The 138575-nt window shown below is 50.1% G+C and overlaps 7 protein-coding genes across 14 annotated transcripts; 4 read left to right on the forward strand and 3 right to left on the reverse strand.

Moving 5' to 3' along the window:
• Positions 1–939: 939 nt before the first annotated feature.
• NGDN (neuroguidin) lies at positions 940–9226 on the reverse strand. 2 transcript variants are annotated; one of them, XM_003260655.3, is made up of 11 exons: positions 9191–9226; positions 8816–8875; positions 7938–8009; positions 3813–3950; positions 3484–3568; positions 3348–3400; positions 2974–3097; positions 2716–2884; positions 1771–1927; positions 1567–1624; positions 940–1125 (listed from the first exon to the last, which is right to left on the reverse strand). In XM_003260655.3, exons 1-11 carry the CDS (start codon positions 9200–9202, stop codon positions 1106–1108), a joined length of 948 nt encoding a protein of 315 aa, XP_003260703.1. In that variant the 5' UTR covers positions 9203–9226; the 3' UTR covers positions 940–1105. The 2 variants fall into 2 exon arrangements, with proteins under 2 accessions (XP_003260703.1, XP_030659269.1); XM_030803409.1 differs by having other exon boundaries at positions 9182–9207.
• A 34351-nt stretch (positions 9227–43577) lies between these two features.
• On the forward strand, positions 43578–66479 carry LOC100601359 (myosin-7). Of its 2 annotated transcripts, XM_030802450.1 has the most exons (40): positions 43578–43599; positions 44971–45026; positions 45478–45686; positions 45991–46134; positions 46423–46579; positions 46712–46739; positions 47356–47464; positions 47548–47640; positions 47744–47807; positions 48226–48324; positions 48562–48665; positions 49281–49419; positions 49839–49957; positions 50082–50231; positions 50516–50686; positions 51298–51607; positions 51885–51952; positions 52327–52414; positions 53107–53224; positions 53370–53493; positions 53770–53906; positions 54164–54419; positions 55037–55279; positions 55463–55639; positions 56873–57018; positions 58149–58239; positions 58975–59364; positions 59600–59726; positions 59914–60032; positions 60805–61001; positions 61525–61708; positions 61892–62057; positions 62218–62342; positions 62902–63210; positions 63401–63604; positions 63727–63852; positions 63963–64238; positions 65120–65215; positions 65329–65463; positions 66346–66479. In XM_030802450.1, the coding sequence occupies exons 3-40, from the start codon at positions 45486–45488 to the stop codon at positions 66361–66363; spliced, it is 5808 nt and encodes a 1935-aa protein (XP_030658310.1). In that variant the 5' UTR covers positions 43578–43599; positions 44971–45026; positions 45478–45485; the 3' UTR covers positions 66364–66479. The 2 variants fall into 2 exon arrangements, with proteins under 2 accessions (XP_030658310.1, XP_004091949.2); XM_004091901.3 differs by lacking the exon at positions 43578–43599 and having other exon boundaries at positions 44933–45026.
• A 4436-nt stretch (positions 66480–70915) lies between these two features.
• On the forward strand, positions 70916–97181 carry LOC100599213 (myosin-6). The gene is made up of 39 exons (XM_030802449.1): positions 70916–70928; positions 71570–71602; positions 71941–72154; positions 73408–73551; positions 73802–73958; positions 74054–74081; positions 74359–74470; positions 74793–74885; positions 75388–75451; positions 75721–75819; positions 76367–76470; positions 76565–76703; positions 78213–78481; positions 78767–78937; positions 80152–80461; positions 81545–81615; positions 81901–81988; positions 82078–82195; positions 82341–82464; positions 82738–82874; positions 84837–85092; positions 85252–85494; positions 85642–85818; positions 86103–86248; positions 86508–86598; positions 88712–89101; positions 89433–89559; positions 89645–89763; positions 90099–90295; positions 90815–90998; positions 91231–91396; positions 91500–91624; positions 92528–92836; positions 93027–93230; positions 94108–94233; positions 94432–94707; positions 95827–95922; positions 96585–96719; positions 97100–97181. Exons 3-39 carry the CDS (start codon positions 71954–71956, stop codon positions 97121–97123), a joined length of 5820 nt encoding a protein of 1939 aa, XP_030658309.1. The 5' UTR covers positions 70916–70928; positions 71570–71602; positions 71941–71953; the 3' UTR covers positions 97124–97181.
• A 2193-nt stretch (positions 97182–99374) lies between these two features.
• On the reverse strand, positions 99375–102426 carry CMTM5 (CKLF like MARVEL transmembrane domain containing 5). 2 transcript variants are annotated; one of them, XM_030802451.1, is made up of 6 exons: positions 102340–102426; positions 101770–101956; positions 100647–100799; positions 100023–100115; positions 99763–99847; positions 99375–99673 (listed from the first exon to the last, which is right to left on the reverse strand). In XM_030802451.1, exons 2-6 carry the CDS (start codon positions 101893–101895, stop codon positions 99660–99662), a joined length of 471 nt encoding a protein of 156 aa, XP_030658311.1. In that variant the 5' UTR covers positions 101896–101956; positions 102340–102426; the 3' UTR covers positions 99375–99659. The 2 variants fall into 2 exon arrangements, with proteins under 2 accessions (XP_030658311.1, XP_003260700.1); XM_003260652.2 differs by lacking the exon at positions 102340–102426 and having other exon boundaries at positions 101770–102339.
• A 317-nt stretch (positions 102427–102743) lies between these two features.
• Positions 102744–106361, reverse strand: IL25 (interleukin 25). The gene is made up of 3 exons (XM_030802452.1): positions 106197–106361; positions 105776–105996; positions 102744–103526 (listed from the first exon to the last, which is right to left on the reverse strand). Exons 1-3 carry the CDS (start codon positions 106203–106205, stop codon positions 103271–103273), a joined length of 486 nt encoding a protein of 161 aa, XP_030658312.1. The 5' UTR covers positions 106206–106361; the 3' UTR covers positions 102744–103270.
• A 7043-nt stretch (positions 106362–113404) lies between these two features.
• Positions 113405–122426, forward strand: EFS (embryonal Fyn-associated substrate). Of its 3 annotated transcripts, XM_003260651.4 has the most exons (6): positions 113524–114149; positions 117993–118271; positions 118544–118684; positions 118786–119508; positions 119872–119961; positions 121174–122426. In XM_003260651.4, exons 1-6 carry the CDS (start codon positions 114132–114134, stop codon positions 121606–121608), a joined length of 1686 nt encoding a protein of 561 aa, XP_003260699.1. In that variant the 5' UTR covers positions 113524–114131; the 3' UTR covers positions 121609–122426. The 3 variants fall into 3 exon arrangements, with proteins under 3 accessions (XP_003260698.1, XP_003260699.1, XP_030658439.1); XM_003260650.4 differs by lacking the exon at positions 117993–118271 and having other exon boundaries at positions 113405–114149; XM_030802579.1 differs by lacking the exon at positions 119872–119961 and having other exon boundaries at positions 113814–114149.
• A 2494-nt stretch (positions 122427–124920) lies between these two features.
• On the forward strand, positions 124921–132507 carry SLC22A17 (solute carrier family 22 member 17). Of its 3 annotated transcripts, none has more exons than XM_030802580.1 (10): positions 124921–126175; positions 126370–126873; positions 126966–127069; positions 129395–129549; positions 130148–130313; positions 130513–130658; positions 130822–130927; positions 131083–131354; positions 131602–131713; positions 131882–132507. In XM_030802580.1, the coding sequence occupies exons 2-10, from the start codon at positions 126607–126609 to the stop codon at positions 132168–132170; spliced, it is 1617 nt and encodes a 538-aa protein (XP_030658440.1). In that variant the 5' UTR covers positions 124921–126175; positions 126370–126606; the 3' UTR covers positions 132171–132507. The 3 variants fall into 3 exon arrangements, with proteins under 3 accessions (XP_030658440.1, XP_030658441.1, XP_003260697.1); XM_030802581.1 differs by having other exon boundaries at positions 124935–126175; positions 131083–131300; XM_003260649.4 differs by lacking the exon at positions 124921–126175 and having other exon boundaries at positions 126189–126873.
• Positions 132508–138575: the final 6068 nt, after the last annotated feature.

Below are 138575 nucleotides of genomic sequence, written 5' to 3' on the forward strand. Positions count from 1 at the left end.
AGTCATATAACCCAAATTAATTTGTCTATCGATATAACCCAGCAATACTAGACACTAAAATCAGATGTTCATGAGACCCAAAGCCTTTTTTAAAAACTCCAATGAATTAATTCTACAGACCCAACTTCTTTTTTTAATCCCTTTTTTCACTTTCTGTATTATCCAAGGCCTGTGGGATATCTCACCAACAGAGGTTATTCTCTTGTTAGAATACAAGATCTCAGGTGTATAATGCCCACCAGTCTTCTGGCTTGAGTTTGGCTAATTATTTCTGTGGGATTTTCATTTGTTTGGCTGTTAAGCTAGGAATGTTCTGCTTGTCTGCTGGCATTTTTTTTTTGCCAGCTCTTTATAGAAGGGTTGGCCTTTACTGACTCTGGTAAAGCCACCCCCAGTTGAAGGGGGGGTCAGAGACTGAAAAACACAAGACTATACTGACTCTTCACTCTAGCCTTCTTACTCACTCTATTTTCTACAAATTCAGTAACTGACCAAAGATCAGCCTTATGTTCATGCTATTTCAGAAAGAAATAAAAAACATTCAGAGAAGTGGAGACAAGAATAATCTTGCTGATGTGGAAAGGTTCTACCTTGCTTTTGATTACAGCCAAGCTCCACAAGTTTCTTGAACCACTTATGCCACCTGGTGGCCAGTCCAGATAACACTAATAAAAGCTAAAATTCATGTATTAATATCTCAATCTGTATTGTATTATAACAAATCATACAGGAAGTTGAGGCAACATGGGTTGAAAGAGTTGATTATACCACCCTCGATTCTCAATATTTTTTGTGACATAACCAATTTTTAGCTTTTGGGAAAAATATATTATCAAAGAAAACAATACAAATGTTTTGCACTTCCAAAAAAATATTTCCCTTTTCACCAACCACTCACCAAAAATATCCCAAACCCAACGACTCTAGTCATACAATACATGTGCAAAAAGGGGCTTTAATTCATAAGTAAAATCAATTTTATTAGTAAGGCTCTTTCCACATGTCCAAAGCAAACAATTAATGAATTCCAGGGAAAACAACCTATATACAGTGAAATTAGAAGTATCTCAGAATGACAAAAATATACAAATATGTACACAAATAATCACCGCCGCCTCCGAAAACCTGAAAGGAAGGGAAACCAAGAATGAGGCAAAGGACAGTTGGAAAAGCTAAAGGGACAGGAAAATAGGACATCTAGAGAGAAGGGCTCACAGGGGTGGGGTCTCCTAGGCAGTACTCTGAATATCTTCCCAGGACAAAAGACGAGAAGTAGGAATAAAATTGAAATGGGATAATGGTTCCTTCAAGTGACACTTCATCAGTTCCATTTAGGGAAGCCTGAACAGGAACTGTGGGACCTTAGAGGTAGAATCCAGAGATTCATTTTGTGAATGATGCTGATTTCCAGCTTAAGAAAGAATAAAAGCCCACCTAAGGAGATTATTGCCCAGTATGGAAGACATACTACAGGGCTTGGTGAGACCCAGAATGGCAAATCCAAAGAGTCTCAATTTGTACTCCCCACCTTGCACCTGATCACCTAAGTCCTAGCAGTTCACTGACCTTTTTTCTTCCGACCTTTCTTAGGTATCTTCTTCCGCTTCTTAATAGGATTCTGATCCTGGAGACAGATGGAGAAGTGATGGAATGGCACTGTGGTTCTGAGAGCCAGCATCCCTTCCCAAGTTCCTCATGGTAATAAGCCCCACATACATTTTGCTGAAAGCATCAAAGTCACATCCTACTACAACCATATCTCAACCTCACCTCATCAAGATGAGCAGCTCCCCCTGTCAAAGCACTGATGTCACTGAAGTGTGTAAGGGAATGAAGTTGTGAGCTCATGACATTTGCTCGTTTTCGCCGTCCTTTCTCTCGCTTACTGACGCTCAAACGCACCATCATGCTCTCCTCATAGTTAATCCTGCCAGAGAAAGAGTTTCCAGCAGACTCAGACCATGGAGATGGAAAGCTCCAGCCCAGAACCTGGGTCCAAGTATTTAATCATTTCTTGTTCAGGGAGTTCTCAAGAAGTTTCACAGCAGATCAACATAGTATTTAGTAAGGACATATTGAATGCTCAATTCTGAGCTTCCTCAATGACATGTGCTCTGTGCTAGAACTTCCCTCATGCTAGATATGAATCCATAGCCTATCCATAATATTATTTAAAATATTATACCAAAACTTTTTTTTACTTCAGCTCTATAAGCAGGTTTCCCTCAATGTGTCCTTTCATGCAAATCCATCAACTGCAAAGACTGCACCTGAGCAAAGTTGATGAGTCTGTATTCAATTACACTGCTTTTCTTTCCTTCCCTGAACTTATCTAGCACTCACAATGTCACTATAAAAACCTACCTTTATTGCCTTCTGCACAAAAGTGAGAGCTGTGACAGTGAAACACAGAATTTTAAAGTTGTACTATGTGGAACTGCATATATTCCTCTTTGTACTGCTTTTTTTCCCTCAAATCTCATGTCGAATTGCAATGTACTGCTTTTGCTTTGAACTAAACAGTTGGGGTAAAAATTTTCCTAGTTCCTATCCCGTACTCCAAACTCCTGATTCTTAGAAACTATCATCCCAAAGTTTTCACTCCATTTTCTATATAACGTTAATTCTCTTGGTACCAAACTTAGTCACATTAGTCTAAAGCATGAGGACAGGACTCTAGAGTGTAGGAATAATTTCTAATGCAAGGGCTCAGACCTGTGTTGGTCCTCCTGACTCTGGCGGGTAACATGGGGATGCCGAGCATCACGGATTTCCTCTGGAGCATCTGAGTACTGCTCCTTAAGTTCACGAATGACAGAGCTGCTCAATGCCCGTCTCTTGGCTCGTTCTAGACGCTTCTTTTCCCGCTCAGCTTCTGTTTCATCTATATGATGAAAATAAGCAAGGTTATCCAAGAACAGAGAAAAGAAGAGAAACAGTTCATGCTGAGGAGGCAGCAGCCAAAGTTCATACCATAATGTACTGGAACCAAGCGCGGAGGAACATATTTCTTAGACACTCCTTTCACAGATTTCTTCCCTGAAGCCTCAGACTGGCCATCTTCTGCTTCATCTTCCTCCTCATCCTCAGAGCTCAACTACAAAAGAAATAATGTCTGCAAATTTAGGAAGCATTCATGAGATAAGTGAGAAGAAAACCCAAAGCTGGAGTACCCTGGGGAGGTGGGAATATAAAAAGGGAGAAAAAGGAATCTCATACTCAGCATTCTAACACACAAGTTGGAAAATCAAGTCCTAAGAGAATCCCAGGGGATCCAGGATCACCATGAGGCTCATCTAGGTATACATGCCTCAGAAAAAAATCAGGAGAATAATACAACCCCTTACCTTGCTCATCATATTGCTGGGATGAGGCTTAAAACGAAGTGGGTCGTTCTCACCTGAAATAAACAACCCAAGGGATTTTACAAAATTTGGAACTTTCTGATGGTCCCCACAACTTCATGATGGTCTCCTCACTTACTAAGGCTGCCTGTCACTGCAGTCTTGACCAGCTTGTCAATTTGATACTTCAGTTTTTGGTCCAAGGGACGAAGCTTTTCTAAAACCTACAACATGGTAGTTAATCAGGATTACATTTCCTTCCCAAAATGAAGCACACACCAGAGTCCCTACGTTAAGGTGCCACATAAGGCACCCAAAATATGTACAAAGTAGAGCAAATGAACAGAAAAATACCTTTTCTCGTTTCCTTAAACATAAGAAGACTCACTTAAATGAGAGCTACTATGTGATAGCCTTGGAGCTCAAGACTTAGAAACCTAAAACTCCAGGACGCCAAATGCTTCATACCGTGCGAATCTCCACCAGTCTCAAAACTGCATCATGTCCCTGAAGAGATCCTCCTGAGGCTTTGTCCAGAATGAGGTGGGTCAAATCTATAAGGTACATGAGCAGCAGCTGGTCCTTCACTTCCAAGAAGCTGAGACCCTGAGTTGAACAAAACAGAAAGAGAAGCAGATTTGGTTTTAGCCAAAGAACCAGGATGAAAGCCTAGGGTAAACAGGATGTTTTTCCAAGTTCAAGATTTTCCCAATCAATTCATATTAGGTATCTGGAGTAGTCTCAAGAAGTAGCTATGCCTAAGATGGCCAATGAGAAAGTTATGCTAACACAAGAGAAACAACGCTCAGAGAATTAATAGAAGACAATGAGAAGAGGAAAATCAATAAACTACCCCCCCCCAAAAAGACTGTAACAGGGTTTCTCAATCTCAGAGCTATTGACATTTGAAGCCAGAACATTTTTTGTTGAGGGCTATCCTGGGCATTGTAGGTTTCCAGCAGCATCCTTGGCCTCTTCCCATGGATGGCCCCTCCAAACTGTAACCATCAAAAATGTCTCCACACACTGCCAAATTTTGAATTAATTTAATCAAGGTAATTACCAATTTCCCCCATACAATGGAATTATATGATATAGGTAAAAACAATGATTTATATATAATGACATCAAATTAAATCCATGTCACCACAAGTTGTAGAAAGTGTAATATGACTTCAATTGTGAAAGTGTGTGTGTGTAGGGGGGGGATATGATGAATACATTTTATACACATAGAAAAATGTCTACAAGACAACACACAAGTAACTGCTACCCCTAGGGTGAGATGAGGAAAAGGAAGAAATGGTGTGCTTTAGACTGTGAAAAAGTGTTGCATATATTATTCATATAATTTTAAAAATCTCAAAAAAATGTACCACAGTGGTTATCTCACAGTGGTGATTATACTGATTTTTCATTTTTTTCTTTGGGCTTTTACGTATCTTCTAAACTTCAAGACCTGAGAAAACCTATTTCAGAGAGGTTAAATACTTTGGCCAAGATAACACAGTAATACAAGTAGAGCTAAGATTCAAACTCAATCTGACTCCAACACCTAATCCCTCGATGTCTTTAAGCCAACATGCTAAGCTCTTGAGATCAACACTACTGTGGTATAGAAAGAGAGCAAAGGATTTAGAGTCCACAAACTGAGTTTAAGTTCTGAATTAGGTATTTGGTAGTCAAATATTGAGTAAGTCACTTAACCTTGTGACCTCAGTCTTTTTTTTTTTTTTTTCCGAGATGGAGTCTCACTCTGTGGTGGCCCAGGCTGGAGTGCAGTGGCACCGTTTCGGCTCATTCCAACCTCCGCCTCCCAGGTTCAAGTGATTCTCCTGCCTCAGCATCCCAAGTAGCTGGGACTACAGGTGCCTGCCACCACACCCAGCTAATTTTTTGTATTTTTAGTAGAGACAGGGTTTCACCATGTTGGCCAGGCTGGTCTCGAACTCCTGACCTCGTGATCTGCCTGCCTCAGCCTCCCAAAGCGCTGGGATTACAGCCGTGACCCACCGCACCAGGCCAACCTCAGTCTTATCAGTAAAATACGTACCATATTTCCTTCCTGCCACAAAGAATAATTATGAGGCTCAAATAAGAGAATGTGAAAGTACTTTGTAACCTATAAAGCACCTAGTAAAAGTCTTTGGTCAAAAAGATAAGTTAATATGTATTTGTTCAATAAACAAACAAATATATAGTGATCTAAGAAGGATGGTGGCAACTCATCCATCTCCAAAAGGCACTGAAGTGGCTCAAAGCACCTAAGGCCTGGTGTGGTGGCTCACACCTGTAATCCCAGCACTTTGGGATGCCGAGGTGGGTGGATCACCTGAGGTCAGGAGTTTGAGACCAGCCTGGCTAACACGGTAAAACCTCGTTTTTATTAAAAATACAAAATTAGCCAGGAGTGGTGGCGGGCGCCTGTAATCCCAGCTACTCAGGAGGCTGAGGCAGGAGAGTCACTTGAACCCAGGAGGCAGAGGCTGCAGTGCGCCAGGATCGTGCCACTGCACTCCAGCCTGGGCGACAGAAGGAGACTCCATCTCAACAAAACAAAACAAAACAAAAAAGCATGGTACCCAGGACAAAAACAGGTAAGAATTTGAGAAGCAGGCTCTTCCGATGTGCTTGGGCATTGTCAAATTCAAACTGAGCTATAAGCATATGAGAGAAAAACAAAGATTTAAATTTTTTTAAATAAAAATGGACAATAAGAACATAAGTGAATGATAAAGACAAGAAGGGAGTATATTTTGAATGCTGTTAGTTATCTTTCTGTAAGCACAAATCTGCTGTAACTCCTGTGCTTAAAACTCCTTCAGTGACTCTTATTACAATGATTTTCATACTTGTATTTACCCACAGAATATTTGGCTTAAATACCTTAGGACAAAACCTCAATATATAAAAATAGATAATACCAGAGTTTTCCAGTTAAGCAGGGATGAGAGGTCCAGAGTTGTTCTTCCACATTGCCCCCAACCAGTAATCCCTGAGAAGGTTCTACCAGACCTTAATTTGAAAACTACAATATTTCAATTGTTGCTGTTTTGTCTTTTTCAGACGGAGTCTTGCTCTGCTGCCCAGGCTGGAGCACAATGGCGTGATCTCGGCTCACTGCAACCTCTGCCTCCTGAGTTCAAACAATTCTCCTGCCTCAGCCTCCCGAGTAACTGGGATTACAGACAGGCACGCGCCACCATGCCCGGCTAATTTTTATATTTTTAGTAAAGATGGGGTTTTGTCATGTTGGCCAGGCTGGTCTCGAACTCCTGACCTCAGGTGATCCATCTGCCACAATCTCCCAAAGTGCTGGAATTATAGGCGTGAGTCACCTTTTTTTCTTAGCCTGGCCTTTTTTTTTTTTTTTTAAGACAGTCTCACTCTGTTGCCCAGGCTGGAGTGCGATGGTGCAACCGCGGCTCATGGCAGCCTCAACCTCCTGGGCTCAGCCGATCCATTCACCTCAGCCTCCCGAGTAGCTGGGACTATGGGCACACGCCACTGCGCCCAGCTAATTTTTTTTTTTATGACAGGTCTCACCACATTGCCCAGGCTGGTCTCAAACCCATGGGCTCAAGCAATCCTCCCATTTTGGCCTCCCAAAGTGCTGGGATTACAGGCGTATATTTCAATTTTAAGATGCACATCGTTTTCATATTTTAACATCTCTGAAATCAGGATGCATGTTTCAGTCACAGGCATCTTGGTATTATGTCATAAGCAATTTTTTTTTTTTTTTTTTTTTTGAGACAGGGTCTTGCTCTGTCACCCAGGCTGAATGCAGTGGCACAGTCACAGCTTACTGCAGCCTCAACCTCCCAGGCTTAAGCAATCCTCTGGCCTCAGCCTCCCGAGTGGCTGGGACTACAGGCACATGCCATCATGACCGACTAATTTTTAACTTTTGTAGAGACAGGGTCTCACTATGTTACCCAGGTTGGTCCCAAACTCCTGAGCTCAAGCAATCCTCCAGCCTCAGCCTCCTGAAGTGCTGGAATTACAGGCATGAGCCACCATGCCCAGCCTGTCACATTTTTTCTTAATATATACAATAAGTGATACGTCCCAATTAATAAGTGTCTTAGATTAGATGAAATCTGAAAGTAACTCCTCAGTTGGCCTACAGTAATCTTCAGAGTGATTACTTTTCCAGTCTTATTTCCTACCCCCACCACACATAACACAGAAAGTACATCCTATCACAAAAATGACTTCCTCCTTTCCCTTATCACCATACTTTCAGGCCTTTGTGCCTTTGCACATGTTCCTTCTTTCTGTCCCTCCTGTTTATTCCTCAAAATCCTATCACCTCTTCTGGGAAGCCGGTCCTGAATCCTTCTGCTCTTCTAGCAGTTAATTAATCCCTCTCTTTGGCTGGAGACTCAAAACTCTGTAATGTGACTGCTACTATTAATACTTATATCTATTGCTTTGCTTTGTCTTCCCTCTAGACTTCAGCACAGAAACTGGATCATATTTATGTTTGAAGCTCGAGCACTTAGGATATATAAGACACAATAAACATACAATGAAAGAACTACTGAGAACATTAAGTCAGGGGATGCTTACTGTTTGAGTACATTTTACCTTTTCTGTAGGATAGGCACCAGCTTGAACTTTTTGTGTCAGTGATTGCACTTGTGCAGTTACAGCCATCACCTGAAATTAGCCCAAATAAAACAAGTGACTAGACTATATCAAATCACGTCTGCAAACTGTGAAGAGCAAAAGCTAAGCAATGCCCCCTAAAAATTATCTGAAACACTGTCTAAAGTATAGTACTAACTTCTCACTTCTAGGAAAGTGTAGGAGAGATGGTTCTTCAAAAAGTAAAAAAAAAAAATACAAAACTTTGCACTTCTTAGAGACCATCTTTTACTGAACCACAAGGAGGAGAAAAGGACTGGGAGAGTAGTGACTGAAGGACTGTAATTTTGTTTGTACTGGTTGAACTTACAATGCATAGAACTACATAACTCTCCGACTTATGACTTAATTTCCACTTTACGAGGGTGTAAAAGCAATATGCATTCGGTAGAAACCGTCCTTTTCTCGTGATGCTGGGCAGCGGCATCAAGCCTAAATTTCGACTTATGAGGTTTTCGTATTACAATGGGTTTATCAGACCATAACCTCCATCGTTAAGTCGAGAAGCATCTGTATATAAGTGTGTATTACCTGGGCACCCAACGGGCAAATCATGTTACCATTCCATGCATTGGTTTCCTTAGCTATACGAATAAAGGAAAACTATTCAGATAATTTCTTTTTGGAGTTTTTTGTATTCCCTTGGGTGCAGAATCAATTACTTAGAATTTCTGGCGTGAAAAGGTTTTCATTACATCACTTTACTCTTAAAAGTTTTTGGAAGCATTCATGTATCTCAATCACCAAAGTTTTGAGGTGAAGTACATAAAGTCAAAGCCAATCCGTGACTAATTTATTCCAGAGGCGACACTACTCACTTGCTCCTGGAGATTTTTCAGAAGTGTCACGGCACTTGGCAGGTCTGACTCCAGCACCCCCTACAGAAGGGAGAGGAGGCGTAAAGAAAACTCATTCTTTCCTCAGGATTATAAGAAAGCGGAACGTCTAGGGTGGGAAACTGCCCTCTCTCCGTCAGACACCCCAGACTCGGGGCCTTCCCACTCCGGTTCACAGACTCGCCTTAAAGCCAGCCCCTTGGGTTACTGGACAGGAACGGTAACTCTAGGGAGGCCGCCTCCCTGAAGCAACTTTCATCACCACCCTTCCCTGGTACCAACGGTTTGCCTCCAGCCACTGAAGGCAAAGGAAAACACCACAATAGCTACGCGAGGAAGAAACCACACCTGACTCACCAGCGCCGCCATCTTCGCAAGGCCCACCCCTTCCGGTTCCGTACTTCCTGAGCGCTAAGGGCGTCTTGATAGATTTGATAGACAACTGCCGCTTGCAAATCTAAGCCAATACGAATAAGGGCTCTCTCACTTCCGCCCCCAACAGGATAAACGAGAGGAGGAGTCTGATCTGGCCAATGGAATAAAGGAACTGGCCAAATTCGTCAGTCAGAAAGAAATGTCAGGACGAAAAAAAAGAGCACTTGGCAAAGAGCGTGTGATTGGTAGACTGAGTAAAATGATTGACGGCAAGCCAATAAGAGACAGGCAAATAATTGATTGACAGTTGGAAGAACCAATAGAAAAAAAGGAATGAGCAGAGCGAACTTAGCGCGTATTGGCTCCCGTCTGCCGCAGAACCGAGAGTCTTTTTTCACTGCACTTTTCTTGTAGTGCCTGAACCGGCCGCTAGGTGACGGGCCTCGGCTTCGCTTTGCGGTGTCGACATTACGGAGCCGCCATTGCTGGCTGCTCATCCAACGGCCACCGCGCTAAATGCCTCACCCCTGGGATCGATTCTGTAACAGTACTCCTTGTGTGACCGTGGACAAGTCACTCGGTCTCTGAGCCTTCTTCATCTGTAAATAAGAGAGCGGGGCTAGAGAAGTCCAGAGCCAGAATTCAGAAACCGACTGCGAGGACACCTGCCGTCTTGGTGTGCACCGTGGAGCGCTGAGAAACGGCTCCAATAACGCCCCGACACTCTTCGCTCCTATCAGTTTGGGGACATGAAAAGAATACGTTTTACAAGTTGGGGAACCGTTCATATTTACATGACTTACCCCGGTCACACAGGTCTTCAGCAGAACTTGGTTCAAACTCTGGCAGTGCATGTTTCAGTATGACCTGCCTCATCATTACCCAGTGCTTTCAGATGTGTTCGCTCATTCTGGTTTCTCACAGTCTGGTGAAGTAGGTTGGACGGATACTCATTGTTCCCATCACATGCCTTAGGAAATAAAGCACCGAAAGAGTGAATGATAGTGTATAATTTTTGTTCACAACCGTCCAGCAGAGCTGGGTCTAGAAATCAGATCTTCCTGACTTGAAGCTGTCTTTTGGAATTAAGAATGACACCTGTATCTGGGCAGCTGGGGTAAGAAAATCCTGGTATCTAGATCTTGCTGGATTCAAGAAGGCAGGAGGGTGTTCAGTCCCCACTCCTCTAACATTTATTTGCTGCTTCAGGCCCACTGTGGAAGCTCAGGATGCTGTTGCAGCATACTTAGTCAATTATCCAGTAGCTTTTGTAATGTTTTATCAAGATTTGTATTATGAAAAGTTTCTATTTCTACATAAATTTTCGGACCTGTCTAATTAGATCAGCAATAAACTTTTCCTTTTCGGGGAATTTGAAATTTAGTTTGTTCATATGCTTTATGATATCAATGAGAAAACAAATTGCACTGCCATATTTTGGGGTTTTTTTGAGACCGAGTCTCGCTCTGTCGCCCAAGCTGGAGTGCAGTGGCGCGATCTCGGCTCACTGCAACCTCCACCTCCCTGTTCAAGCGATTCTGCTGTCTCGCCCTCCCGAGTAGCTGGGGCTACAGGCATGTGCCACCACACCCGGCTGATTTTTTTTTTTTTTTTTAAGTAGAGACGGAGTTTCACCATGTTAACCAGGATGGTCTCGATCTCCTGACCTCGTGATCCGCCCGCCTCAGCCTCCCAAAGTGCTGGGATTACAGGCGTAAGCCACCGCGCCCGGCCTTTTTTTTTTTTTTTTTGAGACGGAGTCTCTTTCTGTCGCCCAAGCTGGAGTGCGGTGTCGCGATCTCAGCTCACTGCAACCTCCGCCTCCCTGTTCAAGCGATTCTCCTGCCTCAGCCTCCCGAGTAGCTGGGATTACAGGCACCCGCCACCATGCCCAGCTCATTTTCTGTATTTTTAGTAGAGACGGGGTTTCTACTAAACCATGGTTGGCCAGGCTGGTCTCAAACTCCTGACCTCACTATCCGCCTGCCTCAGCCTCCCAAAGTGCTGGGATTACAGGCATGAGCCACTGTTCCCGGCCTTGATTATTAAAATAATTGTCCACCAGGAATGGTGACTCGAGCCTGTAGTCCCAGCTACTCTGGAGGCTGAGGCAGGAGAATCCCTTGAGGCCATGTCAAGGCAGCAGTGAGCCATGATCATGCCACTGCACTCCAGCCTGGGTGACGGAGCAAGACCCTATCTCTAAAAAAAGGTGACAGAGGGAGACCCCATCTCTAAAAAAATAAAATACTGGTCAACTATAGGGGCAGAAAAGTGTGATACCTTTTCTCACCCATCATAAGGGTTATAGAAGACACTCCTATAACAAAAGACAAGTTAACAAGAAAAAAGTCTGATGAATTTATTTAAAGTTTTACATGACACAGGAGCCTTCAGAAATGAAGATGCAAAGACCCAGGGAAAACTGTCCATTTTTACGGTTAGGTTTGATGAAGAATGGACAGCGTGTAGAAATATGATAGGACAAAAAGAGTATGATCTGACAGAACTAGACTGGGGGGAATCCCAGCAAGGCCTGTCTGTTCAGATTTTTCTTAGCCTCTCTAGATAGCAATCCTTTTGGGTATAGGGAATGTGAAAGGAAAATAACTTGGGACCCCAGTTCACTATGCCAAAAGAAAAAAATTAAGCTCAACGCAGTCATGCAAGCAACTGCCTTTGCTTTTGTTCCTAAGCGGATAGCTACAGATAAAATATTAAATATCTCTACAAGTATTTACTGTGTGTTCACCTTATCTTGTGTGCCGATTTACAGAGCCTGAGACAAATACCAATTGACTATTCCCCTACCTGCTCCTTTTCTCTTGCAACACGTGGATTAGTGTACCCTCCTTCTCCTCCAGCCTACTTTTCCCCTTTTAATAGTGAAGCCCTGAAAGTCATCTTTGGAGAAAGGCACAAGCCTCACTCCCAGACGTGTCCTTAATCTCGGCAAAATAAACTGCTAAATTGATTGAGACCTGTCTCAGATACTTTCTGGTTTACAGAGAGGACCCCTCCAAAATGAGGATTTATGACTGACAATCAAATGAGGAAGTCAGAGAATATTTTTTATGGCTAGCTCCTAGCAGAAAGGTGAGATAAATTTAGAGTAAAATTTTCAGGTTTTATGGCTGGTTTGGGGGACAGAGGTTCCAGTTTTTTTGTTGTTTTGTTTTTGTTTTTGTTTTTGTTTTTGTTTTTGAGACGGAGTCTCGCTCTGTCACCCAGGGTGGACTGCAGTGGCGTGATCTCAGCTCACTGCAACCTCTGCCTCCTGAGTTCAAGCGATTCTTCTGCCTCAGCCTCCCGAGTAGCTGGGACTACAGGCATGTGCCACCACGCCCAGCTAGTTTTTGTATTTTAGTAGAGACGGGGTTTCACTGTATTGGCCAGGTTGGTCTCAAGCTCCTGACCTCATGATCCACCCACCTCGGCCTCCCAAAGTGCTGGGATTACAGGCATGAGCCACCACACCCAGCCCTGGGGTTCCAGTTTTTACAACCCGCATTAGGGAAGAGGAATTCTAATTTTTTTTTTATTTTTTTTTTTGAGACGGAGTCTTGCTCTGTTGCCAGGCTGGAGTGCAGTGGCTCGATTTCAGCTAACTGCAACCTCCACCTCCCGGGTTCAAGCAATTCTCCTGCCTCGGCCTCCTGAGTAGCTGGGATTACAGGCATGCGCCATCATGCCTGGCTAATTTTTTTTGTATTTTTAGTAGAGTCAGGGTTTCGCCACATTGGCTAGGCTGGTCTCGAACTCCTGACCTTGTGATCCACCGGCCTTGGCCTCCCGAAGTGCTGGGGTTACAGGCATGAGCCACCGCGCCTGGCCTTTGTCTTTTGTTTTTTAGATGGATTCTCACTCTGTTGCTGAGGCTGGAGTGACTGGAGTGCAATGGCATGATCTCTGCCCACTGCAGCCTCCGCCACAATGCCCGGCTAATTCTTGTATTTTTAGTAGAGATGGGGTTTCATCACATTGGCCAGGCTGGTCTCAAACTCCTGGCCTCAAGTGATCTGCCCACCTCGGCCTCCCAAAGTGCTGGGGTTACAGGTGTGAGCCACCACGCCCAGCCAGAATTCTAGTTTCTACGGCTTGCCTTGGAGCAGAAGGAAGGGCAACAGACAAGAGGGCAGCAGAAGGTCAGAGAAAGACTTTGCTTCTGAGGCTGCTTCTAAGACCTTCCAATCTCCTTTAGTTCAAAGTGCTTAGCATGCCAAAGTGCCATACTCTGGAGTATTGTTTTCTGAGCCCTGACACAACCATTCCTTTTGTTACAAGAGAATCTTGGAGCTAACAGTACAATAAATCTTTGTAAAGCTCTTCTACCACTCAACCAACAAGCATTGGCAAAGCATACAAGATCATTAAATTTATTATCTTCTATTTCTTTCAACAGTTTCATAAGTTGGCAGTTGTCCATAATATTTCAAGTATATACTGAGAAAAATTTTTAACAGCTATATTGAGATTTAATATACATATCATACAATTCACTATTTAAAGGATACAGTTCAGTGGGTTGGGCATGGTGGCTTGCACCTGTAATCCCAGCAGTTTGGGAGGCTGAGGCAGGAGGATCACTTGAGGCCTGGAGTTTGAGACCAGCCTGGGGAGCATAGCGAAACCCATCTCTACCAAAAAAAAAAAAAAAAATTGTTTTGATTTAAAAAATCATAGAATTCAGTGGTTTTTAGTATATTCACAGAGTTGTGCAAATATAACCATAATAATTTTAGAACATTTTTACAATGTTCCAAAAAAAACCCAGTATCCATTAGTAGTCACTTCCCCATTTTTTCCCAACCCTCTAACCCTCAGCTCTAGACAACCACTAATCAACTTTGTATCCCTGTAGCTTTGTGTATTCTGAACATATCTTTAATGTGGAAGTATGCAATGTGTAGTCTTTTGTGACTGGCTGCTTTCACTTAGCATAATGTTGTCAAGATTTATCCATATTGTAATGTATATCACTACTTTATTCCTTTTTACTGCTGAATAATATTTCATGGTATAGACATACTTCATTTTATTTATCCATTCATCAGTTGATGGACATTTGGGTTGTTTCCATGTTCTGGCTAAGTAGTGCTGCTATAAACATTTGTAGCCAAATTCCTATAGGAACATATGTTTTCATTTCTTTTGGGTTTACATCTAGCAGTAGAGTTGCTGGGTCATACAGTAACTCTATGTTTAACCATTTGAGGAGCTGCCAGACTGTTTTCCAAAGGGCTACACTATTTTACATTTCCACCAGCAATAAAACAGTTCCAATTTTTCCACATCCTTGCCAACATCTGCTATAACCTATAGTCTTAATTATAGTTACTCTAGTGAGTTACTCCAGTCAGTGTCTTATTGAGGTTTTGATTTGCATTTCCCTAATGTCTTACGATGTTGGACCTCTTTTCATGTGCTCATGGGCCATGTGAATATCTTTGAAGAACTGTTGGCCAGGCATGTTGGCTCACGCCTGTAATCCCAGCACTTTGGGAGGCCGAGGCGGGTGGATCACGAGGTCAGGAGTTCAAGACCAGCCCGGCCAATATGGTGAAACCCCATCTCTACTAAAAATACAAAAATTAGCTGCGTGTGGTGGCACATGCTTGTAGTCCCAGCTGTCGGGAGGCTGAGGCAGAAGATTTGCTTGAACCCAACCCAGGAGGCAGAGATGGCAGTGAGCCGAGATTGCGCCATTGCACTCCAGCCTGGGTGACAGAGCAAGACTCTGTCTCGAAAAAAAAAAAAAAAAAAAGAACTGTCTGTTCAGATCGTTTTTAAATTGAGTTGTCTTTTTATTATTGGTCATAAGAGTTCTTTCCATATTCTAGACACAAGCCTCTTATTAGATACATGATTTGCAAATATTTTCTCCCACTTTGTTTTGTCTTTTCACTTGCTTAATGGTATTATTTGGAGGGCAAAATTGTTTAAATTTGTTTTGTTTTGTTTTGTTTTGTTTTGTTTTGCTTTTTGAGATGGAGTCTCGCTCTGTCGCTCAGGCTGGAGCACAGTGGTGCGATCTTGGCTTACTGCAACCTCCGCCTCCCAGATTCAAGCGATTCTCCTGCCTCAGCCTCCCGAGTAACTGGGATTGCAGGCACGCACCACCATGCCTGGCTAATTTTTTGTACTTTTAGTAGAGACGGGGTTTCACCATGTTGGCCAGGCTGGTCTTGAACTCCTGACCTCAAGGAATCCACCTGCCTCAGCCTCCCAAAGCGCTGTGATTACAGGTGTGAGCCACCATGCGTGGCCTTTTTTTTTTTTTTTTTTTTTTGAGAGTGTCTCATGCTGTCACCTGGGCTGGAGTGCACCAGCATGATTTCAGCTCACCACATCCTTGACCTCCCTGCCTCAAGTGATCCTGCAGCCTCAGCCCCCCATAGCTGGGACTACAGGTATGTACCGCCATGCCCTACTAATTTTTGTGGGTTTTTTTTTCATAGAGACAGATTTTTGCCATGTTGCCCAGGCTAGTCTCAAACTCTTGGTTCAAGCAATCCTCCCGCCTCGGCCTCCCAAAGTGCTGGGTTTACAGGTGTTAGCCACCATGCCTGGCCAAGATTTTACTTTTTATTAAGTCCAATTTACCTTTTTTGGGGGGGTGGGGGCGGAGTGTTGCTTGTGTTTTAGGTGTCATATCTAAGAAATTGTTGCTTAGGCATGCTTCATGTAAATCATGAAGATTTACACTTACGTTTTCTCCTAAGAGTTCAAAAATTGACTCAAAATGGATCAAAGACCTAATGTAAGATCCACTTTAAGTCAATTTTTGTGTGTGGTGTGAAGTAGGGGTCTGCCCTCATTCCTTTGCATGTGAATATTCAGTTGTTCCAGCAACATTTTTTGAGAAGACTATTCTTTCCTTGTTGATCATTTCCTTAAGGGTCTTGGGACCCTTGTTAAAAATCAATTGGGCATAAATGGCCGGGTGCAGTGGCTCACACCTGTAATCCCAGCACTCTGGGAGGCCGAAGTGGACAGATACTTGAGGTCAGGATTTCGAGACCAGCCTGAGCAATATGATGAAACTCTGTCTCTACCAAAAAAATAAAATACAAAAATTAGCCATGTGTGGTGGCACACACCTGTAGTCTAAGCTATTCAGGAGGCTGAGGCAGGAGAATAGCTTGAATCCAGGAAGTGGAGATTGCAGTGAGCCAAGATTGTGCCACTGCACTTCAGACTAGGCAACAGAGTGAGACCCCGTCTCAAAAAAAAAATCAATTGGCTATAAACGTACATGTGTATTTCTGGACTCTCAATTCTATTCCATTAATCTATATGTCTGTCTTGATGCCAGTACCACACTATCTTGATTACTGTATATTTGTAATAAGTTTTGAAATTAGGAAATGTAAGTCCTCCAATTTCGTTATTAGTTTTTTTAATAGAGACAGAGCTTTGCCATTTTGACCAGGCTGGTCTTGAGCTCCTGGCCTCAAGCGATCCACCCGCCTCAGCCTCCCAAAGTGCTGGGATTACAGGCATGAGCCACAATACCCAGCCTAACAATTTTGTTATTTTTCAATATTATTTGGCTATTCTGGGTCCCTTGCATTTCCATATGAATTTTACAATCAGCTTGTCAATTTTTGTCCAAAAAGGACAACTGGAATTTTGATAGGGATTATAGTGAATCTGTAGATCCACTTGGAGAGTACTTTCATGTTAATTACATTAAGCCTTCAGATCTATGAACATGAGACATCTTTCCATTTGTTTAGGTCTTCTTTAATTTCTTTCAACAATATTTTGTAGGTTGTAGGGTATAAGTTTTGCATTTCTTCTGCTAAATTTATTGCTATGTTTTCAAAATTATTTTTCATGTCATATTATGTTCCTATGACTGCTTTTACAAATTACCATAAACTTGGTGGCTTAAAACAACAGGAATTTATTATGTCATCATCCAGGAGGCCAAAGTTTCAAAATCAGTTGAATTTGTCTGAAATCAAGGTGTCAACAGGGGCACACTCCCTCTGGAGGCTCTAGAGGAGAACTTGTTCTTTGCCCCTTTCAAGCTGATGGCTGTCAGCATTCCTTGACTTGTGGCCATGTCACTCCAGTCTCTGCCTCCTTGGTCACATTGCCTACTCTTCTGTGTTGTCAAATCTCCTCTGCCTCTGTTTTATAAGGACACTTGTGATTGGATTTAGGGCCCACTTGGATAATCCAGAATAATCTCCCTAAGGTAACCTCCTTGATTTTATCACATTTGTCAAGACCCTTTTTTCTTATAAGGTAACATTTCCAGGTTCTAGAGATTAGGACTTGGTATTTTGGGATGGCCATTATTCAGCTATTGCAGATCCTATTGTAAATGGAATTGTGTTTTAATTTTATTTTTTGATTGTTCATTGCCAGTATGTAGAAATCCAATTGATTTTTGTATATTAATCTTGTGCCCTGCAACTTCGCTGAACTCATTTATGTTTTTTTGTTTTTTGCTTTTTGTTTTTGAGACAGAGTCTCATTCTGTCACCGAGGCTGGAGTGCAGTGGCACTGTGTCGGCTCACTGCAACCTCCGTCTCCTGGGTTCAAGCAATTCTCCTGCCTCAGCCTCCTGAGTAGCTGGGATTACAGGCATCCACCACCATGCCCGGCTAGTTTTTATATTTTTAGTAGAGACGGGGTTTCACCATGTTGGCCAGGCTGATCTTGCACTCCTGACCTCAGGTGATCTGCCCACCTTGGCCTCCCAAAGTGCTGGGATTACAGGCATGAGCCACCGCGCCCGGCCTAGCTGAGCTCATTTATTATTCTAATTGTGTTTTAGTGGATTCCTTAGAATTTTCTATATATAAAATCATGTCATCTGCAAATAGAATTTTACTTCTTCCTTTCCATTCTGGATGCCTTTGATCTCATTGTCTTGCCTAATTGCCCTGACTCCAATACAAAGTTGAATAGAAGTGGCAAGAGTGGACATCCTAGGTTTCCTACTCCTGATCTTATGGGGAAAACATTAAGTCTTTCACTATTAAGTATGACGTTAACTGTGGAGTTTCTTTTTTTTTTTTTTTTTTTTTTTTTTTTTTTTTTTTTTTGAGACGGAGTCTCGCTCTGTCGCCCAGGCTGGAGTGCAGTGGCGCAATCTCGGCTCACTGCAAGCTCCGCCTCCCGGGTTCACGCCATTCTCCTGCCTCAGCCTCTCCGAGTAGCTGGGACTACAGGCGCCCGCCACCACGCCCAGCTAATTTTTTTTTTGTATTTTTAGTAGAGAAGGGGTTTCACCGTGGTCTCGATCTCCTGACCTCGTGATCCACCCGCCTCAGCCTCCCAAAGTGCTGGGATTACAAGCGTGAGCCACCGCGCCCGGCCGTCAAATGCTTTTTCTATGTCTATTGAGATGATCATGTGATTTTTGTTCTTGATTCTGTTGTTACTGTGTGTTACACTAATTGACTTTCAAATGTTAAGCTAGCCTCACATTCCTGGTGTAAATCCTAGTTGGTCATGGTGTATAATCCGTTTTATGTGCTGATGGATGCAATTTGCTTATATTTTGTTAAGAATCTTTACATCTATATTCATAAGAAATATTGCTCTGTATTTTTCTTGTGATATCTTTGTCTAGTTTTGATGTCAGGATAATATTGGCCTCATAAACATGAGTTGGGAAGTGCTGAGAAATTTTTAACAACCATATCCATGAATTTTTCATACAGTCTGTTTCAGAAAGTTGAACATGAATATTTTAAATATGTATCATGTGGTATGATAAAACAATAATGGAAACATCAGTCTCTTCTTTTAAAATTCCAATACATTTGAACTTTTAACCTAACATGGCTGGAGCACCATCCATTTTGATATAAACCAAACTTTTTATATCTAGCAAAATTCTTCTTTGCCGTGAGTTTAATTTTGGGGGAAGCCACATATTTCTTTGTAAATTTAGAAGTCTTTTGAGACCAATAAAACAAAACAAAACAAAAAGCCAAAAGAGTATTAATTGGGCAGTGTCTCATACTGCATAATTCATCTAAAGCTAAAGAAAAGTACTTGCAATTTTTGAAATTTTGAATCATTTGAATTTTTTTTTTTTTTTTTTTTTTTGAGACAGAGTCTTGCTCTGTCACCCAGGCTGGAGTGCAGCGGTGTGATCTTGGCTCACTGCAACCTCTGCCTCCGGGTTTAATCAATTCTCATACCTCAGCCTCCCAAGTAGCTGGGATTATAGGCATGCACCACAACTCCTGGCTAATTTTTGTGTTTTTAATGGAGACAGGGTTTCGTCATGTTGGCCAGGCTGGTCTTGAACTCCTGACCTCATCTGATCCACCCGCCTCGGCCTCCCAAAGTGCTGGGATTACAGGCATGAGCCACCACTTCTGGCCTGAATCATTTGAATTTTGACTTTGTTAGAGGTGTCTTGAATTCTATATCAACTATTTTGTGTCTTAAATTGGAGAGCCTTCATTTAAAAAAATTTTTCTAGACTTTTCCATATAATTTTCTGACAAAATTTTTGTAACTGAAACAACAGATTCTTTTACATCTCCATCTAAAAATGGTTTTCTTTTTTGTGTAAGAGTCTAAGCCATTTTATTGCTCAATAAAGTTACAAGCTCAGATTCTGTTAATTTTTTTTAATTTTTGGACATTTAATTTTGATTTCAAGAGACTAATCTTATCAATTCATTTTGATTATTGAACAGAAATAAAACAATCAAGTTCACTATGTATTTATTGAAAGTTTCTCTTTATATTTTGTCCATTATATTATCTTAAAATTTTTTTACACAAGGAACAACTTTTTTTTCCCCATTTGCTTTGCTACTGCAAATTGCTATTGCCATCCATGGTGCCATTTATAATCACTCACATTTAAAGCGATTATTGATATATTTGAATTATATATTTACCATGTGTGTAATTGTTTTGTATTCACTACACTTTTTTGTTTTTTAAAAATTCTTCCCTCTTTTTCTGCCTTCTCTAGTTTTAATTGAGCATTTTATGGGATTCTATTTTCTCTCCACTCAGCATATCTAAAGGAGAACAGTTTCTCTACTCACAAGACTTCTGATACCAAATATGTAGGGTTTTCACACAGAGCAATTTAGCTAAGTATGCTAAAAGTTAATCTATTCTGATACTAACTACCTGGAGTTAGCACAAATCCCACAGGTTAAAGATTTAGTCCCACAAGACTGCCCCACCTCCACATCAGATGCCAGTTACAAGTAATGGATCCCCAGGTTACCCACACTTCTCTCTCACTGGACTACAAATTGAGGATTCCCATGACCCCCTCCTCAGACTCAGTAATTTGTTTTAATGGCTTACAGAACGCAGGGAAACTCTTTACTTACCTTTACCAGTTTATTATGAAGGCTATCATAAAGGATACAGATGAATCACTGAAGAGGCACATAGGGCAAAGTCCAGATAGGTCCTGTGCATAGGAGCTTCTGTCCCCGTGGAGTTGAGGTGCACCATCCTCCCAGCATATGGATGTGTTCACCAACCTGGAAACCTTCTCAACCTCATCATTTGAGGTTTTTATGGAGGTTCCATTACATAGGCATGATTAAGTCATTAGCCATTGTGATTAATTCAATCTCTAGTCTCTCTTCCTTCTCTGGAAGTTGGGCGGAGGGGGCGGGTGCTGAAAGTTCCAACCTGTTTTAGTCCATTCTGCTGCTGTAACAAAAGCATCACAGACTGGGTAATTGATAAATAATAGAAATTTATTGGCCTGGCGCAGTGGCTCATGCCTGTAATCCCAGCACTATGGGAGGCTGAGGTGGGCGGATCACCTGAGGCCAGGAGTTTGAGACCAGCCTGACCAACATGGAGAAACCCCGTCTCTACTAAAAATACAAAATTAGCTGGGCGTGGTGGTGCATGCTGGTAATCCCAGCTACTCGGGAGGCTGAGGCAGGAGAATCGCTTGAACTCGGGAGGCAGAGGTTGCAGGGAGCCGAGACTGCACCATTGCACTCCAGCCTGGGCAACAAGAGTGAAACTCCATCCCAGAAAAAAAAGAAAAAAGAAATTTATTTCTCACTGTTTTAGTAGCTAGGAAGTCCAGGATGAAGGCACTGGCTGACTTGGTGTTTGGCAAGGGCTTGCTTTCTGCTTCCAAGAAGGTGCTTTGTGGCTCCATCCTCTGGAAGGGACGTATGTTGTGTCCTCACTTGGCAAAAGAGCAGAAGGGCGAAAGGGATGAATGTTCTCCCTCAGGCTGTTTTATAAGGGTACTAATCCCATCCACAAGGAGAAGTTCTCATGGCCTGGTCACTCCCAAGGTCCCCAACTCTTAATAATGTCATCTTGTGGGAGCTATAGTCCAACATATGAATTTTGCAGGGACACATACATTCAAACCATAGCCCTCTAATCACATAGTTTGTCCCTCTGCCAGTCAGCCCCCATCCTCCAAGGGTCACTTCATTAACATAAGACCAGGTATGGTTGTAAGGGGCTTACTATGAATAACAATAACTACCACCTCTATCACCCTGGATATTCCAAGGATCCGAGCTACTCTGTGTGAGGAACTGGGGACAAAAATAAAATATTAATTTATTGTATTACACTAGGAGCTCTGTGTCAGAAACCAGGGATAAAGACCAAATATATATTTCTTATCATATCACTATATCATGTACACTTGTGGGTTTGTTTGTTTGTTGAGATGGAGTTTCACTCTTGTCTCCCAGGCTGGAGTGCAATGGCACGATCTCGACTCACTGCAACCTCTGCCTCCCAGATTCAAGCGATTCTCCTGCCTCAGCCTCCCAAGTAGCTGGGATTACCGGCATGCGCCACTATGCCCAGCTAATTTTTGTATTTGTAGTAGAGACGGGGTTTTCCCACATTGCCCAGGCTGGTCTCGAACTCCTGACCTCAGGTGATCCACCTGCCTTGGCCTCCCAAGTGCTGGGATTTCAGGGGTGAGCCACCATGCACGGCCTCAGTTACACTTCTTACAAAAATTTTTTAGTGGTTGCCCTAGGGTTTGCAATATACATTTACAACTAATCGAAGTCCACTTTCAAATAATATTCTGTCTCACGGTTAATGCAGGTACCTTATAACATAACAGAGTATTCCTAATTCCTCCCTCCCTTCTCTAGTAAACATCACTATAATTCATCGAACCACTTGTTCATGTGCTCTAATCACCCAATCCATTGCTGCTATTATTACTTTGAACAAACAGTTATCTATTAGATCTGACAGGATTAAGAAAAAGATTTATTTTATCTTCATCTTTTGCCTTCTCTGATGTTCTTCTTTCTTTATGTAGATGCAAGTTTCTGATTTATGTAATCTTCTTTTAGCATTTCTTGAGAGGCAGGTCTGCTGATGACAGATTCCCTCACTTTTGTTTGTTTGAGAAAGTCTTTTTTTTTTAAATTGGAGTAGCCTCCATTCTACAAAATAGAAAGGCTCCCCTGAGGAAGTCTTTATTTTCTCTTCACTTTTGAGAGAGAATTTCACTGTATACGAAATTTTAGTTTGGTGGGGTTTTTTTTTCAACACTTTAAATATTTCACTTTACTCTCTTTTTGCATGCAGATTTCTGACAAGAAATTACATGTTCATTCTTATCCATTCCTCTATAGGTAATTTTTTTCTCTTCTTTAAGATTTTCTCTTTGTCTTTGGTTTTTGCAATTTGAATATGATATGCCCAGGTATAGGTTTGTTTTTTTTTTTTTTGTATTTATCCTGCTTCGATTTTTTTTCTAATCTTCCTGCGTTTATGGTTTAGTTTCTGTCATTAATTTAATAAAATTCTCAGCTTTTTTTTTTTTTTTTTTTTTTTTGAGACGAAGTCTCGCTGTGTCACCAGGCTGGAGTGCAGTGGCGTGATCTCGCTCACTGCAACCTCTGCCTCCCGAGTTCAAGCGATTCTCCTGCCTCAGCCTCCCGAGTAGCTGGGACTATAGGCACCTGCCACCACGCCCGGCTAATTTTTGTATTTTTAGTAGAGACAAAGTTTCACCATGTTGGTCAGGCTTGTCTCGAACTCCCGACATTGTGATCCGCTCGCCTCGGACTCCCAAAGTGTTGGGATTACAGGCGTGAGCCACTGCGCCCAACCTGCCATTATTACTTCAAATACTTATTCTACTCATTTCCTTCTCCTTCTGGTATTTCCAGTACACATAATTACATATTTTGTAATTGTCCCACAGTTCTTGAATATTCTGTTTCTTTTCTTTTTCTGTTACTTTTCTTTTTGCATTTCAGTTTGGGAAGTTTCTATTGACATATCTTCAAGCTCATTGAATATTTCCTCAGCCATGTCCAGTCTACTAATCCATCAAAGGCATTCTTTCTTTTGGTCAGTGTTTTTGACTCTAACATTTCCTTTTGATTCTTTCCTAGAGTTCTCATCTCTCTGCTTTACATTACCCATCTGTTCTTGAATGTTATCCACTTTTTTCCATTAGAGTCCTTAGCATATTAATCATAGTTAATTTAAATTTCCACTCCAATAATGTATTAGTCATGTTTTTTAATTTTCTGTATTTCATGAGGTTTTGACATCTTAGGGGCCTGCTAATCCTGGAAAGACCGCCTCTCCCAGAGCTAACTAATTTCTAGAGGCAGTAAACAACTTGCCCATGGGCATCCAGCAAGCCAACCAATCCAGAGCTTGTATCCATAACCACCTCCTTTACCTAACTCTTGCACACCGAGCCAGTATTTCCCCTGCCCTAATTAATCCCAGGGCCAGAGACCAGACAACTAGAGATCACTGCTGTAACACAGAGCCTGCTAAAATTGTCCAGACTGGTCAAAGCTAAGCTATTTACCTTGCCCTGCCTTCCTTTCTCTGAAAAACACAATAAAGGCTGTGTCCATGCTTTTCTCTGTCTGTCTACCTCCCGACTGAACCTGATGCTTCTCCATCTGGCCCTGTGTGGCATGAGTTGTCCCCTCCCCTTAAGAACTGTAATAAACTCTTCTTTCAAGGCAGTTGTCTCTATGTTTGTCATTTTACCATGCTTGATTAAAAACAAAATCCTCAGTACATTTTAAAACAGATAATACCAAAATCTCTGCCACATCTGAGTCTAGTTCTGATGCCGGCTATGTCTCTTTGGATTGTGTTTTTTCTTGTCTTTTCGCATGCCTTGCAATTTTTTGCTGAAAGCAGACATGATGTATTGGGTAATAGGAATTGAGGTAGACTTTGTGTGAAGTTTTATTTTTATTTTCATCTGGCTAGGAGTTAGACTGTGTTCAGTTTGCTGCAGCAGTAGGTGTTAAAGATTTTAATTTCTTCCGAAGTCCTTATGTTTGCCTCCTCTGTTGTCTTTGAATTTCCCTAGAAACTCCTTCATAAATAGAATCTAAGCCTTGCAGCCCTTTCAGCTTTAATGCACTTTTACTATTCAGGAGTCCGGCTGTTGTGGTAGCAAGATACAGGGTAGGAGAGCATTCTATAGTCCTATGATTGGAACTCAGTATTTTAGTGGGCCTGTGACTCTAGACTGTAACCTTCATAATTGCTTCTTAGGGTATGTTTTTGCTTTGTTGTGTTTTTTACCTCATATGTGAGACAAGAAGTGCAGAATGAATTATTTCTTAGGGTATTTTTTTGTTTTGTTTTGTTTTTTACCTCATATGTGAGACAGGAAGTCCAGAATGAGATGGAGCTAGATAATTTCCCTTTCCATCGGCGAAGGCTTTCCCCCTGCTGGATAGGCCCCTGTTGCGGAGAAAGCTCTGGCTTTATTCCTAAATGGTCACTTTACCCTCCCCCTGCCAAACATAAGGATATTTCTCTCCATTCTTCATCATGAGAACCTGGTGAGAGGTTAAACTCATGAAAGTGTGGGTTCTCCCCTTAGACTGGGCTCCCAGGAGTTTTTAACTCTCAAGCTAATTCACACTCAGCCTCTGGCAGTTCATGGAAGTTACCATTTAGGTGTTCCTGTCAGTTACTGGTTCCAGCACCTCCTGCTTCAGGTAAGCTGGCTTGTATTCTCTGTATTCACATGTCTCTCCAGTTTTCAGGGTGATAGTTTCTCCTGTAGCCAAAATTCTCTGATAGAACTAAGAAAAGTTGTAGGTTTTCAGTTCAGCTTTCTTCTTGCTTTGAGAATGAGAGTGACCGACTTATAATCTCTTTACATGTTGGAGTGTTCACAATCACAACTGTTCACACTAGATTCTATGTTAGTAACATGCCTTCATTTTAAACTAAAACATTTTGTACATACTTATTTTTCAACCACAAAAATGTTATATTTATTAAATTAAAATAATAAGTATTTCAATTTAATTACCAATTATGACTCTACATACGTATCACTATAACCGTGCTATCTATATCAAATATTCAAATAAACACATTACAATGTTAAATTAGTGTGAGAGAAACGCACTGGAACAAATCAATCTATTGACAACTAGTTTGGTGATGTTTGTATATACACTAGAAACAACACATATTCTTGATATGTTACTATAATACGACAATATCTTATGTTGACGTTAAAGTAAAACAATCCTACCAAAACAACAAAGCTGTGTTTTACAGAAAAGTATTTTACACTGCTTTAGTTTTCTAGGAGCTTTATTGAAGTATAATTTACACAGCATAAAATTCACCCCTTTATACGATTCAATTATTTTTAAGGAAAATTTGCATTTGTGCAAGCATCACCACAATCCAATTTAGAGCATTCCCAATGCTCCAAAGGCATCCCTTACAACCATTTGCAGTCCATTGCCATTTCCACCACCAGCTTCAGGCAGCCACTGCCTTCTGTCTTCATAGATTTTCCTTTTCTGGACATTTCATATAAACGGAATCATAAAATATGTGGCCTTTTCATCTGGATTCTTTCATTTAGCATGTTTTTGAGGTTAATCTATGTTACATTAATAACATGTATCAGTACTCACTCCTTTTTATTGCTGAATAATATTCCATGGTATGGATATACCACATTTTGTTTATCTATTCACCTAATGATAAACATTGGGATTATTTCCACTTTTTGGATATTCTGAATAATATCCAAGCGTTTATGAATAAACGCTTCTTTGAACACGTTTATATAAGTCTTTGTGTGGATATATACTTTCTTTTCTATTGAGTAAATACCTAAAAGTGGATGGCTGAGTTATTCGGTACATGTATGTCAGTTAAGCTTTTAAGAAAAGTTCAAATTGTTTTCCAAAGTAGCTGTTGCATTTTACATTCTCATCAGCAATGTTGGAGGGTTTTGGTTTCTCCACATCCTAGCCACAATTTATTATTGCCTTTCTTTTTTATTATAGTCACACTAATGGGTATGAAGTGGTATCTCATTGAGGTTTTAATTAGAATTTCTATAATGATTGATGATGTTGAGCATATTTCGTGTGCTTATTATACATTTGCATATCTTTGTTGAGATATCTATAAATCTTTTCTTTCTTTAACCTTGCTAATTAGGTGACTTTAAGTCTATAAATCCGTTGACTATTTTAAAATTTTTGGCCGGGCGCGGTGGCTCACGCTTGTAATCCCAGCACTTTGGGAGGCTGAGGCGGGTGGATCACGAGGTCAGGAGATCGAGACCACGGTGAAACCCTGTCTCTACTAAAAATACAAAAAAATTAGCCGGGCGTGGTGGTGGGCGCCTGTAGTCCCAGCTACTCGGAGAGGCTGAGGCAGGAGAATGGCGTGAACCCGGGAGGCGGAGCTTGCAGTGAGCCGAGATTGCGCCACTGCACTCCAGCCTGGGCGACAGAGCGAGACTCCGTCTCAAAAAAAATAAAATAAAATAAAATAAAATTTTGTTGTCTTATTATTGAGTTGTAATTGTTCTTTATCTATTCTTAACACAAGTCCTTTATTAGAAATATGATTTGCAAGTATTTTCTTCCAGTCTGTGGCTTGGATTTTAATTTTCTTTTTAAAATTTTAATCTTCTTAATGACATCTTTTGAAGCACAAAATCTTTCAACTTTGATGAAGTCCAACTTACAATTTTGTCTTTTGTGGATTATGCTTTTGGTATTGTATGTAAGAACTTGTTTCCTAACCAAAGACTTTTCCTATGTTTTCTTCCAAAAATTGTAAGTTTTAGATCTTACATGTAAGTCTCTGAACTGTTTGAAGTTATTTTTGTGTATAGTGTGGGGTGTGGTCTAAATGTATCTTTTTGCATGTGTGTATCCAGCACCATTTCCTCAATGAGTTGCTTTGGAACCTTTGTTGAAAATAAATTGATCTCCCTTCATTTTAAATTTCAACTAAATGAAAAATTCAGTGTCTCAGTTGCACTAGACACATTTCAAGTACCCAACAGCCACGTTTGGCTAGTGACTACCACACTCAGTAGTGCAGCCCTAGGGGACACAAAGATGAAAATATTATAGTTCTCAACCCCAAGGACCTCATATTCTGGTGACATCAACTTAAGGAAACTGAAGCAGTGTAAGAATAAGCAATATGCTAACAATGAAAAGCAACAGCAAGAAAAAAAGCTACAATGATTGTAAATTAATGCTTTCAAAGAGTTAAACATATTCATAATTTTTGACTAAGGAATTCATCTCCTAGAATTTGTTCTATTGAAATCATTCAAAATAAAAAGAAGCCATTTGTACTTATGTTTAGAGATGCATTATTTATAAGTTCAAAAAAACTACAAACAGGGGGTCAGTGGGAATTAGGAGTAACTGCTAATAGGTATGGTATTTCTTTTGGGGGTGATGAAAATGTTCTAAGATTTGATAGTGGTGATGCTTGCACAACTCTGAATATACTAAAAACTACTGAGTTGCATATTGTAAAAGAGTAAATTTTATGGCACATGAATTATATCTCAATAACAATGTTATTTAAAACTATAAACAATCTAAATATCAAACAAGTAAATGTTAATATTTTTACTCAGAAATAGCAAAGGAATAGCTCCGTAGCTCCATTTATTGGGCATTTACTACATACCAGGCACTATTCTGAGCACTTTACATGCATTAATTCAGTGGTTCTCAAAGTGTGGTCCTCAATCCAGTAGCATCTGGTATGCAAATTCAGGCATCCCAGGCTGGAGTGCAGTGGTGCAATCTCAGCTTACTGCAGTCTCCACCTCCCAGGCCCAAGTGATTCTCCTGCTTCAGGCTCCCAAGTAGCTGGGATTATAGGCATGCACCACCACACCAGCTAATTTTTTTTGTATTTTTCGTACAGGTGGGGTTTCACCATGTTGGTCAGGCTAGTCTCAAACTCCTGACCTCAAATGATCTGCCTGCCTCAGCCTCCCAAAGTCCTGGGATTACAAGCATGAGCCACTGCACCCAGCCAAGAAAATGTGTCCTAACAAAGCTTCTGTGTGATTCTGCAGCGTGAACAAGTTTGAGAATCTCTGTATGCATTATGCCATTCTTGCATTGCTATGAAGAAGTACCTGAGACTGGGTAATTTACGAAGAAAAGAGGTTTAGTTGCCTCACAGTTCTGCAGGCTTTACAGTATCTGCTCAGCTTCAGGGAAGGCCTCAAGGAACTTTTACTCATGGCAGAAGGCAAAGCAGGAGAAGGCACGTCATATGGCAAGAGCGGGAGCAAGACAGGGAGAGGATGTCACACACTTTTAAACAACCAGATCTTGAGAGAACACACACACTATGGTGAGGACAGCACCAAGGGGATGGAGCTAAACCTTTCATGAGAAATCTGCTCCCAGGACCTAAACACCTCCCACCAGTCCCCACCTCCAACGTTGAGGATTACATTTCAACATGAGATTTGGGGGGACACATATTTAAACTATATCACTGTATTAAGTTATCTAATTCTGACAGCAAACCCATAGGTTAGCAATATTATTATCCCCACTTATGAAATAGAAGATTGTAAAAATATGAAATGCTAACTGGTGTTTTATGAGATTATGTACATACATATCTACACACAGCAGCCATACAAAAAATATATATTATACACATATACACAGCCCTCGGAAAGAACTGAACAAAGGAGAATAACATGATTGGGTAGGAGATCTTGGGTGTCATTTTTGTAGTTGTAAAGTTTCAACAAAGTTTGTTTTGTGTGTTTCAGGGGTAGCTGTGTTGGACTGGCAAGTGCTTTCACAGCAGAGCCACTGAGCTGTGCCTAGAAAAGCAGCCAGAAAAAGTCCCTACAAGGTCAGGGACTGAGAAATCCCAACCTGGGGTGAGGGTGCTGTCCATAGACCAGTCAGACCTGGTGGGAGACTGTGAAGGGATAAGGTGGGGCAGTTGGGCCAGCTTATGGAGCGCCTTTAAATGCCAGCCAGAGGAGTCCAAGCTTCATCTTAAAGACAACAGGGAGCCCTGGAAGTTTCTATGAATGACAGATATGTAAGAAGTAGTGCTTTAGAAAATCAAGTCTGCTAGCCATCTGGTGAAATGAGCCTCTGGAAGACTAGTTAAGGTGCTGTTGCAATTATCCAGACATGAGAAGGGGCCTTGCCTAGTGTCGTTCGAGAGAATGGAAAAGAAAGGAGGAGGCGGGACATTTCGAAGGTGGAATCTACAGAATAGTATAAATGTAACTGAGTACCTCTCTCCTGGATCCTTTCCGCTTTCTCTTCTCTAGTTCCCAGTTTCTCTAGGTAGGTTTCTTCATTCTCTACCTGTGACCACAAGTCTAGAATCTCTCATGCAAATGAATCAGAAACTAAACATTGCTTTCCCAAAGAATGATGGGTTATGCCACCTATTCTATAAAATCAGATAGTATCATGATCTCTCTTAAAACACATTAATAGCTGCTCAGTGCCTATAGATTAAAGTCCAAACTTCCTTAACTTGGTTCAGAAGGTCCTTCATGACCAGCTGAACCTGCCTTCTAGGCTCTTCTCTTGTCACATTCCCCTGATTACTCCCATACTTTAGCCATTCTGCATCAATTTCAGTTCCTCTCAGGGCTTTGGACATGCTGGCTTCTCTGCTCAGCTCCTTCTTGACATATTCTGACATAATTTGGATCTGTATTCCCACCCAAATCTCATATTGAAATGTAATCCCCAGTGTTGGAGGTGGGGCCTGGTGAGAGGTGACTGGATCATGGGAGCAGATTTCTTATGAATGGTTTAGCTGCATCCCCCTTGGTACTGTCCTCACGGTAGTGAGTGAGTTCTGGTGCGATCTGGTCATTTGAAAGTGTGCAGCACCTCCCCTTCTCTCTCTTGCTCCTGCTTTCACCATGTGATGTGCCTGCTTCCTCTTCACCTTCCACCATGATTGGAAGCTTCCTGAGGCCTCCCCAGAAGCAGATGCCACTATGCTTCCTGTACAGCCTCCAGAACTGTGAGCCAATTGAACCTCTTTTCTTTATAAATTACCCAGTCTCAGGGATTTCTTTATAGCAATGTGAGAACGGACTAATACATATTCCAATTTATCCTTTAAGTCTCACCTAAAATGGTGTTTCTTCCAGACAGCCTTCCCTGATCACCAGTCCAAATCACGTGGCCTTGCTTCATGCTCCCATGGCATCCGGACTTTGCCCTTCATAGCACCTGGTACTTCCTCCATTATAGTACCTGTTCTGTTATATTGTAACCACCTCTGTGCTTGTCTGCCCTGCTACAGTGTTAAAGTAATTGAAATGGACACTGGGCCTGAGGAATCCCTGAGCAGGAAAAGCCAGTTAGGCCTCTTAAGTGATCTTAACCTTGCTTGATTTGCGAACATAAGTGAAACTTAACTTGGGCTATTTCCTGTAAATGCCTATGTTAAAGAAAAACAGAACTTAAGCTCAATGAATCAGAAGCAACCAACGAACTTGTAAGTATGTGACTAGGGACTTTCTCACAGGACAGACCAAATAAGACAGCTGTATAACTGTAGCCAATCAAATGTTTTATTTGCCTTACTTCCATGTTCCTCCTGTAAAAGCCTCCCACTGCTGTACCCTTAGTGGAGCCCCTCAGCCACTTCTGGTTTGGAGCTGCCTGATTCATGAATTGCTGTTTGCTCAAGTAAACTCTTTTAAATCTTATGTGCCTCAGTTAATCTTTTTAACAACATTATTCTGTGAGCTCCCAAAGTCAAGACTATGCCTGCCACAAAGCTGGTGCTAATCAATGTTGGTGGAATGAATTCCTGGGGTGTGATGAGCTGTGTTCCTGTTAACTGCAGCAGAACAGTACGCCCGGAAGGACCCGGGATCTGGAGTTACACAGGACCCAGTGAGATGGGGCAGATCCCAGAGAACATTCTCACTGCAGAGGCTGGGAGGATGTCCAGACCAGCCTGGCAGCAGATAAAAGGAGGTAGTCTATTAAAGCAATCAGAATCAGGAAGATGTTCTAATAAGAGGGCACTGGAACAGGTTTGGAAAGCCAAGCAGGCCATAGATAGTAATAGATACATTCACTGTTAGTGAATTCACTGTTTCTTAGAACCTGTGCCTGTAACTTCATATACATAATCCTCAAGACAAGTATATGGAGTAGGTATTGCCATCCACATTTTACAGATAAGACTGAGGTTTAGAGCTGGGATTCAGAGCAAGATCTTCTTGGTTCCAGAGCCTGTGCTCTTTCCTCTACATTAGTGCTTCTTAAACTTTAATGTGCACAAAATCACCTTGGGTTCTTGTTAACATGCTAGTGTCTCAATAGATCTAGGCTGGGGCCTGAGGTTCTGCAATTTTAACAAACTCCCACTGATGCTGATGCTGCCAGTCTATGGATTATATTTTGGGTCATAAGACTGCACATGATACTGCATGTTTTTCTCAGAGAGGTTAAATAACTCACCCAGGTCACATAGCTGGTTCGTGGTAGAGCCAGGATTTTTTAACCTAAGTCTGACTCCAAAATCTATGTTCTTGGTTATCAAACTATGCTGTCTCCTTCTATGAGCAGGAAACAGTGCCCCCGGCTCCTTGGCTGGGGCTTAAGGGAAAAATCTAATCCCTGAGAAGTAGACAGGGCCAGGAAAATTAAGAGGGTTACCAAGACAAGGCCTCTGGCAGAGGGAACCAGGGCTCAGTTACCAGCCTGCAGCACAGGGTGGGGCCCAAGTCTTAGGAACAAGATAGAAGCTGAATTTCTAGAACTAGGGCACAGCAGCAAGAGTGACGATGCTGAGACTCCAAGTGTGGGCCAGAGCCCATGCAGGTCGTCCTCCTGGGTTCTCACATGCATCCACGGACAGGGGCGGACTGACCCTTCAGATGTAATGAGGCATGGGAGAGGGGAAGAAGGACACAAGGGCTGGGAGCCAGGCCACTCCTCATATTCTCTTCCCCAGGATTCTTGGCACTGCCCAGAGAGGTGAGGCCTTCTTGAGGCTCACCTTTGGGGCTGTAGACCCCACTCCCTGCACTTCCCTTTCTCACCCTCCATTCTTTTGATTTCAAGCCTTCCTCCCACCTTTGGTCCTCCACATGCATGCTCCCTGTTTGCAAGAGAGGATGGTTCCATATCTCAGGCCCTTATCCTACTGACAGAGCTGTCAGGAGCCATAATAATTACCTTATATTTTTCTTTCCTTTTTTCCATCCCACCTTTTCCCTTTGATTGGCCAGGGCACACGGTGTGTCTCTGAAAAGGCAGAAACTGGGGAATTAGTATTGGCTTAGTGTGGGGCCTGCAGTGGGGAGGAGGGGGAGCAGCACAGAACAGAACGAGAGTAGAGAGTTGGGCATTTCCGATGCTTCTGGTCTCATACTTTCACATCAGGAATCCAGCCATCCATGCTACACCAGCTGTCAGCTCAAGGGCTGCATCAGAGTCATCAACTATATTAAGATCTTGCTCAAAATTTTTGATTGACTTTTGGCTAAAGGCCACTTTAGAGCTTCCACACAAAGGACAGGTACAAATGTGACATTCAGGATAAGTTCCAGAGTTCAAAACAGAAAAATGACCAGATAAAATGACCACCTTTTTCTAAGCATGAAAAATGTGACATTTCAGAACCAGCCTTGCGAAAGTAATTACTAGGCATCATTATGCCAATGCTACCTTTGTGGAAAAAAAAAAAAAAGTCTTTTTCACAAGCAGAGACAGGTGACTCTGCCATGAGGATAATCTCCCATGACCCGAGAGTCTACCATGTACCTACTGTCACTTCTGACCCCAGACAGATGTTGTCCAAGTGACCTCTCCTGAGAGGAGGGTGTCCAGGGACAAAGAAGGGGTGAAGTTAAAACGGGTCGGCATCCTCTTTCTTATCCTTCCTTGGCCTCTTTCATTCATTTCTCAAAATTCACTTTGATTCATTTTTGAGTGCTGATTACTGTATAGCCTCTGAAGACTCTGGTAACTGTCCACATGTGTCACTTGAAGAGGGATCCTGGAATCATTCATGACTTGAGAAGCTTCCAAAAACTACATACATTTTTTTTAAGTCCGCGTTCCCTGGTTGAATATACATGTTTCATTTTTTTATATCCCAGTTGAAAAAAATTCCCATGTGGCTGGGCATAATGGCTCATCCCAATAACTCCAGCACTTTGGGAGGCCGAGGCAGGAGGATTGTTTGAGTCCAGGAGTTCAAAACCAGCCTGGGCAACATAGGAAGACCCTGTCTCTATTTTTTTTTTTAAATCCACCGGGTGTGGTGGCTCATGCCTGTAATGCCAGCACTTTGGGAGGCCGAGGCAGGTGGACCACCTGAGCTCAGGAATTCGAGACCAGCCCGGGCAACATGGTGAAACTCCATCTCTACTAAAAAATTAGTTGGGTGTGGTGGTGCACACCTGTAATCCCAGCTACTGGGGAGGCTGAGACACAAGAATTGCTTGAACCTGGGAGGCAGAGGTTGCAGTGAGCAGAGATCACACCACTGCATTCCAGGCTGAGTGACAGAGTGAGACTCTGTCAAAAAAAAAAAAAAATCCCAACGTGTATTTTATGCATATACATAAAAGGTTCCAAATGGACAAGCACAGGATACACTCTGACTATTAACCTTTGGGGATGGGATTGTGAACAGTGGAAGGGACTTCACTTCTTTTGCCTTATAGAAAATTTATTGTTTGAATTTTTAAAGTAATGAGCATTAATTTTATAATTTGGGAGAAAGGAAAGAAAGGAAGGAAAGAAGGAGAGAGGAAGAAAAAAGCAAGTTGAGAGAGAGAAGGAACAGAAAGAAAGAGAGAGAGAGAAAGCAAGCTACCTCCACCCTCCTCCACCCTCTCCCTGAATATGATCCAGAGAATCTCATCTATGTCCCTCATCCTGCAAGAGCAATTGGAGCCCTCATAGGAACAGAGAACAGCAGCTGCTCACTTTCTTTGGTACATTATTCATCATGTATTTATTTTATTTCAATTTGTCAGAGTCAAAAGAGCTCAAAATAAAAATATGTATGATAACTTTTGGCCATTTTCAGTATCAAAATGATAAACAGTATTTAGGGATACTAGAGGCAAGAGGGAGGCTAAGGGGAAAACGTAAAAGGAACACGTTGGATAAGAAAGAAACAGCAGTTTTAAGTAAATAGCAACAAATACCAGTGTGCTTAAAAACCCAGGAGTCTGCTATTAAGCTTTTAACAACCTTGCCCCTAAAGGCTGGGCCAGAAAAGTAGACATAAAGCCACTGTCTCCTTGATTCCCTTCTTTCCTCCAGAATGCCCACAGCATTGGCCAGCAGCTGTGGACGTGTTTCCTCAAGATCCATCCTCTCAAGACCCACCTCCAAGCTCACCTTCCCCAGAAACCCTCCCCTCTCTGCCCTGCCCTTTCATGACAGCTCTTTTGCATCCCCATGGCTATGTGTTTGACTTTCCAGTTATTTTGCACGTGTTAACCATGTTATTTTGTACTTGTGATCATGTTGCTTGTGTATTCATTCTATTGATCTGAAAACTCTTTGAGCACAAAGACCTCTGGTGCACCACTTCACCCCTCTCTGTGTCTAGCTGCTGCCTCATCCACGGAGGGTGTCCAGTAACCTTCCATCCCCTTCCCACTGCCTCTCTATCCTCTTGTCCAGTGACATTGCCTAGGAGCCCGGACACCGTGGTTAGCAGATGACCACGCAGGCACGTCTGTCTAATTCTAGCCAAGGGCATGGGGGAAAGGACAGAGCCCAGGGACCTGTGGCCTATTCTCTGAGAGGACGCTGAGCTAATAATAGGAGGGGAGATTAGGGAGGGATTTGACTGCATTGTTATCTCACAGGAATGGCGTTTGAGAGCCTTGCTTCCAAGCTCTTCCAAGAGTCATGCCACCCCCATCCACCCCTGAATCTCTGTGGAAGTGCCCACTGCCTTTCCCCCTTCGTTCTCTTCTCTCCTTCCATCTTCTCTTCTCTGTCAGCCCGTCCATCCTGCTCCCCTTCCCCTAGACCATTCCTCATCCCTTTGCTTTCCACATTCTGGCCTCCGTGTGCACCAATTTTCTCTGCTTCTCCTCCTCGTCCCACAAGTCCTTCCCATGTGTCCATCCCTGCTCTGGCCTCTTCTGGCTGCTGTCCCTCAAACCCTACCCTTCCCAGAACTCTCCGTCTTCACTTTCAGGCATCAAATTTGTTTTTCAGGCTTGTGGCCTTTGTCTTCTCTCCCTTAACACCTTGGGGCCACTCCGTGTCTGCCCCTCCACTGTCCCTGGGCCTGATCCTTCTCCCAGAGCTGAGCTGGACAAGCACAGGTAACAGAGGCTGAGGTGGGCTGACAGCCTCCACTTCCCCCAGCAACTAGCAATGAGCCCTGCCAACACCAGGCATTTGAACACCTCTGAGAACAAGACCCAGGACAGGCAGGCTACAGACACCTCCCCACACACAGCCAAGCTATTCTTAGGAACCCAGAATCACAAAAGGGCCGTTCGCTTTGTTTCACACCGCCCCCATGGAGCTGCTCTTGGCAGCCAAGGCTGTAATCTCAGAGACAAGGGGCCCAGGCACGGGGAGACCAGGCTAGAGCCTGTGCCCCCTGCCCTGGCTTCTCAGAGCCACAAGGCTCTGCCCTTGGGCAAGGTCATCTCCTCCACCATGCACAGACACACAACTCTGCACCTTTTCTGCAGTCTTGGCCTAGTCACTCCACTGTCTTTGTTCCCACAGCCGGACCTCAGCTCCCACAGCCGGACCTCAGCTCCCCCAGCCCCGCTACTATGCAATATCTCCGCATATCTCCCCCTCTGCCTCTCTCCCAGCCTCTCCATGGACCCCTTTCCTGACTTTTCCTCATTCCCAGCAAACCAACTACTGTCCCATCTTGCTTCCTTCCCACTCTTCCTGCTTAGAATGGTTCAGCTGTTTTAATCTAGTAAACTCCCAGACCTTTGATAAAGGCCTTTCTTTCCTTGCTACAGGTAGGGAAGCTAAACCTCTGCACTGGTCCCTTCAGACATCCAGGAGCCTGACCAGCTCTCATCCTCCAATCTGATCCATGGACCCAAGAGGCAGTCTGGCACTGGGACTGCTAGCTGCCCTGGAAAAGTTTCCTTGGAGAAAAGCACCAGCCAGCTCCCCAGGCCCCTCTGTTCCAAATCTGACTTTGTGACTCTCAGATCCAGGGAGGTCACTTACCACCTTCTCCCATGGCCAGAAGAACCTGCATAATGTGTGTATCTGTTGCCTACTTACTCAGTTTCTAATTCTTGTGGAGAACTTTGGGGCATGTATAGCAAAGGACTGGAATTAAGGTTCTGCACTAAAGTGGAATTAAGGTTCTGCTGGGCTTGCACACCCAGCAAGTGCTGCTGCAGTCTCAAATACCTGCTACAGCACAGAACATCCCAGAAGGGTCAGCATTCCACCATTCTCCTGGAGCACCAGCAAAAGCCCTGCCCTAAGAGACCAGGAAGCTCTCTTGGGGCTGAGTTGCAGGTTGGGCCCAGTAAAGGCACCTGTACCTTCACACCAGGGACATTGTCTTTCTAGGTAAAGTAAAAATACTGAAGCAAAAACAAGCAGAAGACATTGAATTACTGAGCATTATGTATGTTTCTAGATCATTCGCTAGGGCTACTCCCTGCCCTCCAGCCCTACTTTAATCTTTATACGATGGAACTCAGGAGGCCGAGACCCTTCTCCAGCCAGTGAGTGGGCCCAATGGTGACAGCCGGGGCTGCATCAAGCTCTGCCTTGAGCTCCCTACGTGCATATCTGAAGATGAGCAGGGAGCCAGCTGAGCCTCATGTTTGCAAGCCCACTTTCTGGTGGTGGGCACCCAAACTCTCCAGGCATTCCCAAAGCACCCCCCAGGCTTCCAAAAAGAGAGATGGCAATAAGAAAACAACCAGAAAGTGCAAAAGAAAATGGTGAACAAAACAAGGGCATCTTTTATTACCCCTTCTTCACATATTCTGGACTGCCCTACCTTAAAAACAAAACAAACCATGCTACTTGGCCCTCTTCCCTTGAGTTGTTGTCTAATCTCATTCATTTCACTGCCAAACTCCTCAAATGCATAGTGTACACCCACTGCCTCCACTTCCTGTCCACTCATCTTTTTCCTCATTAACTCCCTGTGGCCTGGCTTTGCCTGTGACACTACACAAGCTGCTTGCTCTAAGATAATCCAAGTTCTTTTCTCTGTCTTCCTGATACACAGGCTTTCTTTGGCATCTGACACTGCTGGCCACCTGCTCTTCTTGAAATGCTTCTTTTGGCTTCTAGGAAACTGCCCATTTCTCACTCTCCTTGGCTCTCTTTGAATCTCCTTCTCTTCTCTGCGGGCTTCTCTTCCTTCTCCCATCACTGTACTGTGGGTATCTCCCAGGCCTTTCCTCTTCTCTTCAACCTCATGGCTTCTTTCACATCCCCTGAGGTAGTCAGCCCTCTTTTTCCAGTTCTGCCCACTGGTCTCATAGCTCCAGCTTCCATCAGGAAAGCAAAACATCTTCCATTGGTTGCCCCACTCTTACCTCCATTTCCCCCAAATGGAACACTGTCCTTCCTCCTACGTGTCCCTTTTGCCATTATTCCCATCCTTGCCAACATCATGCAGTCATGCCTCTCCCTTCCTCATTTCTTGCATCCAGGCTGTCAGCAAGGCATTTTATTCCTTCTTTAGAAAGGCCTTCCAGCCTTGCCTTTCCGCTTCATGCTGCTGGTTTCGCTTTCCTGCCAACGTCGATGGCTACTGTATCCTCCTCTCGGGTCTCCCTGCCTCCAGCCTCTCTTCTGCAAAGCACCCAATAATACCCCTGCTAGGCCTATCAAACTCTGGTTTCAAGATATCACAATGACTGCCATGGTTTAGAACTTTAGTCATTCCTCATTGCTTCCAGGGTATTGTCCATTTTGCTGTCCTGGGAAACAGGGAAGAGTCTGTAGAAGGCCCTTTGAGCAAGACAGACCTGGGTCTGAATCCCAGTGCCACGTTTGCTACTTACCTTGAGCAAACATCTTAGCCTCTCTGAACCCCATTGCTCCTCCATAAAACACAATTTAAGTGACACACAATTGTGAACATGTGTGAGATCATGCTGTATAAAACACTGTGCGCCTGGCACAGGTGGTCACTCAACATGTATATAGCCCTTTCCCCTCTCCTACAATGTGGCCCTACCTTGCTTTCCTTCCACCTATATCTCCAGATCCCCCATACGCATAGCCTCATCAGGCATGTGTCCTCCGAGTCCTTATGAACTCACCACACCATTCCCCTTCCATGCCTTTGGTCACTCTGTGATTCTCATTGCCCAGAACATATCCTGATACTCAGTGCTTCTCAAAGCCCTCCCCTCACCTCAAGCTCCAGTGTCATGTCCGCATCTTGAAAGCTTATTTTATTTTATTTTATGGTATTTTGGGACAGAGTCTCACTCTGTCCAGACTGGAGTGCAGTGGTGCAATCTCAGCTCACTTCAACCTCCGATTCCCAGATTCAAGTGATTCTCATGCTTCAGCGATTCTCATGCCTCCTGAGTAGCTGGGACTACAGGAGTGCACCACCATGCCTGGCTAATTTTTGTATTTTTTGTAGAGACCGGGTTTCACTATGTCGGTCAGGCTAGTCTCGAACACCTGACCTCAAGTGATCTGCCTGCCTCAGCCTCTCAAAGTGCTGTGATTACAGGTATGAGCCACCAACGCCCAGCCTGCTCCTATCCGGTGGCCTGACCAATGTCACCACTTGGCCTGGGTCAACTCCTGGTGGACCTCAGGACACACACTGGCTTGTCATGAGGGAAGCTCAGTGGGCAGCAGTCAAGCAGCGATGCCTATCCCAGCTCAGGGCTGGACTGTGGGCCTAGACTGAGTCTAGGACAGTCTGAGAACCTTGGCCTCCTGGCATGACGTTCCCAAGGGCAGTCACAGTCTGGGTAGAACAGATCACAAGACTGCAGGATTTCTGATCTACTCTGGTCCAAGACCATCCTTTGAACCAAGTGGACTTAGTGGAGCTGAAGGAGGTGTGGGGACAAAGAACCTATGGCAGGGCAACCGGCCCTCCTGTCTGCAGCCTGGCTTCCTCAATTCTGTGTTCCTTTTTTTTTTTTTTTTTTTTTTTTGAGACGGAGTCTCGCTCTGTCGCCCAGGCTGGAGTGCAGTGGTGCAATCTTGGCTCACTGCAAGCTCCGCCTCCCGGGTTCACGCCATTCTCCTGCCTCAGCCTCTCCGAGTAGCTGGGACTACAGGCGCCTGCCACCACGCCCGGCTAATTTTTTGTATTTTTAGTAGAGACGGGGTTTCACCGTGGTCTCGATCTCCTGACCTCATGATCCGCCCGCCTCGGCCTCCCAAAGTGCTGGGATTACAAGCGTGAGCCACCGCACCCGGCAATTCTGTGTTCCTAACCTAACAGCTGCCATTCAGTGAGGGCCCACAGTGTGTCTGCTGTGTGTAGACTCTACTTGTGCAATCTCTAATGGCCTGAGTAGCCCTGGAAACAAAATATGGTTATCCCCATGTTATAGATGACAAAACTGGCTCAAAGCAATTATATGACTGACGTAGACCACACAGCTAGAAAATGGAATCACTGGGTTTCAAAGTGGATTTTTGTGCCTGACTCCAAAGCTCACCAGGCTGCTCATCCTGTATGCTTCTGAGGCCTCTGGCCCTCCAGACCGGCCACTCCCCACAAAGTCTCCCTTTTGGTGAGTTGTGTCCCTCCAAACACTCCCTGAAGGCAAGATCAACCTGCCCTAACTACCCCAAACTGAACTAGGCCAGCCCCAAGCCTGTCCCCAGCCCTCCATCTCTCTCGCTGTTCACATCCATCAGAAAGCAGAGACCTAGAGTAGGGAATGGGAGGGGGTGCACAAGTACAAAAGATTTTGAAGCCAGCAGGAAGACAAAAGAATGACAAGAAGGAGCAGCTGTTTGTAAAGGGAAACCTGAGACAGGCAGAAAGCTCAGCTCCCTAATCCTAGGCTCGTGTGGAGCCAGGGCAGGGTCCCCCCAAGGTCAGGGATTCTGGGGGCAGGCAGATGGGAGAGTCAGCCTCCACTCCTGGGTGGCTCCCCTCTGCCCTGTGCACAAACAACGAGTGCCTCATTCCTCCCCTGCGCCAAGTGCCCTGCCTCTTCCTGCCCCGTTTCTTCCTTCCCTTTGGGTACCGGAGCTTTTTTCTGATTCCCCTCTCTCCATGCTGACATCGCTTCTAATTTGCCCTGGTGTCTCCCTCCCTCACAATTACTGGGAGTAATTTTAGCAACTTTTCCTCTGAACTACCGCTGGCATGTTCACAGCAAATGGCCCCTGTTTTGGCTTGACACTTGATCAGGGTGGTGACAGAGTGCAGACAAAGCCGGCACAATGCGGGGAGGGGAGGACGGGGGACAGATCACCTTCCTTTCACTTCAGGCCTTATTTGGTCTACCTTGCCGAAGCGGCCCTCCCTCCAGCCTTTCTTTATTTATAGCATTTTGCTTTGCTCTCCTTTATCTTGCTATCATTTTGTAGCACACTCTGCACAATCCCCACCCACCCCAGCATGGTGGGGCCCCTGGCCCCTCACTCTCCCCACAAGGAATGTGCATGTGTGCAAAGCGTAGGCCTGGATTCCATTTCTACAAACAGTTGACTAGAGCAGTCCAGAGGAGGAATCTTTCTTTTGGTCATTGTTATGTCCTTATTGACCAGAATAATGCCTGGCACACAGTAGGCACTCAATAAATACTTGTTGAATGGAGGAATCTGCAAAGCTGCTCAGTCTTCAGACAGCAGCAAGCAGCAGGAAGAGAATCATGATGTAGCCAAGAGCAGGTGCTGGAGGAGCTAGGGAGTGAGTGGGGATCTTTAAGGGCAGCAGGCCCTCTGATTTGTCTGAGCTGTGAGGCAAAGCCTAGTTAGGAAGGTGAGTTCTATCTGCAATGAGGGGGGGCGTGGGTGGAGAACGATAACACCCAAACACCAATAGACCAGAGCCTCCCAAACCCGAAAGGAGAGAAACAAAGTGTGATTGATTTCCCAAATGCAGAAAAGACTTCCCAAGTCCCCAGCCAAGGAAGGAGGCTGGCCTGTGGTGAAGACACTGGCTTTGAAATGGCTCAACTACATCCCAAGCACCCTTTGTGCATCTTAATTGCCCTGGGAAATCAGGGAGGGGTGGCAGTTTGGAGCTTGGAAAGCTGGAAGGTGGGGACGAAAGGAGTTTTTGCCCCTCATTGCCAATCCTTGAGGTTCCTACAGGGAACCTCAGACAACAGCTGTCTTAGGGGTTTCCTTCCAGCTCCAAGCAGCTGTATTATCTACAGCTCTGAGAGGGTCTGTCTCTGTCAATGGGGCTGAGTCCTCCGCACCTGGCAGGGCCTGGGGGGGACTGCCAGAGTCTGTTCTGCCAGGCATGTTAGTAGCAGAGCCTACTGGGATCACCTCAGCAACTATACACCTTAGCACTGCAGAGCTGCGGCAGTGTCAGACACAGCCCTTGCAGTTCATGGTCTACCCCCACTTGCCTGCACCCCCCTTACAGCTGCTCAGTGTCCTCAGACTGTACCTTAGTGCCTTGGTTACCAAGCAACCCCCACAGAGGCCTCCTCCTGGATTTTCCCTTCCCTGCTATGCCCACCCCACCTCCAAAATGTACCTGCTGCACCCATCCCCCAGGCCTGCCTCTCTTCTTCCAAGCTGACAGCTAATCAGATGGACTAATCCGCACGCGCGGAAGAGCTGTGCTTGGGAAGAAGGGGGAGATTTCACACCAAATCGTGCAGTGGTTGCCTAGACACGGAGCCAGTCAAGCTTGTACGCCCCGTTGCTAGAAGAGCATGGCATCGGTTGTGTTCTGTGCTCATAGGCTGGGCCCCAGCTCTCTTTCCTCCCCTCCTTTGTGGCTGTTCCTCAGGCCTGCAGCGGGGAAGATTTTTCCTGTCCTGTCGCTCTGCCTCACTTGCTAGAACACTAGTCGCCTCCAGCTCTGGACAAAGGTCACCCCTCCTGAGGCTGGGTGGGCCAGACAATAGCTGTCTTAGGGGTCTCCTTCCAGCTCCAAGTAGCTGTATTATCTATAGCTCTGAGAGGGTCTATCTCTGGGCTCAGGCCTTTAGTACCTGTGGGGCAGAGCCAGGAACGTGAGTCAGGCAAACGGCTCCAAATTAGGACCAATGCAGCTGGGTCCTGCCCTCTGCTCATAGGGGGTCCCCACATCTTTGGAATCCCAGCCCACCTTTCCAGGCTACCCTCCACAGGCCAGGCTCCACTCCCATCTGCTGAGGTTTCCCACCTTGAATCCTGCTGCCCCAGTTAGCTGTATAACCTTAAAGAATACACTGTCCCTCTCCATAAAATGAAGTGCTTGGATGGACCGCTAAAGGCCTGTCTGGCTCGGAGGCTTGGTGACCTCAACACATTGCCTGCTGGTCCAACGAAATCAGTGCCTGAGCCAGAGTCCCCATCTCGAAGCTCCATGGTTATTGTTCTTGCCACCTGGCTAGGAAACGTCCTTCCAGCTGCCCCAGTCTAGCCGTCTTACCCTGGGGCCATGCCCCCAACTCTGTCCTACCCTTCTCTGCTGCTGACACTCAGCCCCTTCCCAGCTTCCAGTTGGATACAGGACCTGGGCCAGGAGAGCAGGGAGGACACTGTGGAAATGGGGCCAGGCCAGCAGGGGCCTCGCAGCAGGAGACTGGAGAGGGAGCAGTGTCCAGGGCCAGAAGTGCCCTGCGGGAGAGCCAGGACATTGGCTGCCTGTGGTCTTGGTGGTCGTGGTCAGTTCCCTCTCCTGCCAGCTGTGGAATGTGAGGCCTGGCCTGGAAGATATTTTTGCTGCACTTTGAGCCACCCCGCCCCCTGGAACTCAGACCCTGCACACTCCATGCCATAACAATGACGACCACTTCCAATTGTTTCCTAGCTGGAGGAGGGGGAGGGGAGCACTGTTTGGGAAGGGGGGGAGCCTGGGGGAAATGCTTCTAGTGACAACAGCCCTTTCTAAATCCGGCTAGGGACTGGGTGCAGTTGGGGGTGGGGGTGCCCTGCTGCCCCATATATACAGCCCCTGAGACCAGGTCTGACTCCACAGCTCTGTCCTGCTCTGTGTCTTTCCCTGCTGCTCTCAGGTAGGAGCGGGAGCTGGAGGCTTTACTCTGGGATAAGGGGGCTCCAGGCTTAGGAAGGGATTCCTCTAGGAATAGCAAGCTTCATGCAGGACTTCATGCAGAGTACCAGGTCCAGTCACTGGGCACACATGTGCAGGTCTGAACATGGGCGCATGTGCCACAGGAGTTCCTAGGGGAAGATATCTGCATCTGAGCATATGGGACCAATATGCATTACAGAGTGTGTGTGTGTGTGTGTGTGTGTGTGTGTGTGTGGACAAGCCTGCATAGTCTGAATGTGAGAGAGGGTATGTACCTCACTGACTGATACAGAAATATCAAGTGGCAGATGCGGGTGTGTGATCATGTCTGTGAACGAGGAGGTTCCTTTGCAGGGAGGGAGAAAGGATGGTGGAGAAGGGTTCTAGGAAGTGTGTATGCCTTCATGTGATTCTGTGAGGCCTGGAGTGTGTAGCTACCCTTGTCCATGCATGCAGAGGTTCTTGTCTATGCCTCCACGAGTCATGACTGTTATAGTATGTGTACCCTCTGCAGAAGGAACTCACAGGCACGGGGATGTAGGATGTTCCAGGTCTTTGTGTACTGAAGAACACGCAGTGATGTGAGTCTACTTACTCGGCACACATCCTGAAATGTGCACATTTGCTGTTGAGGCATATATGGCACCCTGGGGTTGAGGTGCGGACTGATGTGTGGGAAGGAAGCCTGTCTTCATGTGAGAGACATGCCCAAGAAGCAGGCATGAGTGTTCATCAGAGGGCTTGTGGAGGGTGTTTGCCTATGTGATGGGTGTGTCTATGAGAGGAAGCCCACAGTGTCTTCTCTCTGAGAATGTCCACAAAGTCTGACAACAAAATGGGGACAGGATGGAAAAGAACTCTCTTTAGAGTCATCAGACTTGCATTCAAGTCTTGGCTCTCCCACGTGTTGTCATGGGCTCTTGGACAAGCAAGCCACTTAACCTCGATTTCCTCATCTGTCAAATGGGGTGAAGACTGAGTAGGAGAATGTGCATTGAAGTGCTTTTAGATTGGAAAGTGCCGAACAAATGTGACCATTAATCGTCTCTCAGATGGCTCAAAGAAAGGTACCACTAGATGGGTACAGGCAGGGGTGGGACCATCTCGGAGGAGTGAAGAGGATTAGGGTTCAGGGTGAGTTGACACCAGAAAGCTGTTAGAACTAGGTCTCGAGGAAAAAAGGAATAAAGTTTGAAAAACAAGAAGGATGGGACCAGAGAAGCTGACCGCCCTTTCCACCTTGTTTTGGAAGAGGGTGAATGCTGAAGGACAGAGCCAGGGAGAAGCAGGAAGGTGGGACTGGCCAGGTTGGGCACAGCCTGCCCTGACACAGCCTCTTCCCTCTCTCCAGGTCCCCTGCAGGCCTTGGCCCCTTTCCTCATCTGTAGACACACTTGAGTAGCCCAGGTAAGAAAAGCTGAAGCTAGAGCACTGAAAATCTAGTGAGACTGGGCATTAGAGCCCCAAAGCCAGCCTATGGAACTCTAGTTTCTGCCCTGTGCTGGAGAGAATATCTTGGCTATCAGGCGCTCCTTACCTGTGACCAGGGGGTCCAGGGACAGATGAGGGTCAGAGATGGAAATAGTTAGATTTCTGCTCCTGCAGGGAGCTCAGGATGCTCTTCCTTCCCCTAGGAGAGCCCCAGCTTGAACAAGTTAGTTGCTCCTTTTACCCTGGCAGGTTTGCTAGGCTGCTCTTCTGGTTAAGGGGTAACCTCAAAGAGGAAGGGACTCACTGGTAACTCTTCTTGACTCTTGAGCATGGTGCTAGGTTTTGGGGCTCCCACTGAAGGGGAGAGCCCAGGGAGGGAAGGGGAGAATGGGCAGATGGGAGGGCTGCCAGCTTTTGCTCACTCCAGGCACAGCCATGGGAGATTCGGAGATGGCCATCTTTGGGGAGGCCGCCCCCTACCTGCGCAAGTCAGAGAAGGAGCGGCTAGAAGCCCAGACCAGGCCTTTTGACCTCAAGAAGGATGTCTTCGTGCCTGATGACAAACAGGAGTTTGTCAAGGCCAAGATCATGTCTCGAGAGGGTGGCAAAGTCACTGCCGAGACCGAGAATGGCAAGGTGGGTGTCAGGCTGATGTGAGAGTCCACCCTGGCCACCTGCACACCTGGGTGGACAGAGAGGGGTACACCCATGCCCCATGCCCACGCAGACCTGAGGATGGTCCCATTCTCCTTCCCTTTGGGGAAGAATCCAGACCCTCCAAAGAGCCCTCTCCTTCCCAATATCCCTTCTGTCTTCCCTGTGAGATCCTAGTTCCTTCTCTCTTGAGCACTACTGCCCTGTCACTCACCAACTCCTAACCCTCTTGAGGAAGGAGGGAAAGCCCAGGCTGACAGGAGGGCCTGGATGGGGGCTCTTGCAGACAGTGACCGTGAAGGAGGACCAGGTGATGCAGCAGAACCCACCCAAGTTCGACAAAATTGAAGACATGGCCATGCTGACCTTCCTGCATGAGCCCGCAGTGCTCTACAACCTCAAGGAGCGCTACGGCTCCTGGATGATCTACGTGAGTGCTGCACCTGGCCCCATGTTGGAATCTCTGTTCCTGCTCCATCCATGTCCACCCCAGGAGCCAAGAGTGTCTTCTGTTTGTGTCTAGGCAGGGTTACACTCTAACCTCGTCCCAACATCCTTGGTTCAATTCCAACACTCTGGGGACTGGCATTACTCAGATTGAGTGCATGCAGAAGTTTTCCTTTCTCTTCTTTCTCTCCTGGGATTTTTCTCTAACTCCCCAAATCACCAGCCCTCACCCTTCGCAACTGGCAAGTCACTGCTCCTTTTCTATCCCCAGACCTACTCGGGCCTCTTCTGCGTCACCGTCAACCCCTACAAGTGGCTGCCGGTGTACACTCCTGAGGTGGTGGCTGCCTACCGGGGCAAGAAGAGGAGCGAGGCCCCGCCCCACATCTTCTCCATCTCCGACAATGCCTATCAGTACATGCTGACAGGTGAGAGGCCCCGGAAGGGTCTTCCTGAAGGGAACTGGGAGAGGCCGGGAGGGAGAGGGAGAAGGAAGGGAGAAGCCCCACGAGAGCATCCTGTGCAGCTCCTGACCTTTCCTCCCCACCCTCTCCCCACAGACAGAGAAAACCAGTCCATCCTGATCACGTGAGTGTAGCTGGTACCCTATTCCCTTCCAGAATCTCCCTGATCCCAGCCTCCAGCCCCATCAGGGGTCCCAGGCCCCTAGGCATAGACTCAGCCTCTTTCCCCTCCACCTCGTGCCCATCTCCTTCTCCTCTGACCGTTACCCTGACCGCTCTCTTTGCTCTCCCTCTTCCTTTCTGCTTTCCATCCCCTTCATGTTTTTCCTCTCCCACCTCCCTCACCCACTCTCCTCCAACTCATCACGTGTTTATCCAGAAGCTCATTATCACCATGTCTTCACCTCTTCATTTTCTTTCCCTTCAGAAACATTTCCCATTCTTCCAGCCCTACCCACTTTTCCCAAAGCAGCCCAGGCCCATCTCCCCCGTTTACTTTGCCCAGCCAAGCACAGGCTCAGCCTGCCCAAACCAGTGCCTTCTGGTGGCATCCTTCCTGGTGCCAGGCCTGACCTCTGTGCATCAGAAGACAGTTGTGGATTTTGGGGGCAGATAACCTGGCAGCTTCTTGCCCAGGGCTCCTACTGTCGGGTAGGCCCAGGCATTCTCTCCTGATCTGAGGCTTGTTGGTCTCCAGTAGTATTGTTCACTGCCCAATAAGCCCCTGACTGTCTTCACAGCGGAGAATCCGGCGCAGGGAAGACGGTCAACACCAAGAGGGTCATCCAGTACTTTGCTGTTATTGCAGCCATTGGGGACCGTAGTAAGAAGGACCAGAGCCCGGGCAAGGTAGGCCTGCTGCCCTCCAAGGTCCTGCACCACAGAAAGGGAGGGGGAAAAGCTCTCACCTGCCTCCTTCTTGACCTCTGCAGGGCACCCTGGAGGACCAGATCATCCAGGCCAACCCTGCTCTGGAGGCCTTTGGCAATGCCAAGACCGTCCGGAACGACAACTCCTCCCGCTTCGTGAGTGGTCCCTGACCTTGGCCTTGGGACTTGGACTGGTGGAGGGATGGTCTCAAATATGAGCCTTCCCCCGACTCATCACCACTCTCTTCCATCTCTCCAGGGGAAATTCATTCGAATTCATTTTGGGGCAACAGGAAAGTTGGCATCTGCAGACATAGAGACCTGTGAGTGCCATGAATCTGCTAGGCTCACCCTAAGCTCACCCTTGCTCTAGACCATCTGGTCTTGACCTCTCTCTCTCTCCCCTCCCTCCCTCTGTTTTTCTCCTCTTTAAGTCTCTGTCTGTAGGTGTCTCTGTCTTCAGGTCTACATAACTGTCTCTCTCTGAGACTTCCTCTGCATCTTTCTCCATTTCTGTCTCTGCATGGCTAGGTGTCTTTCTCTGGGATTTCTCTCTGAGACTATTTCTCTCCTTCTGGGTCTCTGTTTCCATCTCTCTGTGTGATCTCTTTGTGTTTGTCCAACTAGTCTCTCTGGCTCTTCCCTTCCCTCTGCCTTTTGCTTGCTACATTTATCATTAATTTTTCTTGTGCCCAAACCCTAACTTTTCTTTCCCTCCTTCTTCTCCCCACCTGTTCACAGATCTTCTGGAAAAATCCAGAGTTATTTTCCAGCTGAAAGCGGAGAGAGATTATCACATTTTCTACCAAATCCTGTCTAACAAAAAGCCTGAGCTGCTGGGTGAGTCAGAGCCACCAACTGAGACCAACTATCTCCATGGCAACCTGGTCCCCTCTGCTTGTGGCTGGATTCAGCTGGCATGCCCTGGGTTTCATGGCACTTCTGGATTCGATTCAGTGGGATGTGGGGCCAAGCCAAGCCCTGTCCTGTGCTCCTCCCCAGGCCATGTGCTGTGGTGAGCAGCCTCCATGAGAGCCGGGGGCTTGTGTCCCACCCTAACCATGTTTTTTCCCCTAGACATGCTGCTGATCACCAACAACCCCTACGATTATGCATTCATCTCCCAAGGAGAGACCACCGTGGCCTCCATTGATGACGCTGAGGAGCTCATGGCCACTGATGTGAGTGTGTGAGGACCCAGCCAGGGGGTGGGAGGATTGGCAGTGAGGGGCAAACAGGGGTCCAAAAGCAGAGCTAAGACGCTGGCCGTTGGTTGTTTAAAGTGGTATGGACCTCCTGAGAGCCAGAATGTGCCCCGTGATCAGGGTGTACTGGGGAATGGATGAGGTGAGACAGGACTGGCCAGTATCTGGTGTTCTATCAAACCAGGAAGGGCTGAAAGCCATGAGACAGAGAGGAACACAAGCCAAGAAACAAGCATCACCAAGGGAGCAGGACGAGGAGGGAAGGCCATGCAGATGGCATGGGGCTGGAGGGACTGTTAGGTGAACAGATGCAGACAAGTATGGAAGGCCAGGCAGGAAGCAAGTGTAGGGCCAAGAAGCATAAGTGGGTAACTCAGAAAAGCTGTGGCCACTGACACTGGGGCTGCGGCCGGCTGACATCTGCTCTGCTCTTGCATCTTACATCCTTTGTTTTGGAGTTCCCCACTGAGTATGGGAGTCTCAGAAACCACAGGGATTAAGGAGACGAGTTTTCTCTACAACTTAGAAGGGATCTCACTTACCCATCATACTTCTTTTTCTGGGGTCCGCCAATATGGGGCCTCCCTACAGAATGCCTTTGATGTGCTGGGCTTCACTTCAGAGGAGAAAAACTCCATATATAAGCTGACAGGCGCCATCATGCACTTTGGAAACATGAAGTTCAAGCTGAAGCAGCGGGAGGAGCAGGCGGAGCCAGACGGCACTGAAGGTGGGAGGCAGGGATTCTTGGGGGCAGCTGTCAAGTCATGGAGGGCCACATCTGCTCAACAGTCATCTCTCTCTTTTTTTTTTTTTTTTTTGAGATGGAGTCTTGCTCTGTTGCCCAGGCTGGAGTGCAATGGCACAATCTTGGCTCACTGCAACCTCCACATCCTGGGTTCAAGTGATTCTCTTGCCTCAGCCTCCCGAGTAGCTGGAATTACAGGCATGCACCACCATGCCTGGCTAATTTTTGTATTTTTAGTAGAGATGGGGTTTCATCATGTTGGCCAGGTTAGTCTCAAACTCCTGACCTCAAGTGGTCTGCCTGCCTTGGCCTCCCAAAGTGCTGGGATTACAGGCGTGAGCCACCACGCCCGGCCAGCAGTCATCGCTTTACCAACTTTGCTACTTGCCTTTTCCTTCCAGAGGCTGACAAGTCTGCCTACCTCATGGGGCTGAACTCAGCCGACCTGCTCAAGGGGCTGTGCCACCCTCGGGTGAAAGTGGGCAATGAGTACGTCACCAAGGGGCAGAATGTCCAGCAGGTGGGTCCATCTTCAGATGATAATGGGTGGGCAGGGTAGGGAGACTGGCATGGTGGGATGAGAGTTTTCAAGTTCACTCTTCCCAACAACCCTGCTCAATATGGGTCTCTCCTCCACCTTGCAGGTGATATATGCCACTGGGGCACTGGCCAAGGCAGTGTATGAGAGGATGTTCAACTGGATGGTGACACGCATCAACGCCACCCTGGAGACCAAGCAGCCACGCCAGTACTTCATAGGAGTTCTGGACATTGCTGGCTTCGAGATCTTCGACGTGAGTTGGGACCCCTGGGAGTAGGAAGACAATCACGCGCTCGCTCCTACATTCAACAGCCATTTGCTGAGAGCCAGCTGTGGACCAGACATGGGAAGGCAGTGGGGACTGTGTGGTGACAGAGGCAGTCATTGTCCCTGTCTTCAGGGGAAGCCCTCCTTCACTGCCCTGACATGGAGGGGACCAGCCACGCCCTGCTGGGCTTGGGCACAGTGCACGGGCACAGCCCCAGTGGCCACTCACACCCCCTTTCTGACTGCTCCCACCCCTCATGCCCCCTGCAGTTCAACAGCTTTGAGCAGCTCTGCATCAACTTCACCAACGAGAAGCTGCAGCAGTTCTTCAACCACCACATGTTCGTGCTGGAGCAGGAGGAGTACAAGAAGGAGGGCATCGAGTGGACCTTCATTGACTTTGGCATGGACCTGCAGGCCTGCATTGACCTCATCGAGAAGGTGCCTCTTTGGCCTCACCACCTGAATTCTCCCTGCACACCCAACACGAACACCATAGACAAAATAGCAGCCCCTCTCCCTTCTGGGAGAATATAATCTGGACAATAGAAGGGGCTGAAGGATCCTGAGTCCTTGGTTCCAGAGCTTATGTTGTGCTGAGCACCCAGGACAGGGTAGCACCAGGGACAGCTGAGTTCCCAGGAGCTTGAGAGTAGACACATGGAGGATGGGCACCTGCATGATGACCTCCCACACCTGCATGTTTATTGGGCCTGGTTTATGCATCCAAGGATCAGGAAGTGTGAGGGTGGTGTAGGGGATCATAAGAGTGCACCTATTTTCAACCCTAGCATCTCAGGCATCTGGGTGGTGGAGTGGTGTGTACAGCATCGATAGAATCCACATTCCCAGACTTTCACAAAGGTCCTTCTGTCATCAGACAAAATCCTCCACCTTGAACCGGTGCCAGTCAGTAGATAAATGTACTCAGAGCTGAGCCTACTACCTTAACACCCAACATGGCACCTCCATGAGCAAGTATTGACCACAGAGCAGAATCCATGTCCACCTGTGTGAAGGACACTCAGTGATGCTCTGCCCTGCTTCCTCAGCCCATGGGCATCATGTCCATCCTGGAGGAGGAGTGCATGTTCCCCAAGGCCACCGACATGACCTTCAAGGCCAAGCTGTTTGACAACCACCTGGGCAAATCCTCCAACTTCCAGAAGCCACGCAATATCAAGGGGAAGCCTGAAGCCCACTTCTCCCTGATCCACTATGCTGGCATCGTGGACTACAACATAATTGGCTGGCTGCAGAAGAACAAGGATCCTCTCAATGAGACTGTCGTGGGCTTGTATCAGAAGTCTTCCCTCAAGCTGCTCAGCAGCCTGTTTGCCAACTATGCTGGGGCTGATGCGCGTAAGTAGGAGCTGAGGCTCCTGGTACAGAGGAGCAGGGATTCTGCCAAGGTTCTGAGCCAGGCCAATTGCTACACCCCACCACTTCAATGTCAGGTTGTACCCCAAGGTTTACAGACTCAGTGGGATGGAACTGGGTGAAGAAACTGAGGCAGCCACATTGAAGGCATCACCCAGGGGCCAAATGTCAGCAAGGATGTAAAGAGGGGCTGTGATTCTTTACTCAGGCCATACCTCCCCACACTGATGCTTTCTTTTGTTGACTCTCCTTCCTGTAGCTGTTGAGAAGGGCAAAGGCAAGGCCAAGAAAGGCTCATCCTTTCAGACTGTGTCAGCTCTGCACAGGGTGAGTGGGACACAGCCCCAGCCAACTTGGCTCCCCATCTGCCCAACCCCACCCAGCCCCGCCCTTCCCTGCCTTGTTTATCCCCTACTCCTCGTGTTCCCTGTCTCCTCGGTGCATTCGTGACCATTTTCACTCTGTCTTCTCTTCCTGTCATCTCCTGGCCTCTTCACTTACTTACTTCCCATCTCACTTCTCTCCTCTTTCCCTCCTGTCTCCCACCCTCTCTCCTTATCCCTGTCTGCCCCAGGGCCCCTTCATCTCTGTGACTTCTCGAATTCTCTCCATCTCTCTTTTTCTTCCTTCTTCTCCTCTCTTCTTCCTGCATCTCTTTCTTGCATTTTCTTTACTTTTCTCTATTGCATTTTTCGCCACAGGAAAATCTGAACAAGCTGATGACCAACTTGCGCTCCACCCATCCCCACTTTGTACGTTGCATCATCCCTAATGAGACAAAGTCTCCAGGTGAGGCCACAAACTCAGGCCAGGCCACTGCTGGGCATACACCACCCTGGGAACAGGACCTCCTAGGGCATCTCCCTACCTACCACCACAGTGGTTTCCAGACCACATTCTTCTCCCATCCCCCATGAGGCCTCCCAGGGTACCTCCCTCTCAGTGCTGCCTTGCACTTGCAGTGTGTAACGCAGGTGATGTGTAAGGCACTCTGATGGACCTTACCTCATCAGTGGCCCTACGACCTCTTGGATAGCTGGTTGTCCAAGAGAGAATCTTAGTTCAACTTTAAATTTACCTGCAGAACCACTTAATCCCCCAATGAGACATATTCAAATTGTTAATCCATTTTTGGCTGATTAGGAGACAGAGGCTCAGGGACCTAGGTTCAAGACCTGGCTCTGTTCTTGATCAGCATAGTGACCTTGGGCCAGTCCCATAACCCCTCTGTGCTTAATTTACTCATCTAGAAAATGGGATATATCTGTTCTGGCTACCACCTAAGATAATAGGTGTGAATCATATAAAAAAGGAATGTGAAAGCCTTTTGGTTAAAAATGTGGCTAGAAGAAAATGAAACAAATGATTATTACTAACTGACTTGCTAAGATTACAAGCTAATCAGTGACAAAGCCAGGATCAGAACACAGAACTTCAGTCCAGTGTTCTCACAGACTCTTCCTACTTCCTTCTTGCCGCAGGGGTGATGGACAACCCCCTGGTCATGCACCAGCTGCGCTGCAATGGCGTGCTGGAGGGCATCCGCATCTGCAGGAAGGGCTTCCCCAACCGCATCCTCTACGGGGACTTCCGGCAGAGGTGGGTATGAGGGTGCCCCAGAGCTCATAGAACAGGGGGAGCCAGGCTGCCCTGGTGGGAATGGGATCTGCAGGTGGCCCTGGAATTCTGTGGGCAGAGCAGATCACTGCAGATCACGGGTGATTCTGGGCACTTCCCTCCTCAGGTATCGCATCCTGAACCCAGCGGCCATCCCTGAGGGACAGTTCATTGATAGCAGGAAGGGGGCAGAGAAGCTGCTCGGCTCCCTGGACATTGACCACAACCAGTACAAGTTTGGCCACACCAAGGTGAGGAAAGGAGACTAATTAATTAAAGGGAGACATCTCTTGTCCATTGACTCCTCTGATGCTTTTCCTGTTATAATCGTCTTAGCAAAATCTCTTACCTGTATGCTACCCCTCCCAGCGGAACATCTAGCACCACTCCCCTCATCCCAGCTCCGGCTGCCATTGACCTCCTCCCTGCAATCCTTTTCTAGGCTGTTACCCTTCCTAAGGTAATCCCCACCACCTCTTTACCTCGTACCCCTCCCTAGTCATGCCCAACACACACCTTGCCTGCAGGTGTTCTTCAAGGCCGGGCTGCTGGGGCTGCTGGAGGAAATGAGGGACGAGAGGCTGAGCCGCATCATCACGCGTATCCAGGCCCAGTCCCGAGGTGTGCTCGCCAGAATGGAGTATAAAAAGCTGCTGGAACGTAGGTGAGAGATCTCAGGAGGAGGTTTCCCGCTTCTCTGAGGCCCAGGCTGGTTCAGGGGCAGTGTCAGGAAAAAAAGCTCAGCAGATCTTCAAACAGAGAGATCTGCAGGACGGGCTCATATGAACACACTGCAGTCACAGGGTCAGAGGCCTCAGGAAGGGTGGGAGGGATGAAGGAAATGGGACATTCCCAAGGTTTCAGGACCTCAGATAGGAAGGAGGCAGGAGGCTCAGCACTCCTTTCAATGGGCCCCTGCAGAGACTCCCTGCTGGTAATCCAGTGGAACATTCGAGCCTTCATGGGGGTCAAGAATTGGCCCTGGATGAAGCTCTACTTCAAGATCAAGCCGCTGCTGAAGAGCGCAGAAAGAGAGAAGGAGATGGCCTCCATGAAGGAGGAGTTCACACGCCTCAAAGAAGCGCTAGAGAAGTCCGAGGCTCGCCGCAAGGAGCTGGAAGAGAAGATGGTGTCCCTGCTGCAGGAGAAGAATGACCTGCAGCTCCAAGTGCAGGCGGTGAGGCTCCTGGGCTACTGTTGGCTCTTCCACCCTGCTCTGCCTTCACTTCCCACAACCCTGCACCTCCCTGCACAGGGGCTCACTGTCTTGTTCCTTCAGTCAGAGGACTCTGGGATCAACACTTCTAAAGACCTCCAAAGAGGTCCCTCAGGAGGAGGAAAGGGCAGAGGGAAAAGAGTTGACTTTTAAAAGCACAGGCTTTCTACTTGGGTTCAACCTAGATCCACAGCTTAATTATTTTGTGACCTTGGGCAGACCATGCATCATCTTTGAGCCTCAATTCCTCTAGACAGGGAATAAAGCTGTCCATTTCATTGAGCCATCATACATAAGTGCTTGGCATCAGCAAATGCAGTTCCCGCCCTTCGATGAGGAGACCAGAGGAAGAGGTCCAGATGAAGACTTCTGGTTCCTTTCCTCTCTGCTCCCCTCCCCAATGTTCCCAAGTTACACTATCCTGAAACTCTTCCCCTCCCCATACTTCTGAAGCTCTTGCCAACTGGGGATATCCTAGAGTTCCCCTCCTATTTGAGGGATGTGCCTCTCCTTCCCTCTACCTGCAAGAATGAGGACCTTGCCCCCTGAACAGCCTCCCCTCTGTTCCTCGCCTTCAGGAACAAGACAACCTGGCAGATGCTGAGGAGCGCTGTGATCAGCTGATCAAAAACAAGATTCAGCTGGAGGCCAAGGTGAAGGAGATGAATGAGAGGCTAGAGGATGAGGAGGAGATGAATGCTGAGCTCACTGCTAAGAAGCGCAAGCTGGAAGATGAGTGCTCAGAGCTCAAAAGGGACATCGATGATCTGGAGCTGACACTGGCCAAAGTGGAGAAGGAGAAACACGCAACAGAGAACAAGGTAAGGGCAGCTCCCTTTGGCTCCAGCCCGGGTCTCATCAGGACTCCCAGACCATACTGACCTTGACCCAGGCTAGCCACTCGGCATCCAGAGAGCAGCATGGACCTTGACATGGAGCTCCCCACAGATGGCACCAAGCTGGTGGCCTTTGAGCCTAAAGGAGATGGGATTCTTGGTCGGCAGGTGAAAAACCTGACAGAGGAGATGGCTGGGCTGGATGAGATCATCGCCAAGCTGACCAAGGAGAAGAAAGCTCTGCAAGAGGCCCACCAGCAGGCCCTGGATGACCTTCAGGCCGAGGAGGACAAAGTCAACACCCTGACTAAGGCCAAAGTCAAGCTGGAGCAGCAAGTGGATGATGTGAGTAGATTGAGAGTTGCGGGGCCTAGATATGCCATGTCTATCTGTGCCCAGAGCTCTGTGTGTGTGTGTGTGTGTGTGTGTGTGTGTGTGTGTGTGTGTGTTTGGAGGGGGGTGGGGTTAGAGGATGTTAACTTTCCTGATATCTTTCTAGAAGGGAGCTGGGGAATGAAAAGTCGGAGGTGGTGATCAATTCTGAATTATGTATCTAATCTCACTGGTATGATCAATAGTAGAGATGAGTTTTCTTATTTAATTTAAGTTCAATCCCAGACATCTCTGCCTTTGACACCAGATTTAGAGGGTCATCTCATAAGAACATGATAAATTTCTTTGGAAATTTTGTGAGGCTCCCCAAGTAGAATTTTTGAAATTCCAATATTTAAGGCAGAATCTGATCATTGTTCCCTCTGATGCACATATGGCTGTTGACTCACTTATCACTCTATATTTTAATTATTTAAGCTTCTATCTCAGCCATAAGACTACTAGCTTCCTTTAGATACTAACTTAGATCTATTCAATTTGGGGACTGCAGTGCTTCACACAGAGCCCGATGCCCAGTAGGTATTTACAGGATGCTGAAAGAATGAATATGGCCGCCAGCGGCAGTGGCTCACGCCTGTAATCCCAGCACTTTGGGAGGCCAAGGCGGGTGGATCATGAGGTCAAGAGATAGAGACCATCCTGGCCAATATGGTGAAACCCCGTCTCTACTAAAAATACAAAAATTAGCTGGATATGGTGGCGTGCACCTGTAGTCCCAGCTACTCAGGAAGCTGAGGCAGAATAATCCCTTGAACCAGGGAGGTGGAGGTTGCAGTGAGCCGAGATTGCGCCACTGCACTCCAGCCTGGCGATAGAGTGAGACTCCATAAAAAATAAAAAGAAAGAAGGAAGGAAGGAAGGAAGGAAGGAAGGAAGGAAGGAAGGAAGGAAAGAAGGAAGGAAGGAAGGAAGGAGAGAAAGAGAGAGAGAGAGAAAGAGAAAGAAAGAAAGAAAACAGCTTTGGGGTTTCATCCCACAATCATTCATTCCTTTATCTATCAAATATTGATTGAGCATCCCCTATATCTAGGCAATCTCACAGTCCCCTAATAACATTGGCCCACTCTGGGGAAGGTTTCCCAAGTCCTGAACGCAAAGATTTACCAAGTCCTGGGGTAACTGAACAACAAAATCACCAAGTCAGGATGCTTTGCCTCACTGGGCCTGGCTCCTTCTCTCCATCAGCTGGAGGGATCCCTGGAGCAAGAGAAGAAGGTGCGCATGGACCTGGAGCGAGCGAAGCGGAAGCTGGAGGGTGACCTGAAGCTGACCCAGGAGAGCATCATGGACCTGGAGAATGACAAGCAGCAGCTGGATGAGCGGCTGAAAAAGTACTGTGTCCCCTCCCTGCTGCCCTTCCTCCTCCCCAGCCCATAACAGTACAAGCAGACCCAAGACAGCCATCCTCTGAGGCAACAACCTCATGCAGCCTCCACAAGTGGAGGCGCAAACCATGGGAAAAGGCCTCCCACACAAGGGCTTTCCTCCCCTAGTCCCAGATGTCAGGGTTAGTTAGATGGTCCTCCCTGGCAAAAAGTCCACTGTATCCCTTGAATCCTTTCTTCTCGTTAGGCACTCGGTGGGAATGAAAAAAACAGCCTTCCCCCTTTATACACATTTCTCTTTGGAGACCAGTTCCTTGACATGGAGGAAGGCTCCACATGAGAGCCTCTTAGGAAAGTCCCTTTGTGGCTTTTCACAGAGAGCCCACAAGGCACCAAGAAATGCCCTCACATTCAAGAAGTCAGGGGATCAGGGCCATTTCTTTGTTTTGCTTAACTTGTGATTCCAATTCTTAGTGTAAGTTCTTCCAAAACGTATAGACTTTCCAGACTTGGTAAACAGTGAGCTTGCAGAACATATTTTGATAATTGAAGGCCTTATGGTGTTTCAGGCTCAGGACTTTGAAAGGCTTTGAGAATCATCATAATCTACATCCTCATCAAGTTTGTGTTTGCACAGGAATCTTCATATCTTCCCAGGCACAGAAGTGTTGAATAAATGAATAAATACACGATCCTATTTGATTCTCAAAACACCTTTTAAGGATGGTATCTTTAATTTCACTTTACCAAAGAGGAAAATAAGTTTCAGAAAGGTTAGCTGAGTTACCCAAAGCAACAGTGACAAAATTAAAGACCACCAGAGCTAAAAAGGACCTTCGAAACAATCTAGTCCAACCCCCTCATTTTACATTATGAGAAAACAAGGACCAAAGATGGGAATGTCCTGCAGAGCCCAGGCCCCATCACCCTGTCTACAGCACTCCTCCCATTACATTCTTGTTGGATTTCAATCTCACCGCAGGTGTTACACTTCCAGGGATCCTACATCACCCCCATAAGCTGTTTTTCTAATGAAATCCTACTCTTTACCTGTATCATTACCATTTTTAACCACTGGTGGACCCTCCTGAGGCCCCACGAGTCTCCCTTACCTCACCATCCCTCCTTCCCCACAGAAAAGACTTTGAGCTGAATGCTCTCAATGCAAGGATTGAGGATGAACAGGCCCTCGGCAGCCAGCTGCAGAAGAAGCTCAAGGAGCTTCAGGTGAGGTCTGGACACCCACGCGGGATGCTGAGTCCCTGGGCTGGTTCTGTTTCCCCTGTCCCCTCCTCTAGGGTGTCCTGTTCACAGCATTACAGGAACTGATTATGTGTCCATGGAGGCAGACACGCAGCTATCACAGTGTCCCCATGGATACATCCAAAAGGGGCCAGGTGATCCACAGAGACTCTGAAAAGGTCGCAGGCCTGGAGGGCAGAATTCCTGGCTTTCTATCTCAGCTCTGCCTTAGTTGGGTTGACCTCCGGGAGCCCACTCCAGATCTCTGGGTCTCCATGCCCTCCCCTGTTACATGGAAGTTTTTAAGAGCCCTTCGACTCTGATTGCATGACTTTCCTTCTTACTCTAGAGCAGAAGCTGTGTTAGGTCTTTAGTTGTCTGGTCAGACAAATATGGCTCTCTCATTTTCAACTTTTCTTATTTTTTTATGACTAAACTGCTTAAAATATCCCCAGAACACAGGTCTCTTTGTCCATCTTTAAGAGCAAGTTTCAACCACTTTCCTTCCAATAAAGAGCATGTAGACTGTCAGGCCCTCCCCTAAAGGAAGGCTAACTCGGCTCTTCAAACCATCTTCCCCAAATCCTTTAATTCCCACCTCTCCACTGGAAGAGCTAAACTGACTTGCTGTTCCAGAGAAGCCGAGAGCCTTTTAGAGCCGGGGGGAATTCCAGTGGAGGGGTCCAGGCGGTGGGTCTGAGCCCTTTGTGTCTGATCCAGGCGCGCATCGAGGAGCTGGAGGAGGAGCTGGAGGCCGAGCGCACCGCCAGGGCTAAGGTGGAGAAGCTGCGCTCAGACCTGTCCCGGGAGCTGGAGGAGATCAGCGAGCGGCTGGAAGAGGCCGGCGGGGCCACGTCCGTGCAGATCGAGATGAACAAGAAGCGCGAGGCCGAGTTCCAGAAGATGCGGCGGGACCTGGAGGAGGCCACGCTGCAGCACGAGGCCACTGCCGCGGCCCTGCGCAAGAAGCACGCCGACAGCGTGGCCGAGCTGGGCGAGCAGATCGACAACCTGCAGCGGGTGAAGCAGAAGCTGGAGAAGGAGAAGAGCGAGTTCAAGCTGGAGCTGGACGACGTCACCTCCAACATGGAGCAGATCATCAAGGCCAAGGCAGGCCCTGCTCAGCCTCCCCTCCTCCAACTTCCTCCTCCCACCTCCCCTTTCTGTCCATGTCGTCTCTCTTCCTTCATGGTTCATTTTCCCACTTCCCTTCCTCTGCCTGGTTCTCAGATCCCCTCCTTCTTTTCACACCTTCCCTCTTCCTTTCTCCTTTAGTTGCACCTCTTACACCCCCTTCATTCCCCCCCCCCCCAACGTCATCATATAACTCTCCTTCCCTTCTCAGGCTAACCTGGAGAAGATGTGCCGGACCTTGGAAGACCAGATGAATGAGCACCGGAGCAAGGCGGAGGAGACCCAGCGTTCTGTCAACGACCTCACCAGCCAGCGGGCCAAGTTGCAAACCGAGAATGGTGAGCCTAGAGCAGGGGCTCCATGGATCCCACTGCAGTCTCCCCAACCTCCTGAACCACTCCAGCCTCGCTCACACGCCAATACACGCACACACAGACACAGAGTCTCCCCAGAAAATGGGGCCTGAGGGCTACAGGAGGAGGTGGGGATAGAGAGGAGTGCTGATCTAGAATGGTGCTTCCCCAGGTGAGCTGTCCCGGCAGCTGGATGAGAAGGAGGCACTGATCTCCCAGCTAACCCGAGGCAAGCTCACCTACACCCAGCAGCTGGAGGACCTCAAGAGGCAGCTAGAGGAGGAGGTTAAGGTAAGGGCTAGACTCAGGCCACCTGGCCCAAGCAAGGAGCACACTGACTAGCCTTGCATCAACATCACTTCCCTTCCCAGCAACAAGGCTGGCTGTGAACCAACAGTTCTCCAAGAATTCTAAAAAGAAATCAAAGCCCAAACCCTGCCACATGTCATCTACTCCCCAGGCTGAGGCCCTCTGCTTCTGCTGCATCCCTGGGCGGGAGGCAGGGTGTGAGAAGGAGGAGAGGAAATGAACTAGGCAGGCATGAGATGGCCTTGCCTAGGCACAGCTAGGGGATGTAGGGACTGCACAAATGGGTCCTGGGATTTGCAGGGCCACCTGAAAACTGGAGAAAGAAATTAAACTGGAGCCTATTCCTAGCACTTTGCTGGGCTCACGAAAAAGGAGAAAGAACATGATTTTTAAAAAACTCCAGGGTTCAATACTAACCTGCCTCTTATAGCTCAGTGATCTTAGGTTAGGGAAATCCCCTAACCTTTCTGAGCCTGTTTCCCTCTCCCCAACCAGGTAAAATGGCCGTGATGATGACCATGTCTGGTGTGGGGAGGAGCTCAGGGCCAATGGCCACGAAGCTTTTCTTAAATAGTTCACTGCTGTATTGGCATTCTTTGTTATCAGCAAACAGTAAACCATGACAGGTCCACTGGGGGTTTGGACATAGATGAGGCCAAGGGATGATGTTGAGATTGGGGTGAGGAGAAGGGCAAGGGTGGGGTTGCTTTATGGAGAAAGCTGAGCCCACCTCCTGGTGCCCACCCCTCCCCAGGCGAAGAACGCCCTGGCCCACGCACTGCAGTCAGCCCGGCATGACTGCGACCTGCTGCGGGAGCAGTATGAGGAGGAGACGGAGGCCAAGGCCGAGCTGCAGCGCGTCCTGTCCAAGGCCAACTCAGAGGTGGCCCAGTGGAGGACCAAGTATGAGACGGACGCCATCCAGCGGACTGAGGAGCTCGAGGAGGCCAAGTGAGTTCTGAGCAGCCTGACTTCTGGCTGAGGCCCCTCTGCAGGCAGGACTCAGCCCAGCCCCAGCCTCAGCAGATCCCACACAGGCGATTCTTGGCTAGTGTTTGACAACACAGGAGGACTCTGCCCCGGCCCCACCTCCTTCTCCTCTCAGGGAAGCTTTTTGCTCGAATTATGTTTCTGATCCGAATATAAGACGAACAAAAGGTTTGTCTGAGGGCAGAGTGCTTCCGTCTGGGGCAGGGCACTGTGGCAGGGAAAGGCAGTGGGGAGGGCTGCAGAAGCCCATACCTCCTCAATGTCCACAGCCCAGAGGCTGGGCCAGGGTCAGAGGGTGCCTGGGTCTCCACGCCCTGCTGGGATCCTCTGCCTGCTGTTCTCAGCCCCTGGGACCTGTCCTCAGGCTTCTCCAGCTGCACTTCTGAGGTTTCAAGGATTGTCTTCTAGAAGGTTCATGTTGTTTCCTCTTGTCCCCATCCACATCCTCCATCCTCCCCACCCTCTCCCACCCTCCCTTGGGCAGGAAGAAGCTGGCCCAGCGGCTGCAGGAAGCTGAGGAGGCCGTGGAGGCTGTTAATGCCAAGTGCTCCTCGCTGGAGAAGACCAAGCACCGGCTACAGAATGAGATTGAGGACTTGATGGTGGATGTAGAGCGCTCCAATGCTGCTGCTGCAGCCCTGGACAAGAAGCAGAGGAACTTCGACAAGGTGGGCTATGGGTGGCGGCCACAGCCAGCATGCAGGGCAAGGGGGCATGAGGGCTTCAGTGCAAGGCCAGAGCTGTCCTCCTTGGAGGTGGGGGAGGAGGGCTGAGCCCAGGCAGATCCTGAGACAGACCCTGGACATGGGGCTGAGGCTGGGGGCTGCACAGTGAGCCTTGTCCCCGGGCAGATCCTGGCCGAGTGGAAGCAGAAGTATGAGGAGTCGCAGTCGGAGCTGGAGTCCTCGCAGAAGGAGGCTCGCTCCCTCAGCACAGAGCTCTTCAAACTCAAGAACGCCTACGAGGAGTCCCTGGAACATCTGGAGACCTTCAAGCGGGAGAACAAAAACCTTCAGGGTGTGCTGGGGGCCCGAGAGGCTGGGGAGGGGCTGCACTGGCAGTGTTCCCATATGGTGCCACCCAGGGGCTCCAAGAGGGGTCTGGGCAAAGAGGCGTGTCCCTCCAACTCCACTGGACCTCAGCAGCCCTCAACCGAGTTACCGTGTTCCCCACACAGAGGAGATCTCCGACTTGACTGAGCAGTTGGGTTCCAGCGGAAAGACTATCCATGAGCTGGAGAAGGTCCGAAAGCAGCTGGAGGCCGAGAAGATGGAGCTGCAGTCAGCCCTGGAGGAGGCCGAGGTGTGTGTTTGTGCAGGGCACGGGGTGCAGGGAGCAGAGCTCCAGGCTTTTGGTCTCTGTTCTCATCCCCTGCTTTAACTGTTTTGGTCAATGACCCATCCCCAGAGCCTAGGACAGAGCCTGGCACATAGTAGACACTCAATGAAGATTTGTGGAGTGAATGAATGACCAGTCACTGAACTCTCTTCATATAAACATTTTACACATTGCATCTTAGCTGAGTTTCCCACTTCCATACACCTCCTGGTTCCCACCTCTGCCTGCCTCTGTTTTCTTTTATACTCTATACCTGATTGCCTCTGTTTCCTTGGCAACACCTTTCTCTTCATTTTCCTCCTTGTCTTCATAGCTAGCTCTCCCTTGTGAGGGCCTGAATCACTTTTTCTTAGGCTTATTTTTATTTTCTCTTAGATTCTCTTTTCCTCCACCTTCTGCTTCTTTGACTGAACCACTTACACCACTCTTGAACTCACTTCGTATCCATGATTAGTGAACAGACCCCCACCCTGCGCTGTGCCCTGACTGTCTGCCTGCATCCCCTCCCCCAACCCCTTCCCAGGCCTCCCTGGAGCACGAGGAGGGCAAGATCCTCCGGGCCCAGCTGGAGTTCAACCAGATCAAGGCAGAGATCGAGCGGAAGCTGGCAGAGAAGGACGAGGAGATGGAACAGGCCAAGCGCAACCACCTGCGGGTGGTGGACTCGCTGCAGACCTCCCTGGACGCAGAGACACGCAGCCGCAATGAGGCCCTGAGGGTGAAGAAGAAGATGGAAGGAGACCTCAATGAGATGGAGATCCAGCTCAGCCACGCCAACCGCATGGCTGCCGAGGCCCAGAAGCAAGTCAAGACCCTCCAGAGCTTGCTGAAGGTACACGGGGGTGGGAGGTCCCCTCACCCAGAGGGGACTGGCCTCCACGTGGCCTGGCGAAGCAGTGGTGTCTCCATACAGGCACCACATTCCTCCTGCCCCTAGGTTACTGCAGGGACCTCTGACAGGTGCCCTCAGTGAAGGGAATCGAGGCTGGCTCCCCGCTCATGCCCACTCTCCTGATCCTCAGGACACCCAGATTCAGCTGGATGATGCGGTCCGCGCCAACGACGACCTGAAGGAGAACATCGCCATCGTGGAGCGGCGCAACAACCTGCTGCAGGCTGAGCTGGAGGAGCTGCGTGCCGTGGTGGAGCAGACAGAGCGCTCTCGGAAGCTGGCGGAGCAGGAGCTGATTGAGACCAGCGAGCGGGTGCAGCTGCTGCATTCCCAGGTGAGAGGCTCCCCTGCTCATTCCTGAAGGCAGCACAGGCTGGGGCTCAGCAAGCAAGGCTTGAGAGCTATGCATAGATGCTCAATGCTTCTCCTGCTCTGCCCAACCCTCCCCCAACCCAGAACACCAGCCTCATCAACCAGAAGAAGAAGATGGACGCTGACCTGTCCCAGCTCCAGACTGAAGTGGAGGAGGCAGTGCAGGAGTGCAGGAACGCCGAGGAGAAGGCCAAGAAGGCCATCACGGATGTGAGTCCCTCCCTCCACCTACCCGATCCAGACCAGTGTCTCTCCGTGGGCTGGGCAGTGAGTGTGGGAGGACTTGACCAGACCATATGCCACCTCTCTCCTGCACACAGGCCGCCATGATGGCAGAGGAGCTGAAGAAGGAGCAGGACACCAGCGCCCACCTGGAGCGCATGAAGAAGAACATGGAGCAGACCATTAAGGACCTGCAGCACCGGCTGGACGAGGCCGAGCAGATCGCCCTCAAGGGTGGCAAGAAGCAGCTGCAGAAGCTGGAAGCGCGGGTGCGGGAGCTGGAGAATGAGCTGGAGGCGGAGCAGAAGCGCAACGCAGAGTCGGTGAAGGGCATGAGGAAGAGCGAGCGGCGCATCAAGGAGCTCACCTACCAGGTGCGGCGGGCAGTGACTCCAGGCAGAGCCCGGGCACCGTGGCCACAGTGACAATCAGCTGAGGAGAATGAAGAGTGCTCTTAGCCTCTTCCAGGGCAAGGATGGGAATGCAGCCCCCGTTTCACTTTGCCTAGCCCTGCCCCACCCTGAATGTCCCCTAGCTCAGAGGTCAGTCTCTGAGCCTCCTGGCCTGGGAGCTCCATCTCAGCACCCACTCTTAGCCCATCGCCAGGGGACACACACAGAATTCCAGACAAAGCTCACCCAGCACAGCTCACCAGAAAGCAAATATGTAGCCAGGGTCACCCCCAAAAGACACCAAAATGGGCATCCCATTCAAACAAGCACAAAAACTTTTCCATTGCCCAGGGCAGTGTGGACTCTAGCTTTCTGAGGTGTTTTCTAGAATCAGACTCTGAATTAGTATTTGTTTCTTTTCCAATCCAGGATGTCACTATCCCTCTAAGCACACTTTGTCCTTAACCTAGATTAAGTCAGCATCATCTGCATTGCAGCCCAGGAAATTCCATCACACTCATAGCCCCAAAGTCACTCCCAGCATGTGCTGAGGTCCAGAGCGGGGGACTTTATCCTCCATGGGGTCCCCGGACCCTGAAAAACCTGCTCCCTGGAGCACTGCGCACACACAATTTTGTGCATAATTTCAGGAGTCCCACTAGTTCTTTGGACTCTTTCCTGGTACAGATCATTTAAAATATTTACACATATTTGGTAAGAAATTATAAGGAGAATTCAAGTGTTTAGTGAGGATCAGAAAGTAGAATTGGGTCAGGATATCAGATGAAGCAGGGCAGGGTGGAGGGGATGCTACCTTCTATGACTGTGCCATCTTCACCCCCTGCCTACCCTCTGGCCCCCAGACGGAGGAGGACAGGAAAAACCTGCTGCGGCTGCAGGACCTGGTGGACAAGCTGCAGCTAAAGGTCAAGGCTTACAAGCGCCAGGCCGAGGAGGCGGTGAGTGACCCCGCTGGGGACTAGGCCCAAGGGAGGCATAGGAGAGCTCGTCCCCCAAACCAGGAGGCTGAGAACCCAAGCCCCCTCTCACCTCATGCTCCCATCTCCTGCAGGAGGAGCAAGCCAACACCAACCTGTCCAAGTTCCGCAAGGTGCAGCACGAGCTGGATGAGGCGGAGGAGCGGGCGGACATCGCCGAGTCCCAGGTCAACAAGCTGCGGGCCAAGAGCCGTGACATTGGCGCCAAGGTGGGTCCCTCCTCTGGGCTTTGCTAGTCACCCCTACAGCAGGCATACCCAGACAGGGCACCCTCAAACCAGTGATGCTTCCTTTTCATTTATTCCGCACAATTGAACCACACAGCCCCAGAGGCCAAGGTAATTCAGTTCTGTGTGATTTCTAGGATTCTTCCAGCTCTAACTTTTATTTTTTTGAGGCGGTGTCTCACTCTGCCGCCCAGGCTGGAGTGCAGTGGCACAATCTCGGCTCACTGCAACCTCCGCCTCCCGGGTTCTCCTGCCTCAGCCTCCCAAGTAGCTGGGATTATAGGCATGTGCTACCATGTCTAGCTAATTTTTGTATTTTAGTAGAGATGCGGTTTCATCATGTTGGCCAGGCTGGTCTTGAACTCCTGACCTTGTGATCCACCCACCTCAGCCTCCCAAAGTGCTGGGATTACAGGCGTGAGCCACCGCGCCCAGCTCAGCTCTAAGTTTCAGTGGTTCTGGGAATTTCAGCCCTAGGGAGGTCTGCCACCCTAGAAGACCCTAATTTATATACAACCAGTATATCCCAGTTTCTCCCCAACTGCTAGTTTCCAGTTCCCTTCCACCTAATTTTGTCCTGCAATCTTGTAACTCAAACCTAAAATGGACATCTCAGAGAACCTGGGCCTGGCTTTGTTCTCGCCCAGGCAACTTCCCTCTGGCCAACCCCAGAACCCTACCCTCCAGAACTTGCCCCCTGCACATCGATCCCTGGAAACACATCTGCTGCTGCCACAGGGGCTTCCACCTGCCCACACAGCAGGCCCCCCACCATCAGACCCCTCTCACCTTTGTTTCCCATGCCCTGTCCCTGCCCAATACCATCTCTCCAAGGACTGATTCGACTCTGTTTCCTTTCAAAAGGGCTTGAATGAGGAGTAGCTTTGCCACATCTTGATCTGCTCAGCCCTGGAGGTGCCAGCAAAGCCCCATGCTGGAGCCTGTGTAACAGCTCCTTGGGAGGAAGCAGAATAAAGCAATTTTCCTTGAAGCCGAGATCCTGACTCCAGACTCTTCTTCACTGCCCTGAGGACCCGGGGGTGGGGTCTGGACTAGGGGAGGTGGAAATGCAGGGGGGCGGGGGCAAATTCAAAGGCCTGGCCTAGGAGGCCTTCCTAGAGCAGCGCTGAAACCCCCCTTCACTTCCCCCAAACCAGCCAAATGCAGCAGAGGTGACACCTCTCCTCCCAGCCTTCTCCCCAGTCCAGCCGGGATTTAAAGGAGATTTAGGGAGACCCCTAAAGTTCACCTAGAGCACCCTGAGCCCATCTACTGTGGACCTGCACCCCAGCTTCTGTCAACCCTGCCCCACCCACCATCATGGAAACCGCCCAGGGCTGGGCAAAGGGCAGCGGTTCGGGGTGTGGGTGCTGGCCAGTGCCGTTTCTGAGCCTGCAGAAGTGTGAACCACTGGGCCAGGTGAGGCAATGGCTGCCTAAGTGCCAGTCCCAGGCAAGTCTCTGAGAGTACACAAGGACTCACAGCTACAGCCTGCATCCCCTTCTAAATAGAGCCACCACCCTCTCCAGCCACCGCCAGAAGCCAGTGTACCCCCTCCCCACCACAGGTGGGAGAAACACACCCTCAGCCCACCTGCCGTCCTCTTCAGCTCCTCCCGGGGCCGAGCCCCCTTGGCCCAGGGTGCTCACTTCTTCCCACTGATTTCTTCCCATTGTAATTCCCATTACCAAGCCCTTTGTCCTCTGGGCTTGTGGGAAGATGGGGTTCTCCTGGCCCATTTATGGCAAGCCATCTTGAGGGGAGACAGACAGATGAGGGGCTGGGGAAGGTTATGTGTGAACAGGACTCTGGGGAGAGGGAGGGAAGGTGCAGGAAGGAGTAAGTCTCCTCCAACTAAACAAGTTCAGCCCCTTTGGAGTTCCTGCCACAGCTGGGTTGCTTAGGTGGGCCTGGGACTGTGGGCCACAGAGGGCAGGGGCTTGTGAGGCACTGGGGCTGTCGGCCCCACTGGGAACCTGGGAAGCAGTGGTTCAGCCCTGGACTGGATCTCCCCCAACCCACCAACCACTCAGAGCCCACTCCTGCTCTGTACCCAGCTCTGAGCTCTGACTGCGGCAGCCAGAGCAAAGGCCCTATGCCAGAGAAGGAGAAACCAGTACCGGACAACAGCAGTGACAGCAGAGGAGAAAAAGGGGGTAGGGAGGGGACAAGGAAAGCCCTGAGGGGGTGGCAGTGGACAAAGAGATTGAGCAACCACAGGACAAGGTAACCAGAGGAAACAGAGACAAGGAAAAAAGATGCAGGAAATGAGGAGGCCCCAGAAAGATCCACAGGCGCCACCACCTTTCTCCTCGTAGCCACTTCCATTCTTCCCTAGGCCAACCCAGCCAGAGCACCCTCAAACCAGGGATGCTTCCTTTTCATTTACCCAGCTCAATCGAACCACACAGCCCCAGAGGCCAAGGTAATTCAGTTCTCTGTGATTTCTAGGATTCTTTCAGCTTTTTTTTTTTTTTTTTTTTTTTTTTTGTGATAGAGTCTCACTCTGCTGCCCAGGCTGGAGTGCAGTGGCACGACCTCGGCTTGGGCCGAGATCCCTAGGGCCATTCCTCTGGCTAGGAACAGACTTGGACAGCAATGAAGAGGTAACTAGAAACAAAGGAGAGGACCCTTGAAAAGGGAGCTATGCAGAGAGACCCAGGGGACCTAAGCAACCAGAGCAAGAGAGACTGCAAGAGATACAGATCCTACGAGAATGGCCAGGGGCTGGATGCAGACAGCAGGGTTGAGAGAGGACTGAAAGCCAAGCCAGGGAGAAGGAGGGGTGTTGAGGGGGGTGGGGAGAGAGGAAAAGAGAGGGAGCCTTGGAGGGAGAAGCTTGAAGAGCTGCGGGTGGTGATCCCAAGTGAAGGAAAGAATCCTGGGTCACTTGCAAATGCAAGGAGAGTCAGGAAGGCGCAAGGAGATTGGAGAGAAGGAGGAGGAAGAGCCTGGAGCAAGACGTGGAGGCCCAGCACGAGAGAAGAGGCCAGCTCAGAGAGGGCAGAGCCTCATGTTAGACCCTGAGCCGGGTGGAGACATGGGCCAGGGAGAATCGGAGGCAGGCCCCACTCTGAGATGGGGAAGCAGGCAGAGGGAATGAAGGCGAGACATAGAGACAGATGCAACGGGGAGCCAGGCAGAAGAGAGGCAAGCTGTGCCAGGGAGCCCAGCCCTGCCTCCTTGGCACCCTCACCTGTGGCCAAAGCCTCCATCCCTGTCCTTATACTCCAGGACTCCCAGCAGAATGAGGAGCTGTGTGCAAGCCAGGAGGACGGAGAGCAGTATGTGAGAGCCAGGGAGAGAAGGAGCCTGGGGAAGGGAGAGGACAGTACAGCAGAGCAGACAGGGGCAGGGCCTGGGGCTGAGCGAACACCTTCCTTCCTCCTCCCTCCATAGGAGCGGGGGACTACCCCCCACCACCTCCACTCCCCGCTGCCCTGCCACCACCACCTATACCAAGTGAGGCCTGCTCAGAGCACAGGGTTCCCTGAGGACAAAGCCTGGTCTTTGTCACCTGGACCTGACCCAGACTGACCCGGCGTTCTCAGCTCCTTATCATGTCCCCAGAGCTATGGGAAACAAGCAGTGACGCACTGGCCATGGGCTAACCCCCCGGCTCGAATTCTGGGGCCTCGAGTAACCTAGAGCTGGGGACAGGTGGCCTGCATCCCCTGGGGGTGATGATTTGGCATAAGCACCTGCAGGAGATGGGGATGTGGGGTCAACTAAGGTCCCTCCAAGGACATTGAGAAAAGGTCCAGATGCTCTGGGAAGAGAGGTGTGTTCCTGAGCCCAGGAATGGGGCGGCAGCGTCCTAGGGAGCTAGGGGAGAGGCCACATCTTAATGGAAAGTGCTCCTACCCAGAGAAGCTGACTCCTGTCGTCCTACCCACCTCCACACCCTAGAGCTATATTGAGAGGTGACAGTAAACTGGTGGGAGGGGGGCTGGGAGAGTGTTCCTGGGTGTGAGGGTGGGGGGAAAGCCAGAGCAGGGGAGTCTGGCTTTGTTTCCTGAACACAATGTCCACTTAGTCATAACAGGAATAGCCTGCTGAAGACCTGCCACCTACAGCCTCTGAGAGATGGCAGCATTGGAGGACGGGGAGCGGAGCCTTGAGGGCCTAGCGTGCTTGAGGACACCCACAAAGAAGGGCATGTGAGTATAAGCCCTGGAGGGCTTGGAAGGGGGCAACAAAGTTCTGCCTGGGGAGGGGGCAGGCGGCAGAGCCCCACCCCAATGGAATGCAGTGCCTGGGGACCAGATGGTGTAAATCCCCAGGCTGCCAGGCACCTGCACCCTCTGGCAGCCCGGAGAGGCAGAAGGGGACAGCCCCTCACCCACCCCCCTCCTCCCTCAGGCCCTGGGATTAACACCATCTTCTTCTGCCCACCCCACCCCAGGAGCAGAGGGCAGCAGGGGAGGGCAAAAGCCTATGTGTGCAAATGCGGATGTGCAAGTGTGTGCATCCATGTACCCAAAAGAAAGTAGAAAAGAAATCTGCAAGCTTGAGTTTATGGGTAAGTGTGAAAAATCTGCATGTGTGGCTGAAGATGGGCACGGACACGGTCAAGTCTATATGTGAGAGTGCTAAACTGGGGTTCTGTGTGAAAATCTGCCTGAGGCGGTGGGGAGAATCCCTTCCATTGTGTGAGCAGGTTGGATGACGGCCACTCTATCAGGAGCATTAGGGAAGGGGTGGGGACTCCAGATGTGTCCCCAAACCAGGGTGGCCTCAAGACCTTGGGAGAACACTTGTCTGGAGACTTGGGGAATAGAAGGAGACCAGGCATGGCACTTGTGCAGACTGAGGCCAGGACAGAAGTTCCTGACAAAAGAAAACTGAGCCATGAAGGTGCACAGCAGATCCCTTCCCTGGGCACCATACTCCAGCTTTTAGTCCCTAGCACTGGAGGCTCCAGTACTAAGAGCAGAAAGATGCTCCCAGCCTGGGGCTGTGTGGGGGAGGTCAGAATGGGAAGGAGAGGCTGGGGAACAAGGGAGGAAAAGCCCGTGGTTGGGAGGCAGAGGACAGGCATTTGGCCTGCAGGAGAAGGTGACCCTCACCCATGTTTTCAATTCACCTTCGGGTTAAAAATAACTGAGGTAAGGGCTGTGGCAGGGTGGGAGAGGCAGTGCGAGAAGGTCCTGTCTTCCCACTATCTGCTCATCAGCCCTTTGGAGGGGAGGAATGTGCCCAAGGACTAAAAAAAGGCCGTGGAGCCAGAGAGGCTGGGGCAGCAGACCTTTCATGGGCAAATCAGGGGGCCCTGCTGTCCTCCTGTCACCTCCAGAGCCAAAGGATCAAAGGAGGAGGAGCCAGGAGGGGAGAGAGGTGGGAGGGAGGGTCCCTCCGGAAGGACTCCAAATTTAGACAGGGGGTGGGGGAAACGGGATATAAAGGAACTGGAGCTTTGAGGACAGGCAGAGACTCCTGCAGCCCAGGTAAGAGGAGGTTTGGGGTGGGATGCCCTGCAGCCCGTCCACAGAGCCCCCACCGTGAGGGACCTCCTTCACCAGGAGTGGGGTGCAGGTCATTTGGAGGCCTAAGGGCTCTGTTAAAACTGCCTATCTCCAGGCCCAGGGAAGTTCCCCCTGACACAAGGAGGTTCCACAGGAAACCCAGAAATCTCTTTTCTTCTCTGACTCTCCATTTCTTTCTCTGCATCATTCTGAGTCTCCTACATGTTGTCTCCATCTTGCCATCTTTCTTCCTCCTTTGGATGGCTTCCTTCCCTTGATCCTGGTTTTATCTTGCCTCTTGGTCTTCATCCACACTTGTGACAATCATGCTTCTTTGTCTCTCTCCCTTGCCCTTCCTTCTTGGCACGTGTTCTCACCTCCCTGCCTCTCTGCTTCTAACCCTGTTTCCACACCCCATCCCTCGCACTCGTACTGACTCGGCGCCCTTTCTTTTCTGCCTCTGCGTCTTTCTCTTTCTGACTCCCTGGTCTGTCCTGCCTGTCTGCGCTCTGGGGCTGCCTCCACCCCCGGTTGGCCTGCCTCTGTTGTTCTTCACTCTCCTCATCTGTTCTTCTCTCTGCCCGGCTCTACCTCTGTGGTTCCTTGCTCCACCCACGGTCCAGATTCTTCAGGATTCTCCGTGAAGGGATAACCAGGTGAGAACTGCCCCCATTTTCTCTGCAGAGAGCGGGGCACACTTCTCCTGGGAGCCGGATTGCTGGACCAGGAGTCTGCTGTCCCAAGCGCTCAGCGCCACCCCTTAGCAAACCCCAGCCAATGCCACCCCAGGGAAACCCTTCCAGAGATTGTCCTTCAGCATCACCTCAGAGGGCAGGAGAAGCAGAGCCCTGAGTCGGGGAGGGTGCAACAGCAGGTGCCTCTCCCAGGGTGGAGGAGAGGAGCGGGGGCAGGGAGGGGGGTTGCAGAGGACAAAGCCACTCGCTGGAACCTGGGCTCCCTCAGGAGTAACACAGCCCTCCTGTCTCTGACCCAGGGGAAGCACCAAGATGACCGATGCTCAGATGGCTGACTTCGGGGCAGCGGCCCAGTACCTCCGCAAGTCAGAGAAGGAGCGTCTAGAGGCCCAGACCCGGCCCTTTGACATTCGCACTGAGTGCTTCGTGCCCGATGACAAGGAAGAGTTTGTCAAAGCCAAGATTTTGTCCCGGGAGGGGGGCAAGGTCATTGCTGAAACCGAGAATGGGAAGGTGAGTAGGGCATGGCACCAGGGCAGAAGGGAAGGAGGTTTGGGAAAGAAGATGCAGAGGTGGAGCCACTTGCAGGGGGAGCTGAGAGGGCTGGAGAAAAGCCAAGGCCAGTGGGGATGCCAGGACATGCTCCTTTGAGGAGCCCAGAATCTGATCCCTCTCAAATTGACCTGAGCTGGTGCAACAGGTGCCACCCAGGGCCCTGTGCCCCTTACCAGAGAGGATGCTGAGGGAGAAGGACCTCAGTGTTCACCTAAGAGGGGCCTTGTAGATAAAGAGGGCACAGACACAGCATTAAATGATGCCCCCTTCTTGCACTTGTATCCCTCTTCCCTGTGCCTCAATTTCCTCCATGGGTCCACTTTCTCAAATTCCATTCACCCAAATCAAGAGTAATTCTTAGACCCAGATGAACACAAAGATCAGAAACTTTTGAGCTGAGCACTCTCCTTGACTGGCACTCAGAAGCCTCTGGTCCCTGGTTTGCTCATGCCAGCCAAGAGAATCACCCCTGGTTACCAGCTGCGGCTCAGGGCTGTGTGTCTCACGAACTCGTTGACTGAATGTTACAACCCATTGAAGTGTAGAATAACAGGCCACAATCCCCTGGGGATTTTGAGTCTGATCCCAGCTCTGCCACCCACTAGTCACTGTGCAGGCAAATCATTTAGTCATTTAGAGCCACGGGTTTCTCCACTATAAAAAACGCTGGAATACCTATTGGCAGGATCTAGTGACATCAGGGCATGGCAAACTGACTGCTGCCAATCAAACCACACCAACAGTGATGGATGGGGAGTGTGGAGTAGATGGGTGAACTACTTTTCCAGCAGGGGTGAAGGTTTGCCCCGAGCAACAGATACCCTAAAGCGCTGCCCGAGGGAGACAGCCTCAGGGTCAGCATATGGTATGCACAGATCTGAGAGCTGCCAATCTCCAGGTCTGCCCCAAGACCCTTGGAACATAGGGACTGAAGAGTGATGATTATGGGCACAGGGTGTCCCCAGGATGGTCTGGGGATCTGGCAAGAGAAAGGTACCCTAGGACAGTCTCTAGGATGGGAGATACAGTGGGAAGGGACATTATCTGGGGAAAGTGTCCCGGGGGACATACGGAGTAGGGGCTGGGGCACTGGTCAGAGCAAGGGGAGCAAGGCCAAGTCCCTGGGTCCTGGGAGGAGTCAGTGGGCAGTGCCGGCAAGGGTCCTGGAGGGATTGTGGTCACTCATCCTCCCGCCTATGCGCCCCCTCCAGACGGTGACTGTCAAGGAGGACCAGGTGTTGCAGCAGAACCCACCCAAGTTTGACAAGATTGAGGACATGGCCATGCTGACCTTCCTGCATGAGCCCGCGGTGCTTTTCAACCTCAAGGAGCGCTACGCGGCCTGGATGATATATGTGAGTGGCTCCTGCACACTGCAGAGACTTCCTGTGCTGCGTGGAGGCCAAAATAAGCCAGGGAGGCTCTCCCAAGGAGACGGGGAGGGACTCTCCCAAGGGACCCAAGTCCCCTTCCCCCCTCCACCCCTAGTCGGCTGCAGGAGGAGCAGAGCCAGCTGGAGTGAACAGGGACATGCCTGGCTGCCACCACTGCCTGTCCCAGGCTCTCCTCCACCAACCTCATGCCCAGCTTTGTCTCCTGCTCCAGACCTACTCGGGCCTCTTCTGTGTCACCGTCAACCCCTACAAGTGGCTGCCAGTGTACAATGCTGAGGTGGTGGCTGCCTACCGGGGCAAGAAGAGGAGTGAGGCCCCACCCCACATCTTCTCCATCTCCGACAACGCCTATCAGTACATGCTGACAGGTGAGCCTGGTGGCCCCTGGTCTCTGCTCCTCCTCCCAGACACCCACCCAGATCCTCAGCCCTGACCCCATTGCTTCTCCTGTTTTTTCTTCCAGATCGGGAGAACCAGTCCATCCTCATCACGTGAGCGAGTGCCATCCTCCCACAGAAGGGACTGGGCTGGGGGCATACAGGCTGATGCCTGGGGTGTAGCTGGGAGGAGAGGTTTAAGGCTGGGATTGCAGGGAGCATGGGGCACTGAGCTCTCATTAGAGGGGTGCCAGAGCAATGAACCATGTCAGGCAAATCCTGCTGGGTGCTGGGCTCTGATGGCCGGGCTGGGAAGGGGAGCATGTGGTGCTGAGCCATGTGTGGAGAACAGTAGGAATCCTGAGTTTTGATTGGTCCCTGTGGCCCCCAGGGGAGAATCCGGGGCGGGGAAGACTGTGAACACCAAGCGTGTCATCCAGTACTTTGCCAGCATTGCAGCCATAGGTGACCGTGGCAAGAAGGACAATGCCAATGCGAACAAGGTGCCAGGGGAGCCACAGGCTCATCAGAACAGGGGTGGGGGGGCAGGCCGACCTGAGTTACCCCTAACCCTCCCCTCCCTGTGACGTGGTGGGGACAGCCACACCGAGCTGGGCTCCTGATGGTCAGCCCAGTGTGGAAGACCTTCCTGACAGGAGACACTCACCCTGAGGTCTGGGCAGGATCCTACGGAGTTGCAGACCAACCAGCGGTTCACCCAGCCCCCCACCCCCATTCCTCAGGGCCAGGGCAGCCTCCCTGCCCTCTCACCACTGCCTGGAGGTGGATGGAGGATGAACCCATGCAGTTCTGCTCCTTTCATAGGGCACCCTGGAGGACCAGATCATCCAGGCCAACCCCGCTCTGGAGGCCTTCGGCAACGCCAAGACTGTCCGGAACGATAACTCCTCCCGCTTTGTGAGTGCCTTTGACCACTCGCAGCAGCCTCATCCAGCCTTGACAAGAGAAAGAGGGTGCTGTTTTGCCACACCCAGTTGATTGTACTGTATCTGGCTTTGGGATATCAACATGCACACGTTGGTGGGAAGAGAGCATAGGCTTTGGAGCCAAAGGTCTGACTTTCCACTTGCTCAGCAAGTCCTTACACCTCTCTGAGCCCTAGTTCCTTCACCTGTGAAACAGGGGGACTAATATCCACCCTGCAGATTACTGGGAGGATCAGGTGAGATCATATGAGAGTTATGAGCAGGAGGCATTCTGTATGCATTCCTCTCTGGGCCGAGGTTCCACTAGGAGGTCCCTGCACAGTGTATGAGGGTGGCATCCTCTACCCGGCTTCACTTATACTCAGCTGAGACCCCAAAGTGGTTGTTTACATTTCCAGAACCATCCAGGGGAGGGCCAGGATTTCATTCTGTCCTTCCTGCCAGTTCCCTCACTCTGTCCCATTTGTCCCCAGGGGAAATTCATTAGGATCCACTTTGGGGCCACTGGAAAGCTGGCTTCTGCAGACATAGAGACCTGTGAGTACCAGCAGGGAGGCCGCCACCCTCCAGGTCCCCCTCTGCCTTCTCTCCCTGCCTGGCAGCCAGTCTCATCATTCTTGCCATCTCCTGTCTTTGTCTGCATTTGCCTCTGGTCTTTAGGATCCTTTTTGTTTAAGCCACATCTTCTCGCCTGGCCCTGTTCATCAAGCTGTGGGTGCCCCCTGCCCTCTGCCCCCATGGCCACCTTTTTCTGGCTCTACTCTCTTTCCTTCCTCACCCGCCTTCCTCCCCTCCGCCCACCTCAGACCTGCTGGAGAAGTCCCGGGTGATCTTCCAGCTGAAGGCTGAGAGAAACTACCACATCTTCTACCAGATTCTGTCCAACAAGAAGCCGGAGTTGCTGGGTGAATCTGCCTGCCACTCCCGACCTACTGCTGTCCCTGCTGCACTCCCCAAAGACGCCTGCATGCAGGGCAGGGCCCCCCTGCTCCCCACTGTGCCCCACCTTGCTGCTCACTTCCCTCCTCCCTCCGCTCACTCCGCCGGCTCCGTCTCCCTTCCCGCCCAAGACCACTTGCATCTCCTCTCGCCTCCCTGTGCAGTCACACACCTCACTCCTTCTCCGCCCTTCTCTCCACTCCTGCCTCGGCTTGTCTTTGCCTTCTCCTCTTTATTTGCTTCCCCATCTCCCATGTGTCCCTCCCCTGCCACCCTCCCTCCTCCTTGTTATTGGAGCCCCTGCCAGGGCCCTTCTTCTACCCTTTCACTTCCTCTGGGTTCACTCCTTGGTCCTTGCTGACTGCTCTTCTCTCCCTGCTCCCTGTCCTCCCCTCCTCCATTCTCCCCGTCCCTTACCCCTCCCTGCCCCTCCCTCCCTTTCCCAACTCTCCCTGCCCCTTCCCTGGCCTCCGCCTGTCCCCTTGCCCCTGCCTCACCCCTTGCCTGGTGCAGACATGCTGCTGGTCACCAACAACCCCTACGACTATGCCTTCGTGTCTCAGGGAGAGGTGTCCGTGGCCTCCATTGATGACTCCGAGGAGCTCATGGCCACCGATGTGAGTGAGGGGGCTGCTGCGACCGTTCTAGGGACCCCAGGAGCTCCCGGGGCCACCGCTTCAACCCCCCTCTTTGTCTCTCGCTCTGTCCCAGAGTGCCTTTGACGTGCTGGGCTTCACTTCAGAGGAGAAAGTTGGCGTCTACAAGCTGACAGGAGCCATCATGCACTACGGGAACATGAAGTTCAAGCAGAAGCAGCGGGAGGAGCAGGCAGAGCCAGACGGCACCGAAGGTGGGAGGGGCAGGCAGGCAGCGCTGGGAAGGCCTGAGGTGCCCACCAGGCTCTCTGGGGGACTCAGATCCCAGAGAATCTGAGGCTTTTGGGGCAGCGGGGTGTGTTGAGGGACGGTGAGGGACAGGGACGTGGGAGAGGTGGGCAGACAGAGAGTCCACCATAATCCCAACTCCTCAACCCCAGCTGCACTCACCAGAACTGAGGTGGGGAATTTTCCTCCTGTGCCCGAGACTAGCCTAGCCCCAGGAAGCACAGCCCCTGAGCTCTGCACATCACCATCACTAATGCAGGGCCTTTGCCTGCCCAGCCCTTGGGTAAGCCCCTCGTGGGCTCATACCATGTTCTATTTGGGAGGCAGTGGGCCAGGGGTCAGGACACAGCCCAGGGCATTGGTGTGTCAGTTTCCTCCTCGGTGAAATGGATCAACAATCTTTCCTCACTCCTCTGGTGGCTACTGTGAGGTCCTTTGAGAAAATGTGAAGGTGCAAACAGTGCTAGACAAGTGCCCAAGAACATTCCTCCCTACCTTCAGGGACCCTTCTCCAAGTCTGCCCAGATCAAAGTGTCAAGCTGAGGTTCATGATAACACACCAACAGTTATTACAACATTCTTGAAATTACACCAAATAACTCCTCCTCTAAATAGAGAAATCCCCATGTTGGGTGGCACATTTGGATGGCTGGGGGTAGGAGCGTGGTGCTGTCTGATATACTCTTGGGGGTCTTGGTCTCCCAGCCAGTCAGATTGGGTAACATGTGGATGGAGAAGACAGCATGGTCAGTCCAGGGCTAGACATTGGGGTAGAGAATGAAGGAGACAGGGAGAAGAGGACATCTAGCCCCTCAGCCACACACTTGCCCTGGAGAGGGGAGGGACGTGGTGAAGGTAGGGATATGCCCACAGCGGTGCTTGTGAAAGACCTGGCCCAGAGATGCCACAGATGTAGAGACAGAGCTGAGAAGAGCCAGTTGTGGCAAGAGGCCATGGGCCGGATAAGGGGGCCTGGGCTCCAGCCTGACTCAGGCACACGTTGGTTGAGTAACCAAGGCAAGCCCTGTGCTCTTCCAGGCCTTGATTTCTTCCTCTTTAAGGAGAAGAAATTGGACCTGATGCTTCCTAAAGTCTTGGCCCCAGGACAGGGAAGGAGGCTCACTCCCTGAAAGTGCTCACTCAGGCCAGGTACAGTGGCTCACGCCTATAATCCCAGCACTTTGGGAGGCCAAGGCGGTGGATCACTTGAGGTAAGGAGTTTGAGACCAGCCTGGGCAACATGGTGAAACCCTGTCTCTACTACAAATACAAATTTAGCCTGGCATGGTGGCTCATGTCTGTAGTCCCAGCTGCTTGGGAGGCTGAGGCAGGAGAATCACTTGAACCCAGGAGGTGGAGGCTGTAGTGAGCCGAGATTGTGCCACTGCACTCTAGCCTGGGTGACAGAGCAAGTCTCTATCTTAAAAAAAAAAAAAAAAAAGGAAGTGCTCACTTATCCTTTCCCTCTCAACCAGATGCCGACAAGTCGGCCTACCTCATGGGGCTGAACTCGGCTGACCTGCTCAAGGGGCTGTGCCACCCTCGGGTGAAAGTGGGCAACGAGTACGTCACCAAGGGGCAGAGCGTGCAGCAGGTGTACTACTCCATCGGGGCACTGGCCAAGGCAGTGTATGAGAAGATGTTCAACTGGATGGTGACACGCATCAACGCCACCCTGGAGACCAAGCAGCCACGCCAGTACTTCATAGGAGTCCTGGACATCGCTGGCTTCGAGATCTTCGACGTGAGTCAGGGACCCCTGGGAGTGGGAGAACAATCACTCGCTCGCTCCTACATTCAACAGCCATTTGCTGAGAGCCAGCTGTGGACCAGACATGGGAAGGCAGTGGGGACTGTGTGGTGACAGAGGCAGTCATTTTCCCTGTCTTCAGGGGAAGCCCTCCTTCACTGCCCTGACATGGAAGGGACCAGCCACGCCCTGCTGGGCTTGGGCACAGTGCACGGGCACAGCCCCAGTGGCCACTCACACCCCCTTTCTGACTGCTCCCACCCCTCATGCCCCCTGCAGTTCAACAGCTTTGAGCAGCTCTGCATCAACTTCACCAACGAGAAGCTGCAGCAGTTCTTCAACCACCACATGTTCGTGCTAGAGCAGGAGGAGTACAAGAAGGAGGGCATCGAGTGGACCTTCATTGACTTTGGCATGGACCTGCAGGCCTGCATTGACCTCATCGAGAAGGTGCCTCCTTGGCCTCACCACCTATATCCCCTCCTCTGCCATCCAGACAAAGTGGTGGCCGAGTCCCTTCTACACCCAAGAAACTAGAGTCCCAAGAATCCCAGGCCTTTCTCTAGGCCCAGCTTCTCCCCACTATGAAGTCATGGGCATGAACAGGATGATCCCCCCACTCTTCTTTCCCAGGACCTTGCACTTTATGCCCCTTTGTGGTGGTCCCCTCAGTGTCTTAAGAGTGAGATGTAGTGAAGGAGAGGCCCCTGGCCCTTCGGACCGCCCATGAGAAGCATCATTCATGGAAAGATCCTAGGCTGAGATTAGAGATGTTTGGCCTCCCACCACCTTCCTGTTGGTTGAGAAATAAGCCAGTCTCCAGCCCTCTTGCCTATGGGCATTCCTCAGAAGAGACAAGGCCGCAGGCAGGAGGCCCCATAGGCCGGGGCTGACTTGCTCTCAGGGAACCTCTGCTCTTTGTCAGCACAGGCCAGAGCCCGGAGTGTCTGACCCACACCCAGCCCAGCCACAGCCTTCAGAAAATGGGAGCTTCCCCACACACTTTGGATCATTGTCTAGATTCTTAACCAGAGTTCTCATGTTTCAGAGCCATCAGAATCCCATAAAATTGTGTGTGGAAAAAAGCATGTGTACATTCATACATACATGTGTGTGCTTGTGCATGTGTGTGTGTGTACGTGTGTGTGTGTACATGCGTTTTTCTGGAGAGACAGTCTTTAGCTTCAACAAATTCTTAAAAGGATTCCTGCCCCAAGAAAAGTCAAGAACCACCACGTTTTTGGAAGTGCAGAGTGTGGTGAAGAACCTGGATCCTTCTATCTAACCTTTGAAGAATTGCTACTGATGTCATACAGACAGAGCCTGGCCCGGTGCCTTTGACACACATCTGTCCCTGCCCTCCTGCCTCTGGGGCAGTGAGCCGTCAGAGAGAAGGGGCTGTGCTGTGAGGCACTGTGGGCCTTGCGGGGGGTGATTAGGAGTGCATGACTCTTTGTTGGACCCACTGGGCAGAAAGTGGGAGGAAGGGGCTCTTTTAATTCCAGGAATATTGGCTTCCTGTTTTAGGGTAAGAGGTACCAGCACAGCACCCCTTCAGCAGGCCAGCACTACTGGCCATACCCTTTTCCTGTTAGGGTATGGGACTGTGGAAGCCTGGGAGTGTGCTCAGTGATTCTCTCTTTGCCTCTTCACCCTGCCCTCAGCCCATGGGCATCATGTCCATCCTGGAGGAGGAGTGCATGTTCCCCAAGGCCACTGACATGACCTTCAAGGCCAAGCTGTACGACAACCACCTGGGCAAGTCCAACAATTTCCAGAAGCCACGCAACATCAAGGGGAAGCAGGAAGCCCACTTCTCCCTGATCCACTACGCCGGCACTGTGGACTACAACATCCTGGGATGGCTGGAAAAAAACAAGGATCCTCTCAACGAGACTGTTGTGGCCCTGTACCAGAAGTCCTCCCTCAAGCTCATGGCCACTCTCTTCTCCTCCTACGCATCTGCCGATACTGGTAAGCAGGCAGCCCCTGCACTGGGCCAGGGGACTTCTGAAGGCACAAAGGGCCAGGGTCCTGCTGCTTCAAAGCACATGACTCCAGAGGCAGGCACAGGGGAGCCCATGAGTCAAGCCACCTCCTGGCTCACCTCACCACAGTCCAGCTGGGCTTCTGTAGCACCTGCCGTTCTCCACTTTGTGTTATGTGTGTTGATATAGCTGTCTCATGTTTCCCCAAGATGGGGAGTAACTGGAGGTCAGTGAGGGTGGCACATGCATCCCTGTACTGTGCCCAGCAGGGAACGATGCATGTGGGAGTTCTCAACAAATGTTGAGAGGACACTGAACAAAGGAGCCTCCAGTTCAGAAAAGGAAGAGAAAGGATGTGGCTTGAAATGAAGAGGATAAAGTGTAAGAAGAAAAGTAGAGGCTGGGCGTGGTGGCTCACCCCTGTAATCCCAGCAATTTGGGAGGCTGAGGCGGGTGGATCACAAGGTCAAGAGTTCGAGACCAGTCTGGTCAACATGGTGAAACCCCGTCTCTACTAAAAATACAAAAATTAGCCTGGCGTGGTGGCACATGCCTGTAGTCCCAGCCACTTGGGAGGCTGAGGCAGGAGAGTTGCTTGAACTCGGGCGGCGGAGGTTGCAGTGAGCCAAGATTGCACCACTGCACTCCAGCGTGGGTGACAGAGCGAGATTCCGTCTCAAAAAAAAAGAGAAGAAGGAGAAGGAGAAGGAGGAGAAGGAGAAGGAGAAGAAGAAGGAGAAGAAGAAGAGGAGGAGGAGGAAGAAGAAAACTAGAATGTGGAAAGATATAAGAAGGAAGGGAAAGTCTAGAAGAGGGAGAGCTAAGGGTACTGATGTATGTCAGTGCCTACTATGGGCAAGAACTGGTGAGCTGCCCTCCAGGCGTGGTCTTATCTAATCCTCTTTACAACTTTGGGAAGTTGTTACTGTCTTCCTCGTGGTAAACTGAATCTTGGAGAATTCCTTGCCCAAAGTCTCAGAGCTACCAAGCGAGCAGCAGAGCTCTGCCTCTGCCCGAGGGCTCCTCTATTTTCCAGCTCCTGTTCATTATTTCTCCTCTCGCTGTTTAGGGGACAGTGGTAAAAGCAAAGGAGGCAAGAAAAAGGGCTCATCCTTCCAGACGGTGTCAGCTCTCCACCGGGTAAGAAGGGCCCAGGGGTGCCAGGACACCTGGTGGAACAGCCCAGCCCAGAGACTTCTGGCTGCACCACCTATTCTGATGCTTGAGTTTGATGAGGAAAGAAGCTAGAGCTACGTAGTAGTTTTTTGGTGTGTAGATTCCACAAAAGCCTGAACTCACGTCATAAATTATGTGGCAACCCCTGTCCCTTTGATGATTCTGGTGGAGAGTGTCTGGGGACCAGGGTTTAAGGGCCTAAGGGATGGTCCTTGTGGCTTCTAACTCCCCACCTTCATCTGCCTCCAGGAAAATCTGAACAAGCTGATGACCAACCTGAGGACCACCCATCCTCACTTTGTGCGTTGCATCATCCCCAATGAGCGGAAGGCTCCAGGTGAGCCAGGAGAAGATCTTAGTCTGGGAAGGACAGCTGGCATCCACTTTACCCTAAGGCTGACCCTTTCCCCTTCCCTCCTGACACAGGGGTGATGGACAACCCCCTGGTCATGCACCAGCTGCGCTGCAATGGCGTGCTGGAGGGCATCCGCATCTGCAGGAAGGGCTTCCCCAACCGCATCCTCTACGGGGACTTCCGGCAGAGGTAGGTATGAGGGTGCCCCAGAGCTCATAGAACAGGGGAAGCCAGGCTGCCCTGGTGGGAATGGGATCTGCAGGTGGCCCTGGAATTCTGTGGGCAAAGCAGATCACTGCAGAGCGTGGGTGACTCTGGGCACTTCCTTCCTCAGGTATCGCATCCTGAACCCAGCGGCCATCCCTGAGGGACAGTTCATTGATAGCAGGAAGGGGACAGAGAAGCTGCTCAGCTCTCTGGACATTGACCACAACCAGTACAAGTTTGGCCACACCAAGGTGAGTCTAGAGCCCCATTGGGTGGTTGCAGGGCAGGTGGCCATGTTGAGTGGAGCAGAGAGGAGTTTAGGAGGCAGAACCCTAATTCTGGCTTCCTTATCAACCTTATCAAGGGCTGAAACCCAGGCTTCATTCCGGTCTTGTTTGTCAAATTTTTACTCCTACTTCTAGAAGGCATGGGGTGATGGGTCACCTGGAAGCTCATCCAGGGTCTTCCACCCTGGATACTCCCCTCTGAGGCTGCGGCCTGTTGCATCTACCCCTTGCCTGCAGGTATTCTTCAAGGCAGGGCTGCTTGGACTGCTGGAGGAGATGCGGGATGAGAGACTGAGCCGCATCATCACGCGCATGCAGGCCCAAGCCCGGGGCCAGCTCATGCGCATTGAGTTCAAGAAGATAGTGGAACGCAGGTGACACAGGAGGAACAGGGAGGCATGCACTAGAGATGTAGAGGCAGATCCGCAATGTCAACTAGTGTGGGTCAGAAGACCTGGGTTCAGACCTACCAGCTGGCCTGGGCAAGTTACTTTACCACTTCAAATCTCATTGCGAATTCTTCTTCTTCTTCTTCTTCTTTTTTTTTTTTTAAAGAAAATTATCTATAGGAAAATGCAAATTAAGACACCAATGAAATACCATTTTAAAACACTAGACTTTGCTTGCTCAGATGGCCTACAAATTTTAAAAAATGAAAGAAACAAGTAGGTAAAAATAAAATGAAAGAAAATAATTTTAAAAAGTTTTAAAAATCACTAGACCGACAAAAATTAAGAAGCCTGACCCACTGCTTACAGATGTGTAAATTAGTGCAACTTCCTAGGAAAACAGTTTATCACTATCTTTTAAAGTAGAACAGCTGCAGGCCAGGCACGGTGGCTCACACCTGTAATCCAAGCACTTTGGGAGGCCGAGGCAGGCAGATCACAAGGTCAGGAGATCGAAACCATCCTGGCTAACATGATGAAACCCCATCTCTACTAAAAAAATACAAAAAATTAGCCAGGCATGGTGGCAGGCGCCTGTAGTCCCAGCTACTTGGGAGGCTGAGGCAGGAGAATGGCATGAGCCCGGGAGGCAGAGCTTGCAGTGAGCCAAGATCGAGCCACTGCACTCTAGCCTGGGTGACAGAGCAAGACTCCATCTTAAAAAAAAAAAAAAAAAAAGTTGAACAGCTGCATACTTCTCCATTCCACTCCTGAGTACATTCCTACAGAGAAACTCTTATACATGTACACCATGACATGAAAAATAATCTTTTAGCAGCATTGGTCATAACAGCAAAGATCTTAAAACAACTTGAATTTCCATCCACAGGGGAATGGGTAAATAGTATTACAGTCATTCAGTGGAACATTATAAAACAGTGAAAAGAAGTGAACTCCAACTACATGATACAATATGTTTGAACATTAAAGCATATTGTTAGTAAACAAAGGCAAATCTTGGAAGGATACATACAGTATGATGTAATTTTTATAAAGCTCATAAATAATCAAAACCAGCCATTCATTGTTTAAAGATACATACATATGGCTGGGCACAGTGGCTTATGCCTGTAAGCCCAGCACTTTGGGAGGCTAAGGCAGATGGATCACCTGAGGTCAGGAGTTGGAGACCAGCCTGGCCAACATGGTGAAACCCCATCTCTACCAAAATTACAAAAATTAGCTGGGCATGGTGGCAGGCACCTGTAATTCCAGCTACTCAGGAGCTGAGGCAGGAGAATCTCTTGAACCTGGGTGGCGGAGGTTGCAGTGAGCTGAGATTGTGCCATTGCACTCCAGCCTGGGTGACAAGAGTGAAACTCCATCTCAAAATAAATAAAATTAAATTAAAATAAAGATACATTCATATGTGGTTAAAGTAATTTTTGAAAAAGCAAGGAAAGGAAAAATAAGATTCAGAGTGGTGGCTGCTCCTGGCGGGGTAACAGGGGTGTAGGAAGGAACGCACAGGTAGATCAATGGTTGGTAACACTTCGGCTCTTGTTTGGGCGGTAGGTTCATGGATAGTCATTTTGCTTTCATGCTGCATAACTTACATACTTATTATAGACATTCTTATATGTAAACCCCTACATAATTTTTAACATATTTGAAGTTCTTATGAGAATAGTAAAACTGAACAGAGTAGACATTCTATAAGTGGTAGTTTCCATTACCACTAATATCCCAGCTGGGAGGATATAAACTGCCCTTTCATCAAATTGATTAATAAATATGTATCAAGCAACTCCACGTTCAATGTAGTGATGTTGGAGGTGGGTGTGCACAAGAAGGAAGTCTACATGCCTACGAACTTGCTTGGTAGGGCCCATGATTGGGAAGCTCTCTTTTATAGTGCCCCACCCTGCCTCCACGTTTCCTTGCCAGGGATGCCCTGCTGGTAATCCAGTGGAACATTCGTGCCTTCATGGGGGTCAAGAATTGGCCCTGGATGAAGCTCTACTTCAAGATCAAGCCGCTGCTGAAGAGCGCAGAGACGGAGAAGGAGATGGCCACCATGAAGGAGGAGTTCGGGCGCATCAAAGAGACGCTGGAGAAGTCTGAGGCTCGCCGCAAGGAGCTGGAGGAGAAGATGGTGTCCCTGTTGCAGGAGAAGAATGACCTGCAGCTCCAAGTGCAGGCGGTGAGGCCACATGATTATCTCTTCAGCCCTCTCCTCCCCTCTCCTAGATTATAGCCCATCTCACAACCAGGGGCTAGGAGTCTAGGAATGCCAGCTCTTTTTAAGACCCTAGGTCTCCTCCCTTTAACCATCAGCTTCCTCCCTGTTCTCTTCTCCCAGGAACAAGACAACCTCAATGATGCTGAGGAGCGCTGCGACCAGCTGATCAAAAACAAGATTCAGCTGGAGGCCAAAGTAAAGGAGATGAATGAGAGGCTGGAGGACGAGGAGGAGATGAACGCGGAGCTCACTGCCAAGAAGCGCAAGCTGGAAGACGAGTGCTCAGAGCTCAAGAAGGACATCGATGACCTGGAGCTGACACTGGCCAAGGTGGAGAAGGAGAAGCATGCAACAGAGAACAAGGTGAGGGCAGCTCCCTCTGGCTTCAGCCCAGGTCTCCTCAAGACTCCCAGACTAGAGTGTGGCCCTGGTCCTTGGCATGGAGGTCCCCATAGATGTCTCCAGGCTGGTGATCTTTGACCCTAAAGGGGATGGGTTTTTGGTCGGCAGGTGAAGAACCTAACAGAGGAGATGGCTGGGCTGGATGAGATCATCGCTAAGCTGACCAAGGAGAAGAAAGCTCTACAAGAGGCCCATCAGCAGGCCCTGGATGACCTTCAGGTTGAGGAAGACAAGGTCAACAGCCTGTCTAAGTCTAAGGTCAAGCTGGAGCAGCAGGTGGATGACGTGAGTAGTAAGAACCATGCTCCTGCTCTCAGAGCAAGATTTTGCAGGCAACACCAATGGCCCAGAAAGTCCTGATCCCTAGAATTAACTTCTATGGCCCTTGAAGCTTTTTTGCTCCCTGTAATTCCTCACTAGAGTAGGTCTCTGAATCCTTTGTGCTTGCAGGATTTCTCTACTGGTTTGACTTCCAATCCCACTGGACTTCAAGTTTAGATGGAGGCAAAAGAGCATACACTATGGATTTCAAGTTTTCCACACTTTGCTTATTTTCTTCTCTCCATCAGCTGGAGGGATCCCTAGAGCAAGAGAAGAAGGTGCGCATGGACCTGGAGCGAGCAAAGCGGAAACTGGAGGGCGACCTGAAGCTGACCCAGGAGAGCATCATGGACCTGGAAAATGATAAACTGCAGCTGGAAGAAAAGCTTAAGAAGTAGGAGACTGTGGTGGCCAGGAGGGGCTAATGGAGGTGTCTGGCCTGGTAGATAGAGTGCAGGGTGCTGTGCCTCCACTGGCCACAGTTGCCTTGGGCACACTGGGAATGAGGTCAATCACAGCCCTCTTCCTCCACTCTCTGGGCTGGCGAGGGGAGGGGGAGGTGCCGATTCTGGCATACTAAGGCCAAGAAGAGAATGAGCCCCAGAGGAAGGAAGACTACCTGTCACCCCCCCGCCCCCACCCTTCTCCTGCAGGAAGGAGTTTGACATTAATCAGCAGAACAGTAAGATTGAGGATGAGCAGGCACTGGCCCTTCAGCTACAGAAGAAACTGAAGGAAAACCAGGTGACTTTTTTTCCCAGTGCATGAAAGTGGGAGCTCAATAGCCCTGAGGTAACTGAGGCTGCAGCAGCTGCTTAGGGTTCTACACAATATCTGGAACTCCAGGCAGCCTCATAGACCCAACCATCCCTGAGTTACAGGCGCTCAGGAACACTAGCCTTCCCCCACAGAGCAAGAATACATTACGTTAGCAAAACTGTTTGAGAAGGGGGATTCGTACCTACTAAAGGGCTTCTCCTTCTGAGATCTGCTCTGCCTCAGGGACTTTCTACTCTAAGACAAATGATAGAGCTCTATTCTCCTCTAATCCTTCCTCTGGTAGTTCTGCCCTCTGAACGCGGGGTGAAAAAAAAAAAAGCTTCAAGGAGCACCTTCCTGTGAGCTGCTCTGTTCATATTCTTCCCGGTACTAACCCCAGCCACTAACCCAGGCTGAGTCCCCATAGGGCACTCATGATAAGAGCCAATTCCAACAACCTTGAGCAAGTCACTTACCCTCCCTGATCCTCAGATTCTCTTCTCACCTGTAAAATGAGACTGACAATACCTACCACACAGGACCAGAGGGGATAATGTATTTGAAATCACTTTGTCAACTAGGAAATTCTATACAAGCATCATATTAATATAGCCCAATTTAGAGAAGTCAGCCAGCCACTAGCCTAAGAAGGTATTGTTTTGTCTTCTCAATGGCCTTCTCATTCCTCTGCAGCTCAGGATTAAGTGAACAGCCATAGTCTCCCTTAGCTTTAATGGACCTCAAACCTTAATGTGCTTTTAGTATCAGGTTTGTCAGAAGAGCCCTGGAAGTCCACTGCCATTCCCATTTTAGAGCTACAGAAGCTACATGGCCAGGTCTGGACATAGTGACCCCAAGGGCAACAGGAACTCGGCTACTGGGGCAGGACCTTGTCCTCTCACTTTCAGGCAGACTGTGGCTGGTAGAAAGAGGTAGTCTCCCCTCTGCACTTGAGGCCCGTAGCCCCGGCTGCAAGTACTGTATGAACACAATTCCACTCCTCCGGGGCTGCACAGGGACTGGCCCGCCTTCATTAGTAATTTGCCCTCCCATCTTCTTGGATGCCCCTTCTGGGTTTTAGCTAGAATATCGGGCCATCCTCAGGTTCTTCCACCCTAGGTCTGGGCAACTTCTTTGGCCTCTTGGACACAGAATAACAGTCCTGTTAATCTCATCAGGTCTTGGCAATAAGCTATGGCTCCTCCTTCATCCCCAAGATCTTGCTCAGAAGTCCCACCTTCTCCATCCTGGGAGCAGAGGCACGGTGGTCCTCTCTGCTGCTCGTAGGACCCATCCATGAACAGTCCATTAAAGCTGTCCATAATCCGAGGTGAAGGAATTTCCACTGAACCCCCGTTTTGCTCCTGGCTAGCCAGACAACACATCAAAATCGTAGATAGGATATTCTCCCAATTTAGTCAAGACCAAGGCTAAGGCACGAAAAGTGAGGTAAGGGCACTTGAAGAGGATGAGGAGATGAGGTGAAGAGGAGAGTACCCTGCTAGCACTTTCCTGGCCTGGAAGGGAGAAATCATGTTGAAACCCAACCCTGGGCATAAACACAGCAAGCCTGGGAGAGCAAGGAATATGGTTGATTGGACTTTGTGATTAACTTGGAGAATTGCAAAGGTATTTGATTGTTTCGAGGTATATTGTCACAAATATTTGTAAAATACAAGCACTCACTTTCCTGTCTTATGGATAGCGGAACAGAGCCTAGTGAATCTGGGGACCCTGAACTTCTTGATCTCACAGGACCCCAGGATCCCCCTTCAAACACAGGTTCTCAGGATTTGGGGCTGCAGATGTTCACACTGGGTCTGAGATGCCCTCGGGAGCTTCAACCAAATTCCTATTGATGGCCTATGCATTATAGGATGTTTAGCAGCATCCCTGGCCTCTACCTCTAGATGCCAGTAGCAAGCCCCACCAAGACATGACAATCAGACATTGCCAACCGTTCCCTGGGGCACAAAATTGCCCCTAGTTGAGAACCACTGCTTGAGAGGGACCTAAGTTCCTGGTAGCCTTTCAGAGCCGGGGGAATTCCAGTGGAGGGGTCCAGGCAGTGGGTCTGAGCCCTTTGTGTCTGACCCAGGCACGCATCGAGGAGCTGGAGGAGGAGCTGGAGGCCGAGCGCACCGCCAGGGCTAAGGTGGAGAAGCTGCGCTCAGACCTGTCCCGGGAGCTGGAGGAGATCAGCGAGCGGCTGGAAGAGGCCGGCGGGGCCACGTCCGTGCAGATCGAGATGAACAAGAAGCGCGAGGCCGAGTTCCAGAAGATGCGGCGGGACCTGGAGGAGGCCACGCTGCAGCACGAGGCCACTGCCGCGGCCCTGCGTAAGAAGCACGCCGACAGCGTGGCCGAGCTGGGCGAGCAGATCGACAACCTGCAGCGGGTGAAGCAGAAGCTGGAGAAGGAGAAGAGCGAGTTCAAGCTGGAGCTGGACGACGTCACCTCCAACATGGAGCAGATCATCAAGGCCAAGGCAGGCCCTGCTCAGCCTCCCCTCGCCCTCTCCCCTGCACAGCGGAGCCTCCCCCATGCCTTTTCTCTCTGTCTGCTATCTCCCTTGTCATTCTCATTCTCTTCATCATCCTTTGGTCTCTCTTCCTCTCTCCCCTGCCCCTCTCTGGCTCTCCTCTCCCTCTATCTCTTCATATTCTTCCTTTAATTCAAGTCCCTCTTCAGACTGCGCCCTCCCACACCTTCTGTGTCCCCCTCCTGCCCTCTGGTGTTCCCCATCTCTGACCCTCTCTTCCTTCCTCTGGTCGACTCAGCCCCTCCCACACTCACCCTTCCTGTCTTGCTTCCTGAAGGCAAACCTGGAGAAAGTATCTCGGACGCTGGAGGACCAGGCCAATGAGTACCGCATGAAGCTAGAAGAGGCCCAACGCTCCCTCAATGACTTCACCACCCAGCGAGCCAAGCTGCAGACCGAGAATGGTGGGTGCCCCTAACCAGCCCTGCACCTGCCTAGGGCAGGACATGACTTGTGAAATGGCCCACAAGCCCCTCATTTCACCTCCAGGAGAGTTGGCCCGGCAGCTAGAGGAAAAGGAGGCGCTAATCTCGCAGCTGACCCGGGGGAAGCTCTCTTATACCCAGCAAATGGAGGACCTCAAAAGGCAGCTGGAGGAGGAGGGCAAGGTGAGGCCCAGTGGGGAGGGTAGGCAGACTTGATGGCAGCCCTGGGACAATTCACCTCAATGCCAGAAATGGAACCTGGAGCTGGAAAGAGTCCTCTGCAAGGGAAAGACCCTCCAGTCTAGGTTCTGCCCTGCAGCTAAGCGTCATTTAATGCCTCTTTCCTTATTTGCAAGGGGATGGGGTGAGCAGACTGGGAAACTCCTCAAACAGTGAGGTGCCACATCAGCCCACGTGGTGAATAAGGCTGGGCTTGGTTAAAGTACTAGATAAGAAGAGAATCTAGAGAATGGGGCACAGGCAGTCCCTCCCACCTCCTGGTGCCCACCCCTCCCCAGGCGAAGAACGCCCTGGCCCATGCACTGCAGTCGGCCCGGCATGACTGCGACCTGCTGCGGGAGCAGTACGAGGAGGAGACGGAGGCCAAGGCCGAGCTGCAGCGCGTCCTGTCCAAGGCCAACTCGGAGGTGGCCCAGTGGAGGACCAAGTATGAGACAGACGCCATTCAGCGGACTGAGGAGCTCGAGGAGGCCAAGTGAGCTCCAGATACCCCCTTAAGCTGACTCTCAGAGAGGAAGGGGCGAGAGGACCTGGGGTGGGGACAGGCAGAGTGGTCATGAGAAGGAAGTGGAAGAGACAGGAGGAACTCGGAGGGCAACAGAAGTGCTTGGAAGAAAGTCTGAACTCTTTGCTCTTGTGAACTCTGGCTGGCCCTGACCCACTTCCTGTGACGGGCGAGCTTTTGGCCCGGGTTATACCTGATGCTCACGTATAAGACGAGCAAAAAGCTTGTTGGTCAGAGGAGCTACCGTCGATCAGCCTGTGTGGGGGGCGAGGGCAGGGGGCACTGACACCCAGATGCCACTGCAGGTAGGGAGGATGCCTGGGCAGCCCGTGCTGGCAGACTGTTCCAGGCAGGAGCAGGCTCAGCTCCTGCTAGGCTGGACTTACAGCATCTCAAGGAGATATAGGGAGGGGGTGGGATGAGGTCCACCCAAGGCTCCACTGTTGCCCAGTAGAGTCACACACACACCCTCCACCCTCACCTGGGCAGAAAGAAGCTGGCCCAGCGGCTGCAGGATGCCGAGGAGGCCGTGGAGGCTGTTAATGCCAAGTGCTCCTCGCTGGAGAAGACCAAGCACCGGCTACAGAATGAGATCGAGGACTTGATGGTGGATGTAGAGCGCTCCAATGCTGCTGCTGCAGCCCTGGACAAGAAGCAGAGGAACTTCGACAAGGTGGGCCATGGGTGGGGGCCACAGCCAGCATGCAGGGCAAGGGGGCATGAGGGGTTCAGTGAAAGGCCAGAGCCATCCTCCTTGGAGGTGGGGGAGGAGGGTTGAGCCCAGGCTCGGGACCAGGGACAGATTCTTGGACATGGGGCTGAGGCTGGGGGCTGGGGCACTGGGAAGCAGGAGGGCTGGAGAGCTAAGGCTGGGGGGCTGAAAAGTGAGCCTTGTCCCCCGGCAGATCCTGGCCGAGTGGAAGCAGAAGTATGAGGAGTCACAGTCGGAGCTGGAGTCCTCACAGAAGGAGGCTCGCTCCCTCAGCACAGAGCTCTTCAAGCTCAAGAACGCCTACGAGGAGTCCCTGGAGCACCTAGAGAACTTCAAGCGGGAGAACAAGAACCTTCAGGGTGTGCTGGGGGTCCAAGAGGCCAGAGATGATTGGTGGGAGGGAGGGCCATGCAGGGGCAGGGGGGACACAGGCTTTGAGCTTTCTGGCCCTCTGGTCCCCAGAGGAAATCTCGGACCTTACTGAGCAGCTAGGAGAAGGAGGAAAGAATGTGCACGAGCTGGAGAAGGTCCGCAAACAGCTGGAGGTGGAGAAGCTGGAGCTGCAGTCAGCCCTGGAGGAGGCAGAGGTGAGGGCCGAGAGCTCCCTGCACCCCATCCCTGTTCTGCCACTGTCTCCCACTTCCCCCTCACCTGGGGGTGACCCTGACCCCAAGACAAAATCTTTCATTCCATATTCTTTGTTCAACATTATCTACCCACTATTCACTACCCATGACTACCTCCAAAGCCAAGGTCTGCACAAAGGAAAATGTCAGTCTGATTAGAGGCCAAAGGTTTGGTTTCCCACCAGGTTTTAAAAGTTGGAATCTGGCCATAATAATAACCACTTAGACAGTGGGTAGGGGTGTGGGTTCCAGAGTCAAACAGGCCTGAGTTGGAACAGAGCTTGAGGACTTTCACTGCGGCGTTGGGCAAAATCTTTAATCTCTCTCTGCCTCAGTTTTCTCATCTGTAAAATGGAATTAACTGTACATACCTCATATGATTTTACACATGATTATTATAAGGATTAAATGAGGTAACACATTTAAGCACTTAATATATATTAGCTATTGTTACTCTTCATTTTTAAGCACCTGGGAATGGCCCTGAGATTTCTGGGCTTCTAACTTTTCTCAGGAAAGGGTGAGGGACCTGGAAAACAAGATAAAATTTTGAATTTGTGGTTACAAAAATTCCTCCCTTTTCTATAATACTTTAGACAGGTCAGGAATTTATGCAGTGTTAGTGCTGGAGGGTCTGGCAATTGTGAGGTCCAAACCATTTTCTTGACAGAGGAAGCCCAGGGAGTCCAGCACTTTCTCCCCAATAGCACCGTGGTGGGCATGGGGTGGAGATCCCACCTCCCCATCTCTTCTCAGCTCTTCTTCTCTGGGCCATAGTCCTGGCTGACACCCTGTATCTTCTCATCCTCCCTCTCAACCCTGCCCTGTGCCCTGTCTGCCCGCCCTCGCCCCACCCCTTTCCAGGCCTCCCTGGAGCACGAGGAGGGCAAGATCCTCCGGGCCCAGCTGGAGTTCAACCAGATCAAGGCAGAGATCGAGCGGAAGCTGGCAGAGAAGGACGAGGAGATGGAACAGGCCAAGCGCAACCACCAGCGGGTGGTGGACTCGCTGCAGACCTCCCTGGACGCAGAGACACGCAGCCGCAATGAGGCCCTGAGGGTGAAGAAGAAGATGGAAGGAGACCTCAATGAGATGGAGATCCAGCTCAGCCACGCCAACCGCATGGCTGCCGAGGCCCAGAAGCAAGTCAAGAACCTCCAGAGCTTGTTGAAGGTACACGGGGGGTGGGAGGTCCCCTTACCCAGAGGGGACTGGCCTCCATGTGGCCTGGCAAAGCAGTGGTGTCTCGATACAGGCACCAGATTCCTCCTGCCCCTAGATTACTGCAGAGACCTCTGACAGGTGCCCTCAGTGAAGGGAATCGAGGCTGGCTTCTGCTCACGCCCACTCTCCTGATCCTCAGGACACCCAGATTCAGCTGGATGATGCGGTCCGCGCCAACGACGACCTGAAGGAGAACATCGCCATCGTGGAGCGGCGCAACAACCTGCTGCAGGCTGAGCTGGAGGAGCTGCGTGCCGTGGTGGAGCAGACAGAGCGGTCTCGGAAGCTGGCGGAGCAGGAGCTGATTGAGACCAGCGAGCGGGTGCAGCTGCTGCATTCCCAGGTGAGGGGGTCAGGAGCCACCTTGTGGAAACCTGCTGAGTGCAGAGCCCAGGACATCTAGAAAAGCCAGATGTTCTAAGTGAGCACATCTAGCCAGGGTCACAAATCATTTCCTCTCTCAGGCCAGCTCTCATCTGTGGTGGCTGCAGAACCATTATATTGAGAAAGTGGTCTCTACTTAGAAGCTAAGAGTGTCATGATTGACTGCTGATACCTGCCAAAGCCACCAATCTGGGAGTAGTGGAACGTATCCTGTTATTCGATATTCTTTAAGACAGCCTCTGGCTTGCTCTGTAAAGATGAGAGTTTGGGAGTTTAAAGAAGCATAACTGCATCTCTTGCAAACCAAGCTGGATAGAACACCATTTTCTGCAATCCCACCCACACTGTTTTCAGTTATACTCTGCAATAAGACTTTGTGCTCACCTTTTGCAGTGCCCTGTGGAGTTTTGTTCTTTAATCTAGTATGTGTGAGAATGACATCATCCACTTACCTCATCCCCTCTTCCTTACCCTACTACATTCTTGGTATAGCTATAAACATCTCTGGAATATTGTCCTGGTAAAAAGTTGTTTCCATTTTCCTTGGAATATTGTCACGCTCCTACGTAAACATGTTGCTAAAGAGCTCCAGGGTAATACTGCAGACCTTTTGCTATTTGAAGTCTTTTTTCAGAGTTTAGTAATCTTAGATATAATGTCTAGAATGTATGCACTTTCATAGGAAAAGGGAAAGCAGGTACAAAACAAAGAATAGTCTAAAAGTGGGCTTGTTGTTTAAAAAAAATGACCACCTTTAATTCTCTCTGGAGAAAGCGTATGAAATCAGGTAACAAAGTGCAGTATATATTTGATCATTTTTCTCTCTCCATGTCTAGAACACCAGCCTCATCAACCAGAAGAAGAAGATGGAGTCGGATCTGACCCAGCTCCAGTCGGAAGTGGAGGAGGCAGTGCAGGAGTGCAGAAACGCCGAGGAGAAGGCCAAGAAGGCCATCACGGATGTAAGTGACCGCCCACCTTCCGCCTCCCCTAAAGACACAGACAAGGCCCTGGATCCAGGCCAGGCCACTGTGCTGTAACACCAAGCCAACTCTGCAGTTCTGTGGGTTTGAGGGCCTGATGGGAGAAAGGAGATGCTTGGGGGGCAAAAGGCCCCGGCTCCTGGCCCACGTTCCTTGCCACCTCTCTCCTGCACACAGGCCGCCATGATGGCAGAGGAGCTGAAGAAGGAGCAGGACACCAGCGCCCACCTGGAGCGCATGAAGAAGAACATGGAGCAGACCATTAAGGACCTGCAGCACCGGCTGGACGAGGCCGAGCAGATCGCCCTCAAGGGCGGCAAGAAGCAGCTGCAGAAGCTGGAAGCGCGGGTGCGGGAGCTGGAGGGTGAGCTGGAGACGGAGCAGAAGCGCAACGCAGAGTCGGTGAAGGGCATGAGGAAGAGCGAGCGACGCATCAAGGAGCTCACCTACCAGGTGCGGCGGGCGCCAGAGGCCAGGAGCAGATGTAGAAGTTTCTTCTCTGGCCCCACTGCCCCGCCCACACAGGGCTCCTCTCACCTCCTCTTTGAGATGCTATTGGTAGATTTAACCTTCTCACGCTCTGCAGTCAGTTTGACTTGAGTCTATGAGTTTTTCCAGCAAATGAAGAATCTACTTCTACTTCCTGAAAACTCTTCTAACTAGCCTTTCCCCAGGTTTCTTTTTTTTTTTTTTAATAACTCAAAGTGCTACCATGAAGACTTCAGAACAGTCCAAAGAATCTTTCCACCTTCGACTGTGGGGATAAGAGTCAGGCGAGGGGAAAAGACCCAGAAATCTTCCATGGAACTTCTGGCACACAAAGAGAAGGCCACAGAGAAAGAGGACCCTAGAATGCTCTAAGACCTCCATTTGCATAGCTGAGAGCTGTGCCCTTGGCCCGTTATTTTCAGTGTACCTGGGAAGAAAAGGCCAAGGAGATGAGGGTGTCAGTCCATTTGACAGATGGATACCAGAGGCACAAGAAAGAGGTTACAGATACAGAACCACAGAGTGATTTGTGGACAGAAGTAGAAATGGCATCCTGGCACATACAATGATAAAGAGATAAGAATGATCGAGTGACGTTGGAGCCAGTGATCCCGATGCCTGAATTCTGGCCCAGTGCAATACATTAGAATGTAGAATAATCTGGATTATGATAATACCCCCTTCTTTCTGCATTCCTCATTATTCCTCTTCTGGTCAAGAAATACTGGCCAAGAGAACCTATGTAAGTCCAGATTGGAGCTTTATCCACTAGATTGGAGTTGGAACAGACCTGGTGCTTTTATATTACCACATTAGGGAATTCCATTAGGTTCTCAGCCCCTCCCCCCACTTCTAGCTTTAAGACTTCAGCCTTCATTGCTTTGTGGATCCCTGACTGACAACCTTGCATTGCCCCTTTGACCTACGATAGAGTCAGAGAATCTTCCCCACCACCTCTTTGACCTGGATCATTGCAGGGAGGGGCAGCAAAGTCAAGGGGAGAAGGGTAAAATGATGGAGAAGGGAAAGGTGATTGCATTTGCTCCCCCTCCAAAATGGTTTCTCCCACCATCCCACCCCCAGACAGAGGAAGACAAAAAGAACCTGCTGCGGCTGCAGGACCTGGTGGACAAGCTGCAACTGAAGGTCAAGGCCTACAAGCGCCAGGCCGAGGAGGCGGTGAGTTCAGAGCTTTCTTCCCTTTCTCATCAACACACCTACTATTTGTGAGAACCAATGAATATCTCCTACAGAGGGGCCTGGGCAAAGAGTTTGCTATAAACTCTAACTCTCAAACATTTATTTGACACATCTGGTGTGCTCAGAGCTGTCAGGTGTTCTGAATTAACAAAGGCACCACCTACAAGCTGCTTACAATTCAGATACCATAACCCAACAGAAGGCAGTGTAGATGCTAGTGCCGGACATGGGGCAGCCAAAGCTGAAGGCAGGAAGGTGGCAGTGGAATTGGGCCTGGAAGGGGACCCAGCTAGCCATAGGGCAGTGGGGAAGACATCTGGGTGGATGTGAGTTGCTGATGAGCATGCCTGCACAGGAACCTGGGGTCCGGGACAGGTGCAGCAAAACAGGATTCTGAAGGGGCCCAGATCAGGCAGCATGGGATTTGTCTTGGGCAGTGGATGGCCATGAAGGACTCTGAGTGCTGGACATGTTTGAGAAGAGTGCAAGGCAGTTGCAGAATACCCTTGGGAAGGCTGTTGCAGGAATATGCATGAGGCATGGGTGCCTCAGGGACAGGGAGCTGGAACCTCAGGTTGAGAGGCTGAGAATCCCATAGCCCATCTCCAGCTCATTCACCCATCCCCATTGTCCCACCGCAGGAGGAGCAAGCCAACACCAACCTGTCCAAGTTCCGCAAGGTGCAGCATGAGCTGGATGAGGCAGAGGAGCGGGCGGACATCGCTGAGTCCCAGGTCAACAAGCTTCGCGCCAAGAGCCGCGACATTGGTGCCAAGGTGGGTCCCTCCCCTGGGCTTCACTAGTCACTTCCACATTAGGATGCCCCCTGATATGGGTGCTCTTCAGAGTGGGCACTGCTTGCCCTATATATAGGCAGTTCTGAGGGTCCCACAGCTTACATAACCTGAGAATCCACTCTCCTGCTCAAAACAGCCCCCCACGGACTGGAACTTCTGCAGAGATCCCCAGTTCCATCCCCTTAAACCACAAGTGCCTCTAACGTGGGACCACAAGATCCCTGGGGCCCTGCCTCTCCCTCCAAGGGCATCTCCCTCCAAGGGCATCTCCCTTAGGCCTCTGAAAGCCCCAGGGATTTGTCCCCACACACTTCTCCCTCTTGCCAGCTGCCCCCTCACACCTCTTATTCTTTTTGCAGCAAAAAATGCACGACGAGGAGTGACACTGCCTCGGGAACCTTACTCTTGCCAACCTATAATAAATATGAGTGCCAAACTCTGCCTGAGCCCATCTGTCCTTCCTGCCAGCTGTCCATCCTGGATCAGGGCAGTAGGGGGCCTGAAAGGAGGGAGGCCCCCAGCCCCTGTATCAGAGCTGCCAGAGCCAAGGTGTCCCATATCCACAAGGAAGGAGACCGAGGTGCAGAGGAGTGAGGTGTTCTGCCTGAAGTGGACAGCTGTGAGTCCCAGTTCTGCTCAGTCAACCACACAAGGGTGGAGAGGGAGAAATTTCAACAGTGAAGAAAACAATGGCATCAAAATGGTGATGCCAGTCCAAGATGCTAGGAGATAGAATTTTGGTGCCGAAGTTGAAGCCACTCTCCACCTACCCCACCCCTGAGGCTGCAATGATTAAAGGTGTCCTAGGACACCCATTCTTTCTGAAATGAATTTTCCACCAATGCCAGAAAAGGCTCAGAGCTAGCTGAGAATTAAGGTATGGGAAAGGGGATGGGAGAGATTCCATTCTAGTCAGCCCCTAGGAAGTAACTCCCAGGGAGCCCCCTCCCTGTCTTCCCCAGGGGTCTCCCCCTGTCCCCTGTGATTCAGCACCTCACCGTGAGGGCATCTTGAGACTCTGGGGCCAATCAACACTGAGCCCAAACCAATATGCCATGAGGACCAAGCCTGAGCATTGCTCATTTCATGTTGGTTCTCACACAGACACAGACAGCACAGGTGCCTGTACAGGGAAACACTGTGGTCACATTTCTGCTCTCTCTAAGCTCCTACTGGGGAGAGTCTGGCCTGGATCACACAGCTGCTTGTGGGACAGGCCCGGTCCTGACCCTGTTCTGCACAAAGCAAATCCCCACTCTCCACTGGGCTTTGCAGCCAGGCTCTGCTGACCATCTCCTTAACCGTTCACCTGGCACCCCATCTCCCTGACTCCCCAAGTGGAGCCTCTTCTATCCCTCCTCTGAGACCATGAGAATGGACTGTGCATAAAGCCCTGAGAAATGTGAGCAGTGACCAGAGAAACACAAAATCCTGTTGGTTCTAGCCCAGGAGAGGCTGCCAGCCCTGATGGTGAGCCAGGACACAAGGATAGGAGAACAGGAAGCAGGAGGCAGGAAAAAGACCAAGAGAGAGGAGTGGCTGCCACCAAGGAAGCAGAGCACTGTGACCAGAGTTCAAGATCCAGGGTTCGGGCAGGACTTGGGAGCTGGGGCCTGCAGAAGAAGGATTGTATCTCAGGGCAGGAACATACACACATCAGCGACAGGAGATAGCACGTCAGCTGGGATGGAGCTGCTGAGCCAGGCCACGCTGGGCTCCTCGGGCTGGGCAGGAACGTCTGGCTGCACATCTGTCTGTCTCGGCCCAGCAGGGCTGACTCCTGGGCTGTGCCAGTGTCTGCTCCAAACTCCCCCGAGCCTTCCCATAGCGTTCACTATGGGGAGCCCTTGACCAGCTTGTCTCTTTCCCAGCCTGTGAGTGCTCAAGCGCAGGCTCCCCTGTCACCTCTGAGGCCCTGGTGCCCAGCACAGTGTGCATGGGAAATGCTCAGGAAATGTGTGCTGAGGAGCTGGCAAGCTGGGAAGGTGGAGCCACAGTGGAGGGAAGAGTTAGCCATTCTTTTCTGAGCTACAAGGAGGCTCAGTACAGTATCGAGAACACTCGCTTAGGTGTCAGAAGAGCTGTGTTCTGGCCCTAGCTCTGTCACAAATGAGTTCACCTCCCCTGGCTGGGCCTGTTTTCTCTTATGTGAAATGAGGGCATTGGACTAGCTGATAATCAACGGCTCTCCCAGCATTCGCATTTTGGGAAATCTCTCCCTTCTCTGATACCTCAGGCTGCCCTCTCCCTGCGTCCTGTGGGCCAAGTCTTCCCCACACCACAAGGGGGAGCTCTGCACACACCCCAGGCGAGCGCCTGGCCTCCAGCCCACTAACCAGTGGGAACAGGTGTGGTGGTGCATGCATGCTCCCATGAGGAAGGCTGTTCCTTCTCAGACACAGAACTCCAGATGCCCAGCCACCAGGCACAGCACAAAGTGGCTGTGCACACAGAGGTGTAGCGTAGAAGTTTTGTGTTGGAGGATGTCTTCAGCTTCTTCTGGCTAGTCCCCACATCCTCACTGCTCAGACCCAGTCCCAGAGAGAGACCATGACCTGCTCTGGCAACATTCCCATGAATACTCCTTGGCATTCCTGACCTGCCTAATTTCTGGGGAAGAAAGAGACTCACCAGTAGAATTTGAATATTTTAATTTGGGAATGACTTAGGGGCCCAGATTCCTCCCCTCCACCCTCCCTCCCCTGATAAGTTCCCCTCCTCTGGCCAGAGCTTCATGAGGAGCCAGATCCCAGAGCATCAGCCTCCACGGATAAGTCCCCAGTGACGTCTCGGGCCAGACTTCTCTGTAGGGCTGGGGTGGGGTTTGGCGGGCTGGGGGCTAGTGAATCCCAAGGAGACATGTCTGGGCTCCACTGTCCTCTCTGGCTGGCTGGGCCTAGGATCCAGGTAGCCCCAGAGTCACTGCTGGTCCCCTGTGAGGATGGAGCCAGGTAGGGACCCACATCAGGATGGGTAGCTAGGGTGGGGAGGGCCCTCCTCTCCACAGAGCACAAGCACTCACCCTGGCTGGCCCCGGGTGCCATCTCAGTCCGGTAGATCTTGAAGGCATCATAGGCAAAGACGGAAACCAGGATGATGCCAAAAACCTGTGGGAGTGGGAGTGGGGATGGCAAAACAGAGGCTATCGGGCCATTGGGTTAAGGTATAGGGCGAGGTGCAAGCCAGAACCCCAAGCCCTGGCTGTGGCTTCTGACACAGAAAGTGTGCAAGCACCAGCCTGAGCTCCTGAGGGGCTGAGGAGTCCTGCAGGGCTGAACTCACAAAAGCAGCAATGGCAGCTCCATCCCGGGAGGTCACAGCTGCAAAGGAGACCACCAGGAAGATGATGATGGCACTGACACAGCGCAGGAAGTCCTGGGGGCCAGGGGTGCAGGGTTAACAGGACCTCAGAAGGCAGGGGGAGTTGCCCTGAGGTTTTCCAGGCTAGCCAGCAGCCCGACCCTGAGGGATTCTGAACCCCTCCATGGGATACCCCTCACACAATATGAAGCACGTTCAGGAGACAGCGCGCTCACACTGCTACCCAGGGAGTGGAAGCAGATGAACCAGAGCAACCAGGACCAGAAGCCAGGAGCTGGGGCTGGAGCCCAGGGGACAGCGGCTGGAGTGCTCCAGCCCCGGCGGGGGGTCAGGCCAGGCCAGGGCTGGGGCTGGACCTTTGCTGAGTGAGAAGTAGATCTAGCGGATGTGGTCCTCCTGATTCCCTGTGGCCCTGCAGCTGTGAAATCAGTGTGAATCAAAGCACACCTTTGAATGCAGGGCATAGCATGGGACAAAGCCCAGCTGAGGTGTGGAAATGGAAAGAAGCTCGGGCAGGAAAGGAAAATGCAGCATTTAGAGGAGAAGGAAGGGCCCCAAACTGGGCTAGGGGTCAGGGTTCCTCACCAGACAGGGCCAGTTAAGCCGGTCGAAGCGCTGGTAGTACTGGGTGGCATGGAGGAAGAGGAAGGCAAGTGTGATGAAGAACTCCAGTAGCGCCGCGGCCATGTAGGCAGACACGGAGGCCGTGAAGCAGATGAAGATGATGAGGGTCAGGGCCTGCAGGACCGAGCATGTGGAACATGCCAGGAAGGGGACACAGGCAGGGGCCAGGGCTTTGCCTTCCCTTCCTTGGAAGCTCCCCTAGGCTGCCATCTACTACCTATCCTTGGAGGGAAGGAAGGACTCTGGCACATCTCCCTATCCCCTGGTGTCAGGAGCCACCGTTGCAGGGCATTTGCCCGTCAAGGGCAGTCTCCGGCCTCCCACTCTGCTCACCCAGCAACCCCAGAAGTCTGGCCAAGCCATATGGCTCCCAGGAGCACTATCCCACAGTAATTCGCAGGTACAGTGTGAACGCCGCCCCCGGAGTTGTGCCCACAGAGACCCAACTCCACAGGGACCAAGAGGCGCCCCCTGCCCCATAATGCTTTCCCCACCCCCAGATGCCTAAAAGCCCTCTGACAAGGACCAGAGCCTTTGATTCCATGCCAAGAGAGAAGGCAGATGCTGCCCAGTGGATTCTGGGAACTGCTTTAGCTCTGATGACCTAGGGTGGCATACATGCAGAGGCCTTAAGTCTACACTGTGGTCTTGCTAAGTAACCAGGGGAAGATCCTTTCCTGAGAAGAGATGTTTCTGGGCAGCAGACCACAGATAAAGTGCAGTTGCAGGAAGTCTGCCCTTTTTGATAGTTAGAGTTCTTGGACACGCTGAGAAGTGGCCATGTTAGAGGCTGTCATTGCCCCTGTCCCATCCCCATGTCTCACGCTCCCTCAATGTCCCAAAAAGTCATCCTGTCTAACTGCAGTCCTTTCTGCTGCAACTGAAACCTGCTGTAAATGCCTCCGGGTGAAGAGGCAGCAAGAAGGCAGAGTAGGAGATGAAGAAGGGGCAGCTGGGGGCAGGAGAGGTGTCCAGAGGGCCTGGAGAGGGAGGCTACTGAAGGGCGAGCTGGGGGCTGGCATAAGGCTGGCCAGGAGCCAGGGGTCAGGGAGATGGAGGCACCAGGTTGGGAGGCAGCTGTTACCAGCTCGGTTTCCAGCAGGATGCCCTTGTGGGAGGTGAGGAAGGCCTTGTCCACCGCGAAGCCCTGGAGCTCTGCAACTACCCCCTCCTCAGGGGGCTGGTCCCGGCGATCTCGAGCACTGAGCATCTTCGTGGGGCCCACCAACACAGCTCCCTACTGCCAAAAGCCCAGCAAGAGAAACAGAAATCTGGCAGGATGGGGAAACAGACAGGAGAAAGAAGGCACTTGGAGAAACCTGAAAGTGAAGCAGGAGGCTTGCCCACAGGGCCCCGGGAGAGAAGGCAGCCGCTGGGGGCCTTTCCCAGATGGGCCCTCATCCAGCAGCCCAGAGTGCCTCTGCTGCTGCCTGCACCAGCCCCCTAGAGACCCATGGGGCGGGGCAGAGAGGAAGGAGGCGCTAATCCCACCCCTTGCTTAGAACCCAACCCAGCCTGGAATAGAGAAGGAAGGGGAGAGGAGGAGGTCCGAAAAGAAACTGGGAGGAGCTGGGACGTGAGTAGAGGAACAGGGGCAGGACTGGGAGCCCCCAGGGACCTAAGCCTGAAGACATTTGTGTCCCCCTTCTCTAACCTTAACCCTCTTGTTTGGCCGGTCCTTTCTCCCATTTCCTTTTAGGGAGGGTGTGAGCTGGAGCCCAGCCCAGGCAGCACCCCCAGGACCAAGCTGCAGCAGCCAGGACTGGAGGACAAAGGCGGATTGTTGGGGGACAAGGGGGCGCTGTGTGCCTGCTGCAATGCCTCAATGGGCCTCTGTCTCTCCAGCATGCCGGGAGCCCAGCCTAGCCCCCACCCTGGTGTTCGGGATGGGCCAGGGAGACAGAGATGGGAGAGGACGGGAGGGTGCAGCAGAAACTCTGGAGGGCAGAGAGAGCTGGCAGGGTGGACAGAGGTGAGGGCCGGTGGTGGAAGGGAGAAGGGACGGGCTGGGAGACCGCGAGATGTTCAGGCACCATGGATGCCAAAAACAGATCAGGCCATTTTTAAATAAAGATATTTATTTGGATAAATCTCTATACATTCGATAACAGCTTCCTCTTCAGAATCATCCATGTCAAAAGACTAGTAACTACACTAGGATGCACCCAAAGTAGATGCTCACTGAGTGATGAGTAAACAAACAAACAAATAAAATGAGGGGCTCTTTCTTCTCCGGCAAGGGAGAAATATCTAGAAAGTGCCTGTGCTGGGCCAGGGTAGCAGGGGATGGGAAGAGAGGAAGAGACAGGAGTGGTGGCCTCCAGAAATGGGCAGAACTTTGAAAACCTTTCCTGAGAGAAAATGAAAGGACACCAGCTTCCAGCGGCGGTAAGCAGCAGCTGCTCTTTTCAAAATGTGCAGAAGTGCAGGTTTTCCCCAAAGCCCCCTATCCTGTCCCGGGATCCTGCTGCTCCAGACGGCACTTCACAGGGGCCAAGCATCTGGGCATCCTGGCCCTTCATGGCAAGTGGTTGTACACCTGGCTCCAGGTTTCCCAAAAAGGGACCAGCCTCCAGCAGGTCCGGCTAGCCCATCACACGGGGCCGCACACACACACAAGCCAAAGAAACACGGTACAGCCTGCGCTCCAGGCAGTAGCCCTTGTGGGTGCCCTTCTTGCCATGGCATGGCCGCCGGTAGAAGACAGTCTGGTTGTGGTAGAGCAGCTCCGAGTTGCCCCGGGGGTCCATGTGGGAGCCTGTCTGTAGGCTGACGCAGTGTGGGCACAGGCAACGGGCGTGGTACAGGTCCTGGGGGAGCCGGTTCAAGTCTCTGTCCAACCTGTGGGGGCGGCACTTGTCAGGCCCTGGAAAGATGGGCCAGAAACAGAGAGGGTGGGGTGGCATGGGAGTGCCAGAGGAAGGAAATGGTCCGTCTGGGGCCTTGGCCTCCTGTCTCAGTTCTGCACCCACTTGCTGTGTAACTTTGAACAAGTCACCTCCCTCCTTTATTAATTTTTCCCCACTGTAAATGAGGGTAGCAGGTGACAGAGTGCTTTCCAACTGGTCCTGGGACCCTTAGGGAGGCAGGGGAGGGTGAGCAGGCTCCTGCCTTAGCCTCCATTGACTAGCTCTGCTTCTATCTGGCTCAGCATGAGGTTTCTTATTGTAATGATTATACTTTAGGTGTTTTTTATTTGTTTGTTTGTTTGTTTTGTTTTTGTTTTTTTGAGACAGAGTACCCAGGCTGGAGTGCAGTGGCACGATCTTGGCTCAACTGCAACCTCCACCTCCTAAGTTCAAGCAATTCTCCTGATGCCTGACACCATACCCAGCTAATTTTCATATTTTTAGTAGAGATGGGGTTTCACGATGTTGGCCATGGTTGGCCAGGCTGGTCTTGAACTCCTGATCTTAGGTAATCCACCCACCTCGACCTCCCGAAGTGCTGGGATTACAGGCATGAGCTACCGGGCCGGACGTTAGGCGGTGTTTCTATTATTATTATAGCATTATTGCAAAAGTAAAAACCACTCTGACATCCAAGTATTAAAGAGTATAAAGAGTGAAAGCTAATAGTCTCTCCCTACCAGTCCCACTCCCCAGAAGAAGCTATCCTCAACTATTTCCTGCACATTCTTCCAGATGCTGTGCAAGTTTATATTATAAGCATACTTGAGAATGCATGGGAAGACTTATTTACTTATTCTGAAAGGATTTCATGGCAAGCAAGCAAGAAAGAAAGAAAGAGAGAGAGAGAAAGAAAGATGAAAAACACTGAAAAGTAGATGCCCCACAGGTCTGCGACTCCATTAGTCTGGCAGGCGACAGTCCCCAGCTTGTAGGACCATTCCCCACACAGACAAGCCCTGGCAAATGGGTTTAGCTAGCACATCGCTTCCCAAAGTGGGTTCCCTAATAAATCACCTGCACCGGTTGGGTGCTTAAATGAATTTGGGAAACACTAGTTTAATGGTTTACTTTCTGTAGACTTCTTGCAGACTTTAATGTACAATGACAGTATGAATCTCCAAGGGGTAGGAGATAGAGCAGTCTTTCCCAAGTTTACCTGGCATCACTTTTTTCTGAGAAGCAGCTCATGGGATGAGCATTGCACAGAACACACTTTGGGGAAAGTCACCTGAGTGGTCCTCGGGTTCACAGACTCCCAGCAAGGGGTCTGGAAGACAGCTGAGTTAACCTCTGGCACCCAGCCTCCCCTAAGAAGCTCCCATGCCATCTGATGTGGCCCAGGACCCAGCCAGCTTCTGAGACCACTCCAAAGCATCATGACCTGTAGTGTCCACACTAGATCCAGTCTCAGGTAAATCTGACCCCCTTCCCACCACTGAACTTCTCCATCCACCCCCAAAGCCAATGCTAAGATAGAACTAGAAGGAGGAAGTGAAATCATATGTCTGGAATCCCTAGGACCCTAGTTTTTAATATTTTGCTTCATCGTTCATATTTCAGCACTTCCTAATGTTTTTCATTTCATGGCACAAATAGAGAGCTATAATATTTATGTGGCACACTGAGTGAAAGAATACAGTATCTATGATCATGATCAAAGATGTCCAGTCCACAGCTCCAGCCAGCCAGCTTCCCCCAAAAGTTAAGGGTTTCACTCCCTTAGTATGCTTATAACTAACCCATTCATGGCCAGGGCAGTATCATTTGGTATTGGGATGCTTCATGCCTGTATCATGCCATTATTCCCTGATATTTTACCCAGAAAAAGCATGGGCCATTATAGGGATTTTTTAAAAGAAAAGGAGAGAACCAACATAAATACAGACTTTTACATACATTATATTTCATTTGATCTGCACATTAGCCTATGGGGCATTATATCATTTTGCAGGTGAAAAAAAAAACCCTGAGTTTTGAAAACTTGAATTGACTCAAGATCATCCGATGAGAGTCAGAGCTAGGACTCAAATACAGACCTTGTCTAACTCCCAAACCTTTACAGCCCCTCTGAGATCAAAATGGGAAAGTAAGCTGGAACTGCCCTGGTCCCTCACGCGTACCCTGACCAGCACACACAGGGGAGCATGTGCAGGCATGCGGGAGGGGCAGCAGACTCACTCATATCTCCAGGGGGAGATGGCCCTGCTGTTGAGGGGTCCATCTTCACTGGCCCTACAGGATTCTTGGTGGTGGTCGAGGCTAGCAGGCTCTAGGGAAGGCACAGGCACAGTGTTCCACCTCAGCAACTCCTCAGAGGGGTCCTGGCCTTTGCTGGGGCAGCAGCTGGGCCAGTGGCTGTAGGTGTGGGTTCCCATGACCATTGCCAAGAATGCAACCACCTGTAGGAAAAGGCTAATGAGAGAACTGTTCTCACCTAATCTGGGTCACCCCCTCATCTGCACCCTCCCCCTGGGATCCTAGTTTCTCACTCCACTTGGCCCCCAGCCCCAAACCTTTCAGCTTGGCCTCCCTCCACCCTCAGCAGCATCTCTGCTCCTCTCCCTCTCAGCACAGCCCTCAGGCAGCCCTCTGCACTGACCTGGTACATGCTGGGCACTGCACACTCAGTCACAAGTGGAGCACTGACTGACAGGCCTCGTGGAAGCAAGCAAGCTGACTGGAGCAGGTTAGGAGTCCTGATTTTATTTTCAGGAAGCCTGTTTTGTTTATTCAAATTTATTTCCACTATCTTTTTAGGGAGTGACTTGAGATTAAAAAACAAAACAAAAAAAACTCTGAAAGTATTTCCAAAGGCTGCTTAAAATGCGATACTCATGGAAGTTGTCATGACCATCATTATATGCCTGGTAGCTGATTGGGTAAACTTTGCTCTTTGAACTTTTCTGGCCGTGGGATCAAAGCAATAGCAGTCTGCTATTCTGTGTTCTTGTGAACTGGCGTTAGCGGGATTTCCCTGATTGGTTTGGTAGCCAAAATTAGGAAATGTCTTGTGGCCTCCCTTCAAGAGGCCTCGTTTCCATGATCCCTGCTGCCCCCATCCAGGGTCTGGTTTCATCATTCCCCTCTTCCCAGGTGTCCCCCTGATCATCCATCTTCGTGATTATTTCCTTTCCCCTAGATATCCTTTGACTCCCATTCCCTTTGTTCTCTGACCTCTTCCACATTTTCGATGACCCCAAAATTCTTTGACCCCCCATCATCTATGACTTCTCCCCCATTGTCCATGACCCACTCCCTAACTCCCCCTTGCCCTCACCAGTCACTGCCCCCCACCAGGGATACAAGCCTACCTTCACGGGACTGCTGGAAGGCCCTGACTTCCTGTGTGTTGGCTGGATGGGCAAGGTCTGATGGAAGAAGCTGTGGGTGAGTGTTCCCATTGCACAAATGAGAAGGTGAAGCAAGGAAGAGGAGGGAAACTGAAACAGCCTCACCTAAGACCCAACAGGAAGGAGGTCTCAGTTCCAGGGACCAACCTGCTCTCATTCACAGAGCCTTGGGGACCAAGCCCATGACAGGGTCAGCTACTGCTTTCAGGCCATGAAGTGAGCCCACTCAGCCTCAGCAGGCCCAGAAACATGGGCCACTGTCAGCCAGGAGGGAGTATGTGTGCCCCAGAAAGGCTTAGAGTTGGGCTTGACCCCAAAGACACAGGTCAACCGGGTCCAGCCTGCTTGGGAGACACTGTGCTGAGAGTGGGCCAGTGTGTCCTTCCCCCCAGGTCCTTCTCTTCATGCTTGCCTATTGGCCTGCCTCATCCCCCACACCCACCCAACATACCCATACACAGACATTGCCCCTAGAATGATGCAGCCTGATTTGCATGTGCTTTCCCTTAGAAAATACTCCTCTAGTAACCAAGGACTCAGGAAATAAACAAAGGGAACCAGGAATAACTTAAACTGCAAAGTGAGAGGAATCTTTCCAATGCATTAGGGCAAAGCAGCCCCAAAAGAGAGAAGTGATGAGGTCAGAGGGCGACCTGGAAAATTGGGAGAACATGCTCTGCTCTGGTGAATCTTGGGGCACCTGGAACTGTGGGATGGGGGGCACTTAGAAGAAGCAGGTGGTGGCTGGGAGAGCAGGGGCACTCAGGAACAGTGATGAGGCCAGTATCACGGCCCCACTCTCACTGCCTCACCCTCTGCCCCCAGTACTCGCAGACGTCCTCTCCCTTCCATATCCTGCTGGCCTCAGCTCCTGTCCACTTACATGTGCCAGGCATGGTGCTAAGCCCTGGGCATGCATCATCTCATTTTATCCTGACAATGAAACCATGACATGGAAACTATTATCCCCATATTACAGATGAGGAAACTGAGGCCCAAGGAAATTTAGTAACTTACCCAAGATCACAAAGAAAGAAGCTGAGCTGGTTTCCCATTCCAGCTCTGACCAATTCCACATCTAACCTCCTGGCATGGAAGTGCCACACTGTGCCTACCCCTAGTTGGCTGTGAACAGAAGGGGAGCCCCACAGTGAATGCTTTCCTACTCACCTGGGCTTGGGTTGGGACAAGTTTCAACTGCACCTGCTGAGGGCCACAGGGTGTGTCTGCCCGCTTATGCATCCAGCCTTGCTGTTCAGATTCACTGCACTAGCTCCCTTTCCTAGCCTTTTGTCTGGCAGACATGGCCTCAAGGTGGCTTCTGGTGCTCCTGGGAAAACCTCAATCCCAGAACAGGCTCTTAGGGGGCAGTGCCGTTTCAGAAGAGCTGGATACCTATGGGTCTCACTCTCACCAATCAGAACCTCAGGGCTAAGAAGGTAGTAGAACTGGAGTTGGCTCAGATCTCCTATCTTGACCCTTGCCCAGGAGGGGGTATTCAAAGGAGCCAGAAGTGATCCCAGCTACCTGTTTCACTTGCTGACACTGCAGGGAGGACCCAGCCTAGGTCACCAGGAACGTTGCCCTTCAGAAGAGTCCTTTGGGGTGTCCCTCTAAGACAGAGAGAGAACCCCTCCAGGAAGGGTTGGGAAAAGCCTTCCCTGGCCCATGATGGCCAGGACTGACCTGAGAACCTGTGCTCAGAGCCACATGCCCCCACCCCACCCCACTTGCTCACCCTCTGTCCTTATCTCAGTAGCAGCTTTGTGGGACTCCTTAGGGTGACTCCCTGTCATGAGAAACATTTTCCAGTGGGGTTTCCTCCTGAGGTGACTAGTTTTGGAATCCCTGAGTCACTTCAGCTTCCAGGGAACCCTTGGGGGTGTGAGGATAGGGGGGTGGCAATGGGGAGAAGGCTGGAGGCGGGAACAAAGGCAAGTCTGCATGGCACATGACATCAAGCTTCCCTCCCAGCATGTCTTCACCTGCCTAGGCCTGACCTGGCAGCTGAAGAGAGCTTCCTGGGATTCTTGTCCCTGTGGCCCTGAGGAAAGAGAGAAGCACCTGCCAGGAAAGGGCAGGGAAGATGTGGTGGGATACACTTCCCAATCTTGGCTTGGAAAGGCTCTTGGGGCTTGCAGAAAGTGAGAATATGTCTTCCCTGCACCTTCTCAGGAAGATATGCAAGTCTCCACCTGTTGCCTTGAGTTCTTGGCCCTGCCAATGACCAGTTCTGGATCTTGAGCCCTCTCTCTGATCCTCCCTCTTCAATTGTGGAAGTGGGTGGGTTTGGGTGGGCGGGGATTGGGGGGAACATTAACCTGGATGGTCACAAAGGTGCCAACCAGCTTAGCTGCTCCAGACCTCAGCTCCTGAAATAGTGCTGAATCCACAGGACTCAGCAGGGTCTATTGAAGCTCATCGGCACTCACTGCACGTGAAGCTAAGGCACCGAACATCAAAATGTTGAAATACTTCTGCTCCTGCTGGTAGGTAGATGCTCCCCTCAGCCTTGGGACACCACCTTGCCATACCTCCCTATGATCCAGCAACTAAAGGTTGAACACCTGGCACAGATGGAGGCCCCCAGGACAGTGCTCCCACTTTCTGATTGGTAGGTGATAATGGTTTAGCTACAAAAATGCCTAGGCTCAGGAACAGCCTTCAAGGAGAACCCAGTCTAGACGCTGGGAGACACATGGAGAATCAGAGTTAGCAGAACAAAGAACCCAACAAACCCATGTCTTTAGCCCAGGGCTGTAGCCTTCCCCAGGAGGCCCCTCGGCTTACTCGGCTTTGTCCTATAGTCATGGCTGCCTTCGTTCACTTATCCACTCACCAAATATTTATTGTGCACCTACTGTGTTCCAAGCACCATTCTAACTGCTAGAAATGCAGAGGAGGACAAGCCAGACAAGGTCCCTGCCTCATGAAGCTTACGTTTTAGGAGGAGACAGATGATAAACAAGGAAACAAGATAATTTCTGATAATAATAAGTGCTATGAAGAAAATGAAACAGCATTATGAGATAGGGAGTTACTGGGGGTGGGGGAGAGGAAGGTGGGGCAACTTTAAGTTGGAAAGCCGGGAAAGGCCTTTCTGAGGATGCAGGATTTGACCTGATGACGGAAAGCATCTGGGGGAAGTAGTTTAGGCAGAGGGGGCAGGACATGCAGAGTCCTAGAGGTGGAAAAGAGCATGGCATATTTGAGAAACAGAAAGGACAGTGTAGATGTTGAACAAGAGATAAGGAGGAGAGGGAGACGAGATGAGGTGAAAGAGGTGGGCAGGGAGCAGATCACATAGGGTCCTCCAGGCTACCATGGAGCATTTGGATTTTATTCCAGAGTCAGCGGGAAGGTATTGACTGGATTCAAGCATGGGCTACATGATATGTTTCTTAAGGGCAGGTACCATGTCCTTGACATTCTAGTGCCACCACAGGGCCATCACCAAATAACAATAATAGTAGTTGCCTTTGTCCAAAATTTGCACCTCATGGGCCAGATACTGTTCTTGGGATTCCCTTAATCCTCATAAGAAGTAAATGCTAAAAGTTCAATTAACATTCCCGCTCTACAGACAAGGAACCAGAGGCTCCAGGAAGTCACAGGACTTGGCCAAGGTAACTAGCCAGTGTTGGAACCAGGATTAGAACCCAGGCAATCTGGGTGCTATGGGTCCAAAGAGAGGAGAACTGAAGAATTGGTGAGCACTCGAGAAGTTTTGGGTAGCAGGAGAAACAAGGAGAGGTCCAGGAAGTCTTGGGGTCAGGTGAGGAAAAAACCAGCTCATTGGACCTGCAGGGAAGGGGAAAGAATGGGAGAAAAGACTGGGACCCAGGAAGCCAGATGGAGGGGTTCCTTCCCTTCTTCTCCCTGAATACGGCAAGGGCAAACCTTGAAGACCCGCTGCTTGAGGCTGCCACCCACCCAGGGTCTCAGCTACCTGCCAAGCCTGGGTTTTCTCCAACCTCACCTGCCCTCAACAATGAACACATTCAGATTTCTGGAAAGCACAAGTCAGAGGGGAAGCCAAGGTAAAGAGGAAAAGCCATGGAAGAAGAGCACTGTGCCTGGCAATCTACATAAGCTTATTCCTCACCAAAGTCACTGCCACAGAGGAGGACCTGAGACTCGGATGCCCTACAACTGGACCAAGGTCACACAGCTAGTTAAGCAGGATTCACTTATGACTCTGACTGGCTCCATTCCACACCTGGATATTCCAGAAGCAGCCTTATTTCCCACTGGTCTGCCCTCTGCTGTCCCTCTTCTACCCTTCCCTGGGCAGGGAAACTGCCTGCCCATCTCCCAAGCCACCACCTTGCCTGGTCCTAGCAGCTTCCTTCCTGCTTAGCCTTTTCTGGCCTCCATCTATTTCCCCTCATGCCAGTCAAAGCATTCATCTTTGAAGACAGGGTTTCCTGCCCACCTCCACCTTGGACTCCAATTTGCCTTGGCAGTCTCCTGGGCAGAGAGCACACCAAGTCATTCGCCAGCAGCTGGATATCTGTGTGCCTGGCAGCCAGGTCCCCTGGGGCTGGGGTCTGGAAGAGGTTGGAAAATCTTCCCTAGTGGCCACCTCCAACCTAACTGGAACTGGGAAGCAGGAGCTCTCCCTGGAAATTTAAAAGTTCCTCTACCATCCTAGTGGAGCTGAAATCTATTCAGGAGTCTTCCATCATGGAGAGCCAGCCTAGAGCCAACACAGTTCATCCCCATCCCCATGTTTATCCCAGAATCTCTCCCTATTCCACTCCATAGGCTCCACCACACCCTTCCAGCAGAGGTTTCTTCACAGGTGCGCAGGTAATACAGTGGGGAAGGAGCTGGGGCAGGTGTCCTGACCACACTGTCCTAGGAAATGCCTAGATGTGTGGGCCTGTGGAATATTGAGGTGGGGTTATCTGTCCAGGGCCTCAAGTTCACCAAGGGCCTTATATTTCTGATCTTATCTCCAAATAAGGTTATGCACAGAGTCATTATTGTATGTGTTTGAAGCGTTAATTTGTTCAATGTAAACATCTAAAATATACCACAGCTTTCAATCCTGCTTGTTATCTTGCTTTTTAAATACCAGGAACCTCAAAAATGGAAGAAGGCAGGCTTCACTCAAGCCTGGGAGGCCCTGATGTGTGTGTCCCAGAGGGAAGGTCCAGGGAAGCAGCACACACTAAAGAGTTATCCCAGGGCAGAGGAGCTGTAGGGGGCTAGGAGCACCGTCCTTTCAGTGGAAACTGCTGGCGGGGCTAGATCCCAGCTCCTCTGGAAGAGCTCTAGCAACTTTTGTGCCAGCGGTCCCCAGTGCTCTCCTCATAGCAGCAAGAGTGAGCCAGGCTGAGGAGGCGACAGGCCCAGACTGGCAGAGGAGTGTAAGAGGCCGCACAACCTGCCCGCCTGTAGCTCTGGGGCCAGACGCCCTGCTTCATGTTCTGTCACCAGGGCCAGAATCCATGTCCAGCGCCAGACTCCAGAACGGCCCAGCGAACCCTGTGTAAGAGAGGCGCCGAGGATTGGAGAGGCCCTGCTAAGGGCCCCGCTGGGCGGAAGGCGCGCGCTCCCTCCCATGGGAAAGACAGATGTGGGGCTAATGAAAGGGAGGCCGAGAGGCGCGGGGACGGCCGGGGAGACGGGGGCGTGGCGGGGAGAGGAAAGCTCCCGGAGAAAGCCGACCGGACCACCGCGAGCGAGGCCTGCAGCGGAGTCCGGAGGAGGAAGGCGCTAGGGACTGGGGCAGGGCCAGGGCGGGACGGGGGTGGGGGGTGTGGGGGGTACCACAGGCAGTTGGACCCGAGGGTCCTGAGCTGAAACTCAACACCCGCCTTCGGAAGGATCGTCCCTCTTTCTCCTCCGCCCCTTGCCTTCCCCTCCCCTTTCCCCTCCCTCCTTTCTCTTAATCCCCAGGACTGAGCCCCGCGCGGGAGAGGAGAGGGCCTGAGGGGAGGAGAAAGGAACAGCACTGAGAGGGGCCAGGAGCCCAGGAAGGGGAGGGAAGGGCAGCCGCGGGCCAGGGGTGAACCTGCGGGCCACGCGCGACCCCCGGAGCCTTCGCAGCCCTCTCAGTGTCCCCACCCCCAGCCCAGGCGAGTCCACAGGACCCGGGCCCCTGCTCCTCCTTCGCCTTCTCTTTGCTCCTTCTTTTGCTTTGTGGCCTTTCTTTCCCTTCCCAGAGACACCTGGGAGCTGCCCCCAAGCTCTGGGGCGCCCCACGGGGCCCTGCCAAGGGTGCGTGTGAGAGCGGGCGGCGAAGCCGGCGCCGGGTGCCAGGGGCCGAGGGTGGGAGCGGGAGCTCGTGGCCCTGCGCCCTGGAGCCGAGGACTGGAAGGGGGCTGGGCCCCTCCGCCGCCTGGGCGCAGGCCGCGCGTCGGGAAGGCCGTCCTGCCTGTTCCAGGGGTGCCTGCGTGCTGGTTGCTGCTGCCCGGGGCGAGGCGCCGTGGCGGCGACCTCAGATCCCCGGGCGCGCTGAGTGAGTGCGCGCGTGAAAACCGCCGCGCCGCCGGGGGTGCGAGTGTCTGGGCAGAAGCGGCCACTCCAGCGACCCAGCCCCACGGCCACGCTCTCGGGGGCCTTTGGCTCCAGGCAACTTGGGACAAGCGTCTCAGTTCTCGCTCTCCCTCCCTCCCAGCGGGGTCGCCGCAGACCCCAGCCCTGGGAGCACCGCTCTGCAGCGCGGCCGGCGGGTGGAGAGGGTTGGCCCCTAAACTCGCTCGTCCAGCCCAACCGCCCCGGCGGCTTCTCCCAGCCCTCGAGGCTCTCCTGAGCGGCCTGGAGAGGCGTCGAGCGCAGCCCAGCGCCCGCCTGCTCACCCGCCCCGCTCCCGGAAGGGAATTTTCGGCTCCTGCGAGCCCGGGGCGCCCCCGCGGCCTAGGGCGCGCAGCTCCCGGGGCCTGGCCGAGCCGGTGGCGCCCGGGAGGCCGCGGGGACAGCACGCAGCGCGCGCCCTTGGATGCCGTCCCGCAGCGACGCCCCGGCCCGCCCCGCTCCTCCTCCTGCCTGGCTAGCCTGCCTCTCATTTGGGAAGTTTTGTGGGTTTTCTTTCTCCTCCTCCAACCTTGGCGGAGGCCACGACTCAGGCGCCACTGCTGGGGGCTAGAGGCCGCGGACCATGGTGCGGGGCAGCCACCGCTGAAGTCAGCAAAACCGAGCCTGGCCTGAGGCAGGCTGCGCGGGAGGCCAAAGCCATGGCCATTGCCACGTCGGTGAGTCCACCAGGGAGTGGAGGCTGCCGGGGACAGACCTCCACGGCCTGCCCTGCGCTCCCGTCACTTTATTTCTGCCCTCTCTTTGTCTCTCTCCTTCGTCCCTTTCTTCTCCAGGAGGCTGTGTCCCCCTCCTCTCACTTTTGTTTCCCTTCTCCCTCTCACTCCTCATCCCCTGCTCCTCTTGGCTCCGGGCTCGCCCCTCTTCCCCGCCCCCTCCCCATTCTCCTTTTTCTTCCTAGAGGCTGTGCCTGAATGGAGGGGAGGGGGCAAGCGTAGCCCGAGTCCTGTCTGCTCCTTTTGGGCGGGAACAGATGGCCACTGGTGGTTGGCAGGGGCTTGTGATTGGGAGGCAAGTAAAAGGTTTGGAGGGGGCTGAAAGGACCTAGTGGCTCACGGAAAACGGAAAACGAGAGGCTGAAGGACCCAAGAAGGCCCATCTCGAGACGAGGGATAGAGAAAAGAGGGAGATGGAGCAAAGGAGGGAGATCAGGCAAGGAGAAAGAGAAGACAGAGAGAGGGAGGAGGGGAGGTGATGTCAGCCAGCCTCAGGCCACTTTCCAGGGATCGGGACAAAGGGAGGAGACAGCTGGCATGATGGGACAGTGGGAGGAGGCCTCCCAGAGAGCACAGAGGCTCTCTGCCACCCACTTTAGGCTGGCCATTCCCTCACCAGTCAGCTAGGCCGCTGGGGGATAAAGCAGGAGTGGTCACACCCATCATCAATCAGTCCATCAACAACTCTGTCCCATAACGGCAGGGCCCAGAGGCTTAGCTCCATTGGACAGAACTCAGTCCTAACACCGGGAGGAGCGCTCTACAGCCCCACCTCTGCTTTCTGTTCTACAGTCTATGCAGTCTGAATCCAGGCAGCTTTGTTCCCCTTCCACCCTCTTCTAGGTCCTGCCTAAGATTCCCAGGAAAGCGAGGCCGTCACCTGCTTTCTGTTCCCTTCTCAGTGGGGACTCTTGGAGAGAGACTGGAAAGAGAAGCACAGAGCCACCCAATGTCCTCCCATGCCCTTTGAGGACAGGTTCAAGTTTGGTTCTTTCTCAGACCAAACTCCATTTTTTTTTTTTTTTTTTTTTTTGAGACAAGGTTTCACCCTGTCACCCAGGCTGGAGTGCAGTGGCACAATCACGGCTCACTGCAGCCTCGACCTCCTGGGCTCAGGTGATCCACCTACCTCAGCCTCTTGAGTAGCTGGGACTACAAGCACGCACCACCACATCGGCCTTTTGTATTTTTTGTAGAGGCGGGGTTTTGCCATGTTGCCCAGGCTGGTCTCAAACTCCTGGGCTCAAACAATCCATCCGCCTCAGCCTTCTAAAGTGCTGAGATTACAGGCATGAGCCACCGCACCTGGCCCCAAATTCCTTTTAGTTCCTCAATCTGTAACGATGGCCAGGAAACCCTAGCTCAGAGTGGGGAAAGAGGCCCTCTGGAGATAGAGTACCTCTGGGAGTACTCTGGCATAGAGATACTAGTTCAGAAGCCAGCTGGTCAGCTTTGTAGTCCCAAGAAGGTAGATTTTTCTTTTTGGGGTCAGGGGCATTTATGCTAATCAAACTCACAGGATTCTAATAACAGCTATTATTTATTGAGCATTTACTGCACCTGGCCCTATGCTACGCTTTATCATAGTTTATGCATTATCTCATGCAGCTCTCACAACTACCTTGTGAAGGTAGTATCGTTATTATCTGAAAATGGATATGTGCATATGGAATTCTACAAAGGAGGAAATTGAGACTCAGAAAGGTTAAACAATCTGCCCAAAGGAACCTGGCTAGAAAGGGACAAACCGCCAAGCAGTGGGTTGCAACGGTAATCCCAGCTATTTAGGAGGCTGAACCCAGGCATTCGAGGTTACAGTGAGTTATGATTGTGCCACTGCACTCCAGTCTGGACCACAGATCAAGAGTTGGTCTCTAAAGAAATACTTTAAATAAAATTTTAAAAGAAATAGACACAGCCAAGACTCAACCCCAGGTCTGCCTCTAGATCCAAAAGACTGATTTATAATTTACAACTAAAAAGAAAAGTGCAGCACTAACCGGGAATTTGTGTCATCTGGTTAGCACGTTTCTTTGTGTGGGACAATATCCTTTAGAAGCCAAAATATAATCAGAAACTCGTTTGATGAATTGGGAATCAGGCAAGAAGAGGGGTCAATCTGTTGTTAAAATCACCCAGCCATGAGGGGCCAGACAACCTCACCACCAGAGGGAAACATCAGCCAAGAGGAACATGCACTCCTGCTGACTCTAGCAAGGCATCCTTCTCCCTAGAATCTGGTGGCAGCCTGCCTGAGATCTTTAACTTGAGATTGTTTTTGCTGAATTGGTCAGTCCATCTGGCTACCTGGCTAGTAATGCCTAACTAGCTGCTCTCCAACACTGCATGTAAGTCACCACTGCCTGGGATCCTACCAGCAAGCATCATCATTTAGCAGTCAAAACTGAAGCTGAATGTAATTGTATGTTTTGAGTGGTTTTAGCTTGATTCTACCAAAAGACATCATGGAGCAAGAGCACTGCGAAGGGTTATAGCAAAGGGAAATTGGGTATAAGAAGGCTTTCCTATGCGCTTGACTTGCTTTTGAGTTAGGGACCCTCTCAGCCACTGTTACTACTCTTTCTTTTAAGTAGATTCCTACATTTGTAATTGTGGAGAAGCAGTAGCGCAAGTGATTGAGAGCACAGGCTCTGGGATCAAGCAGCGTAGGTTTCAGATTATGCTCCACCAGCTGAGCCAGCGATATGGCATCAGACAAAGTACTAACCTCCCTCTTCCAGTTTTCTTTCCAAAATGGGGTAATGAAGGTTCCTCCCTCGTGAGGTTGTTGTGAGAATTAAATGAGATGAGTTGATTAATACAAAGATTTGCACAGTGTCTGGAAATGTTGTTTGCACTTGGTACCTGTGACTTATTACCTGAGCCTGTGGCCCTTGATGGAAAAAGCTTCTAAGCCCCCACCAGACAGGACTGGAAACAGGATGATACATGTTTCCTTTTGGTTGGCCTGCCAACCCCCTTCACCCACACACAAAGACACACTCTGTCCTGCAATGGAAGGGCCCATTGCTAAATGATGATGCCTGCTGGTAGGATCCCAGGCCGTGGTGACACACACACAAGAATACACACTTTTCTCCATGGTAACCTCAGCCTCTTCTGGTAGATCCTTATTTGCTAAGACTGAGAGCAAAACAATTGCTTTGTTTCTGTTTTCTTTCTTATTATGCCTGGGCACACTGGCCGGACTAGGCCTCTCCCAGTCTCTCAGAATGAGAGGTCTCTGCGGCTGCTTAATCTAACCTTTTGCTAGTGAGGGATAATGACTTGGGAACAGGGAGAAGGTAAAGGAGATTCTATGAGAGACTGTAGCAGGGCTTCATATGTTTTGGAAGAAATTCATTCAACATGTGTAATGACCAATTCCAGGTCAGGCCTTATTGCAAGGACTAGAAATATAGCAGTTCCTATGTTCATAGGGTTCACAGTATAAGGGAAGAAATTGATACAAAAAAAGCAAATAGACAAATAGTATAAAGTATGAGGACGGAAACAATAGGTGGAGACAAACAGAGAATGGGGCGGGGAGAAGAGTAAAGAATCGGCCTCTCTGAGGAGAGTTGGTCTAGTTGAAGGAAATGAAAGGAAGAGGGAGAATGCAAGTGGTGAAGCTGGAGAGAAGCTAGGGCCCAGGCAGAAAGCTGCATCCAGAGTTCAGGTTTTTAGCTTGAGGGAAATGCGGAGCTCCGAAGGGTTTTCAGCAGGGGTGACATGACCTGAAAGGGGTCTGAAGACCCTTCTCCCCACTCCCACCTCCCCCACCAGGCCCAGCTGGCCCGGGCACTGTATGACAACACCGCTGAGTCCCCCCAGGAGCTGTCCTTCCGCCGAGGGGATGTCCTACGGGTCCTGCAGAGAGAGGGCGCTGGTGGACTGGACGGCTGGTGCCTCTGCTCCCTACACGGCCAGCAGGGCATTGTGCCCGCCAACAGGGTGAAGCTCTTGCCTGCTGGCCCAGCACCCAAACCCAGCCTCTCTCCTGCGTCCCCAGCCCAGCCTGGCTCACCATATCCAGCCCCAGATCACAGCAATGAGGACCAGGAGGTGAGAGTGGGAGCCTCCCCAACCCCAAGCCAGAAGAGCCCCATTCCTCCCCGACTAGCCCCACCCAGGGCCTGCAGCAGGTGGGCAGGAAGAGCCCTGAGGCCACAGCTCTTCACTGCTCTGCGCTGGATGAAACCTGTCTACCAACCTTTCTGAGCTGTGGGCCTCTTGGTACAAGGAGAGTTAGAAGGTCTCTAAGCTCCTCGCACTCAGACATTGTCTGATCACTGCCCTCTCCGTTCCTCCTGACCCCCCATCTATTTGATCCTCAGGTGTATGTGGTGCCACCCCCAGCTCGGCCCTGTCCAACCTCAGGACCTCCAGCTGGACCTTGCCCACCCTCTCCTGACCCCATCTACAAGATCCCCAGAGCTAGTGGGACCCAGCTGGCTGCTCCCAGAGATGTCTTGGAGGTGAGGGCTAGAGGTCCCTGTGTATGTTGGGTGGGAGACAAATGGTCCCAAGGGAGGGTTCATTGCTGAGCTGACAGATGACTGACCACTCCTCTTCGCAGGTCTACGATGTGCCCCCCACCGCCCTCCGGGTGCCCTCCAGTAGCCCCTATGACTGCCCTGCCTCCTTTTCCCACCCTCTGACCCGGGTTGCCCCGCAGACCCCTGGAGAGGATAATGCTCCCTATGATGTGCCCCTGACCCCAAAGCCACCTGCAGAGCTGGAACCAGATCTGGAGTGGGAAGGAGGCCGGGAGCCGGGGCCCCCCATCTATGCTGCCCCCTCCAACCTGAAACGAGCATCAGCCTTACTCAATTTGTATGAAGCACCGGAGGAACTGCTGGCAGATGGGGAGGGCGGGGGCACTGATGAGGGGATCTACGATGTGCCTCTGCTGGGGCCAGAGGCTCCCCCTTCTCCAGAGCCCCCTGGAGCCTTGGCCTCCCAAGACCAGGACACCCTGGCCCAGCTTCTGGCCAGAAGCCCCCCACCCCCACACAGGCCCCGGCTCCCCTCAGCTGAGAGCCTGTCCCGCCGCCCTCTGCCTGCCCTGCCTGTCCCTGAGGCCCCCAGCCCCTCCCCAGTGCCCTCTCCTGCCCCAGGCCGGAAGGGCAGCATCCAGGACCGGCCTCTGCCCCCACCCCCACCCCGCCTGCCTGGCTATGGAGGCCCCAAGGTCGAGGGGGATCCAGAGGGCAGGGAGAGGGAGGATGACCCAGCAGGACACCACAATGAGTACGAGGGCATTCCGATGGCTGAGGAGTATGACTATGTCCACCTGAAGGTGAGCGCCCCTTGGCAGCCCCACCAGGAGGGACCCCAGGGGGACCAAGGGGAGGAGTGTGGAGACCTAGGGCACAGAGGCAGAGCCTCCCTGCCTCCCTTCTGTCCCCCTTCCCTCTCCCCTGGCCCTCTACCCTGCAGCCTGGGACCCCAGTACTTGGCCACAACACTTGTACCAGTGCCACACTGTTCCTCCTAGACCCAGCCTGGGGCCACCAGAGCTCTCTGGAGTCAAGGGACTACAACCTCTGATAACAGGAGTGTCCTTGGGAAGGAAGGGGGTCCGGGAAGGGAGAGAAAGTCCACAGAGGCCACCCGGTCCTGCTCCCCCACCCCGGCACTGAGACCTGATCCCCTCCTGCAGGGCATGGACAAAGCTCAGGGATCTAGGCCCCCGGATCAGGCCTGCACAGGGGATCCTGAACTGCCCGAGAGGGGGATGCCGGCGCCGCAGGTGACCCTGGCGGGAATGGTGCTAGAGAAGGGGGCCGGGGAGGGAGGAACGGGGACTTGGGAGAAGAACTGGGCCATCAACCGTGGAAGGAAATAGGTTAGGATGGAGTGAGAGTTCACAGGAACCAGGGACAGAGCGGAGGCAAGTTAGAAATCTACAGGAAGGAACTGGACCTTGGAAGAGGATGTTAGGAATTCAGAAAGAGGGGAAAGAATGTGTTGGAGAGGAGTCAGAAAATCACGCAGCCAAGAGAGCAGAAAGTTTCTGAGTTGTGGGGTCAGAGCTGGGCCTGGGGACTTCGAAGCCTCCTTCCAACTGTGAATTCCTGGGCTCCTAAGAGACCTGGCTTCTAATCCCAGCTCCACTACTGAGAGGCCAGGAGCTTTGAGGCCGTCAGTTAATCTCTCCAGGCCTCAGAAAGTGAGGTGGTTTCCTCAACCCTGCGTAGAATGGTCGCAACACAATAGCTACCATTTATCAGGTATTTACCAAGTGCCAGACCCTGTGCTAGGCACACTGCATGCGTTAGTATTAATCATAGCCACAGTTAATACGCATCTGGTGCTCACAGTGTGAAATGCACTGTGCTGAGCCCTTTCTCTGTATTATCTCAATTGATCTTCACTGCAGCCTCATGAGGTACATACCAGAACTGCACTATCTAGTACAGTAGCCACGAGCTACATATGGCTATTGAGCACTCAAGATATGGCTAGTTCAAATTGAAATATGCTGCAAATATAAAATGGACCCTGGATTTTGCAGACTCAGTATGGGAAAAGTCTCAATAATTTTCATGTTGATTATATGTTGAAATTATAACATTTTTATATTTGGAGTTAGATAAAATATATTAGGGTTTTTTTTTTTTTACCACTTTTAATGTGGCTACTAACACATCTAAAATTTCACATGTGGTTCACATTATGTTTGTATTGGACAGTGCAGTCCTAGACTCCCTGTTTTAGAGTTAAGGAAACCAAGTTCAAAGCCTTGTCTGAAATCAAGTTTGAGGTTGTTTGAATCCAGATCTATCCGATATCAAGTGTGGGCACTTCACTGCTGCTCTCTGTAGAATCTAAATTTTCCAATGGGTAGAGGTAAGAGCTAAAAGGATTGCCCTTGGGAAGAAAGGGAAGAAGGAGAAAAGAAGTGAGGGAGGAAATGGCACTGATGAGAATGTTCTCTCTGACCACTCCTCTTGCCCTTCAGGAGGCCCTGTCCCCAGGGGAGCCACTGGTTCTGTCCACCGGAGATCTACAGCTCCTGCACTTCTACGCTGGGCAATGCCAGAGCCACTACTCAGCCCTGCAGGCAGCTGTGGCAGCCCTGATGTCCAGTACCCAGGCTAATCAGCCCCCGCGCCTTTTCGTGCCCCACAGCAAGAGGGTGGTGGTGGCTGCTCATCGCCTGGTGTTTGTTGGGGACACCCTGGGCCGGCTGGCAGCCTCTGCCCCTCTGAGAGCACAGGTCAGGGCTGCAGGTACAGCACTGGGCCAGGCATTGCGAGCCACTGTGCTGGCTGTCAAGGGAGCTGCCCTGGGCTACCCATCCAGCCCTGCCATTCAAGAGATGGTGCAGTGTGTAACAGAACTGGCAGGGCAGGCCCTGCGATTCACTACCCTGCTCACTAGCCTGGCTCCCTGAAGGTCCTTTGGCACAGCTCTGCTCCTCCCCTGCCTGCCAAAGCCCCCCTTTAGGCCTTGGGTGGCTGGAGGGCTTTGTTAAGGGACTAGGAGAAGTGGGGGTATCTTTCCCCTTTCCTGCCCTTTCTGCTCATCTCAACCTCTCACAGAGGTGTCTTCTCCCCCAACCTACTTTTTGTACAAGCCATTTTGTATAAATTATTTATATTTAATATTATTCCCTGCTTTGTCAGGAGCAGGTACTAGGCTCTGGGGCAGTGAGGAACTGGACCCTTCTCTCCTCGGCCTAGGGTGGAGGTCACTGCACTGCCACCCACCTCAGAAGACTGGCCGTGAAAAGTCAGGTAGCAGAAACCTGGGGCCACATAGAGCTTCTCTCTTTTCCTGTTTCTTGGCTCTAGAAGATCAGGGCTGCACTGTTAGCTGAGAGTGCGGGCAAGACATAAACTGTCCAGAGTTTGAAGGTTCTCAGAAAGACCAGTGGGCTTCTCCCCACAGAAGGCGGAGAGAGCTGGGGCTCAGACATGGGTGTGCACCTCAATAAACTCTGCTGTCTGCCTCCCTGACTGCTTCTTGGGAGCATGGTGAGCAGCCCTGGTGCTCAGCAGCCATACCTATGGGACACACACTATGAAAAGGATGCCTTTAGGGGTTTGGGGGAGATTTTACTCCTTTCTTCAGCAACTATTCACTGGACAAGTTCTCTGCTCCCATGATGCGCCAGGCACAGTTCTGCAAGTGTATTGTGAATGTATTGTTCTAGTGGGATACACAAATAAGTCAGTTAAAATACATAAATAAAAACATAAACCTGCCATAGATTTGACATTTGCTGGTGATGGAAGTCGGCAGGATGATGTGAAGAAACTAAGTAGATGAGGGGAGAGGCCAGTGAAGGAGACTTTAGACAGGGTGGTTGGGAGGTGAGATCTGAAATGAAACCCAGAGGAGGAGAGTCTGAGGACTAGTGTTCCCAGAAGGCAGATGCCGATGACTGACCTGAGGGCCTTCCTCCAAGACTTCATTGTCATATGATGTCATTAGAGAGGTGTCAATGTGGAGAGAAGCTGACCACATAAGGGCCTTGAAATGTGCCATCCTGGAGAGGCCACCCTAACTAAAGGCCCAGCCTCAGCTTTGCACCACAGGATAGCTCTGGCTAACTGGAGACTGCTGCTGGCCAGTCTAGGCACCCTCTTCCTTAGCTGACACCAAGAGGGTATAGGCCCTTTCACTCAGCTTCCAGGTAGATCATCTCAGTATGACCTGCTCATCATCCTTCTGGACAAACCATTTTCTGGAGGATCCGCGGTGGCAGATGAATGCAATGTGTTGAAAGGTCAGTCTTCAGGACTTTGGTGAAATTGATGAGACTATGGCTTAGATAGATCACGCTAGCCATTTACCACAAGGGAAAACATCCAAGCTACAAATCAATTGCTTCAGTTCTGCTTTCCCAAGATACTACAATGGCGTGATGACTGGATTGGGGGCATAATCATAGTCTGTTGGCACCCCTGCACATTTGCCTCCTCCCCTTTAGGTTCCTTTCTCATCTCACTCTCAAAGAAAAATGCACTGTCAGATTCTGGGGCTAACAAAATTCACCCCTATGTGTTGAAGTCCATCGTCCATCATCTTCCAAACAGAATTTCAAGAGATTAGCCTGGAGTTAGAGGTTTCAATTCAAGTCTCTGATCTGCCATGTACTTGTGTATCCATGGGTAAATCATGCCAGTCCCTCTGAAGTCCTGGTTTTATCTTCAATATTAGCATGATCATAATGGTCTTACAGGGTTATTATGAGGACCTAACAAGAAAATGCATGTGAACAGCCCCACAAGGTATAAATTAAGTGATTGTTATTCCAGGACAGACACAAGGATGCAGACAATAAATCCCCAAGGAATATTGGCTATTCAGCACCATAGTAAAACCTGAAGAGATGCTGAAATGAGTTGAGAGAGGGGAAGTGGTAGGAGGCTGCTTGATGCATTAGCAAAGAAATGTTTCGGAGGGATGCAGTGACTCGCACCTGTAATCCCAGCACTTCGGGAAGCTGAGGCCGGAGTACGGCTTGAACTCAGGAGTATGAGGCCAGCCTGGGCCACACAGTGAGACCCTGTCTCAACAAAACATCAAAAAATTAGCCAATTGTGGTGGCACATGCATGTAGTCCCAGCTATTCAGGAGGCTGAGGTAGGAGGATTGCTTGAGCTGGGGAGGTGGAGACCACAGTGAGCTATGATCAAACCACTGCACTCCAGCCTGGGTAAGACAGTGAGTGAGACCCTGTCTGAAGAAAAGAGTTTCCCATATGTGGAAAATTTCTGAACAGAGACAAGTTAAAGGTGTGGTTCAGTGGAGAGAAGGGGAACAATTTCCCAGCTGACAATGATAGAACACTGCTTTCTAGCCCTTACCTAGGATTGCAGAATAAAGTACCTATCAGGTAACAAATCTCTTAGACATGTGTGTCTCTACCTTTAATGTATAATACCTATGCCTGGAGATCTGGTTAAAATACAGATTATGATTTAAGGGTCTGGGTGAGGCTTGGATTCTGCATTTCTAACAAGCTCCCAGGTATGCTGCTGGTCCATGAACCACACTTTGAGTAGCAATAATAGAGATTAGGGAAGACTCCTGTGTAGCAAAGATGTTTGAGCTGAGAGCTGAAGGATGAGAAAAATGTGACTAAGAAGCTTTTTAGGTGCAGGAACCAGCTTGTTCAAAGGCCTCGTGGCACTGGGAAAACAAGAAGAAGGTCTGTGGCTGGAATGCAGAGAGTTTGGGGAAAGAAGTGAGACGGAACTACAGACAGCATGTAACCAGGCATATAGAACCATGTATGAGGTATCTAGATTTTTAATATTCACCTTGACAGTGAGGAGACACCACTGAAGGCTGGTTAGCAGGAAAGATACATGATCAGATCTGTATTTTGAAAAGATCATTCTGTCTGACTATAAATGACATATGGGTGGCAAGGAGGTGTAAACAAAGCGGATGCAGAACACCAGTTAGGAATTAGGGGACTAAAGTGGTCTTTGCAACAGGTAGCTTGACTAATAGGGGTAGAGATGGAGAGATGTGGGATGTCTGAGAATATATAGGAAGTAAAATGGGCAGAATTTTGTAAAGGATTCAAAATGGATAAGGAAGAGAAAGCTCTAAGGGCTGTTGCCTGAGCATTTGGCCTCAATGCGATGTTGAGGGTGCCATTCGCTGCAGAAAAAAAGCAGTGGAAGACAACCAAGTTATGGGGGAAAAGCAAAAATTTGGTCTTGAACATATTGAGTTTGAGGTCCCTGTGAGTCATCCAAGGTGAAGGTCAAATAAGAGGTGGCTTCATGGGTCTGGAGCTCAGAACAGAGGTGGAAGCTGGAGATGTCAGTCTGGGCATCAGGTTTGTATTGTTTGTATGGGTGGTGATTGAAGCTGTGGGCAGAGGTAAGATCCCAAGATGGAGACAGTGTGAGGTGGGAGGAGGGCCTAGGACTAAGCCTGTGAGGATTCCAGACACTGAACGATGGTGTCTAAATGATACAGACAGGAATGGCCCTAGAAGCCAGCACCACCAGCCTTATCACTACCAATACACACCCCTCCTGCAGTTGCGTCACCCCGCTGGACTTCAATCATTGCCTCAAGAACCGGGACGATAATGGCCTGCCCATGCTCAGCACCAATGCCATGAGCTGGAAGACGATTTCTGCAATGGAGAAAAGGGGAGCAGGAGAGACTCGGCAGCAAAGGAAGAGAGTGTTTAGAGGAAGAGAGGGTCAACAGTGCCAAATGCTGTTGAGAAATGGAGATTTAAACAGGATGGGAGTGATGAAACCCAAGAAAGTGGTCTCCTTGTAGAGGACTGAAGCTAGGGCTGATACAGAACTAAGCCAGTCTTCCATATGCATAAATTGTACTGCAATAGCCAGTTTACATGTCTGTCTCCCTGAAGTAAAGGTCTCCAAAGTGGAACTTGTCCACCCTATTATCCTTAAAGTCTAGTGCAAGTCCTGGAACATAGTGGACACTTAAATTTTACTGATTAGTGAATGGGTGAATGAGTGATGGCAAATGATTGGAAGCAGAGGAAGAATCTCTGGCATCTGCCTGGACTAGCTACTATCCTTCAGCTTTTTTTCCTTTTTACCGCAATGGCCCGCAGACCCAGGAAAGAGACGACAGAGCCCCCTTCCTCTCCCTCCCCTGGGCCCTGGCCCCCCTTCCTCTCTCTGACGAAGAGTCTGAACCGAAGGTTCTGCTGACGTGAGAAGGGGAGGAGAGTCTAGAGGAAGGGGAGGGGAAAGTAGCGCAGAGATCGCAGAGACCAAGGAGGCGCCCGCGGCTGCAGAGCTGCAGAGCGGGATCTCTTCGGGCTCTCTGTGTCCGGGCAGCCGGCGCGCAACTGGGCCAGAGGACAGCGCATCCTTTCGGCGCGGGCCGGCAGGGCCCCTGCGGTCGGCAAGCTGGCTCCCCGGGTGGCCACGGGGACCCCCGAGCCCAATGGCGGGGGCGGCGGCAAAATCGACAACACTGTAGAGATCACCCCCACCTCCAACGGAGTAAGTGCCCGAGCCCCAGGTGGCGACGCCATCCTCTCCCCGCACCCCCGCCCCCGCGGAGCGCCTGGCATTTTCCTCCTGCGCTTCCCCCGCCCCTGACTGCCTTCCTAGCCCTCGCTCCCACCCGCCCCCTGCCCTTGCTCTGCGGTTTCCTCCGCTTCACCCTTCTCCTGCCACCCCCTGCCCCCCAACAGCAGGTCGGGACCCTCGGAGATGCGGTGCCCACGGAGCAGCTGCAGGGTGAGCGGGAGCGCGAGCGGGAGGGGGAGGGAGACGCGGGCGGCGACGGACTGGGCAGCAGCCTGTCGCTGGCCGTGCCCCCAGGCCCCCTCAGCTTTGAGGCGCTGCTCGCCCAGGTGGGGGCGCTGGGCGGCGGCCAGCAGCTGCAGCTCGGCCTCTGCTGCCTGCCGGTGCTCTTCGTGGCTCTGGGCATGGCCTCGGACCCCATCTTCACGCTGGCGCCCCCGCTGCATTGCCACTACGGGGCCTTCCCCCCTAATGCCTCTGGCTGGGAGCAGCCTCCCAATGCCAGCGGCGTCAGCGTCGCCAGCGCTGCCCTAGCAGCCAGCGCCGCCAGCCGTGTCGCCACCAGTACCGACCCCTCGTGCAGCGGCTTCGCCCCGCCGGACTTCAACCATTGCCTCAAGGATTGGGACTATAATGGCCTTCCTGTGCTCACCACCAACGCCATCGGCCAGGTGAGGCGGCCAGGCGGGCCGCGGGTCTGGGGGCGGGCAGAGAGGGGCGAGGGCGGGGCCTCACGCCCGCTGCACCCTTCTCACATCCCCAGTGGGATCTGGTGTGTGACCTGGGCTGGCAGGTGATCCTGGAGCAGATCCTCTTCATCTTGGGCTTTGCCTCCGGCTACCTGTTCCTGGGTTACCCCGCAGACAGGTGAGGGTTGTCGTGGGGGCAGGGCTGGTAGAAAGGAGGGGGTGCTAGGGAGGCTAGCCCAAGCAGCGGGCGTTTACAAGAGGTCGAAGACGATTCGCTGGACTCTGCAGTCTTCTCTGGACTTCTATTCAATGGTCTATCCATGTCTCAACTTCACTCCCCATCAAGAAATACACCTTCCCTACCTCTTCCGTGCAAGGGAATGACTCGACCTCTATGGACTATTGGTCCCATTCCCACTAATTAGTGGCTCCCTATCCTTGAATCAATGGCCTCATCTCCAAAGAGAATAGTCTCGTCCCCACTAACAGCCCACATGGACTGTTAGCTCCATCTCAGTGACCTCATTCCTGAAGATCAATATGTTAATTCCTAAACACCAACAGCTCCATTCCCACTGATCAATTGTTCAACTTCACAAACAAATTACTCCATTTCTGACCAGTGGACCCTCCCCTACAAGTCAATAACTATCTCCAAAGAAAATATCCTCAGACCCAATAACCCACAGTCCCATGCCTGCCACCAAATGACCCAACCCTCTGTAGGTGAATAGCCCATAGATTAAAAGTCACATCCTCATGGATCCTCAGGGCTTTGAGATCCTCTCACCAAAATCCCCGTTTCCATGAGTCAGTAGCTTCACCTCCAGAGATCAACAGCCCAATCCCAGCAACCGATAAGTCTTCCCACAGATCAAAAATCTCATCTCTGATTCTGGTCACCATCACCACTGACCAGATGCTCTCACTGCACTAAACTTCCGATTAGACTCAGCCTCATTGATTCACAGTTCCATCTAAGTGGATTAATAACTCAACTTCTATGGATCAAAGCCATCCCAACATTCAATATTCCAGTTCCTTAAAATCAATACCCATCCTCACTGCCCAATAGTCACACACCTCTGTGGGCCAATGATCTGAAACCCACAGGTCAATAGCCCATCCCTATGCATCAGTGGCCTCATTGCCACAGACAAGTAGCCTCGTTCCTATGGAACAATGGTTTCATCCCCAAAGATCAATAATTTGGTCTCCTAAAATCTGCAGCCTTCAGCACATTAACCAATAAGCCCATCCTCATGGAAAAATGCCCCACCCCATTAGATCAATAGCCTAACTCCCAGGGATTGGTGCCCCCTTTCCAATGACCAGAGGCTCCCTATCTTCATCTCCATAGATCAATGGTCTTATCCGAAAAGATCAATAGCCCAGCCTCCAAGAATCAGTAACCATGTCTTCACTAACTCATAGTTAGTGACCATCATCACTTACCAATAGTCTCATCTCCCCTGGTCTGTGACCTTATCCTTACTGATTATTCCCATGGATTAATAGATTTATCCCACTGATCAATAGTCCTACCCTATGGATTAATAGACCCATGTCCATGTCCCCACTGACCTTTCTTTTTTCTTTCTTTTTTCTTCTTTTTTCTTTCTTTTTGAGATGCAGTCTCTCTCTTTTGCCCAGGCTGGAGTGTAGTGGCACAATCTCAGCTCACTGCAACCTCTGCCTCCCAGGTTCAAGTGATTCTCCTGCCTCAGCCTCCCAAGTAGCTGAGACTACAGGCATGCACCATCACACCCGGCTAATTTTTGTATTTTTAGTAGGGATGGAGTTTCACCATATTTGTCAGGCTGGTCTTGAACTCCTGACCTTTTGATCTGCCCACCTTGGCCTCCCAAAGTGCTGGGATTACAGGCGTGAGCCACCGCGCCTAGCCTGACCATTCTTAATGTGTTAGTAGACCAATGTCCCACCTCCATGGAACAATGGTCTCATCTCCAAAAATCAATTACTCAGTCCCCTAATATCATTAGCTTTACCTTCACTGACCAGTAGTATCCCCATGAACAAGTGGCCAATGGCCTCCCCTCCACAGGTTAATAGTTCCAACTCTGTATATCAATGAACCTCCCTCTCACATCTCCTATGAACAGTCTGAGCAAGACAAGATCCAGGCCCACTGACCATTAGCTCTATTCCTAAGGATGAATGGTTCCAAATCCCCTAAGCAATATCCCATCCCCTCTGTTGAGTAATCTCACATCCATTGACAAGTGCCCTAATCTCTGACCAATAGCCCAAGAGTCAATGTTCCCACCTCTTACAGAACCACAACCACACCCCAGTGCCCAGTAGCCAGGCATCACCCACCCATGGTCCCCATTTCTTCCCATCTTCTCAAGCCTCTGTCCAACTCTTGCTCCCAGAACTTCATTCTCATACCTCTAGCTCTGAAGTGTGCAGCTGGGTCTTACCCAGCAACTTCCCCACCACCAGAGAGTCTGGGTGACCAGAGGCCCTTCCCACTTTCTAGGTTTGGCCGTCGTGGGATTGTGTTGCTGACCTTGGGGCTGGTGGGCCCCTGTGGAGTAGGAGGGGCTGCTGCAGGCTCCTCCACAGGCGTCATGGCCCTCCGATTCCTCCTGGGCTTTCTGCTTGCCGGTGTTGACCTGGGTGTCTACCTGATGCGTAAGTGGCACCCTCCCAGAATTCCCTCCCTTGGGTCTCATGCCTACCTGCCTGCATCCCCAGGCCATCCTCACTGCCCCCTAGGCCACATTTCAGCTGCCTAGAATCTCAGCTATCTTCCTGCCCAGGCCCTTGAAGAATCCAGGGCTCTTGCTTCTCTCTACACCTATCTCCCCCTCCCGACAATCTTTAAAGTCTTTGCCCTGGACTTACTGCTGCCAGGGAATAAGGTGCTATTCCCCTGACAGCAGTAAGTCCAGGGACAAGGATTGTCCCTAGCTGTGCGACCTTGGACAAGGGTTGATGTGAAGGTCAAATAAGAGGCCTGATGGGAAAGGGCCTATAAATTGGAAATGTTGAACACTCACCCGGGACTCTGGCCCTAGAGCCCTCCTAGGTTTGAGCAGGAGAGGAGAGAGGGCTGAACAATCTCCCCAATCCTTGCCACCCAGAGGTTAGCAAGGGAGGCAATGGTTGCAGCCTCCACTCTGGGTCTGACCTTGCTCTCTGTCCTCCTCCCTCCCTCTCTCCTCTTCTCTCTTATGCCTTCTTCCTCCCTGGCCTCCCTCTCCTCTCTCCACCCCTGCTGTATCTCCAGGCCTGGAGCTGTGCGACCCAACCCAGAGGCTTCGGGTGGCCCTGGCAGGGGAGTTGGTGGGGGTGGGAGGGCACTTCCTGTTCCTGGGCCTGGCCCTTGTCTCTAAGGATTGGCGATTCCTGCAGCGAATGATCACCGCTCCCTGCATCCTCTTCCTGTTTTATGGGTCAGTATTACCCTTCACCTGTCATCTGGCAATTCCCGTCTCTGCCTCCAAACTAGCCCTAGCCCAGAGACCCCTCCTCTTTTCCAACTACCCCTGGTCCAGGCCTACCCCAGCCCCAGTCCCTCAGTGGTGAGCATTTCCCACCCCTAGATCAGGAGAAGGGAGGCCTCACAGTATACCTCTTCCACCCTGCCCCCAGCTGGCCTGGTTTGTTCCTGGAGTCCGCACGGTGGCTGATAGTGAAGCGGCAGATCGAGGAGGCTCAGTCTGTGCTGAGGATCCTGGCTGAGCGAAACCGGCCCCATGGGCAGATGCTGGGGGAGGAGGCCCAGGAGGCCCTGCAGGGTAAGAGATAGGGGTCCCTGTGAGTGTTGACTCACTTGCACACATGATGGTGACCTCTGCATGGTTGTAGCTGTGCCACCTTCTCCCAGGGTCCCCACCACCCATGTGGGAGGATCCTGGGTCTCAGAGTTTTCTTCTGACAGCTCCTCTCTCTCTCCCAAAGACCTGGAGAATACCTGCCCTCTCCCTGCAACGTCCTCCTTTTCCTTCGCTTCCCTCCTCAACTACCGCAACATCTGGAAAAATCTGCTTATCCTGGGCTTCACCAAGTGAGCCTGGGTGTCTGGGCTGAGGGCCAGGCCAGTAGCTGGAATGGGGGCTGGGTGGGAAGGCCCAAGGACCCCTGCAGAGGACCATCAGCACTGTGGAAGGCTGCGGGTGGGGATTCAGACTCTGTTCTTTGCTTCCCCACCCCTTCTCACAGCTTCATTGCCCACGCCATTCGCCACTGCTACCAGCCTGTGGGAGGAGGAGGGAGCCCATCGGACTTCTACCTGTGCTCTCTGCTGGCCAGCGGCACTGCAGCCCTGGCCTGTGTCTTCCTGGGGGTCACCGTGGACCGATTTGGCCGCCGGGGCATCCTTCTTCTCTCCATGACCCTTACCGGCATTGCTTCCCTGGTCCTGCTGGGCCTATGGGATTGTGAGCATCCTACCTTCCCCACAGTGTGGGCTCAACAAGGGAACCCCAACAGAGGTGCTTCAGACAGGCTCAGCCATTTCTTCTGGCACAGGCCTCCCAAGACAAGCCCCAGACCCTGCCCAGCTCTTCCACCAGCCTCCACCTGGCCCCACAGCCCCATCTGCTCTCCCAGTCAATTACTGAATGCCCAGAGCCTGCCCAGCTAGAGCCATGGGAACAGAGAGCCAAGGGGATGACACTCGGGACTAGGCCAGCCTTGGCCTCCCCACCTCCATTCATATCATCCCTCTTGCTTCTGCAGATCTGAACGAGGCTGCCATCACCACTTTCTCTGTCCTTGGGCTCTTCTCCTCCCAAGCTGCTGCCATCCTCAGCACCCTCCTTGCTGCTGAGGTCATCCCCACCACTGTCCGGTGAGAGCAGGGGTGCCCCCAGGGGCAGAGCCAGGCTCCTCCGCCTCCCACTCCCCCACCCCACCCCTGAGGACAGGGCCTGCGGGCTGGAGGAGGGGGGCTGCGGGAGAAGGGCCGGGCCGGGCAAGGCCACAGCTGTGGGCTGAGCTCCTCCTCCGTCTCCCCCAGGGGCCGTGGCCTGGGCCTGATCATGGCTCTAGGGGCGCTTGGAGGGCTGAGCGGCCCGGCCCAGCGCCTCCACATGGGCCATGGAGCCTTCCTGCAGCACGTGGTGCTGGCGGCCTGCGCCCTCCTCTGCATTCTCAGCATTATGCTGCTGCCAGAGACCAAGCGCAAGCTCCTGCCCGAGGTGCTCCGGGACGGGGAGCTGTGTCGCCGGCCTTCCTTGCTGCGGCAGCCACCCCCTACCCGCTGTGACCACGTCCCGCTGCTTGCCACCCCCAACCCTGCCCTCTGAGCGGCCTCTGAGTACCCTGGCGGGAGGCTGGCCCACACAGAAAGGTGGCAAGAAGACCGAGAAGACTGAGTAGGGAAGGCAGGGCTGCCCAGAAGGCTCAGAGGCACCTCACGCCAGCCATCGCGGAGAGCTCAGAGGGCCGTCCCTACCCTGCCTCCTCCCTGCTGCTTTGCATTCACCTCTTTGGCCAGAGTCAGGGGACAGGGAGAGAGCTCCACACTGTAACCACTGGGTCTGGGCTCCATCCTGCGCCCAAAGACATCTACCCAGACCTCATTATTTCTTGCTCTATCATTCTGTTTCAATAAAGACATTTGGAATAAACGAGCATATCATAGCCTGGACTTCCCTCCCTTCTGTTTGTCCTTCTATCTCTTGGGGGAAGGTTTTTCTCAGTGGAATGCACACCAATAACAATCTCCCCTCTCTCTGCCTGTGCCCTGCCCCGAGTGGTGACTTACAGACAACTGTCACCACTTACTGACTGCTTGCACTGCTGCCAGAACTGGGCTAAGCACTTGACACACTTCGTATCATTTAATTTTTACAGCATTGCAAGGTAGGTGTTTGGATCAATTAGGGGTTTTTATTGTTGTTGTTGTTGTTGTAAGCAATAAAAACTGGCTCTAATGAACTTAAACAAAAAGAGAATTATTAGATTTGGTGGGGCAGGGTGTGGTGGGAGCTCACAGAATGAAGGAGAAGCAGAACTAGTCATAAAATAACTAGTCAGGAGCAGAGAAGACTCCTTGTCTGAGGAGCAAAAACCAGCACCATTTTTGTCAGGGCTTCTTCTAGATGAATGAGCTCCAGTGGAATTTAGTCTTTGGGTTATCCCACTGAAGATTAATTTCCAGGGAGCATGTCACTGGCTAGCTAGAGTAACATGCCTCCCACACCCCTATTTCTCCCAACTGGGAATAGGGAAAGCAAAATTTGGGCACTGTTAGCAGAAGTGGGACTGGGTGTCGCTCAGAAAAAAACAATGGAAGCTCAATACAGCGTTATTATTCTCTTAAACCAGATGAGAATACTTATGGTCAGAGAGACTCAGTAACTGGCCCAAGGTTACAAAGCTAATGAGTGACAAAGCTGAGACATGATTAGATCCCAGAGAGCTCTTCATGGATGCATACTGTAGTCACCTTCCCAACTCTTCTAACTTTTGGGCACATTCCTTGGAAGGCAAGAGTGGGTTCTCTTGGTCTCTGGAAGGTGGCAGCAGAAAACTGAGACTTCTAGCTCAGTGCCAGGGCCTCCCTCTTAAACCACACCTGGTTTGGCCTTACCACTTTGGGCAAATCTCTTAGCTTCCAACTTCCTTTAAGAGTTGCTATGAGGATTAAACAAGATAATGTATCCTAAGTGTCTCTTAAACTACCCCCACTAGGTGTAAGCTGTGTAAACCAAAAATTATCTGAGACAAGTCTCAATCAATTTAGAAAGTTTATTTTGCCAAGGTTAAGGATGCACCCATGATACAGCCTCAGGAGGTCCTGAGGACATGTGCCCAAGGTGGTCGAAGTCCAGCTTGCTTTGTACATTTTAGGGAGATGTAATACTTCAGTCAGTATATGCAGGATTTGCAATGGTTGGATCTGGAAGAGCGAGACAACTCAAAGGCAGGGCCAGGGGCTTCCAGGCCGTAGTTAGATTTAAACATATTCTGATTCGCAATTGGTTGAAAGAGTAATTATCAGTAGAAAGGAATGTTTGGGTTAAGATAAGGGGTTTTGGAGACCTAGGTTTTATCATGAAGATGAAGCCTTCAGAGAAAAGATTGTAAATGTTTCTTATCAGACTTAGGTTTGTGTTGATGTTAACACTGGAGAGATATAATGAGGCATGTTGGACCCCCACTTCCCGTCATGACCCGCACCAGCCTTTCAGGTTAAATTTGAGAGTGCTCTGGCTGAGGGGGGAGTCCATTCAGATGGTTGCAGGGTGGGTGGCGATGCGTTTGAGTTTTATTTTTAGTTTACATTCTCCCCCTTCTGGCCAAGATTTGCCAGAGACAACATCAATGGCCACCAATTGTAATTTTGTTCCATAGCACTGCCTGGGTGACATGGCTGCCTGCCCCAGGTCCATCTTGTCCCTCAGTGGGACTCGCTATGGCCGAGGGACTTACAGTCAACAAGACTTACAGCCAATTAATTGCTCTAGGCTAGATAGGAATGGACATGGACAGACATTCACCCCTTAAAATTGTTTTTTCTTTTAAGTAGAAAGTGAACAAACAAAAGCCAAAGGAGAGGTTACAAAATTGACTTATTTTTAAACTTCTATGCATTAAGCTACTGTAATCTTGGTTTTAGTTACAGAGTTATAGCAATTAGCTATATAAAACATAAGCGTTGTTCAAAAAAAGATTTAATATATATCTATCGGCACAACTTATAACTGGGAGTATTATACCCAAGAGGCTGGGTGAGTCGCAAGGTATCTTTATCCTATCAGTAATTATTTTATTTTAATTCTACAGGAAGTAGGAATTTTTTTTTTTTTTTTTGAGATGGAATCTCACTCTGTTTCCCAGGCGGGAGTGTAGTGGCACAATCTCGGCTCACTACAACCTTTGCCTCCCAGGTTCAAGCAATTCTCCTGTCTCAGCCTCCTGAGTAGCTGGGATTACAGGTGTACGCCACCATGCCTGGCTAATTTTTTGTATTTTTAGTAGAGAAAGGGTTTCACCATGTTGGCCACACTGGTCTTGAACTCCCGGCCTCTCAAAGTGCTGGGATTACAGGCGTGAGCCACCATGCCCAGCCAGGAAATTCTTCTTGGTTGGGATGGATGCAAAGGTGACACATAATAGCTTAGAAGACAAAGTCCTTTATTTTACCATCTGTTTACGTGTCTTTGTACCCATCCTTGATTTGGAGGGCCTGACCTTGACCTAATTCTATCCCTTAAAACCAACCCTTAACAATCTCACGCATCCACCTCATCCACAACAGTCCCTGGGCTTAGAGAGAGGGTGCTTATATAGTCTTAGCAGCAGGGCATTTTCAATGAGTAACAGATCCGGCCCAGTGGGATGCCAAATGAGGTAGAGTCACATCCCTGGTCTTCAGAGTATCGTGATTTTGGTTTCCTAGGAAATATAACAAGGAGAGATAGACAACATAAATATTTTGACAATCAAAAGAATATTTGTGTGTCAGAACAGAAAAAGGGAGCTATTCTATTAGAGTACCAACTAAAAATATGAAGAAAAATTATAATCTGATACTCTTTAGAGGATTATTGTAGCCAAGAAATAATTCATTATTCAATCTGCACTCAAAAACAAAAGTCAGGGCTGAAATTTGTGTGCAAAATAAGTTTTAAGCTTATTATACTTTGTCCGATTATCCATATAAAGTGCAGCAAGAATTGTTTGGCCATATAGGCTCCTATTAAGTTGGCTTTGCTGGAACTTTACCTACAAATATGTTATTCTAGTCAAAGCCTTGGCAAAATAACCAGTGTCTCTAATTGCTCTGTTCTAAAAGACTCTTACTAAGCTTATGCAAATGACTATATTGTCATGAACTCACAATCCAAATTTTGGAGAACTCAGATAGATAGAAAGGCAAATTTGCTTACAAACACATACTTCACCCAGTTGCTTTAAACTATAAATAACTCAAAAGAAAAAGATTTGTTTGACTCTTCTATAACCAGAACGGGGCTTTCAAACAGGACGCTTGTTCCCCTTGGAACTGCCATTCACAAGCCAAATAGCTAATGAGAGTTGTCTATCAGGCACTGTAGAATCTAGTAGCTCCTCACATAGTTAGAATCAGTCCTAGGGAAAAAAAAAAAAAAAAAAAAAAAAAAAAAAAAAAAAAAGAGGCTTCCTGCTCATGAGTATCTCCTCCTTGTATCCTCAGGTAGCAAGATCTTATGTAAACCATTTTTATTTTGTCATGGAACTCCTTTGGGCACCATTATTTCCATTGGCATAAGATAACTTCAGTCAACATTCCATAGCAAGGCAGTAAATGCCCCTCAAGTGGAAATTCTCTAGCCCAGTCATTGTCATTGGGAAGTGCCCACAGCCTTTTGCCATCAGCACGAATAAATGCTCCACAAAGGGCTATAAAGTGGCGGATTTGTTTGACTAGCACTCCAGCTTCTACCCTACACTTTGTGGGCTCAGGCAATCTTACTAGCTCCCATTTGGCATGTCCAATCAACATTTCTGAAAGAGCAGATTTACATGCCTTCTGTTTTATGGCACTAGATAGGGAAAACACCCCCCAATTAGATAAAATCGATACCCGTTTTCTTTCTTTTTTTTAGACGGAGTTTAGTTCGTTGCCCAGGCTGGAGTGCAATGGCACCATCTTGGCTCACTGCAACCTCAACCTGCCGGACAATAACCATTTTCATAAGACATTTAGGTAAAGGAGTTACAACTACCTTATATAAAGCCTATTTATGTAAACATCTCAAATTTCATAATCCCATCAACCTGTACTTTTCTTTTTGAGACGGAGTCTTGCTCTGTCACCAGGCTGGAGTGCAGTGGTGCAATCTCAGCTCACGACAACCTCCAACTCCCATGTTCACACGATTCTCCTGCCTCAGCCTCTCTAGTAACTGGGCCACCAAGCCCAGCTAATTTTTGTACTTTTAGGAGAGACAGAGTTTCACCATGTTGGCCAGGATGGTCTCCATCTCTTGACCTTGTAATCCACCCGCCTGGGCCTCCCAAAGTGCTGGGATTACAGGTGTGAGCCACCACATCCGGCCCAATCTGTACATTTTTATATTCTGGTCACAGGAACTTTTCTTTTCTATCCACAGACCATTTTACCTTTTCTGGTGAAGAAAGGCTTGGGTCCCCAGGGAGTTGAGCCAAGGGACTCAGGCTCTTTTGCCAATTTTTTTGTCTTAATTTGCCCCAGCATTGCCCTAGGCAATGTCAGCTTTCTCCTGATAACCTTTGCCTTTTGATTTTATTTTTTAATTTTCCAATCTGAGGCAAATAGTGAATAACCATCCAAAAAGGGTGATATTTCCATCACCCCTTCTGAAGGAGTCCTTCAACTCTGTTTTTCCTTTCTCTTTTATTTTTTTATTAATCACTTCAATGTGTTATGCCCCACGAGGGACAGCAAATTTGATAAGGCCTCTCAAGCAGTTGCATGATTCTGTGGAAGGGGCACCCATGTAAAAGTGGGTCCCCTTAACCTCCAGGTTTACCATGACGTGGGTAATAGGCATATTCAGTGGGAGAATATCTTGGTCATCATAAAGCCAGTCCCACATGGCTCGCATATGAAGCATATGAAGTGCTTCATCTGGGGTGCTCCACTTGGTATTTTATAGGGCAGTCAGACAGTCCCCTTTTCAGGGAAAACAGATCTTACCATGGCCACTAGGCTGGTTGTTTTCTCAGGAATAACCTCCTGTACATTTGGATCACATGTAGTTATCAGTGATTGTTTAATAGTGAGATGTGGGTCTTACATCAACCCGAACAAGCTCTTTGCTTCTGTAGCATTTAAAATTAAGGAATTGTCCTAAAAGTAATTATATAATATTTTTACTATCCATTATAGTAAAGGTTTCTCAAGAAGCTGATGACACCAACCTACAAAATGGGACAATTCCTTTACATTATACCCTATGGTTTAATAGTTACTTGGTTTTGCCCTTCCCTCACATTGACTATCTTCTCTGTAACCACAGGTCTCAGAGGTAACTTTTGTTGCCCTGGCTTAATTTTTTTCTTTTTATCCATTTAGTTTTATCTCTGTAATTTTTCCTTTATCTTAAAGTGACTCTTAAATGGTTTCTCAACTAGAAAAAAATTACATTTTTTTTAGCAAGAACCACATCCTTGTGTTTTATAAACTTCACCAAAAACACCTTTTATACTCCTACTATTTTAAATCTTAGTAACCCAAACTCCAAGTGGGAAAAAAAACCTAAGTTTACTTAATTTAACATAACATGACTTTAAGATTTTAAACTATTGCAGAGAATTTTGAGATTAAATTTACCAAATTAATCTTACCAAAGACTGCCAAAGTCATGAATTAAAGGGGATCTGAGCTAGGTTCTATCAGTCTGATAAGTTGTTAGTTTTCTTTCAGTCAAATGATTAGAACTCTTTCATACAGTTTAGTTTAATAGTGAAATATCACTTCCTCATGACACATGTAAACATATAGATATAACAGACATGCAGGCAAAAGCAGACCCAAAAGATTTTTCATTCGCCCATTTTCAAAAATTTTCTCCCTTACATTAGACTATTAATTTTTAAAGTTACAACAAAAGTTGAAGGAGAGAGTTACCATCCCAGGCCTTCTCAAAAGAGAGAAGATGCTGAAATAGCAGGGTACAGCTTCTGAGATATCAATCTGAATAATTTCAAAAAGAAATAGATTCTAGAATTTAAAAATT

The sequence above is a fragment of the Nomascus leucogenys genome, chromosome 22a, assembly GCF_006542625.1.
Source record: "Nomascus leucogenys isolate Asia chromosome 22a, Asia_NLE_v1, whole genome shotgun sequence".
Classification (NCBI taxonomy): Eukaryota; Metazoa; Chordata; class Mammalia; order Primates; family Hylobatidae; genus Nomascus; species Nomascus leucogenys.

Excerpts from the sequence above, each read along its gene's own strand:
- NGDN (XM_030803409.1), bottom strand. The coding sequence starts at position 9,202 with ATGGCGGCGCTGGTGAGTCAG. Across the intron at positions 8,010-8,815 it reads TGAAAAATCTCCAGGAGCAA|GTGATGGCTGTAACTGCACA; the intron begins GTGAGTAGTGTC and ends GGCTAATTTCAG. Across the intron at positions 3,569-3,812 it reads GACTGGTGGAGATTCGCACG|GTTTTAGAAAAGCTTCGTCC; the intron begins GTATGAAGCATT and ends ACCATGTTGTAG.
- LOC100601359 (XM_030802450.1), top strand. The coding sequence starts at position 45,486 with ATGGGAGATTCGGAGATGGCCATCTTTGGGGAGGCCGCCCCCTACCTG. Across the intron at positions 46,135-46,422 it reads ACGGCTCCTGGATGATCTAC|ACCTACTCGGGCCTCTTCTG; the intron begins GTGAGTGCTGCA and ends TTCTATCCCCAG. Across the intron at positions 62,058-62,217 it reads GGAGAACAAAAACCTTCAGG|AGGAGATCTCCGACTTGACT; the intron begins GTGTGCTGGGGG and ends TTCCCCACACAG.
- LOC100599213 (XM_030802449.1), top strand. The coding sequence starts at position 71,954 with ATGACCGATGCTCAGATGGCTGACTTCGGGGCAGCGGCCCAGTACCTC. Across the intron at positions 73,552-73,801 it reads ACGCGGCCTGGATGATATAT|ACCTACTCGGGCCTCTTCTG; the intron begins GTGAGTGGCTCC and ends CTCCTGCTCCAG. Across the intron at positions 94,708-95,826 it reads TCAAGGAGCTCACCTACCAG|ACAGAGGAAGACAAAAAGAA; the intron begins GTGCGGCGGGCG and ends TCCCACCCCCAG.
- CMTM5 (XM_030802451.1), bottom strand. The coding sequence starts at position 101,895 with ATGCTCAGTGCTCGAGATCGCCGGGACCAGCCCCCTGAGGAGGGGGTA. Across the intron at positions 100,116-100,646 it reads GGCTTAACTGGCCCTGTCTG|GACTTCCTGCGCTGTGTCAG; the intron begins GTGAGGAACCCT and ends CCTGGCCCCCAG. Across the intron at positions 99,848-100,022 it reads GAGCTGCCATTGCTGCTTTT|GTTTTTGGCATCATCCTGGT; the intron begins GTGAGTTCAGCC and ends CCACTCCCACAG.
- IL25 (XM_030802452.1), bottom strand. Across the intron at positions 103,527-105,775 it reads ATCTCCCCCTGGAGATATGA|GTTGGACAGAGACTTGAACC; the intron begins GTGAGTCTGCTG and ends CCGCCCCCACAG.
- EFS (XM_003260651.4), top strand. Across the intron at positions 118,272-118,543 it reads ACAGCAATGAGGACCAGGAG|GTGTATGTGGTGCCACCCCC; the intron begins GTGAGAGTGGGA and ends TTTGATCCTCAG. Across the intron at positions 118,685-118,785 it reads CTCCCAGAGATGTCTTGGAG|GTCTACGATGTGCCCCCCAC; the intron begins GTGAGGGCTAGA and ends TCCTCTTCGCAG.
- SLC22A17 (XM_030802580.1), top strand. The coding sequence starts at position 126,607 with ATGGCCTCGGACCCCATCTTCACGCTGGCGCCCCCGCTGCATTGCCAC. Across the intron at positions 130,314-130,512 it reads ATCCTCTTCCTGTTTTATGG|CTGGCCTGGTTTGTTCCTGG; the intron begins GTCAGTATTACC and ends CCCTGCCCCCAG. Across the intron at positions 131,355-131,601 it reads ACAAGGGAACCCCAACAGAG|ATCTGAACGAGGCTGCCATC; the intron begins GTGCTTCAGACA and ends TTGCTTCTGCAG.